At 37.8% G+C, this 139,729-nt stretch overlaps 3 protein-coding genes across 3 annotated transcripts; 2 read left to right on the top strand and 1 right to left on the bottom strand.

The window, feature by feature from the left end:
- The first annotated feature begins 320 nt into the window (after window positions 1-320).
- Window positions 321-2,584, top strand: sox21b (SRY-box transcription factor 21b). Its single transcript, XM_085384612.1, has 2 exons — window positions 321-581; window positions 752-2,584. Exon 2 carries the CDS (start codon window positions 769-771, stop codon window positions 1,513-1,515), a length of 747 nt encoding a protein of 248 aa, XP_085240738.1. The 5' UTR covers window positions 321-581; window positions 752-768; the 3' UTR covers window positions 1,516-2,584.
- A 23,244-nt stretch (window positions 2,585-25,828) lies between these two features.
- Window positions 25,829-29,863, top strand: dct (dopachrome tautomerase). Its single transcript, XM_085383625.1, has 8 exons — window positions 25,829-26,351; window positions 26,625-26,924; window positions 27,298-27,398; window positions 27,882-28,048; window positions 28,183-28,362; window positions 28,458-28,593; window positions 28,693-28,894; window positions 29,452-29,863. Exons 1-8 carry the CDS (start codon window positions 26,066-26,068, stop codon window positions 29,625-29,627), a joined length of 1,548 nt encoding a protein of 515 aa, XP_085239751.1. The 5' UTR covers window positions 25,829-26,065; the 3' UTR covers window positions 29,628-29,863.
- Window positions 29,864-30,016: 153 nt separating this feature from the next.
- Window positions 30,017-115,148, bottom strand: LOC146651083 (glypican-6-like). Its single transcript, XM_085383624.1, has 9 exons — window positions 114,676-115,148; window positions 94,063-94,221; window positions 79,376-79,767; window positions 74,822-74,987; window positions 58,835-58,965; window positions 58,051-58,194; window positions 35,074-35,210; window positions 33,873-34,048; window positions 30,017-32,514 (listed from the first exon to the last, which is right to left on the bottom strand). Exons 1-9 carry the CDS (start codon window positions 114,824-114,826, stop codon window positions 32,306-32,308), a joined length of 1,665 nt encoding a protein of 554 aa, XP_085239750.1. The 5' UTR covers window positions 114,827-115,148; the 3' UTR covers window positions 30,017-32,305.
- Between the last annotated feature and the right edge of the window lie 24,581 nt (window positions 115,149-139,729).

The following is a 139,729-nucleotide window of genomic DNA, read 5'->3' as shown; positions in this document are numbered from 1 at the left end:
CATTATTAATTTTCACATGTGCTGCCGTCCTCAGGTATTTCAGGTACATCTCTTAAGTAGCCTACTTTTTCTTTAAAAAACTAAACACAAAGTTCTCATTAGAATAAAGCTGTTGGGATGAAAAGATGAAACTACTGACCTTTAACACCGAGGACACACAGTTCTCATATAATACATAAAGATGTAAATACGAGATGCGTATAACCTTTAAAATCAGGGTAGAATAAAAAAAAGAAAAGAAAAAAAAACTGTCCAGCAGTCGTCTGCGTGATCGCTGCAAGTGCGCATGCGCTAGCAGCACTTTCACTACCTGCCGCACAACCCCTGTATTTCACATGGGGCAGGCGGGAGTTACCATTCACTTGCGTGTATGCTGCTGCTGAGTGCTGGTTGACAGTCTCAGGCGACAAGAGGAAAGCAAGGCACAGTTTTTCTTTTGCTTCATCTTCTTCATCTTTACCAACGCCGTACCACTGCTGGATGGAACCATGAAGCAGGAAACACTGGAGCACTCTTAAGGACGCTGCCGTTTGTACTTTTCGCATGATAATCACCGGGGAGATGAAGAACTGAAGTGTTAAGTAAGTAAGCAAACGTACGAGCTGCAGTCTAAGTGAATCTTCATTTTAATGTCGTCCTGCTGACGCTGTCTGAATAAGCTGCTCTTTATAAAGTGCGTTTTGTTTTTTCTGTACTTAACTTGGAAGTTATCTATACTTTGTTTGATTTTTGTGCAATATTTTGCTTTCAGAGACAGTTTGTGCCAACATGTCTAAACCGATGGATCACGTTAAACGTCCGATGAATGCTTTCATGGTTTGGTCCAGAGCCCAGCGCAGAAAAATGGCTCAGGAGAACCCTAAAATGCACAACTCCGAGATCAGCAAGAGACTGGGAGCGGAGTGGAAACTTCTCACCGAGTCTGAGAAAAGGCCATTCATCGACGAAGCCAAACGGCTGAGAGCGATGCACATGAAGGAACACCCAGACTATAAATACAGACCGAGGCGGAAGCCCAAGACTCTGATGAAAAAAGACAAGTTTTCTTTCCCCGTGCCCTATAATCTCGGGGAGCACGACGCACTCAAAGTTAACGGGCTTTCCACTGGAGCACTTTCCGAGTCTATCATTGGGAACCCCGATAAGGCAGCAGCAGCTGCTGCGGCTGCGGCGGCCAGGGTATTCTTCAACCCCTCCATGTCCACGAACCCCTACTCATTTTTCGACCTGGGATCCAAGATGACCGAGCTTTCCCCACCTTCGTTTCCGTACGCTTCTCCTTTGGGTTACCCGCCGGGAGGCGCTACGGCTTTCACCGGGACTGGCAGTGTAGGTGGCGGGACGCACGCCCACACTCACTCACATCCGTCCCCGGGAAACCCAGGCTACATGATCCCGTGTAACTGTACGGCCTGGCCCTCAGCAGGACTCCAACCACCCTTAGCATACATTCTGCTCCCCGGGATGGGAAAACCTCAACTTGAACCGTACCCTGCATATGCTGCGGCATTATGATAGGCCCACTTTGGACATCTGAGAAAATGAAATGTGAAATCAAAACAAACAGAAAAAAAGCTATTCACGCAAGAGTTTTATTGTGCATGCACAAACCTGTACATGTGATGAAGTGCTCGTCGTCTCAGATATCACATGTGTATGTATATTGATTAATGCCTTTATCTAAGGTAATGCTTATTTAGAGAACTCTCTAATCTATTATTACCAAGCCATCACTTCACACAGCCACAAGGAAAAGGACTAAAAAGATGGCACACATGCACACAGTTGAGAGAGAGGTATAAAAGCAGTTTCCCCTTGTGAAAACTCATTTTTAAGGGTGTCCTGATCGATTTCTATCTTTTGCACCTGCCTGACTAACCAGTTTGGAATCAAGGGCAGCATATACAATGACCATGTTAAGGATCAAGGCATTTCCTCGCAAATAAGTTGCCGGAGGTTATAATTCACGGGTTAAGGGGAGTTGTTACAGCACTGTAAATGTGTACAGATAAAAATGACTTTAGTTTATTTGCCGTTATAGGCTTAGTGTTTGAGATAGGGCCAGGAAGCTACGTATTTCACTAGAAACCCGGTGTATATTTTGAGTTTTTAAACCGTTTTATAGATGTCTGTACTATTTATTGTTTAGTGGAATCTATGGTGAACCAGACGATTTTTAAAAAAAAAAAGTGAATGAGGCTAGTTCTGTATTATTTGCACATGAAACGTAGAGGATGTAATTTATTTTGAAGGTGATATTCAGTTTTAATGCTTTATAACTTTCGGGGTTTGATTCACCAAACCCCATTTTCTTTCTCTTGAAAAAAAGGTTCAGATTTGAAGATGCAGAAGAAGATTAAAAAAAGTTGCAGATGGAAGTTTATTTAGTGGGTTTATAATTTCCTGGATTCACCATTCTCCCACTCCTCGTATCATGTGCAGAAAAAAAAGACGTTTTTAACTAACTCTTATGGAATTTGTATGTTTTGTGTTTTCTTTAACCTCCGTTATGTACTTCAAACTATTGCTACTGTTCACTTGTTCAGCAAAGGACTACAATAAAGCGTATTCGGATTAAACGGAAGGGAATCGCGGCTGTAGTTCTTGATGAGATGAACAAGATTGTTATCTTTTCTTTTTCCTGCTCTTGCTCCTCAGTCCAGGTGAAGTGTAAGGTATCCTCCAAAGGCCGCTTTTGTCCGCGCATTGAATGGCATTACTAGGGGGGGAAATCTAAATCAGCCCATTGTTATCAAGAGCCAAAACCTTATTTATCACAATTTTAATCGTGAATAGGAAGGAAGATAAAACTGTGTGGTACTCTGAGCTTTCTTTTTCCCAAGGAGAAAGAAAGAAAAAAAGGAGAGAGCTGCTTTAAGGCTGCAGAACAAACACGTCTTTTATGCTCTAAATCAGCCTGAGCTGCGCGCTCTAAGGTAAAAAAAAAATAAAACTCCAAACAGCAATAGCAATTAATACAAATTAAAAGAACAATAACTTAAATTTTAAAGACAAATAAATGCTTATCACCCGATTTAAGGAGTGTGCAGTCACGTGTGCGCGTACACCTGCGTGCGTAAAACAGGTGTGTATGTGCGTTACCGCGCACGTAGTTTTTTTTTTTTTTTTTTAAAGTAAAATGCGTAATTTAAGCAAAGCGCTTCTGCCAGACTACACTAAGAGATTAATTCATAAGGATCAGAGCGATTATGCAAAACTAATTTGGACAGTCCAGGGATAATTATCTCCGTCACGGTTAATTAAACCCTTTCACCGCTATGTTCTCCATTGTAACACCTCGATCTCTCCTTTTTACGGAACTTCCTTCTTGGCCTCGAAAACAGCGCGTTGTGTTTAGTTCACAGTAGAAAAGCGCAGAGCGGAAAAAAAATGTGTACTTTTTGACACCGGAATTTGAAGCTTTCCTCCAGGTTAGGCCTCTTTTTTTAAAGAAAAAAAAAAGAACTCCTCGTTCTTTTTCATTTTGTAATGAGATATTTCTGAATGACGTGTCACGAACGACAAAGCGTATTTTTTGGAGGTGTCATAAAAGGGCAAAACTGTCGGATCAAAACAGAGATCGTCCCGGAGGCTGTGAAAGAATCCGCATTGCGAGTTCAGCGACCATTTCTTTCTCTTTCTTTGACCCTTTTTTATTATATTTTTTTTTTCTTGAGCAAAAGAGGAAGAAAGCTGAAAGAACTTTTTTCCAACTCTGGGAGCGTTTAGACGGTCGAGGAGGTTTTGTCTGGGAACAAAACGTGGGTTGGGAGGTTTTGTGAGAGTGTTGTTTGTTGAAGTGGAGCTCAGCAAAAGCGGCTGCTTTCCCTCATTGTGATGAAAGCAATCAGTGGTATTTGGAAAACTGTTAGCATTGTGCACTTCTTCTGTGTCCATTGTGGAGGATTTCTTTTCACAAGGTTTTTTTTCAGTCGATCCAGCTGGCCGGAGTGAATAGCAGTGCAATGTGTACACGCTTTGTCCCTCCAAGCCCTTCAAGTAGCCCACATTGAATAGAGTGAGTTGACACTGCATGACAGTGAAACAACATAATAAAAAATACATGAGCGCATGAATAGAAGCAGGCGCATAAATAAATAAAATGGGTGGCCAAAACTGGATAAACTGAATGACAAAACGGTGAAAGGGGAACAAAAAGATATTTAACACGCTAGATTAGCATTAGAATGCAATCTACAAGCCAGAACAATTGATGAATAGGTTTACCGGCCAAGAAAGAAATGGACTAAATGCCTTTTGAATAGATAGCCTATGTTTTTTCTGACTAAGAGGGGAACTCAATGGGAAAGGTGGAGATATAACTATGGAACAAAAGTGGGAGAAAACTTTTTTTTCTCCCCCTATAAAATGTTGATTTTCTTGCAGGAAAACCAGGAGAAATAAAATCAGATTCTGGCGACATAATATATAGTTGGAATAATTTGGGGATGATTAAAAGTCTAAATACTTGGATATATAACCAAGCTAAACTGACAGACTTATTAGGGGTAATTCTTCCAGGTTCTCCTGACTTTTGATCCTTATCCTTAGTTTTGCAATTGCAATTAAGAGAGATCCTTTTTTTCAGTAGGTGAACTTTTCTCATTACACTTTTTCTCTGTCTGAAAAAAGTTAAATCTGGCCACAGAAAGAGCTGCATGATAAGCATATGATGTAATCAAAATGTAAAAAAATAAAAAAATTTGAAGGTGCTAATCATTGTGAGCAACTGTTAAAAAACACTGGGGGAATTCAAAGGGTTGTTCAGATTAAATAAAGATTAAATAACTCTTTTATCTAAACCGAAAGTAGTGCAAGTAGCAGCCCTCCGTCAGGTACAGTGCCTTTTGTTGGCATCAAGGGAGGGAGGCATAGAAAGCATTTATGTCTATTTGATATATCTGAAGTGTGTACATGAGATAAGGACTTCTCTTTCTAAAGAGCAGGTTGTAAATGAATTTTTGACTTTATTGATGTCTGTTAAACTCTGAGCAAAACTGGCAGCGGGGATCTGACATGACAAGTGCTTTTAGCTAAAGTGTTATTCATAGAAATTAATAGTCTAATATTCAGAGAACACTCAAAAAATTAATAAAATATTTTAAATTCAACCAAATTAAATAGACTTCTTTTTTTATTTAAACTGTAACTAGTTAAAGAATATTTTTTAATAGGAAAAAAATGGCAAAAACTGAAATTAATGTTTTCATTGAAAAAGAATATCCAGACAATACATGCCTTGGTATTTTACTCTAGATATTGACAGTCAATACAAAGGTTTCTACATAAGATTTAAAGCCATGGCTGCCTTGTGTTTTCATAAGCCCCCGCCTGATGCCCTGATATCATTATGTCTTAGTGTTAAACCCTTTATGTGCCTGTAAGACATTTGTAGAAGTGAGATTAGGCAAATTAACATACATATGTATCACCAGTTCAGCCATGTTGACCTTAGAGGGATCTACAATGGTTTCCTCATCTCTAATTCGCCAAGGGCTGCCCCACAAGCAAGTGGATTATCACCTGGCTTCAATGGCCTGAGATGGATCATTTTAGTATTTCTTCTGACATGAATAATACATCAATATCATCTGTTTGAGGATATTTTCTCAATTTGTTTGCAGGAGTGTGCTTCTTGCTCACCTGGTTGTCATAGCATGTGTGTAATGCTGGGAGATATACAGCCAGTGCTGGCTTCTCCGCGAGGAACCTCAAAGAGTCTGATCACTGAGTTCTCCATCTCATTTTAGGCAAATCAAAGTGTGAAAAGTCTCTCCTGAAGCAATATCTCCATCATCAGGCTGGGTCAAGAATGTTTATGGAGGCTGTGTGCCATATTACCTGTAATCTCCAGAGTATGAACTGCTGTATTTCTTACTTCTCTATGCTCCCAGGAGGGGGAAAACATGCCAAAATTATCTTGCATTGCACCTTTTCCGCAACACTTCAACATGGCAAATCAAAGCCTCAAAACCATACATGTCACTGTGCCCAAGGTCACCAAGAGAAATGAGAAATCTCTGTGTACTGTACAGTCCATCCCTATAAACATGGCACACAGCCTCTGAAGTCTGACTCTGCCTTTAAGAAGTCCAAGTTTGTTTAATAGTACATAATGCAATAAGTAGATGGACCCGTGCTGGAGTTCAGAGAGGGGATGCTTGAATAAGGTTGGGGGCAAATGGGTGCATGCAGGAGGGGTGCTGGTTGAGGTGATTGTGAGTTTTGCAGGTGAGATGAGTAACCTGCACTTAGAGTCTGTACAGTCTTTAGCAGCAAAATCGTAACCCCACTTTATTTATTTCGGTTTGTTGGCATACATTTTAGTGCATCTTTTACATCGGTAAATTTTTATAATTGGAGAATCTTGAAAATAAAACTTGAACGCTTTTCTGTATGAAAACATTTCCGCCTCATATTGACAGGAAAAAATAAAAAAATGTGATCCTGCAGATTATTTAACTGTAATATTTCGAGGCTTTGTAACAGCTCAAACAAATTCATTTGCTTAATGCACAAATTTTATATTTGAAGAATTTATTTCAGGAAATAAAAAGTTAGTTGTATTCAGGGTCCTCAAATAACTCAAATAGTATTGTTTATTGTAAAGGGTTTCCATATGTTCCGTATCGGCTCTCCTTTTGCACCACTACTCTTCTCAAACCTTAAATGGGTGTAAACGTAAAAATAGTCCGTGTTATATTTTAATCTTGATTGTATAAGGAGTCTGCCACTGAGGCAAGCATGAGAATATAATATATGAATTAGATTAGTAAGTAGATGACTATAGAGGAGCACACCTTTAACAATAAATTCTCAAAACTGTACAAAATTAAAGAAATATTTTAGATGTATTATATCACACAAAGGTAAAAATGTTGCATTGACATTTATTTCTTCATGGCCCAAACAACATGTGAATTATTTTACATTTTTTTGTGCAAAACATATGCTTTAACACCAATTCTTATTCTGCTGCCTTCATGAAATATGCAGTTTGTGGTACAAGGAAAGGAAACATATATAAGGGAAAATTAGATTTTGTCATTTTTTTGAAATATAAAATAAAATATAAAGGATACAGCATAAAAAAAACCAAAACAACATCAGCTAAACACAAAGAATACCGTTTCTTTTCAGACTGTAAATATAAGAATAAAATAAATGCACAATGAATAGATATTTCCCTCATCCCCTCTACTCCCACCCAGCTACCCAAATCCCTTAATAATTATTAGGTGAAACCTTCATTTTCAAATAGTCTGTAGACAGAGAACTGTGTTGTGCACGAGCTTGTAAAGGCAAACAAGAGTGTTCAGTTTATCCGGGGTAATTCCAAAACAGAGAGAAACATTCAAAGCGAAACAGACCCTCCTCTTAGCATTTTGTCTGACTCTAAAGCTCCCACTGCTGACTAAAGGAACTCATTGCACTAATGACTTTTTAACCATGCTGAGCATGAGGAGGAACATTATTTCAGAAATCATGTTCAGGCGTTACATAGGGTGGTATGCAAACATAAAATCTGAGAATACTGTACACAGGTATAACATTGAGAGAGAGAAAAAAAGAATTGCATATGTTTTCGTCGATAAAGTCGCAATTTCGAGAAGATTTAACTTTATATAAAGATCGTATAGCTTCAAGGTAGTCACTGAAATCATTAAGTTAATAGCCCAAAACATGAGGCATAGGATTATTCTATGAATCCATCAATAAATTAGAATAATGTCAGCGAGCAGCCTTAACAAATGTTCTTTAAACTGACATGACATTTTTTGTTCCATTTCCAAATGACCGCTGGCTGAGATTGCTGGGTCTCGTATTAATTCTCAGGTTTTCAAGGAAAAATATATCTATCTTAAGTAGAAATAATGAAGTTGAAGAGCTGATGCCCCGAGGAGCAGTCACAAAGAATTATATCTTTCTATAACACAGGACACAGGCAAAAGATAAGTACCTGTCAGTTGGCATACTCTCTTCTACATGTGCCTATCAATAAAAGAGATTATTTTTCCCAGTTATTACAACAAAGATCTGGGGGGCTCGAAGATTGCACCTTTAATGAGAAGGAATGATTTCCTCCTGCACACTCACAACCACACTTGAAGTGAGTGAGCTGTAATGCCATCACCCCCCCCCCCCCCCCCCCCCCCCTCGATTTTACAAGAACTTATTAAAATGAAATATTGCCAACATTAATGCACAGGGATTATTTATTACATTTTAACAGGATTATGGTGTGCAAAGCTTGATTTGGGATTCATACCCTGCATTGTGATATCATGGTTTAGCAGTCAAATTGTGCAGACTTGTTGTAATTAACAGTGGCAAAATAGATCATTGCCAAATGATATGTCGCTCCATGAACTAATCTTTGTGTACTGAAATGTCGGGAACCTGAAGAATGCATGCGCTGGATGAGAACTGGGATTTTGTCTTTTGGCTTGTGCTACTTTCCCCTTACTTTTCTCTCTGAAAGACATTGTCCTAAACTCCATTACTCTCATAGCTGTTTATTTTTTTATTGAATTTTATAGTGTCAGGTGCAGCGCTTTATTTCATAGACTTGACACTGATCTCATGACTGTGGCTGTCAGATTGTTTTTTCCGCACTCAGTTTCACAGCGAGCCATGGTGTAATGCGCTGGAACAACTTTATGGATGCCTTAGTAATGACGATATAAAGAACGCTAGTGTACGCACCTTGATGACAGTAAAGCAATAATTTGTTTGGGCACCTTATCATATTCGGCAGAAAATCCAACACATGCAAAACGCGTCTTCAATCTCGAAAACATGGCCGGTTCATGAAATGTGCTATTAGTTATGCTGATGAAGGAGCATGACTTCATACCTTAATTGTGAAGTAATGTGAAGGTCCTCAGAACAAATCTATTATGTATGGTCCTACCAGACATCACATGCAGGGGTCCTTCAGACATCCCATACTCTTTAGCCACACCATCACGCTGTGCCTAGTCAAATTGTGTTGTGGAAATTTTCCATGTTCTTTGTTACAGGAAAGGGGTTACATTGAAGGTAATAGCTTTTGAACATAGTATTTATACCGGCTTTGTTTGCTTGTGTGTGGGAAGAAAAGGGATCTATAAAAGGATGTGAATGGGGAAAGCAATCAAAAGTCTGGCCTTCACTTTCGCTGTGCTGCTAACAAAGATGATACAAGGGTAGGAGCTGCTGAAGTACCTGCATATAGAGGGACATCTCTCTCTCTCCTTTGAGCCACTGAGAGGTGCTCCTCTCTAAAGGTTTCTCAGTTTTTTTTAATATGTAAGATGTATAGTTTTATTCAAAGTAAATAGCCGCTAATGGCCATTAAAATCGTGGAGTAAATACACAGCCAGTCCCACAACATCCATGCAACTCTGCAACTTCCAGCATGCTAATTCGAGCACACTAAAGTTATTTGTATGAAAAATAAAATGGGTCAAGTGGAACAGTGCCCTTTGACAGTCCTTTTCAACATAGAAAGAAACCTTGGAATTATTCCCTTCCACATATAAACTGTCACAGGAGACCGAATGAACTTGAATGTCTAAAACCAAACCTCTACTTTGATATTGATGCAGACAGGTGTAAAAATATACATAGCGAACACAGAGCAATAATAAGAGATTTATGTATGTAGGGCGCAAAAGAAATGCCGAGCCGATGCCTGGTGCTGTCAGGTTCATTTTCCTGTTGCGTCATTCACCATGCCAGTGCACAGTGAAGCCAAATATGGCAGAATCCTACACTCCTCGTACCACGTGCCTCAGGATCTCTTGTCAGGCAAACAGATGTCTGAGCAATATGAATTGTTGGATGTTTGTGTGCGCATGTAAGAAATGAGTAAACAAGTTGAAATATTTCCCCCTTAATTTGATGCACAATGCTTCCTGACAGCTAATTCATTTCATGCAGATTCAAGACCCAGTGTCATATGTCAGGTCCTTTCTGCTCAGATAAATATGTGAGCTTGTAGCAAGTAGCTACTAATGCAAAATAACAAAATGAGGCAGTCATTGCTGTTTAGCCTGTAATATTATCAGTTCCTTCTGACCCTATCTAACCTTTTACCTATACAGTCAATACACCGAGAGGTGATAAAAGACCATGGGTGAATGGAGTGTGTGTAATGTTGCAGCCAGCAGCGATTACAGAGGTAACACGAAGACTTGGAAGCAACACTAAGACAAGGCTTTCTACGTGTACTAAATTGCTGGACAGCTCCAGGGCTGACATTTAAAACATAACATCACCAAACAAAAACACATTAAAAGAGAAAAGCTGAGCAGGGGGCTTTGAGGAAAACCTGAAATTCAAGTTTTGGCGAAGGCAACTGACCCAAATTTCCTGGCCCTTCTTTTCCTTAACATGCTTCTGCAAGCCTGGGCCCTGGGGTGACGTTTCCCTTATACAGGGATTGCCAGTGCATTTACATAGCATGGTTAATGAGAGATCAACACCAGGAAAGCGCCTTGAATATAAAGCTTTCTTGTAAAAATAATGAGCGAGCGATTGATCCATACTCAAACAAGCCGGTTTGCTGAGTTAATACCAAAGGCAGATTATAGCCAGTGCCAAAAGTGCCCTGGCGTGCGACGCCTTTTGCTTAGAGGGTCCCCAAACTTGTCATCACATTAGCACATGGTCAAGGAGTACATCCTACCACTCTCATAATCTGCTTTCCTGCACAATTAGCCTTCTATAATAAGGCGGCTGTCTGACAGCCAGTAGGGAGAAAAGAGGGAAATCACTGAGTTTTACATAGGACGGATGGATCATTTACAGCCACTGAAATATAGACTCTGAGGTGATTCTCTTTCTAAGTCATCAGTGGTCCTCACACCGAGTCTAAACATTATGGAAACATGGAGGTTTGCTCTTCTTTATTGTGCCAAGCATCTATTACACTTTGATGAAGCCAAACAAAGGAGGGCAAGGGAGGGGGTTGAGAGAAATAAAGAGGGAGTAAGTGAAAGAGAGAGAGCACCCGTGGCCAGGGCAGATGTGTTTTAGCCCAAATTCTGACAGAATCAGATGCTGAAGAGGGTGGAATGGTAGGGAAAGGCAAGTTTTCTGAATAAAATAATAGATAATTTCAGCCTGACAAAGGCGAGGAAACTATGGGCAAAAGAACAAAATAGCAGGAAGGGATGGAGAAGGGAAGGGGCTTGAAAAGAATAAGAAGAATTCAGTGCTGCTGCTTGCAAGGGAAAAGAAAAAAAAACATTGATGACACCCGGTTCCATTCTTCCGCTCTCCCCTTTCTCTGCTCCTCGCCTCGCAGCACGGCGGGCTAAGCTGGGAGCTGTAATGTCATTAAATTGCAAATGCTTTTTTTTTTCATTTCCGACACACACTGTTTACTTATCTGGCAAAAACATATGTTGGAAGGAATCCGTTAAATTCTGCCCATTGCCTTGGGTGAAAGTGCAATAGAAACGGGCCCACTGAGCTCCTTCTGTCGTCTCCTTTTAGCACTTTGCCTTATCTACAAGGCTGCTTAGCAGCAAACTGGCGAGTTCAATGAAAAATGAAGATACAGAGCAAGATTAGGGAAGAACAGTGAGGGGAGAAATGCTTGGAGAGAGGGTCATCCCATTGCAAATGATTTCACTCCTCTCCATCTGCATAAATGACTATTTTTAAGGCATCTCCAGCGTCTGTATATTTTTCTCACTCTGCCACACATTTAATTTCACGCCCCGTGTTCTGAATATGCTTAAATGCATATCTCTGATGCACCTTTAAGCCAGAGGAAAGAGGATGGGGGGGTGAGTGGGGAGGGTACGAAAGCAAAATTAAAGATAAAATGGTGTGATTTGCACTACAAGTCTATTACTTTATGGCATTTACATATAGTTTACCTCTGCAATTCCAAGATTTTTTTTTCTACCACCTTCCTATCAGTATTTGGGCATGTATAAATATGTATAAATCTTTGTTGAGAAAAAATAGAATTCCTAGAACTGCACTGGAAAGTTTGAAGGGTGCACTTTTTTGCTTTAACTTCTTCTCTTGCTCCCATGAGACTGTCAGCATATCTGCTGGGGGTGTTCTCTACCGGCTTGCCCCAACAAAGGCGCAGGCTTCAAGCACTTTGTGCCCCATGATCCCCAGATACTCCTCCCCTCGGTGAAATGAGTGGGGAGAGCGAGGTTCCAGGGTCAGGACTTGGCCATGGCTTTAGAGCTCGGGCCTGGCAGAGCCGGATGATGTGAGGAGCTGCATCCTTGTCAAACAAGTGGCTGAACAGCTTGGTTAAAGCACAACATCAACTCCCAGTATGTCATGTAGATTGTCATAGATGATATTTCCGCACAGTTGCAGACTCCCACACAGGTCTCACATAATGACACAATGAATAGCACCTACATGTGTGCCACTGTTGTGCTATCAAGTGGATGTGTTGTTCTACCACTAGGGCTAGGAAGTTTGAGCTGTGAGTAGAAAGCCCACCACTGACAGCAGAGAAGACGAAGGCTGTGGATTGGCCTGGGAATGAAAAGGAGAGAGAGAGAGGCTATTCAGAGCACGATTCCTCTCCCTCATTGTCTGCCCGCTTAGATTTGAATACGCTCACTCAAAGAAGATGAGAAAAATGCTTCAGCCTCTTGCATTGTTGGCTTTCTCTCTCGTCTTTCTATTTGCAATTAAATGCATTTCAAATGGAACAACTGTACAGAAAGCATTTCTGATAAAAAAGGAATTCCATTGCCTTTAACCTCCTTTGTAATGGCTTTGCAATTTTTTAGTACTCTTATTATGAGAATTGCACAATCAAAAACATATCTTTGAATAGAAAACGCCACACAAGTAGGAAGTATTGCTTCATTGAAAATTAAATTGCATTTAAAAATCATTTTCAGTCTTCTGTGTTCCTCAGTTCTTAAGCCAATCTTAGTGTTTCTGTTTTGCTGCTTTGTGTGTAACATTGTGCCTTGACAGGACCCTTGTGTCCTGTGCAGTATCATACATAGTGGTCCTAAGCACGGGATGAGATCAGTCAATTAGAATTAATGTCATCTGGTCATTTACAGCTAAACACCCTCCGTGTGCATTGTGTTTGCTTTGTGTGCAAAGCATCAACTGCAAAACCAATCTCATCCTCCAGACATGAATTTTTGAAGGATTTGAACGCTGTAAATAACTCCAAACCCTCTCTTACGAGGTTTACCCCTGGAGCACTTTGTAACTTATCAGGGCTGCCTTGTGCCTCCTCTAATGCTTGCATTATGCTCAAATGTAAATCGGTAAGCTGCCAGAGAGGTGGGCGGGAATCACTGAAGAAAGAATCACTGAAGGGTCTAGCCAATATTCTGATTGGGGCATAGCAAAATAAACAGTATAGTTTTGTTTTTTTAGAAGCTATTTGAACAAAAATATATCACACTACTCTCTTATGTTCACAAACAATTGCTCCTCAGTGTTACACACCACCAGATTTTAGCTTAAGTAATAAAACGTGAGAGTCGTGTCTTTGACACCACATTGAGCAAAGTTTGGAGAGTTGTAGGCTTTCTTCTACACAATGCCAACTCCTGGATAAAAGAAAACTCTAATATATTCTGAGTGAATGATGCCCAGGGGTCTGTTTTGTATTTCTAATTTCCATCTCTAATGGTACAAGAGGCTGATTAGTAATTAGGACAGACCCATTTAAATGCATGTAATGAGCATTATATATTTCCCATATACTATGCACTTGCTACTGATGAAAACTGGATAGTATCTTCATCAATTTGAACGCATGTTGACCTTTAAAGGCAATTAATCTACAACACAGCTCTTCATGCTGCTTGCCCTTGAATTGGCTTTATAATGTAATGAGTATATCACTGGAATCTCCCAAATAATGGACCTGAAGCATGCTTTGCAGCCTAACTATTAATCTTATTTTCCAGTGAATCATTTGATCAGTTTTCTAGAGAAGTGGGTTATACAAGTACAAACTAGTGCAGAGGGGTATGTGGCCCCTAGATATTAATTTGGAGATGGATAGCAGTCTTAAAGAGGATTAAAACTCTATACAGGCTACTCATTTCACATGACTGCATACCTCCCAATCCACTGTATATACTGTCAGTCACTGCTTGGCATGGTTGAGATTTGAAATGGTGACAGTTAAAGTACAAAGATGTCCAATCCTAGACTATTTCATGGCATATTTGGTGGAGCATCCCGAAGAAATGCAAACTGTTAGGACCAGTTGTTCCAGTGATCCAAGGCCACCACATACAGCAACACTGCCCCCATGCTATTGTCTACAGACACTGCATCCACCTCATCTTTTTTTTCCTCATTCTTATATGCACTGTCCGTATGAACATAAAGATGAAATACCACCAAATGCCAGATACCACAAGGGCTGATATTTGCACTGCATCTTTGCAATTTTTAGGCATTTGTGATCAATCGTGGACAAAAAACAAAAAAATTGTACTTGAGATAGTAGAAAAGAAATATTATGTGTTGATGATATTCTTTAAGAATGTGAAGATGAAGCTCATAGAAATGTAAAAACAAGATTTTATTTAAAGCAAACATATGTGATTCAGTCAGAGGGTGCATTTTTGCCAAATTCTTAAGAACTAAACTAAACATAACAGTACTAAAATGTTATCATAAAAGATAGGAGTTTTATCTCAATATAAGAAAAAAAGAGAGTAAAGATTTAACTTGAAATGAACCTCAGAGAGCATTTCATTTCTTAAGTGACCATAATTTTAATTTAGTTCCATTTTTGTTTTCATAAGAATTAAATTTGCATTTGTGAAAGAGATGTCTGAACCACAGCAAGGGTTACATGATTGTTTCTTTTCTGCTCTCTTTGAGTTTTCATGTTTGTGTGCATTTGTACAGAGTGTGGGCTCATTTAAAAGACCGATATGAATATGGAGGAGAAATCCAAAAAGACTGTAGAAAGGGTTGTAGAGAGACGCCTCACGTTACGTAAAGCATAAAACAATAAAAAACTTTTGAAGTTTGAGTTGTTTTTCACCAGTTTCTATGATCCTGAGCCGTCCTCTCTGTAAATCTAACTGAAGAGGCCTCAGTTTAACATCTAATAGGCCTTCTATTGTGTAGTCAGCACATATTCCTGTGACGCACGTCCAAAGTGGCACGGTGATAAGAAAATGGTGCTGGATTTCTGCATCCACATGCTAACAATTCAGCTCCATGTGTAATTATCTTGGTACTTGCCAGAATGGATACATTTGTCCTGGTGTGTTTTGAAGATGCATCATGGAGTATTAAGCAGACGTTGAGCCTGAGAGAAGAGTTGAAACCTGCGTAGGAAAAGACAATTGAGGGTCATTAGATGCAAATCACTGTTTCTTTCTTGTCACGTTCTCCTTAAAATCTTCTTCTCACAGGATGAATATATCTTGGTGGAGAGCTGCTACCTGCTGTTGAAGTATCTGAAAACACTGATCATAGGTTGAGTTTTATTTTGTAAATTATTAAGCTCTACTGTAATTTGATATAAAATAATTTAAAAAAAAATCTTTAAAAGATTTTGAGCTGAATGTGATTATATGCACTGCCTTGTTTTTCCATGGCTCTCTGGCACCATCCTGTGTTTCAGCAGGAATAATGTATTCCTGTTGATGTACACATTTTTAAGAAGGTAAATGATTTCAAAGTAATAACTTGATCAAAAAACAGGAATATAATATTAAGTTTACTATAAGAACTCATCACTTTATACATACTTGGGTATCAGAGTTCATTTTAAATCAGGGTTAGTCTGATGGTTAGTTCAGATCAGTATTACTGGAATTTTTCTCATTGTGTTATTTTAAATATGTGACTGAAATGAAATTTTACTATGATTATCATAGCGCATGTAAGTATCTATGTTCCCTATCACGTTGGCATCTCTGTGCAGGGGGGTTTGCTAGTATATATAAATATAATAAATGTGCTAAAAATGAAACAAATAAATCATATTTTGTTTTTCAAAAATAATTTACTTATGTAATTTATATCTTCGTATAATTTTATCTTGGCTGCATAGCCTATTTTTGAATTTGCTGGCTGCTGCTTTCTATGCAGAGTCTGCATCTTGTCTATAAGCTTGTATGAGCGCTCTCTGGGCACTCCAGCTTTTTCACACTATTCAAAGACATGTATATTAGGTTGACTGGTTATCCTACATTTTCTGTATGTTAGTATGACTGACTGTCTGTCTGTGTTAGCTTCGTGTTTGACTTGCGACATGGTCAGTGTGTACCCCCACGTCTTGTTCCTATGACAGCTGGGTATTACTAAGTATTTCTTTAAGTATTTTTTCTATTACTTTGTGATCTTCATTCCACTGTTCATTTTATAATAATAATGTGCCTCATTGTTAGCTTTCATATGAAGCTTTTCCCATCATGTGAATTCAGATTCAGATTCAGAAGACTTTATTCATCCCCAAGGGGCAATTGAGAGACTGACCTTGCCAACCATACATACAATACACAACATCACATTGGGGAGACAGGTCAGGCTAGGTAGCTGGCCGGTCAGCCACACGAGCAGCGACCCCTCTCTCAATTAAGAGGGGAGAACAGACTCTTCTTAACCTTAATTATTACATGGACTTTAACTGCCAGCTGTCACATGAAAGGCCACAGCTATAGTGCATTAGGAGTGTGGGTCAGATTTATTTTATATGTTGGTTTCACTCAATATACAGCAGCAGATCTCTGCCTCTAGATAAAGGTACTTTGAAGAAGTTTGGGGGTAGAACACATTAATATGATGTGCGATAATATTCTGTATTGTGGGAGCATGGTGGCATGGTGGTTATCACTGTTGCCCCACAGCAAAAGGTTGCTGCATTCAAATCCACTTTTTAGCTGAAGCAGACTGGGTTGTTTGTGGATTACTTGTACTCCAGATACTCGGGTTTCCTCCCACAGTCCAAAGACATATGGTTGTAGAGTTGGGTCAAATGATGATTGTAAATTGCTCATGAGTGTGAATGTGAGTGCAAATGATTGTTAGTCTTTCCATGTTTGCTGTGTAACGGCTGGCAACCAGTCCGTGGTGTACGCTACCCCTCACCCTATGGCAGCTGCGACAGGCTCCAGAACTCCCAACAAACTTGAATTAGATATTATTATCATACACTTAAAGCTTTATTTCAGAATTTGAAAAAATGAAGAATGTGATTTGATTGGCTGGCTGAAAGAAGATATGACGATGATATAGATGGTACAATGACCTGTATTAACTTAAAGCGAACCCCAGACAGTTTTTCATCTGTAAAACAGTGAGTATAATTTTAATTGATTTATAGAAATTTCATATTTGTTAGGTTTCATGTCTGAGCCACAGCAAGGGTTACATGATTGTTTCTTTTCTGCTCTCTTTGAGTTTTCATGTTTGTGTGCATTTGTACAGAGTGTGGGCTCATTTAAAAGACCGATATGAATATGGAGGAGAAATCCAAAAAGACTGTAGAAAGGGTTGTAGAGAGACGCCTCACGTTACGTAAAGCATAAAAGAATAAAAAACTTTTGAATGAGTTGTTTTTCACCAGTTTCTATGATCCTGAGCCGTCCTCTCTGTAAATCTAACTGAAGAGGCCTCAGTTTAACATCTAATAGGCTTTCTATTGTGTAGTCAGCACATATTCCTGTGACGCACGTCCAAAGTGGCACGGTGATAAGAAAATGGTGCTGGATTTCTGCATCCACATGCTAACAATTCAGCTCCATGTGTAATTATCTTGGTACTTGCCAGAATGGATACATTTGTCCTGGTGTGTTTTGAAGATGCATCATGGAGTATTAAGCAGACGTTGAGCCTGAGAGAAGAGTTGAAACCTGCGTAGGAAAAGACAATTGAGGGTCATTAGATGCAAATCACTGTTTCTTTCTTGTCACGTTCTCCTCAAAATCTTCTTCTCACAGGATGAATATATCTTGGTGGAGAGCTGCTACCTGCTGTTGAAGTATCTGAAAACACTGATCAAAGGTTGGGTTTTCTTTTGTAAATATCAATTATTAAGCTCCACTCTCATTTGAAATAAAATGTCCATTCATTCTCAAAATTAGTGCTAGAGTGCAATATATTCATCCTGTTTTTGCTGTGTATTACTCTTTGGCTCTTGATGAAGGTGGTCGCACTTTTCTCCTCTCCCATATCTTCCCTGCTTAGCCTCTTGTGTCCTTGTCTAGTCTCGTGTTTTTATTACTTTTCCCTGGAACACTCTCTCACAGTCTGTTCTCTAAAACCTAAAAGAAGAATTATGGATTTGATCAACTGGTCCCTGAATGCTATTGACACCCTTCTCTCAATGAGAAGTCTGGGCTCGGGTGAGCCTGCCGGATACACGATGAACGTGTGGCATAACTGTATGGTTTTGAGCCTGGCGGGACTGTCGATCGAAGACGCTGAAGATATCTACCTATTCGGAACCATGATAACAGGGTTCTTGCTGATCGGAGCTGGCTTGGCCCTGTTTTATCGAAGAATTAAGAAAGCGATATTGGCTCTTCAACCCCCCACAAGGCTGCCCGCTGGGATTGAAACGATGGGACGAGTCGTGAGTTCTCAAAATGTGCTCATTAAGTGCAGCACAGCTAAGATCTTGGAGAAGCTTGCGTCTGTCGTGAACACTCAGAATAACACCACTGAGTGCAAATTGGATGACATCTTGGAGAAGCTCACTGCGGTCGTGAGTTCTCAGAATCTGCTCTTTGAGCACAATAACGACAACATCACGGAGCGAAAGGTTGATAACATCATGGAGAAGCTCACGGCTCTCCAACGGGAGATTGAGAGACCAGTGTCGGACTATTAGAACAGCTTTGAAATTCCTATGAGTTGTTCGCACTAAAGTAAAAACCACCATCACTTCATGCGGCTACCACTTTGGCGCCAACTCTGGTCTCAAGGCTGGAGCTGGAGCCACCTGGGTTGGCTGGAAGACTGTTTACTTAGCCTGGCAGGGCGAAGGACACTGTCTCAGCTGAACTCTGGACACACACACACACACACACACACACACACACACACACACACACACACACACACACACACACACACACACACACACACACACACACACACAGACATATATATACACATGCAGATATACACTCATCCCCCTCCCCCTCCAAACGCCTTCGACGCTTATTTCCTTCTGATGCAGACGGCGGATCAAGGAGACCAGCGCATATGCTGCAGGCCTGGATGCACTGTCTACACTGGCTGTCTCTTACCCTGTACCCATCCCTGTTGCTTGTCATGTGTTTCTATGGTGTATTAAGAGTTTTTTCATGTGCTATGTGCAGAGGTGTTTTTTTTCTGTTCTCAAACTGATCTCCCTGTTGGAGCTCAGTCTGGGGGGAGTTATTATTTTCTCCTTGTCTTTCCTCATGTTGTGCATTTTCCATTGTTATACCTCTCTGACCCGTCTTCCCCATGTGATGTTTTGTGTAATGTATGTATGATCAGAGGGTAAGATGGCGCTGGCCAGGCAATGGACGGCAGCCTTAACATGAAATTTCCCACTCGTGGGACTAATAAAGGTATCTTAATCTTAATCTTAATAAGTTTACTATAAGAACTCAACACTTTGTTGATAATTGGGTATCAGAGTTCATTTTAAATAAGGGTCAGTTTGATGGCTGGTTTAAATCAATAATGTTTTCTATAAACTCTGCACCATACAGATCTTTGTTTGTCTTAAGTTTAAATCAGAATAAAAAAAATGAAATAAAATGTCTTAGTACTAGAAAATTCACTCATGTCTTTTCAGGTTAACAGGTAACTGTAAATTTGGGAATAGACTATGAATAACTGTCTTTATCTCTGTGTTTTATTTAACCTATTGTGGGAGTACACTGCCTGTCACCCAATGACAGACAGAATAGGCTCCAGCCTCACTGCCACCCTGATTAAATGGTTTAAAAAAGGATTGATGGATGAATGTAATTCATAATGTTAATAAGCCACCATTATCTGCTTTTAACTTAGGCCTAAAGCTATTTTCTATAACATATCAGTATGCATAAATGAATAACTCAAATTACATATTATATAATTTTATAGTTTATAAAATTGTATATACAATCATTTATATAACTATATATTGACTCTGAAATGTTGAAATTAAAGGAAAAAAATATACTGTGACTTCAGGCTTTTAAAGCCTCCACCGAGACCAAGTTAAGTGGATGCTCACCAGCTTTGACAGAAAGGGGGATTTGGTTTAGGTCACTCTGCTTTTCCATTTTTTAAAAAGACAAAGAACCTAAAAACAATCTACCAAGTACAAATATTTGTAGCTGATCTTGTTACCAGAAATTAAGCAGGGTCATGCTTTTAAAACTAACTGCACAAGCTGATGAATACGGAGCCCCGCAAGGGACATGGGAGAAAAAAAAATTCTTCCGAGATCTCACAAAAGTTTTGCGATATTATCTGGATATCTGGATATTAAACAGACTTTAAACTGTAAGCTTTCTAGTACACAGTCATTTATGAGAATATCTTATATAGAAATATTTATTGTTGTGTTCCAGGAGGGTCAGTGAACTAAAGTATAAAGGGGAGCCTCTGCCTGTTAATGATATTCTGAGTGTTCTTTAGCACAAAAACACTGTAATGTTCTGTCAAATGTTATCAAGTTCTATGTCTATGTGTATTACTTCGAATTACTTTAACTGTCTATTTGGCTTGATACATGGATCAAAACATAAGACACAAGTCTTAATTTAATGTGTTAGGAGTTTTAATGTACAGTGTTTACTCAGATAATGGTGGTTTATGTTGAGTATTTTGTAATAATTTTTAAATGGTGAGTTTATTTACACCATCTGTATTTGTTAATGACGGGAATATTTAGTTGTTGATGTTGGCTAGAATAGTTTAAAATCGAAGAGATATTCTATTATGCCTTGTTGCTTCATATATACTATAACGCCAACTGTCACACTGGCAGGGTACACGAAATGGTACTAAGGGGCATCATAATCTGAGGGGGGGCACCTTGCATTTTTCTAAACTCAAGTTTCTCAGTCTAAAAATATAATTATTTCATGTCATTTTTGCTATTGTTTTTTAAATATTTATTCTGATTCCAGACGAGCTTTCCTTTTTTAATGTTGGTTAAACAAAACTGAAAAAATAAAGAACTAAATAAAGACCTTTTGAACTCTTAGAATTTCAAATAGACATAAACATTCTTTTTTGGTCACTGAATTTATCTGAAGCTTATTTTATCAGCTGAATAATAAATTCTTTGCACCCACCTGTCCTGTTGATGAACAGCAATTTCATTTGAATGCTATTTTGGCAAAACTCGCCACTTCTGAAAGGATGATATGTATTGTTGAACTACCGGACAAATAAACTGAAATCTAATCAATTTCTATTTTTTTTTTTGACTATGTAGTACAGACAACTAAAAAATTGCAAATGACAAAAGCATAATGACAACATCTGTGTATGGACCTCCTGTGTTCCCTGGCACTTTAATTTCAGAGAAGGGTAGACAGAAGTGCATAATCTGTCAAAAATGTAGCAATAATTTATAATTAACCATATATACTATTTAATCCAATTTGAAATCCTGGCCTACAATCTTGATTATTCAAGAAATCTGTTAAATCTGATAATCATGAGCCTGCTCCTGGAGGAGGTTTCTACCTTTTAAAAGCGAGCTTTCCTTCCAACTGTCGCCAAAGGGCTTGCTCATAGGGGGTCGCATGACTGTTGGAGTTTTCTGTTTTCTTTGTATTATTGTAGGGTCTTTACCTTATAATGTAAAGTTCCTCAAGGCAGCTGTTGTCATGATTTCCCACTATATAAATAAAATTGAATTAAACTGAACTTAAAATGAACCCCAGACAGTTTTTCATCTGTAAAACAGTGAGTATAATTTTAATTGATTTATAGAAATTTCATATTTGTTAGGTTTCACGTCTGAGTCACAGCAAGGGTTACATGATCGTTTCTTTTCTGCTCTCTTTGAGTTTTCATGTTTGTGTGCATTTGTACAGAGTGTGGGCTCATTTAAAAGACCGATATGAATATGGAGGAGAAATCGTACGTACTTGCGTTCTCGTGTACTCGTGATACGTCTCGCAAAAGTTTTGCGAGATCTCGCAAAAGTTCATCTTATTTTTTTTTCTCCCACGTCCCTTGCGGGGCTCCGTAGATGAATGACCTTCTTTTAGATTCAAAATATGACCTGCACAGACCTACTCACTCAGCGTCTCCCTTATTCGTGCTGTTTGTTGCCCAATGAAGTAATTATTCTAAAACATTGTCTTTATTGTGACTCTCTTTAGCAAACTTCTCTTTTCCTTTATTTGACTTTCTGTGCTTCCAACTCAATCAGCTGACCCAGGTTGTTCATGCTTACAGATAAACCAAACACATTTTGCTACAGCCTCTTCGAGCCATTCATTTCATTGGTGTCAAACTTCAAAACCGTTTCTTTCTCTGTTGCTCTCTGATCGCTGCAAACCAAATCCACGTCTCCACCTCTTTCCCTGAATTGTTATCAGAAGCAGGATGCTTCAACTATGACTCATGAGAAGTTCTGCACCACATCAAATCCATCTGCAGCTATCGCTCTGCATTCTTTACCAACACCCCCACTACCACCACCGAGGGATGTAAAGTCCTTCTAGAGCTCCACTCCTTATAACATTTATCTTTATACTCCATTATATGGATGGTGCCATGTTAGGATTTACTTGCAAAAGACTCCTCCCATAAGTTTTCCTAATTTGCACACTATGTTTAACAAATTAATTAAATACATTTAATTTACTTACTTTTTAAGGATGTTTTATTTTAGTCTTTTCTAACTCAAACTGATTTGTTTGTGTTCACTTCTGTTTTTCCCCCACGTCTCTAATTTTGTTTGCTTAACCATTAAAACATGTTTTTCTTGTTAGTGTTTGATTGATTGTATCTTGTCTGTGATGCGATTTACACTTCTTTATTGGTTTGCGTGAGCTATCCCGCCATTCAGTGGCAACAGATCTCATTTAGTACACATGGCAAGCCATGACTGTGATGAACCACAATCAAACGGCCTGTGAGTCTGCATCTTCACAAGTAGGTACACTTATTTACTGAAACTGATGTGAAATAATTTAAACAGAGAAATTCCAGGGAGTTCTGCTTCTTAATCCTTTTGAGTGCAGTGAACCTCACATGGCCTGCTGCATAAAGAAAGCAGTGGTCACACATGACTTTTCTCATGGAGCCGCGATTACATTTGCTTTAGAAATCTTGTGTTTATTTTTACTTTACCTCTGTTAAGCTATTTTCAATTCAGTTTTCAGTTCATTTTAGCACTGAATCATAACAACAGCTAAAGTTGTTAAGTTAAATATACTTTGACTTGAATACTTACTGACTTTTCTTTATGAATGCCATCCCATTATGAAAAGGGGGGAATTGTATGACTGAGCTGCACTTAAAACAGGTTTTCTTCGTGTTCAAATTATGGCTATTTAAAATTTTGTGTTGGTTAATGGGTTTTGAGCACAGTCTATTATGTTATGATGAAAAATGCTAATGAAATAAAAGCATAGTTCCACATGTTATTCTTGTTACATGTAACACAACCATGGGCTACCACTGGTACAGACCGTGGGCCTAACATTAAAAAGCCCTGTGTTATAGCACATAGTTTTTATCAATTTAATTTACATTTACTATTAATGATATCAGTAAAGGAAGTCTTCCCCAGTAGGGGAAAACTGCCTATTCATGACATTAATTAGTACATGTACATAGGCTCTCATCAGCCATATGGAAGGCCACTGCTGGAAGTACCGTAATAGTATGGGTCTGTTAAATGTAAGGATTAGTGGTTTCACTCAGAAAGTACTTCTAGTTGTTCTGCCTCTGAAAACAGGCTGGGTAAAACAGATTTATTTCTTAAGGGCAGTGAGAAACAAACTGTATCAAAACTCAAACCCACAAAGAGAAAGAACTCATACTTTTCAGTCACAAGTACAACCGCGTGCGTGGTTAGTGACTAATTCAATCTTCTTTAAGTGTTGAAAATAAACTAAGTTTATTAGTTTACTATTATTTGTTTTTCATTTGTATCCCAGAAGACAGTGCGACCCATTCTTAAAACTCCAGGAATTTCATTGCACAATGACAATAAAGGGCTATTCTGTTCCATTTCATTCAGCACTGATTGCTAATAATACAATTTGTCACATGGAATCCAGTGAAATCTAAACAGCATCATTAACACCACTCTTTAAAAGTCTTTTGGATAGTTATTCAGCTATTATCAGAACAAGTTGTTCTGTCTTCAGATAGGACTTTCAAGGAACTCTTGAAAGGAAACTTTGACCGCTGGATCTTGATCTTGAAGTTTGCTCTATATCAGAATATAATGAAGGAGAATGCTTGACCATGCCCCAAAGCTTGGGTTGGCCAGCAGAACAATGATCCAAAAGACACCAGCAAGTCCACCTCTGAATGGCTAAAAAAACAACAACCCCAAAATGAATGCTTTGGAGTGGCCTAGTCAAAGTCTGGACTTGAATCAGAATGTGATGTTTTGGCATGGCCTTAAACAGACCGCTCATACCCAAAAAGCCTCCGGTGTGCCTGAATTTAAAAAAATTCGGCGAAAAAGAGGGGGTTCTCTTCTGCTTGTTTTCTTTTTTCTTTCTCAGCAGGTGATCCAGGTGATTGATATATGTATTTTTTTTTCTTTTTCTTTTTTTTTTCTGCCCGTTCTGTTGGTTTTTGTCTTTTGCCCTTCTCCCCCGTCCCTCTTCTCAGCTGTTTCTCTTTCCCTCTTTCTTTCCCCCAGTCAAGTCTGTCCCGTATTCAGTAAGTGAAAATAAAATAAACAATAAAAGGTGAATCAAATGGACCATTACGGCAAGGCTGGGATGGTCAATTTGGTAAAGTAAATCCGTTGGGCATCTTTCTTTTCCTTTAGACAATAATTCTGATGGCAAAAGAGCCAAACGGGACAGGCAAAAAAAAAAAGAAAAAAAAAGAGAGGGACAAAAGTCCTCCACAGCGATGTGAAATATGCTTTGCCAGTTATCACAAATGCTTGATTGCAGTTGTTACTACTAAAGGTGGCACAACCAGGTATTAAGTTTAGGCAACAATTAATGTCGATGCATTTTGATTGTAGGGTTTTCTGCTGTGTGTATTTAAAATATCATAGTTCTTCTGCCACTGGTTATGTGACTGATATCAAATATGCACAAATTATCAACCCTGCAAAAGGATAAGTGGAAGTGAATGGATGGATATCAAACCTTTTCCAGTAGTTTCATACTGTCACGTGCCATTTTGCTCTTTATTTGTTAGGAATCACACAGACAGTGACACTGTATGTATAGTGTGTGAAAGATAAAAGAGTTCTTTGAAACAACGTCGTAATACCTCTACTGCTGTTCTTCCCGCAGATCACATGGATAACCAAAGACGTCAGCTGAGACCTGCGGTGAAAATGTGGAGGGCAAAAAGCTCAAAACCAACCTGTACTAACAAGCTCCAAAACTTTCAGAAAACGTCTGGCAGGATTAAAGTGATTAGTCTCTTATTTAGATTTACTAGGCATGCAGTTGGGGAACTGATTTGAAAACTATTTTTGTTCTATTTGGATAGCTGAATATGACTCAACCACAGCTAACAAATAAAAATCACAATGGAGTCCTTTGGCATAAAGTCTCTATACATATCCTTAATAGTTCCTTCAGGCAGTTGCTTGGTTAATTCATCCGGATCTTAGTGTGGCTCACAGCTCTGCTGTCAGGTGATCATCACAAGACCAGTGGCTTAATCCTCCTCTACAAAAGCAAGAACAGAAATCAGAGGCTTTCTTAATGTGCATGGAGGCAACTGGAACACAACATGATTTAGCTGCAGGAGTTGTTTCTGTAGATATTAAACCTATCACTGAATCTAATTCAAAGATACACAGCAAGGAACCATAGCAGAGTGAGATTCCACACTCTTCTGGGGTAACTAATTGAGCGTATTACAGCTGAGATTTGATCTACAAACTGATTTGTCACTGCTGACTGAAAGAAACAGGTGATATATCATGATTGCTCTGGGTCTTGGTCTTCTTTGTTTACTCTTTGGCCCTGACCTGTCAGAGGCTCAGTTTCCTCGAGTGTGCTGCACAGTGGAGGGGATTTTGTCCAAGCAGTGCTGCCCTGCTGTGGGCTCAGACCCTGCCAATGTGTGTGGCTCACTGTCGGGAAGAGGAAGCTGCACTGCTGTTCGAGTCGACACCAAACCCTGGGGAGGACCGTACAGACTAAGGAATGTTGATGACAGAGAGAGGTGGCCGACCAAATTCTTCAATCAGACTTGCAGATGTACTGGTGGGTGCTGACCAGCTTATTTAGATAAATAAGAAAAGTTAAATCCGTAAATGGTTAAAGTAGACTTAGATTTAACTAGGTAAAGGGTTGTGTTAAACCTTGTCTGTTGTCTGCTTTTTATTTAATGAGGCCTTCTGAGATTCTTAGCAGTAGTAACTGTTTTTATCTTTTGCATTTAAACTGCATTTTTAGGTTTTATTATTTTGTTGTACAGTGTTTTGTGACTACATGTTTGTGCACAATTTGACAATTAATTTGCTCTTTATGTTGCAGGTAACTTTGCAGGTTATGATTGCGGCCAGTGCAAGTTTGGCTGGATCGGACCAAACTGTGACCAGAGGAAAGCTCCCGTTGTGCGGAAGAATATCCACTCCTTGACCCCTGAAGAGCTCCAAGAGTTCCTGGACGCTCTGGAACTGGCCAAGAGCAGCATCCACCCAGACTACGTCATCGCCACTCAGCACTGGCTCGGACTCCTCGGACCAAATGGAACCGAGCCACAGATTGCCAACATCTCCGTTTATGACTTCTTTGTCTGGCAGCATTACTACTCTGTTAGAGACACTCTGCTTGGTAAACCATCATGGTCATATTTACACAAAACCACTACAACCATTAAATGTGTGGGGTTTTTTTTTCAGGAATATAACAATAATAAAAATATCAAATAAGACAAATACTATACCTACAAAGCAGATTCCCCCCCTTTTTTAATGAAATTTTATGAAGCCTGACAAATTCCAAGTATAGACCTTTTTTACTGTAACTACAAAAATTCTGTAACATATAAACTGATAAGAGGAATGCTTTTACTTAACTTTTTGTTTTACGTTCTCATATGTTTGTTATGAAATTCATATTTTTAGGCATTAGATATAGTGTTTATTAAGCTCAGAACTGTTGTGAGACTAAAGAGGAGCTAATGAAACAATTCATTTTCCTCCAGGTCCAGGTCGTCCCTTCAAAGCCATTGATTTCTCACACAAAGGGCCAGCATTCATTACTTGGCACAGGTATCACCTCCTGAGTTTGGAAAGAGAACTCCAGGTATTTGGAATTTTGTATTATTTTTGTATTTTTTTAAACATCTCTTAAAATATTATATTTTTTGTGGTGGAGAGTAGAGGAGTGTATCCTTTGCACAACAATTTGCATTTTTTTTAAAATTTGGGCTCATCAGATTTTTAAATTGCATGCACAATTCTTGTTTAAATTCACTGATGAAACATAAATGACCTGTCAAAGGGACATCTGTTTAAAGCTCAGATTATTGCATGTTATATTCAATAAGCTTACTGATGACTAACATTTTGGTGAAAAATTGACAGACAAATCATTCTTACAATATTTCACAAAGACATTTTAAACTTGCATTAAAAAAAAGACAATAAAAAAATGGTATACCTAAAAATTATATATATAAAATATAAACGAGAGAGAGTTGGCCCTATAAAACATCCCTATAGAGCCATGTTGCTGATTTAGCAATACTTTTTCATAGAAACACGAGTGTTTCCTTTTCTTCTGCAGAGACTTACTGGCAATGAGAATTTTGCAATCCCATATTGGAACTTTGCCACAGGGCAGAGTGAGTGTGATGTGTGTACTGACACTCTGCTGGGAGGCAGAAACCCAGACAACCCCTTCCTCATCAGTAACCAGTCCAGGTTCTCCAGATGGGGGGTGGTGTGTAACAGGTCAGAAGAAAATACTGATTGGAGGGAAACAATTGTCAGTAATTGTATTAAAAATGTGTAACCAATTAACGAATGTTCATGGTACATGTTGGTGAAACATTTAAATTCTTTACGTGTATCTAATTTATTTCCAGTCTCGACGACTACAATCGTCTCGTGACCCTTTGTAATGGAACCAGTGAAGGTTTCATACAGAGGGGGATGATCCGGCAAGGCAACAGGACTCTGCCTACAATGACTGACGTCAGAAGCTGTCTTGGAATTCGGGACTTTGACAGCCCTCCCTATTTCACCAACTCCTCCTTTAGCTTTAGGTAAAAGTGGAGTGTTCACCATTGTTAATGATGTTACATTTATGCCACCTCTTTCACAGAACAAATGAATTAATGCTGTTGTTTGTACCTCACAGAAATGCTCTCGAAGGGTACGACAAACCTGATGGAGAACTGGACGAAACCGTTGACAACCTTCACAATCTTGTCCACTCAATGCTCAATGGAACCAGCTCGTTGGCTCACTCTGCAGCCAATGACCCCATCTTTCTGGTGAAAACCTAATTCAATGGTTTCCTCTGATAAAAAAAATCTCTGACACACTTTGTTTTCATTTTTATAAAAATGATATTTGTCATTTGTACCTTGCAGGTGCTCCATGCTTTCACTGATGCTATTTTTGATGAATGGATGAGAAGGTTTGTTCCATCCAACGCCACTTTCCCAGATGAGATGGCCCCCATTGGACACAACAGAGACTACAACATGGTTCCCTTCTTCCCTTCCATTACTAATGAGGAAGTCTATGTTCCATCTGAGCAGCTGGGATATTCTTATGCCATTTCCCTGGATGGTGAGCAAATAGTGAAAGAAAAACTTTGATCGGTGGGATAGGTGGACATTTTTGGAAAATTGATGTAATTTCTTACTGGTGAGAGTAAAGATTGATTTCACTCAAGTGTGTACAGTGTGCGTGGAGCAAAGAGTTGGCCTGGGTTTGCATGAAGAGTAGACATACCTAACCCATACAATTATTAAAGAAAAAAAATAAACAGAATTTTCTAAATTAGACTGCCAACATGATCGGTTCAAGACCAAAGTCTGAAAATGACAGATTATGGTTTTAATGGATAGTTTTTTGGCAAAATTTCTCAATTATATATACGCCACTGACACGTGTGGCCTTTCAGTGAACACTAATAAAACAGGGCAACATTGCATGTTTCAAAACAAATATCAACTCACTGCCGACCACTTTCAAATCCATGGCGCTGGCTCATCAACATAAAAAAAAAACCCTCTTTTTGTTATGTTGGAATAAATATCTTCTTATTTACAGATTTCATTCACATTCAATGAACCTGCAACTGCAAAGGTTTCAGCAATCCATCTCCTGTTTCATCTATACAGATGCAGATGGAGGACCGGCTGTTTTTGTGCTGGGCTCCACTCTGGGAGGAATCTTCATCGGTCTCCTGGTACTTCTCCTTATCTTTGTGCTCTACCTGCGTCAGCGGAGAAACAGAGGCTTTGAACCTCTGATAAAAGCAGATTTCACAAATAGAAAGTACACAGAAGAAGCCTAGATTTCACCTGTTGTTCTGAAATGCGCTTGAGTGCTCAAACATACCTCATAGTAATGGAGCACCCTGTCTGCTGTCACGACTGTGAAGAAGAGCAGAATAATAATCTTCTCTTTGAATAGCATGTTGTTTTTTAGCTGTTGCATCTAATTTCATGTTAGCAAATGAATCACACGATTGTTCTACCAAGTACCTCGCACTCTTAAATCAGTCTTCAATTAAATGCATTTCTACTTTAACCAGTTTTAACCTGATTTACCATCTCAATCATCAATATATATAAAACATATATGATTACAAATTGTTTTTGGGTTTTTTTTAAATAAGAATTTATTCTCAAGAACAGCAATAAAACAAAAATGCAATCATCTTAATTGCACCAAAAACAGTAAGGCATATTTGCTCAACTAGTTCTTCAAACCTCAGTTTGAAATTATTTTAAAACCCCATAGAAACCTTTCCTCATTAGTTTTGAAATCAAACAGCAATGCATTAATTCTGAAAAACAAACAAAGAGATAACAAAAAACCCAAACTGAGCATTTTTGTGAGTCATAATTTGTCTGACCATACATCCATTTTCAATATTTTATTGCAAAAATATTAAAGGTTCAGTGATACAAAACAATAAAAAGGGCATCTTATGAGATCAAAATGTAGAATAATGGGTCCTTTTAAATGAAACTTTGACATATTTCCTCTATATTCTTGAAATAAATGTGGGTTAAAAAAGTGACTCGTATGAAATAAAGAAAAAGCTCAACAAATATTCAGTGATATGCCGCAAAGGACTTAATGCAGGCTAATTCCTTGGAAATGTAAGCTTAGCAGGCCTGTTGGTTATGAACCTGTCGGGCTCTCAGAGAACAGTGGACGTACATACAGGCTGGTTTTGTCCGCCCCCCTCAGCACGGCCAGGCCTCTCACATTCTCCGTAAGTACGCTCTAGTGAGGAACTTCACTGAAGCATTCAGCTCTGTCCAGTCTCCACAGATTCTCATTTCACAGGTGACTGTGGCCGGCTTCAAGCCTGTCTGTGCTGCAGACGCAACCATTCAAGCTTTCCAGATAAATTTAGAGACCCTTTCTTTACATTTCCAGTAACCACTATGTGCTGTTGCTGCTTCTTCTCCTAATATTTCCATAACCTTTTGCAACTATTATATATAGATGTATATAGATATAGATCTATATATCTATCTGTCTATGTATATATAATTTTCTTTCTTTTTTTAAATTTGTAATTTCAACTTGTTAATACTGTCACAAAGTATTTTAGTTTTGGTCCTACAGTGTTCATTTACACACAGAATATGCTTTGGTTACTGAACCTTAAAAATAAGAGGGAAAACAACATTTACAGTATTAATGAATCATCTCAAAATCCTGTAAATATTTCTAGAGTATTTTTTGAAAATGCTAAAAGCCCTAGTTACTGTAAATTAACATCGAGGTTACAGCAGCCCAAGAACTGATAGTAATCGTCTTCGAGTGCAAAATGGTAAACGTCCATTTACACAGTTAAAGAAGATAATCCTGCTTTTCAGTGACTTCACATGACCTCCTCTGTGCTGTGAGAAGAACACTTGTATGCAGCACTTACACCTCTTTGTATTTGATTAGTTTTACTGACAAGTTTGCATTTTAGTGGTTGCATGAGACCCATTGTGCAACCCTTAACTTACTAATTATATTATCAATCACAATATTTGACATGGTATAAATATATTTTATACCAGGACATGCACACCACAACGCTGCAGAGGCAGCATCTACCTTGACAGCATAACCCATATATTAGCGGCACCTTCTCTAAATGTGAGTAACTGCTCCATAATAAATCTGTCCAGGCTATCTACTCTTGAAGCCTAAGGATCCAGTTTGATATGAGAATATTTTTGCACATAATGAATTTGCTGCAAGGCAAATTAGTATATAAAATGTCAATCTTAACCCTAACAGTGACTTTAAGCACAATGCAGCTGCTGAAAGGTTTTTAAGAGAATAGCTAAAAGCTGTGCAGATGCATAACCAACCCATGACATAGTTTAACTACAATCTTTCCATATGACACAGTTAAAATGATTGTGAAACACAATTTAGAAGCTGCATTTGATCTAAAAATAAACATGACAGCATTACGCTTCTCATCAGAAATGAATAGTTGGCACATAAGTTCATGACAATGGAATAAGGTGTCAGTTAAAACCACATGTTCCATTCAGATCAAATCAAAGGATCCTTTGCTTTAAAAAAATAACACGTGTATAAAATGACCACATTCTCAACATTTTTTCCAACACACAATAAACTATTTTTTTTGCAATAAAAAAAAAATCAAAACAATCAAAGTGCGTGTTATATTTTTCCACATTAAGACCTACAATAATACCTTTACTAAAATCTCAGAAGCTGAGTTAGTAGGGGTGGCATCGCTGTTAGATGGTGAAGTGATGCCAAAACATATCAAGTCTAAGGATGGCACTGCACAATCTTTAGGAAAGTGGGAACTCATGATGCTTGACTGCTCTCTTTTTCAGAGCAGACTCTTCTTGCCTTGAAGCTGGCAGTCTGAATGCTGTCTGCTCCAATCTGCCTGAATACAAAAAACTGCAAAAAAAAGGGGAAAAAAGGAAAAAAAAACAAACCCCTGCTGTCCATGTTTAGCCTGTTCCTCTAGCATTATCTCCACTGTCGCTGAAGTGCCAAGGCTGAAAGGGCCAGCATGGTTGGCAGTGCTACAGACGGTGCACAGAGCGGGGCAGAGTTATCCACAGGCCCGCTCCGGTCGGCTCTCACCACGGGGATTTCAGTCGCAGCCGTACCGTCCATGTATGTGGGGCAGACCTCTGTGCAGCCGCTGCCACTGCCTGAGCCACTGCCTTCCTCGCCTGCAATACCGTAACACAAGCCAGAATGAGCACAGCACTGCAATAGCAGTGTAACATTGCTCAAAATCTCCAGCAGACACTGTGGAACTTTCTCATGTATAAATTAAAGGGTTTAAATATCACATGATTATCACCCACCTGGTGGGAAATGTGTCATTCTCTGTTTTCCTTTAGTCTCTTAAATTGTCTTAATTTTACGGTCAGCACATTGTATCACAAACTCAGTGTTGTTCAGATATGCTAATATATACACACTACACGCATGCTAAACAGTAAATAATAAACAGACACTGCCTGGTTAACACAGTCAAGCATTCAGCTTCAAATATATTTCTCATCAACTTATGGGAGACTTAAAACAATTCTTAAATTAGACTCAATGCTAAACTTTTATTCATCAAGTAGACATTAAGTAAAAATCTGCAAAGATGTTTAAAAAATGTGTCTCCCTATTTCTACTGCCCCCAAGTGGCTAAAATGAACTTAGCAGTGAGTATTTACTTGTGATTCTTTACTTTTTGTTTATTAGTGTAATTGTGTCATTTGTCTGTGAAGGTTCTCAGTCATCCAGGTCATCGTAGTCAAAGGAGCTTACAAAGAATAGCGTCTGGACTTCTTTAAGTTACTTAAAGATGTTTCACCTCTCATCCGAGAAGCTTCTTCAGTTCTGAGGTCAAATGGTGGAGAGTCCCAGATTTAAACCTAGTGGGAGTAACCCCCCAAAGAGGGACAAAAGGACCCCCTCACATCCTGGGTCATCTGACCTCAGGAATTTGCATGATAAGGTGGGGCCAGGTTTCACAATGAACACACCCAAAACTCTGGCTGATTGGGACCCACACCCATTTTCACACCTTGGCTCAGGCGATTAGAGGATCACCAGGGGGTCCTTTTGTCCCTCTTTGGGGGGATACTCCCACTAGGTTTAAATCTGGGACTCCCCACCATTTGACCTTAGAACTGAAGAAGCTTCTCGGATGAGAGGTGAAACGTCTTCAAGCAACTTAAAGAAGTCCAGATGCTTTTCTTTGTAAGCTCCTTTGACAATGGTGTCATTTGTACAGTTAAACAGAACGTGATTTTGCACACTCAGTGTGACGTCTCAAAATTTCATAAACCTGGCAGAAGATACGTTTTTTTTGTTGTTGTTTTTGTTTATTATCATTATTATTATTATTATTATTATTATTATCATTATCATTATTATTATTATTATTATACAATTTTTGTTATTTGCACCTTTAGTTCTGCTTGCAGTTTTACTGACGCTGATCACCTTTGCCTTAGGGTTAGGCAGACAGCTTATTAGTAGTGAGTTGTTCTATTTGTGTGTATGACAGAAGTGGCAAATGGCTTACTTGAGTCTTGAAAGTAGATATCATTGCCATTGTAGGCATTTTTCAGCTTGTTAGTCATCACCCTCAGAGCCATGATCTGCTGACGGATGAGTGTGTCTGGGCGTGTGATGTCAACACCCACTTCAGGGTTATTCACCTGGTTGGTAAGGCCATCCTTTTGGACCTCAGGAAAGTACCTTGATGGAAAAAGAAAAGAAAAAAAAAACAGTTTTCATTGATACTGTTTAGTTGCTAAACAAAGAAAACCTTTACTTTGTTTAGTTGTTATAGACTGCTTTCTCTGAAATCTCATCAGAAGCATTCACTCAACAAAAACAGAGACAGGCTAAACACGGTCGAATTCCATAAATGTTTTGAGTCATGGGTCCAGTACAGCACTTGGGAATTGCTCTTTGAGGTAACAACAATGTTGGCAAAATGAACATTTGACCCAGTCGTGTAGGGTAATGTTCTGACATTCTTTTGACATATTTCTCTCGGGAAAACGTGTCAGCTGAATGTACTCCTGCTCGATAAATAAGCGGCAGGTCGTCATGTGATGGAATTCCACAGATCATCTGACACAGCAGCAATTGTTCTCCATAAGTCCAGATCACTCTGGAAAATACACACGTCTGAAATGTTGCTGAGGTGAAAGAGGCAAAATTTCACTTCTTTAATTGATGTTGTTTTTTTCTACCACTGAAAATAGCATTGAATATCAATTAAAACAATTAAAGAAGTTTAAAATATTCAAAATCATATAGCTGATATAACGATTAAAAGCAAAAATCGATTTCTCAGTTAGATCAGTAACGGCCAGGGAATCTGGAGCCCTAATGCAAATGTTAGCTTTTTAAAATGAAACCAAAATAACAGATGGATCTAGATGCTGGTTGAACATTTAAAAACAAAAGAAGAAGAAGAAGAAAAACACAATTTCACAAATATGCCACCAAATTCAAAACGCATGGAAGCAAATGATATTTTACACGAGATGAATTGAAACCACATAGAAAAGTTTTTTTTATAATGTTTAAGACAACAGCTTACTTTTAGTTCAAATCAAAACGCATGCTAAGCTCTTGCAGAGCAGGTGAAAGCACATAATCTGATTCTTAATTCTAGGCTTAGACTTCTTAATATGAAGCAGGTTGAACAGACTTTGGACTTCTACCCTTTTGTGTTAGCTGGCATTAGCTTCAGGCTCTGTTGCCCTTACCTGCCCTTGGTGTGTCCGTTCCAGCACTCCTCTTCGCTGGCATTTCCAGCGGTCACTCTGTCTTCTACACACATCGCCTCAGGTAGGTTGGACCAAAATTTCTTGAAGTCCTTTAGTTTCTCTTTTATGTCAACCACCTACACAAGGACAGGGGTCATTGTGAGATAGGAAAAAAGCCTCCTGTATAAGTACATGAAGTCTGATTTCCAATCAAGGATGATACATATCATAAATACAGTTTCAGGGATGTTATTGATGTTTTTATATGCTTACAATGTAACATTAATACAGAAAAATCAGTTTCACTTCAGTTCCTCACATCACAGCCCCAAATATTAAACAAAATACGAGTCCAGCAGTACCTACAAGAATAGATGGTCAGAAATATTTACTGAATTACATTTTTATTGCACATTAATATGGCGTTTATTAACAGCTATAAGCTATTCATTATGTTTCAAAACAGTCTTTTTGTATCTAAAAACTCTGCAGAGTTAATGTAATAAAAAAATAGCAGCTAAAGAGAAAATGTCTACAAAGTCAAACTGATTGAAGTAATTACACAAATTGAAGTCAATAAGGCATTATGTCTCCTAATATATGTATGACATATGAAAAAGACAATGTGCTGTTTTTCTAAAAAGTACATGTCAAATGCTCCTATTTCTTATTTCTATAGCATCAAATCATAACAACAATTGCCTCAAGGTGGTTTATATTGTAAGGTAAAGCTCCTATAACATTACTATTACTGACAGTCATGATTAGTCATTAAAAAACCAAATCCCACAGTGTTACTAACAACAGTATGTGGCTGTAAAATCATTTGAGAGAAAATACAAACACTAAATTAAACTAAGACATTTCTGACACACAGTGGATGAGAAATGGCAGGTTGAGAACTTGCATTTGAGTGAGATGAATAAAGCTTACTGTTACTCTGGATGCATCTCGTGTGAAAAAGGTAGAGAAGCATTTCACTTTTGCTCACTAACACACCTTAACAAGCTGATTATAAACCTCAGGAAGACATCTTCGCACTTGAACTCGTACCAAACGATTTGGGTTTAATTTTTCCTTCTCTGTTGACTATCAAATGTTTGCATCATGGAAAGGAAGACTATGCAGGCTTGCAGCAATCATTTCAAACTGAATGCCAGACATAAATGCTCCTTTGCATCCCAGCCATGTGACAAAGTCAGATATCGTTTCCTGACTTGAGCCTGTTGAACTCCAATCTTTCATCAAACACACAGAATTTGACATATTTCACTGAAGCTGAGGGAAAGCCTGATAGCAGCAGGTTGGCCCCATTATCTTTTTCCGTCTGACTTGCTGTTGGCTTACGTGAAATTGTAGAGAACCTGAGCAGAACATGAAAGGTGCTGTACTGACTGTGTGACGCTGCTGTAGGCCTTGACACTGCTTTTGATGTGTTAATCCTGTCACACTGATGCCAAAGCACTTGAGCAGCTCTGATACTGCCCAGAGGGTCGAGGCTACACTCAATACAAGAGATTGACTGGCAATGTTTGACTAAACCTCATACATTAAGTTAAGTCTAACAAGTGAGATTCACAGTTTTCCTCAGGATCTGCTGGCAAAAAACAGAACCTGTGAAAGTGGGAACTGAACTAGGAATGACACATATGAAAACATTCGATTAATACCTCTATCAAGTATTGTGTGGCCATTATTTCACGTGGATGCAAGTGAAAAGGTATTTTAAGCAGCAGCTAATTTATTATCCTATTTGAAACAGAATTTTAAAAATCTGAAAGATTCATGAACTGAAAAAAAAAACCCCTAAAAAGTCTGTGTTAAGTTTGCAAAAGAGAAAGGTTTTGCAAACTTAACACAATTATAAACAAGCCTCTGAGAAAAGTCTGCCTCTCGTCTAACTGGACGTTGCTTATGAACAAATACTACCACTCCAACAAATAACCCTCAAATGCAACCAACTGCAAAGGCCACTAGATGGCAGTATGTCTTTGAGATCTGGTGAGATGAAAGTGAGTAGACGAAAAATCCAGGGAGGAAATGAAAGTGACAAAATAACCTTGCAAATTGAAACTAATTATGTTTGCTAATGAAGCTTCTTTAACATCAAAGTTCAGCTCCATGTGGCCAAACATAGATGGAAGACATGACATCCAAACAGATGTCAGCAGAAAGCCTAATGGAAGACAAAATTACACACACACAAAAAACGCACACACGCAGACACATACACACAAAAGACGGTGTAGAAGAAACGCATGTCCCCATGGTATGTGAGGAAGCAGAGCGGAGATATGCGATTCTTTTTATAATCTGCTACCTATTACTGACAGCACTGACATTCTCATTAAAATCACAATGACGATCACAGACACAGCACCTCCCCGGCGCCTCACATCAGGATATTACATAGCATTTGTTTTCAGTGACATCCTAACAAATGACTATTATCATGCTATGTGATAGCTGCTCCAATTCCTAATGACACTAAAGGTGGCATTAGTGTGAGATATCTACAATCTATAATAAGGGCTGATGAGGGAGTTGATAGAAGCATTTACTCAATAGAAGTGCAAGCTGTATTCACTTTTAGATTATTATTCAGTCCCAGGACTTCAATAACTTCTAAATTTAAGGACCATATAAAACACCGACAACACAAGGACCTTAAGATATTAGAAGTGCTGCTAAAAAGACTTATCTTCAAACGCTGCTAACTGTACAGATGTTTTCCACTGAATGATGTCTTCTGAATAATTTCTAAATGGTTTAAATATGACAGATCAGCGCAGAAACGTAGCTCTTGATTTTCATTAAAAATATTTTAAATAATTATTTAAATAAACAGAGCTAAATGAGCCATTTGAAAACCCATTAAACCATCTTCTCCTGCAATGATATATATTTGCTATGTATTCTATAATTTTAAATATACAGTGTATATACTGTCTGCACTGAAAAAAAAAGTGGTATATATAGATATATAGGCATATATTTCCTATTCTTTATAGGCACTATAAAGGTCTTTGAGGCCAATCCTGCAGGGATGTACGTAGCCTTGCTCTTGTCCTGTTTTATGCATCATATCATCTATATTATATATTACTTACAGGAACAGTGCTGTATCTTTATTCACTGATCTACCAGTGATACAGTGTGCAAATGCATGTCTTTAAATGTTTCTTTAACAACTGTAACAGTTTATTAATTCCAATATTGAATTAAGATAAATCCTTTAACTTTGGCAAAAAAAATACACAAATGTGAACTATACAGCAGTGTTATTATTAATGTAGTAAAGCTTATTATTATATACCGGTAACAGCTGACATGACAGCTTATATATTTGGAATATATAAATACGTTGTGCATAATAAATGCATAATACATTTAATGCATATTGCTTCTTGTTGATGAATTCCATGAACGGCGCAAAACCAAACAGGTGCTACTTAGTCCCTCACTCTCTGAGTACTTCCCAACTTCCCAGCTGTGCATGTGGCATTTATCCTCTCCCCTGCTGGTTACTCAGGAGACGTAAATGCATGTAGTTTAACTTTTAAAAGAGGCTTATGAATTTCTTACAGCAACTGGGCACCGGGAAGTTACAAATGTTTCCCAAGCAGGAGTTTATTTGCTGAGCACAATTTAAAGTGGCTGATTAATCCACGTTTGGTGCACGAACGGGTACTTGCGCCCGCAGGATGCAGTATATATACAGCCACAACAAATGGGCCCTGTTTATTGCTCTTAAGATACATGTTGCCCAGTGCAATTGTATGGGGAGGTAATATGTCTTAATTAAAATAGAAACAAACAAACGAAAAATACAATGGAGCTACGTTGCACAAGTGAATAAGCTAAATCAGGATTTGGCTTCAAGATCAATATTCATAACCTTTTTGTAGGTTATGATTTTTTTATGAATTTGATGACAATAATAAAGTAAAGAGCATGACCAGGTTTATCTTTTAAACATCTTCTCCTTAGCTTAAACAAAAAAAATATATAATTATATTTACCTTGAAGCTTAATCATGTATGCAGCACCACTGCAGCACTACTGTCAACTCTCCACTTCCCTCCTCAGACATATTTTTTTTCTTCTTTTACCCCATTGCCCTGTTTCCTGTCATGAACCATATATTTCTTCACTGCGTTGTTCTCTCTCTCTGCCTACTCGCTGTGACTCTGCAAGGTCCCCACTCTTTTTGGTCTTTTTCTGTCTTGCTTTAGTTCTAAATGTAAGTGAAACTTTCATGCCTAGCTGACCTGTGATCTTACAACAGAGCTCCCATTCAAAGGAGATTTGTGGGTAAAGCCTCTGGTGTCTTCCGACTTTGATACACAGAATAAGCTCAGTCTTCTCTATCCTTTCTGTATTGAATCATTTTATCCAAGCTTTCATTTTAATTATTTTGAATTTTAACGAGCACTGTGTGTGTGTGTGTGTGTGTGCAATGCAGTTAATCATGCATTTATTTAATTGTCCAGTTCTTTTTTGTCTCTTTATAGCTCTTATTTCCACAAGAAAAGATAAGCAGAGATTTTTTTTTAACAGCACCAAACCACAGAAAATAAATTCAGCAACAGCAATGGAAAGTAGCCTGTAATGTATTACAGCTCACACAGCTTAGCGTGCTATGATCCAAACATAACCTCACCTTTAAACTTGCTTTTTTCACCTCAAATGAAATCTGCCCAAACAGCCCGGATATGCGATACAGTGTTTACTCGCTGTAAAAAGCTGTTGGCAAGCTCACGTGGACAAACATGAGGAAATGCTTACAGAGAGTAATTATTTCCAAAAATCAGCCATATGAGCATATAAGATTCCGGTGTTAACGGGCTTAAAGTCTTTGTGTTTGCACACACTTAAAGTGTTTCTTACAATATTTATCACCCATGCTGTTTTTCTGTGCACACAGCTGAGTGTGCAGGCAGACAGATCATAAGTTCTCGTGGCTCTCTAACAGTGTGGCAGCTGTGTGCCATCTTTCAGCTCAGAACAGAAATGTGAGTGAACTATACTTTGACCAGTGGTTTTCAGACGCCCTTGCCTATTCTCAGATCAAAAGCTGACGTGTCGCTGGCTTTGAAGTTGCAGTCACACTCCCAGTGACGGCACAAAGTGCCCTAAGCTCTTATCTGGCCGTAGAATGATGTCTGTACGTGCTATGTGCCTTTCGGTAAAAAAGAAATATGCGGCCAGACTACATAACTTTTGCTCTCAGCACACACACTGCATTTGCAGTGCTCCCCAAGCTGACCTGTGCAGAGTGTGTCCCCTGGCTTTTCAGTCAGCTGGTACATCTCCTTTCCTCCCTCTCTCTGTAATAAGCACCTATCTTGCTTAATTAACAACCAGTCCTTTTCATAAGCATATATCTGGGGTTGTCGTCACTGTTTGACACGGCACACATCCATCTGCTGCAAGTCTGTACTAAATTAGTGCACGTTAAATCTAATCATAGACTCGACAGCAGGTCTTCCCACTAAACCACAAGGGGCAGACAACTCCTCGATCAACTTATTTTCCCTGGCAACTGCTCCTCCTGTCTGCGTTAAAATAGTTTTTCATTTGATACGAATGCAGTATTCTTCCTGCATCTCAATTACAGGGGTCAGGGAGTCGGTTCTGCTCATACCAAGTCCTTGGCCATGCCACAAGTCTCTTTCCCTGACCAGTGACCAATTTGAGGACAGACCAAATAGTTTCTCACAAGGAGGAAGGCCACAGTAAGAATAACTTTGCATGTTCATCACAACTGTGATCAAGTTAGATTTTTTACCCAGTCACACTGAGGAACTAATGCAGTCTCTTGTGGTAAGGCTGTTGACAAATCAGCCGTCATGGTGTCAAGTCACAGGGGACTGAATCCCTGTGGGTATAAGTCCCTAGACATGACTATTAAGTCTGGTGTCCAACATGTCATAAAATCCTCCTCATCAGTTCAAGTCAACTCATAAACAGCAGATTCTTTCAACCAAGGCTTGCCATCTGGCTTTAAAGTACTTTTAGCATATTATTAAAATGATTCAGTAGAAATAACATTGGTTAGCCTAAAGCACATCAAGCAAATGACCTCTGCGATGATGTTTCGAGTAGCAGTTGTCTCCACATCGTTGTGTCTGCTTTGTCCTTGTCTGGAAACATTTGCCTCAAAGGTGACTGGCAGTGTTGCTTGGAGCAGGTAACTACCAGACTGCATATAGATGTGGGCTGTTTTCATCCAATCAATATCCATCAACAGAGGGCAAAAGCAAACAATGTTTCCCCTTTGTGACTTCACAATAGATGAGATCAGAAAGACATCACTCCGCTGTTAATCTTGCAGTGCTAACACAAATGAAAATGGTACACCAAAAGCAAATCATGGTTAGAAAACATCACAACCACTTACAAGCTATGTGGCTTGATATGACATTGGAGTGATGTCATATCATCACCCCACCCCACAGACTGCTGGGCTACATGCCACGTGCTCATGATAAATCCATTTTTTAAGGATCAGTCTGCAGGCTGCAGCACTTTCTTTAACTTCCTCCTCGTTTAACTTGATTACAACTGATTATGTCCTGGTAGAAATCTGCCACAGCAGGATTCCAAAACATGATTTGACATGAACAGCCCAAGAAAGCCTCAACCAGAGCAGCGCATCTCCTGGTGACAGCGCTGTCACGCCGTTACTATGCTGCTTCCTTAGAGCGAATGCACGAAGTAAAGTAAAACTGTATTGTTACACAAATCTGGCTATTATTTTGCATTTGTTTCGATTTGCAACCTGGCATTCACACAATAGTGTAAATGCTGTGTGATCCATTTTAATTATATACCTGACAGAAATTGTGGGGAAGATATGGGGGCAATAAACAAAGCTAATGAATATTTATCACTTATTACTGCGGCCGAAACACCGATTTTAAAACGTCTGCCTTAATTTAATACTGTACATTGCATTGATGCAATCGCATAAGTGCGTCAAACCAGATTTGCTATCACGCTGCCTTACTATGTTGTAAAATTAAGTTTTGAAAGTTGAACTGAATTTGTGCGCTCGCTTCTGCAGCACCCTGGAGGCATAACTTTATTTTCAACATTATACAGACTTCATAAGTGTTGTAGAGGAAACAATTCATCATGCCTTTAATTCAATGTGACAGTGAATCTCTGTGTACCTTGAAAAACTTGTGGGAAAAAAAACCTGTCTCCAAAAATAAAAGTGTAAGATGCATAATTACAAACCAACATCTTTAGACTTTTAAGGCTATATTTATCAGATTTGATCACTTTGTAAAGTGGATTATATTAAATTGTGAATAGCAACAGAAAAAAGGATGTCTTACAAAATGATGCTGGTATCCGTTGTGATCATAGGGGCATTTGAAGACTTCATTAGTCATAAGTCAATACACAGGTGTTGTTAAAGCCCAACCTTATCTAGGTTTGTGTATACTGGATTCTGCACATAAAGCACACACACACACACACACATGAAGATCAAGTATTTCCCTTATAAATGACTTTATTGATGTAGCTCATGTTGTACTTACATCCTGTCACTGAACGGGACTGTCATGGCCCATTTTAAGTCTTTTTGCCTCAAACCATTTGCTCAGTCCCATGGTAACTACACAGTTAGGCAATATGGTTTATCATAGTGAGCAAAATGTATCACACAAAGATCCCGTGGTGAGGAAAAAATGACAGAATATTGATGAAGCGGCGTTGAGTTTGTGCATGTGACTCGCCCAAGGCTACGACAGGCGAACTTTGAAAAAGGGAGATGATTAAAGGGAAGCTATGCACTATGGAAAACAGAGCAATCATTGGCAAGCCTGCTTTCCCCTGCTACCCCTGTTCCCCAGAGATGCAAGCAGCGTACAGTGTAATGGGGCCAGTGCGCCTCATTAATGAATTGACACATATAAAATGTAGCAGAGCCTTTATGGCACCAGCATTAGTCGATGAGGGGGAAAATGGACAATGTATGGAAGGAATAAAATAAAATCAGTGTTTGTGGAAAAAATACTGTTTTGGCATTATAGCGGCTGGCTGACCTTTGATTTTAACTTAAAAAAGTGACGAACTGTAAAACAGAGTTATTGGGGCAATTTGATTATCAGCATGATAACATCCAAAAAAGTATATAAACCCCCCCACATGATTTTAGCTCAGTTATTATGCGCCCATTTTTATTATACTATGCATTTTCCAATATCTGCGGTTTTTACTGACTTCCCTTCCTGTGCCTCTCTTCGTTTAATAAACCACGTTTATGGTTTCGTAAATTTCATTTGCAGCTACAAAAAAAATTCCACAGCAGATTCAGCCACTGTAACATTCAGCTGTCTGTAACAGCAGAAACTCATGACATATCTATCATTGCAACTATCTTATACCCATCTGGTAGTATAAAGTATGTGATCTTTGTAAGCTAAACCACAAATGTAATGGAATTTGTACATCTCCACGCCAGAGGGTGGGTCATGTTTGGATCTTTGCCATATATAGGCCGATTTGAGACTGCAGGAAAATGGAGCATAATGTGACCTTTTACTTGTATACAGCATATACTTGTGGACAAGCTGTGCTTTTGCGTCTGGCCAAGATCCCTGAAACAATTATCCAACTGGATTGCAGATGTAAGGCATTACATGGATCCTTTATATGCTGGTTTTGTGTATTTTCTCAGAAAACCATAATAAGGATATGTGGGATATTAAAAGCATAGTGAGATATAATGGTCACAAAATTGACTTCATAGAAAGTCAAGCCGTTAATAATGGATTGCTGAGACCTGCAAATTATCAGGGGATTTGGATTTGTTTGGCATTTCGGACGGCAAAAATCTCAGAGGTGGTGAAAAACAAGGTTTGGAGAACTTATTGTGCCAGTATTCATTTCCTCTCTGTATCTACGTTCAAAAATGAAGACTAATATGACAAAATAGGATCACGGTATATCATTTAAAGCTTAGTAAAATGATAAATTATTAAGTGGTCTGAATGTCTTTTTATTGATATTTATATTTTGCCTTTACTCTTAAAAGATGGATGCATCTGGGCCATCGTGGCATGACCAGCAAGCCAAACAGAGTCAGGTCCCACATTTATCAAAATGAATGACTGCACAAGAGGACAGCATGCTGTTTTAAGACGCTCAAAAAGCAAATAAAAAAAATACAATTTTGACTGGAGATTTTCTTGTCACATAAAATGTTCTCATACAACACCGCGGCACTCTGTGGCTTTAGCCAACGCAGTATCTTAATACCGTAATACCTATAATCCAGGACAGAGTATTTTTATCTTGCTAGCTGTAATTGCTGCTTTTTGTAAGCCGTTTTCTCTAAATGTCCTTTTGATATTTTTTTAAGTATTGCATGGTAAAAAGAGGACAAACTGGACTAGCACTGATCATGTTTGCATAGTTTCTGTATAGATTTTCTTTGCTCTTCTAATTTTGTATTCTCATTTACACACATATCTATATCTATCTATCTATATATCTATATCTATATCTATATATCTATCTTTTCTGAATTGAGTTTGTATTTTTTGAGTTTGTTTATCAAATTATTTATTATTTATGTTTTCTCTTAAGCCGGCTCCTGAAAAACCTTCTAAATTGTACTTTTCTGAACTTTGATAAGCCCCGTACTCACATTGTGATACACATCACAGTTTTGTCGTTTTGGGAATTTAATTTGAACCACCTCAGGCTTTGGAGAAAGTAAAACAAAATAAAATATCTATACCTCTTGTCCTACACCCACAGGCACTTACGTATGCAATAAGATTGTTATGAAATTGTCTTGAAGAATAAATCCCTCTGCTGAAACGGCTTCTTCATCTTATATTTTTAGCTTAAAAGTTTTGTTCAACCCAGCTGACAGTGAGACACAGGATTGTTATTCTTTCCACCCTGTTGACAACCTTACTAGTGTTGCCTTGTGAATGACAACAGTAACAAATGGATGATAAGTATTCTATGGTTGTTGCACCTTTTGCCCTGATACAGCATGTGCAATGTCTCTTTTATCACTATAGGATCAAGGTCATAAAGCATTGGATTACTGTCAGCTGCAGTTGCCTGATAACCTGATTGAGATGTGTCACTATGGGAAATGTCTCTGTATGCTCATCTTACATATAATTTAGTCATAGGAAGTGATGGTGATGTGCTCAAAGCAGCCTCTACTTCCTACACATTTACATAAACAACTTCCTTTTTTTTCCTCAAAAGCTGTATTGTTTGCCCCATGCAATCAGAACCACACTCCCACTCACAACAGTGTCAGATTCTTGCTATTATGAGCAACAAACTTGTTGCTTGTCGTTAAACTTGGGATTTGTGGTTACTGGTCATCTGAAATGTGTCATCTTGACCTAAAATGTGGCATCGAGAGTAAACCATGGATGAGGAAAAACTCATTTACAACGTAACACAACCCACACAGACTGGGTTAAAAAAAAAACCTTCATATAGATCCAAAAGCACTAAATGCTCTTTTCAAGGAATAAATATGTCCACAGTGGTGCCACAAGCCAGATATCAGCAATGTGTCATTCCTCTGCCTTCCCACGCAAATTTATATTGTCAGCCTGAGAATCAACCGAGTGACTGAGGGCAAACTAAGTGCTTCATCTTTAAATCAATGAAGGCGCCACAAGCTTCTTCATTATTTTTTTTCAACATTCACAACTCCTGACAAACAAATTCACATAATTGACAAAGAATATAAATAATGTAAAGTCATCCCACAGCTCTACTAAATGTCACTGCTCCCCCCCCCCCGACATTAGCATTAAGATAATGCAGCCGAGTCTCTGAGTTGAAATCTGTTTACTTTTGTAGCCCTCTTTTTCTTTCAGAACTGCCTTCATTCTTTGTGATATTAGTAACAATGGTTAGTAACAATACTCAGGTAGGCTTTGGCGTTGAAACTATGTTCAGCTGTTAGTAAGAGGCACTAAGAAAAAATACCCCAAATCATTACAGCACCACCAGCCAGAACCATTAAAGGCAGGATGGATCCATGCTTTTATGTGTTTTATGCCAAATTCTGACCCTACCATGTAAATGCTGCAAGAGAAGTTGAGACTCATCAGACCACGAAACATTTTCTTAATCTTCTACTCTACAATTTTGGCGAGTCCACGCAGCCTTAGTTTGTCAGCAATCCTTTGAGCAACAGCAGAAGACCACATGGCGTGGTCTGCTGTAATCCATCTGCTTCACGCTTTGATGTATTGTGCATTCAGAGATGCTCGTACGCATACTTTGGTTGTAACGAGTGGTTATTTGAGTGGCTGTTGCCTTCCCATCATCTCAAAGCAGTTTGGTCATTTCCCCCTAACTTCTAGCATCAACAAACCATTTCCACCAAACTGCTGCGCACTGGATGTTTTCTCCTTTTTGGACAAATCTCTCTGTAAACTCTAGAGGTGGGAAAATCCCAGTAGATCAGCAGTTTCTCAACAACTCAGTACCACTCATGCTCAGTTTAAACTTCAACAAGTCATCTTGTCCATGTCTATAACCTTAATGTGCTGAGGTGATGACATGTGATTGCCTGATTAGACATTTGGTTTAAGAAGCAGTTAAACATATGTACGTAATAAAGTGACCAGTAAGTGCAAATAACATATTGTTCTCTCTTTCTTCTACAGAAATGTTTTTTCTGGGAAAAGGGAGGAGATTTCACTGAATAAAAAAAAAAAAAAATCACAGGATCTCATAGCAGATCCACCTAAGTTAGTCAGGTTTGGTTGGATCTGCTATGCTTTTTTTCTCCTTTGACAACTAATACCAAGCTTAAAAATGTACTTTTTAGGACTGTGGTTTTACCATATAAGTAAAAAAAAAAGTTTCTTAAAGCACATGCACAGCATACAGTGCAATGCACATCTACCAGTGGCTCTAAAGGTTTCTGCCCATCGTAAATTTTAGAATATGTCCACGCCGTGCAACTCCACATGTTTACACTTTGTAAGCTAACCAGAGTCCCATGCTTCTAAATGAAAGTTACATCCTCTTTTAGCTTACCAACTGTAAACACAGCTGTTTTATGAAGAAAGAGTCAACTTGACATGTTGTCTGCTTTGGTTCTTTTTGGTTTGCTCCTTTGTTTTCTAAACAAACAGCCACCACCGCACAGCAACTGTCAACTGTACAGGTAATTAGTTGGAAAAAGGAACTTGTGAACTTGTTAAGGTGGTCTTCCAAAACAGCCATCAAGGAGTCACTAATGAAGCACATTTTCACATAATGAGCGTCACAGTTTGTTAGACCAAATCTGTGTCAGGCGGTGCCGATGTGGTGACTTGGATTTACAAGCTATAGTTTTTGGTGGGCTTTAATTTAAGCACTCAAACATTCATGCATGAGTGCCACCCCTTGCCTAGAAAATCGTTGCGTTTATGGTCAAACAGTGTCCTGAAGTATCATGCCACATATGCACTGCCAGACTATTTATTTTTGTGTGGTCTCAGAGAAAGTATCAGTTATGCTAGAATCTGTGGAATCTACATAATTGCATGGTTTTGGTAAGAGTCAGTAAATAAAACAACTCAGAGAAAGGAGCTGTGGATAGGCCCACTTTACTTCCATTAGGCTGTATCCAAAACAAGAATGTTTCAGTGGCTTGTCATATCCCTGGATGGCAGAAATATAATGCTAGGGTCAAGATTTTTTTAAAAGGAGTGGTTATGTTTTTTTATTTCCCTGTCAAGTGACTTCACAAACCACACATGTATGTTACTCAGTGTTTGCCGCTGAACATGGTAAGGAATGCAAAGAACAAAGATCATGCACATGAATACACAGTTTTGCTTTCCAAGTTATTCATGTACTAACTGATCATTTGTCTACATATGAAAGCAAAAAAAAAAAAGCTAAATCACCATTTCCACTTCAGATAAAAGAGATTTAGTATGCAAGTTGGCAGTTCAGACAAATCATCAGAATCTAGCTGAACAGCTGCCTTTTGAATTTTTTATTCAGTCATTCACATTCCTCATATGCTCCTAATTCAAATCATGCAGGGATACAGCCCGTGCATTTTGCTAAATGCACAAAGAAGAGCCCAGACAGATCACTTGTCACACAGTCAACAAACAGAGACAATCACACTGTCACACCTAATAGCTATTTATTGACCTGCATGCTTTAGCGGGAGGAAACTTAAACATCTAAAGTAAACAAAATCACAAGTTCAAAACCTTCTAGACAGCCATCGATCCACCGTGCTACCATCTTTTCTTTTTGGGAGACCTAACCAAGAATTTAGAAGAATTTTTAACTTGATGTCCTCCCACCTACTGTAAAGCACAGGGGACAAAAAAGAAACAAACTAACGCTGGAGTGAGGGCAGTGTGTTGCTTACTGTCATTTCACTGGAATGTTTGACCTTCACTGTGCAGAATGATTATTTGTCATAGTTCCCTCCTATCTTTCAGGTTCATGGAGGACAGGGGGGGACCCGGACCTAGACCTCTTAGTGAATCATGCCATTTCAATGTTTATGGGTGCTCACCTTAAATTTAAGGTGTGAAACTTAAGTTTATTAAGACATGTATGCATGAACCGCATATGATTTTAAAAACATAGTTAGTCTGAAAGGCAATCAGCATTATACAACTTTCATAGATGTAAAAAATTTAAAGCCTTTCACAGAAAAGAGTCATTTTTTTCACATCCAAGTAGCCCTTGTTGTCCTATCACTTAACACTGATCAGATAGATTGGTTTCAGTGGTTGCATTAATCCAGAAATAACAAGAAATCCTAGTGTATAAATGCTAAGTTGGGATGCTGTGTAAAACGTAAATACAATGCAAAGATTTGCATGTCTCATAAATACATATTTATTTCACTATAGGCCATAGAAAAACATGTCATAAACATAAAGGACTGCATTAAGACAATTCACCATTAAAAAACTGCAATTTTGAATTTGATGGTAAATGTCTAAAAGAAGTTGGTACAGGGCCAATGTGGACCACTGTGTATCATCCCCTCTTGTTTTAACAACAGTCTGTAAACATCTGGGAAGTGAGGAGACAAGTGTTTGGACTTCTGGGATAGGAATGTTGTCCCACTCTTGTCTAATATAGGATTCTAGCTGCTCAACAGTTCTGGGTTGTGTTTGCCATATTTTTCCATTTCATGGTCCACCAAATGTTTTTAAACTGGTCAAAGATCTGGACTGCAGACAGACCAGTTCATTGCTCAGACTTTTGTAATAGATGCAGTAAATACTACGTAGTTTAGTCTTAGTTTGTCTTGCTGAAATATGCAGGGTCTTCCCTAGAAAACTATATAAGAGTATATGCTGCTGAAAAACCTCTTTAAATCTTTCAGCACTGCGAATGTGGATGGCACAGTTAACTGAGTTCACAGACAGTGATTACTGGAAGTGTTCCTAAGCCCATGCTGAGATTTCCACAATAGAATCACTCCCGGTTTTAATGCAGTGATGCCTGAGGGCCCAAAGGTCATGGCCATGATATTGATTTTCAGCCTTCCCTTTTGAACACAGAGATTTCTCCCAATTCCCTGAATCTTTTGATGAAATTACATACTCTAGAGGACAGAATTTTCAGATTGTTTACTGTCATTATGCAGTCACATAACAAAATTCTGTGTGGTAATTAGCTTATAACCAGACACGATTAAAAAGACAGAGAATGACAATGAACAAATATACACAATAGGGAAACAATTATAATGTAGCGTTGGCGTTACAAAGTGTCTAGCACATGTATCGGCCCTTTAAAGCGTGAGGTGTGTATGTGTGTCTGTATGCGTGGTAGGGTGGGGTGATAGAGTTCAGAGCTCCGGGAAAGAAGCTGTTCCTCAGTCTGTTGGTTCTTGTTTTTATGGTCCTATATCTTCTTCCAAAAGGCAAACAGTTTATTACTTGGGTGGGTGGGGTCTACAGCAATGCAGCTGGCCTTCTTTTGGACACGGTCAGCATACACTGAGTCCATGTCTGTGAGAGGATTTCCCACAATCCCCTGTGCTGTTCTCACTGCCCAAGCCAAGTGCTTTCTGTCTTGTTTCGTGCAGCTGCCATACTATACTGACATACTGAGACAGAGGATGCTTTCTGCTGTGGTTCTGCAGAAGTTTGCAGCAGGCTCAAGGGGAGCCCATCCCATTTATGGCTCCTGAGGAAAAGCAGCCTTTGCTGGACCTTCTTTACCAGGTGACATGTATTCAAGCTGTGATGTGAATGCCCACGAACATAAGGTTGTTTATCTATTCTACCTCCTCCCCGTGTACAAGGAGGGGAGCATGTTATGTGTTGTCGACCCCTTGCAGTCACCCCACAATGAGTCTTCTGGTCATGCTGGTGTTCAGGACCAGGTTGTTTGGACATCCTCTCCGTAATGAGCCTCATCATCATCTGATATGAGGCCCAGTACAATGGTGTTGTCTGCAAAACTCACAAAGTTATTTGTAGAGTGGGTGGCAGTGTAGTCAATAGTGCCAAGAGGTCTGGGCTGAGTGCACAACTCTGCTGTGCACCTGTAATCAGGGCCAGTGTGGATGATGTACTGTCCTCTATTCTCACTACCTGAGGCTTGTTGGAGAGAAAGTCCTTGATCCAACAGCACAGTGAATAGTAACCAGGCTGTGAAGCTTCAGTGCTAGTTCATCTGTGATTACTGTATTAAACGCAGAGCTGAAGTCAACGAATAGCATCATCAACATCCGTTAATATGCTGCAGGTGAGACAGAGCTCCCCGCATAGGTGGACCGATGACTGTCCAGAACAGTAGTTTAGGATGATCCTCTCAAAGCACATTATAATTACCCGGGAGTCAGTCTCAACAATTTTATTTTATCGAACATTATTCTGAATTTGTTTGACACTTTGTGGAGCCTGTTTTTTTTTTTTTTTTTGCAGATTGGTAAACTGCTTCTCTGAGATGCTCTTTTTTATAACCAATCATGTTACTGACCTCCTCCAGCTGTTTAGCTTTCCTACCTTTTGCTACCTCCATCCCAATTATGTTAGATATGTTGCAGCCATCACTTCAAACGATAACACACGAGTTAGCCGTTTTCATGAAAAAGCAAAATGCCTTTTTAAATGTGACATGTTTTCTATAATATGGGCTTGTGAGATTTCCAAATCATTGCAATCTGTTTTTACACTTTTTACATTTAACCAAGCTTTTGGGGAATTTAGTTTGGAGATTTCAGCTAATCACAGTGAAACCATTATACAACTTATGCAGGAGTTCTGACAAGTATATTTTCGCAGAACCACAGGCTCATAGCTTGCGGTGTTGCTGCCCAAGTGCTATGTTCCCTAACCACTCGGTCATCGGGTCACCTGCCGCAGTTGATTGTTGACTTTGGCTTTCAAAAACATTTGCTCTATGCAGCGGTGGAAAAAGAGGAAAGAAAAAGAGGAGCTATAATTTATTTACAATTATAGCTTTTCCATTTGACGTGTGCACTCATCAAGCGATTTTGTTTGTGTGCAGGGGAAAAAACAAAAAAGTAATTGCTGATTTTGAATATTAAGGAATGTTGAAGAAACAAACATATTGGTGGAGGCATGATTTTACAAGTGCCATTTGTAATGCAAAATAGGGAGCGCTCAAGTTCAGAACAGGGTATTTTGTTCCCCCCTTTTTTCTGTCTGTTGTTACTCTGCGATTTACTTTCCGTTTGTAAGATTCTTGTGGCAAAATACCCTTGTCTAATGTGAAATGAACCAGCTCAAACAAATCTCAGAGTTGTGGTAAATAAACCAAGTAAATGATGTTTGTGTTTTTAAAATTCAACAAATTCCAGGATGGGAAGGAGGGGGAGGACTTCTTTTGCCAAATTATTTCATTTATTAATAATCAGTCATTATGTGCATGGATTAATTTTTTTAATATAAAAATATAATCTCTAATATTTCCAAAACATCTTCTGAAACCTATGCAAAAAGAGGGTCCAGTACTATGTGCACAAACTCATGGATCAAAGGCTTTATTTTATTTTTTAGTGTTCCCTACTGGCTCTTTCCACAGTCTAGCCTTGTTTGTGCCCTGCACTCACTGTTGTGCTATATTGCCATACATATAAATTGCAAACCATGCATTACACAAGGGGACAAAAAAGGACCTATAAAACTACACTAAATTGAACTGCACAAAAACTTGTTACAAATGTCAAATTAAAAGCTCCACTTCTTATCTTTAATGCACCTCTGAGCCTGACAGTGTGTTGTGCCTTTATCCCCTCTTTTGACTTTAAAATCTCCATTTCTCTCCGAGCTTTGAGGGTGTGTGCTCTGACAGAATGTCAGGCAATTAAACAGTCATGGCTCATTGAGCTGGAGGTGGGCCTGCTCCTCCAGGCTCCTCTATAGGCAACAGAAGAAATGAACACAAGCACTCCCTGCCATCCCTTCCTCATTCTTTGACTTGCAAACTTAGCAGTGAATCTAAACAAGAAGTTGTTATCAAAGGACACTTTAAACTGCTGTCAACTTTCACTGGGCTGAGCAGTGTCACTGTCGTGGGTAATTATCTCGTGCCAGAATGTAAACGAGAACAGTGTGTGGGACAACAAAGATGTGTTCTCGCAGGGTACCCAGTCATGTCCCTGCTGCGAGATGAACACATAAACGCAGCCACAGTAATGATGGCAGGAGACAGCTGCTAGCTGTACCTTTACACCACTAAGCACTAAGGTAACAAGGCAGCAGTTTCAGTTTATATATACAGCACATACTGTAAAAATCTTGGAGTAAGACCAAAGTGCTTTACAACTCTACCAAGCTACAGAAGGCTACTATCGTTTGACGTTTGTGCTTGTGTATTCTTTTTCTTTTCTTGCTTTGATGTGAAGAGAATTGTGACCAAACTTTCAGTGAGGAAAAGTTGTACTGTGATACAAACGTATTTTGGTACAGCACTGCAGCATTACAGCATACAGTGTAGGGTAAGAGATTATTTCATAAACACTACTGGACAGTTGATTTTCATAAATCCATTTGCACTAGAACCTACTCAACTCGATGTGATTTTTAGTGTTTTCCATTAGGTAGCAGTGCCTGGTACAAGGTACTTTTTTCGTATCTGACTGGCCAGTCATCACTCGATGAGTCATGAGAGCGACTCATTCACAAAAATCAGACCTTTTCCTTTTCTGAAACCTGACGATGAGGAAAATGGCTGCACAAAAACCAACACTGCGGTCCCCGAGAGTGACAAAAAGCCACAGACTGAACAGCTAGTTTACCATCGCCTGTGTTGTATTTGTGTCACATAAAAACGACGTCACAGGACTTTTTGCTGTGTTGCTATAATGACCCATGATTCTCAACTGTAATGGAAAATAATAATACCAAGTAGAGTCGAGTCGAGCTGAGTCAAATCGAGCAGATATTAGTGGAAAAGAGGCTATAAAGAAGTCCTGGTAACTTAAGTTCAATGGACTTTGTTTAACTTTTGTACTATGTGTTCAGTCAAGTTTTCAGAATTAACTATTTACATATATTTATAAATGTATTATACCTAACCTCAGCAGTGACACATATCTAACAAACCAGGAGTACTGTAACATATACCTGCAGGCGGTTACGGTTATAGGCTGTTACCTCAACTGCAGAACTTTGACAGAATCATCAGACTTCTCAGGAGGTAGAAATGTACAAATAAACAAACACTTTGTCACAGATCCACTCGTGCATTTTAGGACAATTTTTTTTCACATGGTCTCGCTTGCCAACATTAGATTACTGGCTGGATGCTAACAACCAGTTTTACACAGTTAGAGGTTTGACAGCTGGAGGTAAAATGCAGGACTTCACAGCAGATGAATGAGACATCTAAAACACATTCACTCGTCCAAGGTACACCACTGCACACTAAATCAGGTATCAAAAGTATATTGTGTCAATATTGTGTCATTGTCCAAATACCTTTGGACAATGACACAATATTTGTAGCTTTGCTTATGCACACCTCCTCAGTAGATTTCAAATCCACCAATCAAGATGTCATTTAAGAGCAGACTTTAATCCTTATTGCAACATTTTTTATAAATCTTCTGAAATTTTTAAATGCTCAAAAGTAATTGAACAAAGACAATTTTAAAGATAAGGACTGTTAGTAATACTTGAATGAAGGTCTAGAGCTCATGGACATCACAACTCATTTTTTCCTTCCTTGAGATGCAAGGACTTTACTGCTTTTACCTTCTGTTTCTGAAAGTTCTAGACTTCAATCAGATCCTGATATTTAATATACAGCCAGGTATTATTATAGATTTTTCCCCCATTGTACTGTAAATAAGTGAACTGCATCAACACACTTTGATTCTGTATGTGAATTTGCTTCCACTTGTTATTTGTCCAGCATTTCTCTTGCTTCATGTTTTCCAAATTGTCTATCAATGTTTTGCCAAAACCAAACAGATTCACAAGACTAAAGATGGGAAAGATCACAACAGCATCAATAGGCTTCTGAACATAAGGGTATATGGGTACAAAAGAGAGCCATTCTACTAACAGCAGTAGGTGCAGTGGCTGTCTTTTGCTTGCTTTTTGTGCAACACAGCATTGAAAAACTGAAGCAAAACTTCACACAAGGATCTTTCCAGAGAATGTTTTAGTTTAAAATGGGATTATGTATAAATAGCTCCTGACTTCATGTCTGTGCATTTTAAGGTTTTTGCATTTTATTTTGTGAGATGAAATGACACATGAAAAAACTGAAAGTTTAGATGTCACTTCTGCTGTGAAAAGACACAAAAGGAAAAAAAATTGCAGTGATAATTCCTAAAATGACATTTTAGGAATCTCATATTTTATGAGATCAGACTGCACAGCTGACCGCTCAATATATATGTCTGGTGTCCAAGAACAAACAATACCCCAGGAAGAACAAAAAACTGCAAGATGAAATAAGCCTGATGAATAATGGCATCACATTCTAGGTTGGGCAGATTAAAATACATTTCTTTGGATCATTTTGGAACCTGGATGTCTAAAACCAGATTAGGAGTACTACAGTGATGACAAAACATGGAAAAAGGAGTATACTGATATGATGTTCTTGAGTATATACCAAATGAAGACATAATTCTCAGTCTCAAGAAGCATCGCATTCCAGACATAACTCGAAATTCCTCATCTATTTTAAAATGGAAAGCAGACCAACACAAGTTAAAAAGAATGATCTTGAATTACTTGGGTTATAGCCCACGCCTTTATAGATGAATTTTTAGTGTTTTTAGTGAAAACATTGTCTGTCTGGTCAGCATCAAGCACGAGGCAGACAAAGTCTCCTTAAACAACTGACTGAAGCAGCTATGTGGTAAAGAGACAGCTATTCCCAACTGGGAATTAGTGGAGATCTAAAATAAAGCTAAAAGGACAGGATATGCCCATCAAATTGGTTGAATTATGCAAATGTTGCTCGATATCTGCTCGAAGTGTTTGTTAACAAATTCACAATAATATTGAAAATGTCAGAGTTAATTTGAGGGCTTGTTTTGGTTCCCTCAAGTTGCCACGAAAATCTGACCAGCATTTTATTGCACAGTATGAGTCAATATAGCTCAGTAGGCATATTTCATATTATGCACATTTGAATCGGAGGATACCAACAGCAAACATATGGTAAATTGACTGGTTCCTTTATTTATTTATATATATATATATATATATATATATATATATATATATATATATATATATATATATATATATATATATATATATATATATATATATAAAACTTAATACAACGCTTTATACAACATATCTTATTCACCCACAAGCACTATTTTCTAGACTTATGTTCTTTCTATCTAACAGTCATACACATTCATACTCCAGTGAGTGCATTGCGAGTTCAGTTGGCAGACTGGAGCAACGAGAGATCGAACCACCAAGTTCCCGATGAGCTACTCTAACTCGTGAGGTAGCGCCCCCACCTCACCCAGCCACACATATCTGTGGCAAGTATAGTTTTGATTTTGAACTGGAACAGTGGACATGAGTTGGACAAAACTAAAAGATAAGTCAAGAATCTTTCTTTATTTTTCATAAGCCAAACATCACATGGTACAGCCTATTATAGAAAACCCACAATTTGCAGCATTCTGTGGCCAGATCAGCATGGATTCCTCAGGCATGTTGATAATAGAATTTTCTGCTCATGTAAACTGGTTTAGTAATAGTATGTCAAAAAATAAGCCCTTGCCACTGAGCTCCATTTTGCGAGAAGCTCTAAGGAGGCTTATTGCCTAGTTATTCGGGAGCAGTCTGGTGCCCCCGTATCACTGTACCATTATAGCTGCTGCTGCTCGTAACACTCCCCCACCAAGACTTCACAGCTCTCCCTTCTGTCAGCTGTGACGGAGCAGGTCATTTGCTGACTGGTTGGGATCCTTGTGGAGTTGACTCTATTAGCTACAGAAATGAGAGTTTTGGACTAGGATGTGTCTCGAATAGATGCGGCGGTTGATGAACGTTTGTGTTGGATCTCGGAGAGGCATCTTGACTAGCTGAGAACACCGTGGCATGTGTTCAACAATCCCTGCGGTGTTAGCCACTCAACTGTAAAACGCTGTGCTTAACAGCTGACACTTCTGATGCCACGATATACCACATTATCAAGCTTCGAAGAGTTTTGCATTAGAGCACCTTATAAATCACAGGAAACATTTTAATGAGAGTATTTGACATTGAATCCCTTGGGAGATGAAAATGAGAGTATGACACTTAGCACACCAAGTGCTGCATACCACTGGGATTTACAAGTCCCAATGCTTGCTTGCTAGAAATCTCTAATGCTTTGAATACAGCATTAGAGGAGTGTGTGTGCATCCCCATCCACACAATAAAAAAAAAAACCACAATTTCTCCTTGCAGTTAATGCATAAAACAGTGCAAGATAACGGTCCCAGCAAAAACATAAGTATAAAATGTTGAACCTTACACTGTGTTGCATCGCATTCCAAACAATCCTCTGGTTTGCAGCATAAAGGCAGGGAAACAGAAAGTCTTAATTAATTCAGCGTAGGTGGGAGAAATCACTGACGGACATATAACGCTTAAAAGCCAACTGCTGTATTTAAGACATCAAAAATGCATCGAGAATGAATTAGATAAAGTGCAAAAACATAATTAGGACTGAATAAAACAAATAGCTCATTTGTTGTTGTGGGATTTCAAGAGCCAGATGGCAAAAAAAGGCTGCTTTTCAAATTATGTACCCATTAACTAAATAACCTATTATTAACCTCACACAGAGAACTAAGACATTCGATTTGGCAGGTTTTAAAAACTATGAGAAATGAGGCTGCCATTCACCAAAACAGACTGAATAATTTTCTCCTTTTCAAGGTTAAATATTACAAGCATAGCGGAAACATTTTGAAAAGATTCAATGCGAAAGGCCAGGTATAAGAGAGGAAGGGTAAAAGGAAGTAATGCTGCAGGAGTAATACACAATCAGAGCTGTCTCTCAGCCAAATTGGACTGCCACCCCCATGTTAACCTTTACCCCGATGCAGCATTTTAGGTCTCAAGGTTCTTTGAGATGGAAATTCATGTATCAAGATCCTATTGAACAAACATACAGATTATCTGACAGAAAATAAAGGTGCGCCTTCAAGAAGGAATTGATATGGTCAGCCTCACAAAAATCTATCCATCTCCCTTCTTCCCCTTCTCTGTTTGCCAAGTGCACGGGGATGAGAAGGGCAGTGAATGCAGTACATCACACCTTCCCATGCCGTCTTTGGGTAAAGCTGTTGATTCGTTAACAAACACAAATCGATAGAAAGGTCTGAATGGAGGACAAGTACAAAGAATTAATTTCCGGCTCCGGGGGCTTACCATGGCAAATCACCAGCTTTAATCAACAGTGTCAAGTCAAAAAGATAAATGATGTTTACACTGAAGCAGTGTCTTGTCTGAAAACAGAAAGCATTGGCTTTTGTCTTCTTACCAGTCTGTCTAGGCTTGTGCCAGTTGCAGTGGTAGGCCTCTCCTCTGGGCTGTAGGGCCTGAAGCGGGCGTTGAACACATCCGAAACACCACGAGCAGACCTAGTGATTCCTGCGGGTTTTGGCTGACCACAGCCTTGAAAAACCTACAATTACAAGAACATGGGTACCCAACTGTCAACAGTTTAAATTACTTGGGATGCAGAAAATAGGTAAAATACACTGTTTGGATAAGGTCTTGTGAATGATTCACCCCTGACTACCGGTGTGACAGTGCTTTACGTCAAGTTGAGGCAACCATGTTGATAGGTGATCCGACTAGGAGCTGTGACCAGTGCTATTTAAGTTTGTTGAGTTAAATTTTTACGGGCTTCTGGTAAAACACCACATATACTTAAGCCATAAACAAAACGGCATCTGGTGCATGGGAAAGGCAACTGAGCATTTAGTTTTGAATTGGAACAGGCATCTAATTCAGTGTAGGCAGAAAAATATTCTTCCTCCTTTCTGTCTACAATTTTGTGGGCAAAGAAAAATGCAGTAAAACACAGGAAACACATTAACTACTGTTAGTTGAACTAAGATTATCTGACCAACTTGAAACATATAATTCAAATACAAGACCTAAATTTGGACTTAATTAGAATGTGTTGTAATCCACACCTTAGTCACAGCCCAGTATGACTTCCAGCAAAGCTTATTCCTCATTTTGTGACGAAGTTGGACTTCGTCAGCCTGTCTGAAGTGTTACTTTGGTTCTTAGAGAAATGTACCTAATTGACATACCCTGTAGGAGACCTGGGCACTGTTATCTTGCATAATCATGATGGCCTCTGAAATCTTGACATCAATAGGCTCCATGACAGATTCAATGTTGAAAGGTCCCTCTAGCCTCTGCGCCACCAGCAGCATGGCATCTGTTATATATAAAAAAAAAAGGTGTGGTGTTGAAGGAAGAAGAGCAAAGGTGCAAACACACAGTTGGTAAAGTGCTCACAGACAAAAATAACTGTCAGTACAGCAACTATTAAAAAAAAATGACTGCACTGCAAGGTCCATCTCAAATTACAAAGGCCTGTTTACATGCTTGGTAAACGTAGCAGTCCAATAATAGTAAAGAACACACTGCAAGAAAAATACTGTATGATTGACACAATGCCAGAAATTCATTGTGAAAACAGAAACCACAATCATCAAGTACAAAGAAAAGTCTCCACTCATGTCCCTGAATTCATTTACATTGCGGTGCTGCTCAATTCAGTGGTGTGCAATTGCAATGGGTCTTTATTTAGGTGCCAGCTATAACTGCTCACATTTTGTTTATGTGGGTTTGTGTTTCCAAACGCAGTGCATAGTTTTATCTAACTGGTAAATTAAAAAATGCTTTTGAATATTTTTCTCTTTATTTTGAAGCTGCTTTCAGTTGATTGTGTTTTGGGCTCTTTTGGTTTTCACAGAAGGTGAAAAACAACAGAAAAAGTAATAAAATGGTAGGGGAGACCGGGGATAGTTGTAACATTTTTCACATTTCTGTCTGTAAATTGAAGCTCTTTTAAGGTAGTGGATTCAAAATGTAATGCAAAGTATTTACATGTCTCGGCTATTAAATAGTGCAGCTATTTTCTCTGCAGCACAATTACCCATTGCATGGTATGGTCTCAAACACAAAGAGTGAAATGTTACAATTAACCCCATAGTCTGGGTTAGTTGTAACATATCCCGGGGTGAAATGTAACACAATGAAATAAGGGTACTGACAAAATATTAACATGTAATCTTTGTTTATTCAACACATGAATACACTTAGAGCCATTTATGTAGCTGTGTGTGTGTGTGTGTGACAGAATGCAGAAATCTAGCTTTTGAACATATTCCAACCCCCCAAAAAAGACAAATTATAGAATTTTCTGCAACTGAATATTTCATTCATTTTGGTTGGTCTTCCTTGAGTTTGGCCTCATTGGCTCAGTGGGCATTATAACCTACAACTCTTGCACCAATTTTGAACATAACAATGAAGCTGAAAAAATGTAGTTGTTCACCAGCATCGCAATTCCATTACTTTTTATCATGGCTTACCTTGGTGTGGTTTGCAAAGTGCTTCAGAAAGATGAGGAAATCTGTTTCTTGCACCCATCCTGATTTATTTCCACTACCAGTACTTCCTACTGGTCCATCTCTGACACAGTGTGGGAATGTGTATGTGTGGGAACACAAACAGTGGAGGAATTGTGTTGCCAATGGCATTAACCGCATATACAAATGCGACCAGTGAACCTCTCTCTGCTGATGTCGTTGCCCCAACTTGTTTAATATAAGTTAAAGTAATAGTGTGGTAAGTTGTAACATCTGCATTATTGTTACAACTAACCCAGACTGTTGCTGTTACAACTAACCCAGACTCCTATAGCCATGAACTAGCTAACATTACAGCCAACGGCTAAAACATTAGCACTAAAGACCTACACAGAATATATCCCCATAGACATACAAATAACATAATTTAAGTTTGATGAGTTTAACTGAAAAGCAGATAATGCTATTAGAAATTGAAATGAAGTAGAAAAACTTACTTTTTGGCATACAAATTACTTTTTTTCGTGTTAAATTGTCTGTGTTTGACAAAATGTGCTGATTTTTCACATGTGATAGCAGAACTGAATTGGGCATGCACAGGATGAGTCACATCATTTGAAACTTAGCCCTGATTGGAGAAATTGGAAGTGTTACAACTGACCCACGTTACAACTATCCCCGGTCTCCCCTACTAATTGTACTAATGGTGCAATGCTATGCCTACCTCTGATTAATATTGAAGCAATTAATTGACTGGAAAAAATATGTCAACCTCCCTAGGAATTTTTAATTCATTATTTATGAAAACACACACACACACACACACACACACACACACACACACACACACACACACACACACACACACACTTCCGTTCAGGTTTAAAAGTGCAGATATGTTTCCTCTCTTTGGCTTACATCTCTGCAGATGAGCACATAAACAAACATGACAATATTTGCTATATTGTCATGGAGCTTTTTACAAAAAGGACACAAACGGTTTACAATTTGCAAACTACTACATCTTCTTTTCTGATTGCTGCACAGTATTGTCATTTACCACCTTCCCATCTCAGACTGCAAGCACACTTACGGAGCATGAATGCTTCTTGAGGCAAATTCAATTTTTATGTAGATCAACTCAATCAAGTCTACAAAATGCTGTTAGGCTCCATGTAGTGAATAGTGCTGATGAGTAATTGATTTAATAGAACTTTTGAAAGCCAAGCACTTATTTACATATGCTGTGAAAAAGGTCAATGGCTCATTAATATTGTGTGGACACAAGCCAGAGGGCCTTGTTGAACATGATACACTTAACATATCATCTGCACTTGTTTTCATCGTTTTTAATGAACATATTTGCAAGCTTTTCAAAAGGATGTTGCATTCACATGATCTAATATGTACAACTCTGTATGGTTCACATTGCACAGTACCTCAGACTAATTAGGCAAACTGCTGTTGCCCTTTAAAGGCTCACTGAGTAAACTGAAACACTGCTAATGTTGATTTATATCGATGTGCTAGAGTCTGTACGGTGGCAGCTCTGAGTTTGACTGCCGTGCCACAGGTAACTGGACATCACCAAACCACTCATTCATAGCTAAAGGCCCATTTCTGCAGACAGTACAGAACATGCATCTCCATCCACAAACCAGAAGGCTGGTTTGTGGATAAGTACTCCACAATTACTTTGTACCTAAATATAATAATCCTGTCATTTGGAGACTTCAGAAACAATGATGTCTCACTGTACATGCTCCATGACTCCCTTAACAGTTTATTTTATCTGTATCAAAATTCCAAAAGTAGCTTGTTGGTTTTTGAAGAATAAATTATGTATTTCTTTTGGCTTGCTACTCCAACCGCCCCACCCATCATAGGAAAATAAAATAATGTATTCCCAAACTGTGAAGGAATAGATAACATTCCATGGGGAACAGACCAAAAATGGCGACTGAAAAGAAAACATTAAAAAAAATAATTGACCTTACACAAAAAGCCAGCTGCAGACATGAGAAAAAAAAAGTAGTGCAAATATTGTACATACCCCCCCCGGACACACACAAAACAAACAAATGAAAAAAAGAATATCTAAATTACACTTTAGTGCTTTGATAGCAGACCTGTCCAGCTTTTCATTCTTCTGGGACCTTAGATCACTAATGGCAGGGGAAAAAAGCTGAGAAACATTAGCTCAGCTCTGCTTCCATTTCCTTTCCAATTATGTCAAAGTCAGAGCCTTTGAAGAGCCCCTCTGTTTGTTTACACTGTGAATTGCAAATGGCCTGTGATTCTTGCTGAGATCTTAATATACAGATTACATCAGTGCCAAATGGTTTTCTACAGCAGCACTTCAAGTGCACAACTGTGTAACCATATGGTCTAAGTGTAAAAAAAAAACACCTGCAATGGCCAAAGAAAAAATATTTTTGCTGTTTGTCTATTAGCAGCCATGGCAATCATTTTTAGAAAAGTATTTTTTAACAGCGTACTGCAGTTTAGTTTGACTGCTTTCTTTTTGTGTCCTTATATTCCTTAAAAAAAAAAAATCTGAACGTAGCATTTCCATATTGTTTGTTATTTAATGTGATTATAATGCAAATTCATTCAACTGCCCCAGGTATGTCTGCTCACAAAAACAAACACAGGTAAAAGTATATCTAAATTCAAGCTTAAAAGCTCTCAGTTGCAAATACTGAAAATTTAGGTCAGCAGCGCCAACTGGGAGCAACTTGTATTTCATCACAGGAGAAAAGAAGAGTGCCTCCAGGATCAAAAACGATGGCAATCTTTCCCAGCAGTGGTGACTTATCTGCAACTTATCAGATGGGCTCAACAAACAGAGAGCTAGCCCGGGAACTTTGTCTTTATACACAGCTGAGGGAAAGCAGAGAGTGTCACGGGGGGAGGCAGGGAAAGAAGAAAGCCGGAGAATAAGATGTGGTTCTGGGTTGAGTGAGGCTAGGACTATAGCTGTGTCCTATAGAGAGATGGGCTCCTGCGCTACATGTGAAAAACTCTGCCTACATGGAGAATTAATGACTCTCATTTATGAGGAGTGCAGGAAGTCCAGTCCACTGTGGCACAGCTGCCACTCTGAGCCAAATTTTCCCTGCATCACTTTTGCGCCACTGAGATAGGCTACTGGCCAGCCAGAGGAAATCTTGTTATCAACACGACACAGCCATGCAAATAGACATATCTTGTCCTATTCTGAGCAGGGGTTTTTACAGCTGTGACTTACTGGATAGAGACACAGAAATCTAAAAGACACCATGCCTCGAAACCACAGCACGAGCCAATTATTTTTACTTCAAATTGGAGGTTAATATTTCAGTTTGTGATATGAAACATGCTTATTTGCCCCGCCTTACTCTTGCCTCTGCCTCTTTATCGAGATTGATGTCCACTTAAATTCAGGCTATGTCAGCCAGCAGCAACCTCCAGCAGACAAGGACAAATAAGGAAAGTGAACAAGCCCATCTATGGCTCTTTGCCTGTGAAGAGTTCCACAGGATGAAAAATGGCTCTAGTGTGATTTGGATTCTGTAAAGCATACCTCATCTGTGGTTCAGTCAACCAACTAATAGTGCTATGAAACAGTATAAAAATGGAAAGGAAGAAAAAAAAAAAGAGGCATATTGTCCCTTGGACACATAGTCATGATCAAGAAAAGGAGTCCTTGAACATAGACATATGTGCACAGCCCAGGGTTTAATAGCCATAAAGAAAAAAAATGTATCAAGTATTATGATTTATTTTATTTTGTTTGTTTGTTTGCTTTTTATATCAAATGTTAAAAATGTCTTTAACGGGCTACTTAAAAAAAACAAAAACTGACCCCTCTTTTCCCAAAAGAGTAGTCTACTTTACCAACTTTTAGACTTATAAAGGCACACAAGGCAATATTTAGAAAAGCTGGGGCCTAAATCTTAACCCTAAATAAAAAAATCTTTTACTAGAGATCATTTCCTCTGCTGCTAACATGAGGCAAAAACCCCCCCAAAAACAATCTTGTACACATCTAGTGCAAGATTAGATAAGACAGTCAAGATTAACAATATCCTGACTTTTTCCTTAGCGTCCTTAGGAGATTGACAAATCTATGCACACAATTTGGAGTAAAATGTAGAGGATGTAAAATTTCGATGCAGGAGACAGGCAGGATTCACGGGAAGGAAGCCTTTTTATGAGGCTGAGTGCAAAAAGTACACACAAAACAAAACAATATCCAAAAAAAGGCGACACAAAATTAAAACCACAAGTCACATGATGAAAGACAGGACAGAATTACAGTCACTGAGACAGAGACCAAAGGTAACGCAGTACTTTTTATGCCCAACAGGGTAATCAAGAATCGGAAGCAGGATGCTAACGAGACACAGCTGAAGACAATCAAGATGATGACACAAGTGGGGAGATGTAAGCGAGAAACAGTAACTACAGCGGGAAACAGATACATGCATGAACTTCACATATTGAGATTGATACATGAGGAACAAAAAGCAAATGGTTTTGTACCCTTTTAATTGATTTTGTACAGTTTTTTCACTCCTCTAAGGATTTAGTTTAATGATTTATTGGTGTTTTTTATGCACTATAACTAAAAAAAAAGTGAAATTCTTTATCTGAACCTTGTTTGTTTATTTGGTGATTACAAAAAATTGCCTTTTAACCGCTATAGAAAAGCAGTTAGCAGGCAACACAGAGAACTGCCTTCTAATCCGCAGCATTTTTGCCATGTCATTGTGACATATGTTAGCATTTCAGTGTTAGCCCCAGTGGTCTTTTGATCTAAACGCTAACAGAGAGTCAGTCAAATAGCTCAGTCTTGTACAAAAACAAAGCCTGAATCATTTAGCATAATTCATGTTCAGTGATGATGGCAGCAATCTAAAACAGTAGGCAAGACATAAGATGCAAAACCCAAGAGCAACATTGACAATGTACTGCATGGCTAATCAAACTAAGAGACACAATCCGATAATGAGCTATTCACAATCAGATCGTGTTACTAATGGGGCTGGAGATATCATGAAATTTTGTGTATGGTTTGCTGACTGGACTATTTCTAGTATTTTGCCCACAATTATGTTGAAGCCAGCCTTTCCTGTTCTCACTTTGTAGCCTCATGTTGCAGGGTGCATCACAATGCTCAGATGTGATCTGGACAGGCCATGCAGCTCAGACAATAATAGACCTTGCTGGTTATAAACACACTGGAGAGTATAATTTCTCTCTCTTAACAAAATTCCTGTCTTTCTGCAGGTTTCTAATTACACAGGTGGGAAGAGAATATGTAATTAGATCCACTCAACCACATCTTCATGTAACTGTGAGTGATTAGACAAGCAAATAACTATAAAACAGAATGTAAATTAATGTCCCTACAGATGCCAGTGCACACAAACCTCCAAATGTTCACCCGGTGCTGCCTTGAGAAAAGCACAGTATGTTCTACATTATTTGACTTCTGCAGGCAAATGACACACAAGGGTGGTACAGGCTGTCAATACTCGGTCAGAAGAAAGTCCTGTGTAAGGAAGTTATTATGTAATATAGTGTCTTCAGCTCTTAGTTTTAAAGGTTTTCTCACAGCTAGGTTTCTACATTTTATACACACAGACACTAAAATTCACAAATGTCATTTTAGATTAATATTAAAGATAACTGCAATTTCTGGTAAGCTAAAATAAAAATCTATCTTTAGCAACTTTAAATAGGAAAACAAAGCTATTTCTGTTTAGCTGGCAAATATAAATAATTATTTAGATTTAATCTGGAAACATGCAATTTTAGAGGAAACGGTCATAAAGGTTTATTTGTTAAACTCTTTCAAGGCAACTGTTCTATAATTAATTATGTTTAATTTTTTAATCACCTTTTACAGTGATAAGTTGGCAGTGGTACTCAAATAAGCCATTTTTATGTACTTTAACGCTCGGTTACATTGTTATTCCTGAAATGAAAACCTTTAACACTATTCGTTTTTAATAGTAAAAAGCAGAAATCAATAAGTTTGCTTTTTTTGTAAATCTCTGCGCTAACCCCAAGAACTTATTCGATGACCTCCAAGAAAAAAGGAGACAGAAAACTGTGTGTGCCTAATAACACATCTGACTGTGCAATCAGTACTACTGGTGATTGAAAATCAGAATGTGAAACTCAGCCACGGGTATTTATATTTAGCTGACATTTCAGATCCCGGAGAGCTGAAGTTTAATTGAATATGTAGAGATCTCATATATAACAGGCTATCAATGTCTTCACTTTTCACAAGGCCCAATTTGTAAAAAAATAAAATTATTATCAGTGTGTCAGATGAGTGGCATGCTCTGGTGCTGTTTTTCCTTCGTCCTGTGTGGTCTTAATTTCCATCCCTGAACAGCAGTGATATAGAACTGCTGTGCCTGAAAGCCATTTACCTACACCTGTGGAGTTAAATGGATGTATAATGGCTGTCTGCTCTGTCTAATCATTGTGGCTTGTCTTAGAACCATTTGGCAAAAGGTTAATAAAAGCCCAGAGCTATATGAATTTTTTTTTTCCATTTGAAAAATGCAGAATACTCTAAGTCTGCAACGATTATTATCACGCAAAAATAACCTGACCATTTATTTAAATGCTTTTAATCACATGTTCTGTAAAGTTCCAGGAAAAGCGTAGCTGTTTGCTTTGTTTCCAGTCTTTGAGTTGATAAGCAGTTATGATTTAACAATATATTAAAACATTCATTTTTCTTTACATACACTTTTGCATGGATGGAACCGTTCAAGTGTGGCATAAGTGGAAATACTTTTCCTCAAGTAAAGACTCCTAATATTAAGATATTATTTCTTGGGAGATTGCAGTCACAGGTTATTTCTTGGCTGTCACGACCATTCACAGAGTTCCATTTGCAATAGTACATCCACACATAGACTATTTTCATTACTCGAGATGAGTTTTAGCTTTTTCAGTGCAGCTCGCCCACTCAAACGCTCAGTTTTCTTTTCCTTTGTCACATGAGATGAAGAGTTGCTTCAATCTATTTTTAAAAAAGTAATACCATTAAATTAAATTCCAATGAGTAACAGAAATATCGAATCACTAAAGGTGACCATGTCTAAAATGCTTTCAATGGTCACCAAACCGGGTCGGATTTGTGTTTGACCCATTCGGTTTGGCTGCCAACTTGCATCACCCAGTTGGCCTAAAATAGAATAGCTTAATTTTAGTGAAATGGAAGCGTGTGATTTCTATCAGTGTTTCGAATTTCTGCTGGTTAGACCATAAAATTCTAATCTTTTCAGTGTCCTTGTGTGTAGAAACTTTTTGTGTGGTCTGAGTTTCAGCCATGGGCTGTCCACTCTCAGTGAGTACAGATTTTATTTTCCCTTTTCTGTCAATATTTTATTCATGAGGATTTTTTTTTAAAACAAAAAGAAAGGGTTTGTTGCTGTCTTGAATTTCAATAAACAATTTGTAGCTGGATACAGTTACCAAGTGAAACAAATCACCTAATTAAAAAGAAATGAGCAGATAGAATCGATAGAGATCACTTCCAATGTGGAGACATTTCTCTCTCAAGAGGGAAAGTGAGCGAGCAACAGAAGCCAGTAAACATCGAGGCAACTAGATTAGGGAAAGAAAAAAATACAGAACGAAAAACAAAAACCTGGCACTGATAAGCAGTTCACGTTGGACTGACTTTAGTCCAGTGGCAAGTCGCTGTAAGTATCTCAATATGCGGGAGACTAGGTTCCATCACAGGTATAATACAATGTGATAATGGCACATATTGCATGATGTAAATCACAGAGCACAATATTTATCTCCAGGGCATGCGATTGTGTGACTGATATTTAAAACATCTGAGAAGTAGGAGACATCAATTTGTGCAGACAGCCTGATTAAAAAATAGTTAAGAACATCAAAGCATTATTCAACAGAAAGAATATCTGAAGAGTTAAAAAATGCACAAAGACAAATAAACGCTGTCAAAGCAATGCTAAATAGGCAATCTATCTAAAAAGCAGCATGATCTATGCATCCTACGTGCATCCTGACTGTATTCAGTGCAGCCTTTGATTGTGGTGAACAGCCTGACAGCTGTTCCTCAGTCGCTCCATGCTTCAGCTAATTCGTGTAATTAAAATCTAATCCTACCTTTAATCTCATCAAATTGCTTCCAGACTGCTTTTGAAAAAGGCGTGTTTATTATGATAAATGGTGTATAGAAAGCAACTACAAATTATTTGACAAAATAAACAGTTTTTTCATTACATTTATCATAACAATAAGGTTTTGTGTGGATACAGTAGCTGGCATCTTTTTTCCCATATTGGATGCAGTGAGCAAGTCTTGTCTGTAGGAGTGGAATTGTGAGAAATCAGCAAGGATTTGTTCTCCAGTGGGAACAAACGGATTAGAGACTGGCTACTCAGCAGCAGAGTCCATTTAATCTACTGAATGATTTATTTTGATTTGATTTATTCAGCGTAACATTAAAGAAGAAATAGATATCGCAGCATGGCATTAAAAACGATATTTATTAAAACCATAACTATCCATTTAGTTCCTACATGAAAAATATTATGTTGTATTCACAGTAGAAGCATGGCTGATTGATTCATATGAATGCTATTGTTCATGTTCTGTCAAGTGAAGTTCTAAGAACAGCATCTTTCCAAATTAATGTGAAATGACAACATGATATCAACATATTTAAATCGGATATTAGCGGAGCTTGTGAGAAGCTCTAGCCTCTAAATTAAGTCTCTTGGTCAGATTTTAGTTACTTGTCTAATTAATCTCTTGCTTAGAGGCAAACACAGCAAGCACACGTTCAATGCTATTTGTGTAAAGGAGAGAAAACTTTCAAGATCTCCTCACTGGGATGCATCTGCATTCCTCTGTCTCATGAACAGAAATATAAAGGAAAAATATGATTGTGGAGGGCAATTTTTCCTATCACTTTTTTATTACTCTAGCCTTAACAGCAAATAATTGTTTTCGAACATAACATCAAAGAAAACATCCAAAAGCGAGGAAGTTGAACCAGTTATTTTTTCTCTCTCCTCCTGTGAAAGTGCGGTACAAAAGTAGCGCTTTCTAAACATTTCACATTTCCGAGGAGCAGTGCGGCTGCTCTTCGTACACACATCTGTTTTAGTTTGCTTCTGGCGATGCCATAACAGTCACTCTCAGCCTCACACTCATATTGTAGATAAATGGAGGTAAGGCTGTGAACTGGCCTTTTTTTCCCTCTCTCTCTCTCTCTCTCTCTCTCTCTCAACTTCTGTCACGAGTTTGAATTTATTTAATCAGAGGGTGTTATTTCCTGCAGTGTTGTGAGGAAAATTGTCACTATCAAGGGCACAGCCTCCAGGTGTAAAGGATTTCTCCCTCTTTGGTTGGATTAGTTCTCACCTCCCCAGTATCTTGAACATAAAGCTGGTCTGAATAGATGCCACAAGAATCAAGATGAATATTGCAGCTTGAAGTCCGCAACAGTATGTGATAGCAGAAGGTGATCTGAGTTCATTCAAACCAAAGCTTCTTATTTCTAAGTAATAGCATAGTTGTGATCTACATGGGATTACATATTACAGTAATTTGTCTGCATGTGTAGAACATGAAATAACCTTCCTGACAATTTAACACCGAGAGACGAGTCAATACCATTTTTTGTGGTTAGACTTCAAGCTAATTGAAAATCTTTCATCCCATAATGAGCATGAAATGTCAGAGCCAAAAGATATAGAACTGGCATTTAATCTGCACCAGGGAACAATAACCCAATTGACAAGTGCTCTAATAAAGACAAAATGAACATTGCTACAAAATTAATGGCAGAAATGTAAAACTGTGGCGCCATGTTAGAAATTAATTTTTTTAGTGAAGTAAATGTAGACATTCTATTGGATTTAGGAGTCCAACAGACTTGTTTGTTTTAAGAAAGCAGTCTTACTGGCAACTAACAATAGATAACATTCATGTTGTAATTTATTAGTAAAATTCGATAAACCAGACAGTGCAAATGCAACACAAACATCATTTTTTTAAAAAAAATGTATATATTATTTTTACAATTCTCCCTGTTTTTGGCTGATAAGAAATTCAGGTAAAGTGAAATAGTGTCTATATTATCAGTGGGGGTGGGTATATTTATTTGTGAAATCTCTCTGTTACACTCCAAGGCTTCATTTTGGCAACTTCCTGTGACCCTGAACAGGATGCATGGTTTTGAAAATACACTGATTGAGATTAACAAGAGATTGACAGCTAGGATAAATAATATATGTGGCATTCTGAAATTGTGATGCTGTTACAGCTTGTGATGGTGCCCTGTTCTGTCGACTATAAAATGTGACAGATGTTTCTTACCAAACAATTTCACACGTTACTAAGCTTCAATGGCTGCAGCAACAGCAGGAGCAAAGGTACCAATAGGCAACCTGCAGTGTTTAATTTTTGATCATTCAATACTGGATCCTCAGTCAAAAATCCCACAAGCTGTAGGCAAAAGTTATTTTTGTTGCTTGAAAATTGCGAACAATCCTCAGTAAAGTATATTTAAGATGCAAGTCATGATTCCTAAACAATATTTTGGTTTGAACCTCAAAATAATCAGTTTCGTTATTTTGATTAAGTAAAAGCAACGAGTTTGAAATTATAAATAATTTTTCTATTAGTTGATAAACAGCAGTGCTTTCAATAACATAAATAAAATTACCGTGTTTTTTGGACTATAAGGTGCATCGGATTATAAGGCACACTGTCAATTTTGTCGATTCTGGGGGTAAAGCCCGGTCTGTTAAAGTAGGAAGGCTGAGGCATTTTCTCTGAGGCATTTGCCTTTTTACCAAAGTCGATAACAAGTTCCAGCATCTCCACCACCCCCTGTGAAAGGTCACAGGCTTGTTTTTGCAACAAATCAAAAGTGTGGACGATGCTCAGTCTAGAATCTTCTGCTGACAGATAGCGTAAGCTTTAAAAGATTTAAAAATAAACTAATAATTAAGTCAAAGTTGATCTAAAAAGGTTGGCAAAAATAATAATGTTAAAAAAAATCCCATTACATACCCATAGGTGCAAGTGTGAATGTGATTTGATGTGGATTTGAAAGTGTTTGGATTGTTTGGTATTTGCAAAACCCATATTGCTGGACACTGCAAGGTGCAAAAAACGTCAATAAATCCAAATTTATTTATTTTTTGCACATGAATGACTGATGCCACAGAACATTTTTTCATGTGCACTGAGAGGTCCCTGATATGATGCTTTTGCATCATATCAGGGACCTCTCAATCGGAGTGTTATAAGAGTGCTTCCTTGAATTACAGCTATTCTTAAACAGTTCATGCGATACTTTTGTAAAAATCCATTGATTTAAAGATTAAAGTCTGCACTTCAATCATCTCTTAAATGCTTGATTTTGAATCTACTGTGGTGATTAACAAAGATTTACAAAATAATCCTAATAATCATTGTGGAATCCTTTTGTAGATTAAGCAATTTTTCAGCAACATTTAAATTACTGCTAAATTAAACTATCATCTTCAATATCTACTGCTTAATATACTTTCTTGAATAAAACGACTTTCTGTAACGTAGCACTGAAGGACTTACTGTGAATCAGCACTGAAGCTTTTACTCGTGCAGCTTTCAGTCTGTTTGAGCTGCTCATTGCTTTGATTTGCTGCTCCATACAGTCCCAGTAGATCTCACAAAGACTGGCAAACTTTGTGTAGATAAATCAAGGTCACAACTTAGACCAGATGGTTGTGCACTACAATGTCAGTACAATACTTCTAAGTGTCAAGATATGAGGAGCTGCTCACAAGAACTGAAGTGAACTGGAAAAAAAGAAAAACTTTTACAAGAATGACCTAAGTGTTAGGGCTCAAAATCTGTAATGGATTTATTTATTAGTGCAGATGAAAAAAAATATGCTCATGTTTTTTACTAAATATATTGTTCATATATCAATTCATCAACCAGCCCTATCATAAGAGGATTTGATTATTTTCATTTTTTTTAAAGCAAGACAATTACCCAAACCTAAAATACAGAGATATTTTTCAGTAAAAACAGAAAGAATATGATTATTTTTAAATATTAATCTCCAGAAATAGATAGGAGTCATGTATAGTATGCACCAAGATGAAAACAGAAAACTTAATAGCTTGTACTAAAAAAAAGGCAATACAAACTTCTTAATCCATCTCCTGCTCACAACAGTCACATTTTCGCCATCATACTGTAGCTTTTGTTCAGGCCAATGGGCTGAGCCTATCTAGCTGACAGCAGGAACCATCATGCTGGGCATTCTATCAAATACCAAAATAAATATATAAATATTATATTTCTATTTGTATTCGTTGACTCTGAGTTGAACAATTTTCTATGGAACATAACTTCACAAAACTTGGCACTTCCTGCGGAGCATGTCTGCCCCATTACAAGTCACCATTTAGCCCAGCAGGAGAGCAGAATCCCATGAATAAAATCTTTTCACACAGGAATCATGATAGAAGAATGACAAATAGAGCACTTTCTTATCCAAAGGCCCAGCGAGTGTCAATGAAAGTGATGTTGTCAAAATATGATAATGACACGGCACCAGCTGCAGCCTCTCTAAAAATAGAAAGTCCAATTCTGCAATGCAACACAAGGATTTGTATATCCCCGCATACTGATGCAGTCAGCATTTTGACCTAAGCTGCCTTTCAATATTTTATTTATTAATTAATAATATTTCAATGAAATTATGGTGCTACTCAAGAGTTCAATGCTGTGAAAGCACAGAAAAAACACCAAGACAGAAACATGTAATGTCTAATTTCATTTCAATGACTTTAACTGTGTGGAACTCTAATTCACACACAGTACTGTGCAAAAAATTTTGAGTCATACCTCATTTCTCTGTATTGAGCCAGACTTTGTTGTCATTTTCAAGTAGTTCTACAGGCCCTCTAAACATCTTTCAGACTTTATCTAAAGATGCTGGAATTTTCAGTCCAGCATGTCCACAGCTATCTGTAAAACATGGTGGAGGCTCTATGATGGTTTGGAGCTGCATTGTATCCAGCTGTGTTTAATTCCATCTAAACTGATGGAATTATTAATGCAAGAAATGCACTTTCAGATTAACCTGGGATGTAATACCATCTGGAAAGTGTCTGTTTAGCTTTATTTTTTAGCATGACAATGATAAACGCATTGCCAATTGACTAAAATCACACCTGGATAGAAAAAACACACAAGGTCAGTCTATGACATTCAGCCATAGACTGACCTCCCCAGAGCACTGACCTGAACATTGCTGAAGGAGTTTGGGATCATCTTGACAGATAATGGAAAGAAAAGGCAGCCAACATCCAAAGAAGAGCTTTGAATGTCCTCCAAGAAGCCTCAAGAACTATTTCTGTAGACTACTTAAAGAAATTACAATACAGGTTGCCTCAGAGAGTTCAGACTGTGTTGAAGAATGAAGGTGGTGATACAAAGCGTTGACTTTCAAGCTCATTAAAACTGTACAAACTTAAACTTATGCTTCATATACTGTATTTTTCTGGATGTTTGCATGTTTCAATATGCAGCTGCACCTATTTTCCATTTTCCTAGTAATGAAAAGAAATGATGACTGATTCAAGACTTGTGCAGTACTGTGGATTCAAACATTTTAGTGCTATGAATTTTGTTATATTTAAATATTCAGTATTGGAAGTGCTCCTTACAATGGGTCTATTATGCTTATTGCCATAGTAATCCGTAGACTCTTGTGGAAAAAAAATGTTTTGAGCACCCCTCCCTATGCCCACACTTCCTTAAAGCTAACTTTCTTCTAATTGGCTGCTCACTGGAATCAGAAGGTTTGAACAGCAGGTGGTACTCTGCAGAGTAACCCTGCCATTAGTGAGATCCAGTAGCCAAAAGAGCCAAAAAACCTATGTGCAAACAGTCTTGTTTTACACTACATATTGGCCTATACTATACACTATATATTACTTACATATATGCTGACCTCATTATGTGAAACTTTGGCCATGTTTAATATAAGCATCCACTACCAGGCCACTTCACATAATTCCAATTATTCCGCCCTTTTCCTCTTGCTTCCTGAACACATAGGTCTCACTGTGCCTAAAGCATCTTTGCTTTATGATTAAGGTTTGAGCAAAACAAAGCAATATTTGTAATATTAACATTTAATCCAGTTACTCTCTGTAATTTAAAAGGTTTACAGCTTTTGCCTACGTCACCCAAAACAACACCCCAGTGTGCAGCTTTCAGCTTACTTTTTTAACTGCTTTCAAAGCACAGTTACAGTTCTCTGGTCTACACCAGGGAGCTTAAAAGATTATTCAACTCATACTATTATCTGTCCAGCTTTAAAGCAAATCGTGTCACTTTTTGGTATGCAATTAAAATATAACCCTGTGTATAGCAGCAAAAAGGAAAAGCTAAAAGTGATGATGTAAGTGAAAATTTCAATCTGCTTTACTGTGAGTGCTCATGTGATGTAACATGCTTTCTCTGCTTTTCTCCCACATCCATTAGTTCAATTCAGTCATATTATAAAACCATATGCCCAGACATGAATTTATAGCAACACATTTAATTGGTATGTTACTTTAGAAATAATAGAACAGCAGAGTCGAGGTTAAAATAAAAATGGCTGGGGAAGTGGTTGAAAAGACTCACCGATGTACTGGTTCCACTCTGGGTCCAAATCAGCTTGATTGGCCAGGCAGCCCTTCATGACATTCAGGCAGTAATTCTTACAAGGCTTTACTCCTGGCATACTCTGACAAAAGGGGCAATACAGCATCTTTGTCACTGCTCGAATACATGCTGGAGTGCTGCTAACCTGCAAGGACACAGAATGTGACAGCGGTCATTAGTATCTAGTAGCACCTACGAAATATATGGTAATTATAAATCTATTTTATTAAAGTAACTGTGCCAGTTAAAGAATTTTGAGTAATTTATAACAAGAAAACTGTCCAGTAGAAAACTTTTGCAAAGTTTTACCATAATGCTATTGTCCTATTGTCAAAAAAAGTTTCAGTTATTAATCAGCAAAGGCCCTAGAGAGAGACCGTTTTTGCTGACTGAAGACTTAAAGAACGTTCTTATGCAATCAGTCACTGCCGATGAACACTTCACATAGGATAATTTGGCTTGCAATTAAACCACAAGTCTTTAAATAAAGTCAAATATCTATTTCCCCACTCTATGGAATATAATTTCTATTTTAAAATGTAGGGTTATGTCACTAATGAAAAAGTAAAAATCCAAGCTAATAAAGAAGACAAAAGTGGCAAAGTAGAAAAATCTGCTTTCATAGATAACCTGATAAACTGTCTCCATGTATGAAAACACATACAAGCATTGATAGTAATAGGCTAACAGCTGCAGGAAACAGACAATTAAACACCTCTGAAATGCATTATGTTACAGTGACTGCATGTATAGATATTGAAGATGATAAACAGTGAAGCAAGAGATAAGATGCACCTTTGTTTGTTTCAGCTTTTCACTACAGTTTGTTTAACAGATAACCGATGCGACTCAAAAACAGGGTTATTTTAATAAGTTAATAGGACAAATTATGACATACAACTAGTGACCACTTTGTTAGGTACGTCTATTCAGTCGCTTCTTAATGCAAATATCTAATCAGCCAATCACGTGGCAGCAACTTTTTGGTTATTGTTGGCAGTGTAATGGTATGGAGGGTTCCTTAGTACAAGCTGAGAATGGTTTAAATATCATAGACTCTCTGAGTTCTGTTCTTGATCATGTTTAACCCTTCATGACCACAGTGTACCACAGTGCACCAGTGTATCTTCTGATAGCTGCCGCCAGCAGGATAACTCACGATACCATGGAATGGCATCATGTGTTTTTTTTTTCCCCCAGACAAAACCACACATCCCTGCCAGATGAAGTGAATTCAACCCTTCATTACCACAACCTCTCATGTTCCAAATGTTAATTTGATTTGATTGTAAATTACTAATCCTTCCAGATGCCCATTGGAAGCTGCAGAAGTACCCTCTAGGGTACAAGAACCCCTGGTTGATAATTAACCTTTAGGCTACTTTGACAAACAGCGGGAAGTTAGCTACAATGAAAAATGCTCTCATTCACAGGATCCTGAAGTAATACTCACAATAAAAAAACTACAGAAGACAGCTGACCATCAGCTGGATCATCAGCTGCTATATTCTATTCAAGTCATTTATCAGACTGTGGGAGTACCAAAGTGCAAAATGTCATTAGTGTGTGTTTTTTGAAATCATAGTGAGGAAATCGATCTCATAGCAAATACAAACTCCACTATGCGATCTGCTAAAAAACATTTGATGACATTATTTATAATATGGAGCATTCATTATTCCTACTCTCAGTATGCAGTTACTTGCACTCTGAAGACCTGTTAAGATGTTTAAAATTAAATGAGCTATTTTCATGAACTAACAAGACTCTTAAATCTTAAACACCTTTTAGTCTGGAAAAAGTGCCTTTTTACACTACACTAACACTTATTATTGTCTCACTGCATTAAAAATACAAGAAAAGCAGCTATAATGCAGCATCACAGCTCTTTTTGTTTTAAAGAAGCGATGCACAGCGACGTCTTCACCAAAATTAGCTGTTGTTTTGTGTAAAATGAGTGCACTTATTGTAAATTGATTTGGACAAAAGCCTGTGCTAAGAACATGAAAGGATTGGGAAGTGAAGGTGTTCATACCACAATAGTACCTTATGTTTTATGTAACAAGATTTGACAACATAAGCAACATGCCAGCGACAAACTGAAAATTTAGAACTACTGTACTACAAAGTCCACGGCAAATGATTTCAAGCAAAAAGTAAGGCTTCTGAGGAACTGGCAGATCAGAGGTGTAAGCAGGACCCTGACAAAAAATATCTTAAAAATTAAGGTTTACCCATTCATTTTCTTTTTCATATATATTTTTTATTATTTACTTTTTTTTGTGTGAAGACAGCTAAGTGCAGTGAATCAAAAAATGGTATTTGTGGTCAGCTCTCTTGCAATTTTGCCATTTTGCCTTTGAACATTCACTCAAGCCAAGTAAGTACAAGTCAAGCCTGGACTAGACAAAAAACATGGCTGACCTTTTCAAAGTCTACAAATTAGAGAAGCTCTCAGTGATATGTCTTAACAGCTGATGTGCTTCAAAGCCCTGCTTCTTTCATACCCCCTTCTTTCACAGTGCAGTGCTAAGAATCACCAAGAGAGGAAGGCACGTAAGAAAAACACGTTATACATAGACATACTTGCCCTCACTAGCAGACAACCCCCACACATCAACTCGCAGACAACTGGCGTCAAATACAAAACTTGACACTGAATATTCTAAAAATGCTTCTGCCAGCATCTGTATCACCTGACACAGGTGTAAGGCAGCAGCTCAGGGCAGTCAACAAAGGTTTCTTGTAGATCACAAGGCCATGAGGAGAAATAATCACTGTTAGTAATGTTTGAATTAGCAGTATTTATGGGTGCTCACTTATCAATTTCATTGAAAAAAACATTTTAAAAGTTAAATTTTTCACAATTTCAGAAAAATACAGTGGTGCCTCATCATTCCACAAATTTAGATTTGGAGCAATTAAGAGAAAGGTGCATTTTCTCTTTCTCTATAACCATTAAACAATTCATGCAGAAAACACATCAATATTGCTTTGAATGACAATCAAAATATTGTTGTTAATCAAATAATACATATTCAGAATGCACCCATCCTTACACTTTGCTGCGTATAAGAGTTCCAATGTGACTTCCTTTAACAATAACTATAATATTGTGACTTAAAATAAAAAAACAGAGATCATTTTCTTTTTCTTTTTTGTTTTTTTCCAGAACAAAAGAGCAAATTGTTTCTGTAGAGTTTATTACTACAGAGACTGTTTTCAGATAATGGAAGTATTCTTTTTAGTTACCTGCATGACATTTCAGATATTCTAAAAACTGTCAACTAGGAAAATGATTATTAAATTGTATTCACTACAAATAGCACAAGTCTGAGCTGTGCTGATGAGATCTAGACACAGGTTTGCGCTTCCTCAAAGCTGTGAAAAGCAATAAAATGCTACATCACCTACTTTAATTCAATATATTGTATATCCCAGGAGCAATAAGCATGGATGTCACATCTTAGCAGCGCTGAGAAACAGACACCTCTGGCATGGTGTCTGTTTTTATTATGCTTACACCCAATCTCTCGTGATGACTTTATACCCTGAGGATCAAAGGGCTGCAGTCCCAGACAGATGACCTGGATCTCAGGTCCCACTGAAATGTCAAGAGGTGAAGCTAGGACACGCTGGGCTCTAAGGACTGCAGGGTACAACTCTAAATGAATACTAACAACACATCTTCTGTGGCTAAATGCTCCTCACTGCCACTACTGTTAGGGAGGGTGGGACCTCAGGGGAAAGGAAGGGAAAGTGGTTAATGCTCAAGTATGGTGGGATTTAACAGACCAAATGAATGGTGGATTTATAAGAGTACAGCAGTGTCTTCTCCATTTGCCCTCTGTTTCTCATTATTCAAGGCTTCTATATTTTCATTAGCTTTTAGTTATATAGCCTACTGGGAAGTGGCTCTATAAATATTCATAATAGACATGATAATCAAATCTAGCTGATAGACTGTATTGAAAAAACAAAAAGCAAAGAAGCCAAAGAGGATGGCTGTGGATTCGCAATGTTGTGAATCAGTGCTTCTCTGAACCCAAATGACAGTGTAGAAACAACATTGTTGTTAAGCGTGACTAAATCCAAGGCTTAGCCTTTTGCTTTCCCTTTAATCTCACTTTGTACATGATCAGCCCTACATACACTCCCAGGGCAGTATGGTATTGCAGGAACTGCATACAGATTGCTTTGCATCAAACTGAATACACAGGCAACAGTGTGATTAATGACTTCTATATACTGGATGAACAAATATAAGGCAAGAGAGCAATAAACAGCGATAGCAGACATTTCTTTTCTCGCCTTTTTTGTTGTCTGGGAATTTCTCCTGAGCAATCCACACACCCTTCAACAATGTTTTCTAGACAGCTCCATGAACGAGCCACCTTGAGGACTAAATTTTCTGAAGACATACCCTGAGAGAATCCGAATTACTCTGAAAGTATATCTGGGATAAACTTGATCATGTGAAAACTAGGGCAAATGTGTGCTTTTTAAAGAATTTAAAGGGTTAAGAACATTTACCTTAGACACTCTCTGGGCTACCTCCCGGCCAACGGAGAGCCCCTGGACAAATGTGCGTGCAGCGATGAATGCGCGGGTAACCTGAGCCTTGAGCTTCCTGGGCACGTCTCCAAAGGGCTTCAGCTGGTCGGTGTACTTACTGATACACTCCAGATAGTCCTCAGTGATGACATACTGGGAGTTGAGCAGTGTGAACATACGCTCCAGCAGCCGTGACCAAAAGTCATTAAGCATTTCCTCTAGGTTAACATTCCCTCCAGTGTAATAGCGCTTCAGTTCAGCAAACAGGTTCTCAAAGACCTCTGCATTCTGCATGTAAGGCTTGCCGTAAGTCCTCATAAACATGTCATTCAGGGACCTCTCCGTGTTCTCCAGCAGCTCCAGGAAAAATTCTGGATTAGAAGAAAACAGAAAAAGCCTTTATTACTGTCCAATTTTATTTCATGTGTGACGGTGGTCTCAGTTTATTCTGTACGGTGGTGTCAGTTTATTCTGTACATGTCATACATAGACATGGTTTGACAAGATGCACTGGGAACCTTCACTGCATTTACAATTAAACAGAAACACAGCAAAATGACATTAAATGTGTCTGATTGCAATCTAGAACGCTGCTTAAAAAGGAAGCCTGCTTGATTGCAATGCAAATATGACAACAGCCAGAAAACACTAAAATAAAACAAACAAAGAAATCAATTATAGCGTTTGATGCCGTTTTCATTTTGAACTGAGATCACAGCTCTGTTGACTTTTATTTGCAGTAAACTCGTTTTTTGATGACAAAGGGAAGTTCCCCTATATATTTCTGGAAAATAATAAACTCTGTATTCGCTTTATTGTCCATATCACTCATGTAAACCCAAAACACCTTCCTGTACTGTTCATTGACAGAAAGAATCTACAGTTCAGATAAAACACTTTGCATATATGAATATTTCTCTATATGGTGAAAAGCATACCACTGTGAAATGCAATAAACTTTCCATCATCATGATTATGACAGCACAATGCAGTTCAACTGCAGCATTTGCATGAGTCTGCACTCTCCTTTTTAGACTTCACTTGTTGTTTGTCTCATGACCTCTGTGACATGCCAGAAAGTGGGATTAGATGATATTTCTGACCATCTGCTACAAATAACAATAAAATTGGCATAGAAGGGCCAGAATGAAAATTTAAATAACCTGTACATTTAACTGCAAAGAGAGTCAAAAGAGGATTCAGTACAGACTCCAATTCAATAAAACTGAAAGCTTTTTATATTCCTAAGTGGGCTTTATGGTTACAACCCAAAGCTTTAAAGAAGCGTGAACTCTTAAGTGTATCAGCTGATATATTTTGCTCCTTGGAGGCAGCAGAAAGAGCTGTATGAAGAATATTACCATATTATCACCAAGTTATAACATGGCAAAATGTGAGCAACGAGTCTTGCACTTGGATTTCTTTGGAGCCATGTGCCAGACAAAATGCATAACTCTTCTGGTGGGCTGTATACTGTCTTATGTGGTACTTTTGTGATTTGTCAGTGAAAGTAGCAGCTGCATCCTGCATCTGGACATCTGGAGTAGGGTTGATGGGAGGACACAGACTGAATCAAAATGTAAAATAAAAAGAGACAAAAAAATCCCCCCCCCCCCCCCCCCCCCCCCCACACACACACACACACACACACACACACACACACACACCTTTCATTTTACACATTTATCAGTTAATTTATTGTTCATATAAAAATACTGATTAAAAGTACTTTTAGATCTTAGATTTTAGATGGTAGGAAGCGAGGTGTGGACAAAGCCAGCAGCAAAACTACACGTTTGGGATACTTCAGGATAAAGAAAGAAAATAATGTTGTCCTAATATTGTCACACCAGCTACTGATTCCAGGAAATTTTACTATTTGTGTTTTATTTTAAACAGTATTGTGGACTATTATGAACATGTAGACTACTACAGTGGGGCAAAAAAGTATTTAGTCAGCCACCGATTGTGCAAGTTCCCCCACTTAAAATGATGACAGAGGTCAGTAATTTGCACCAGAGGTACACTTCAACTGTGAGAGACAGAATGTGAAAAAAAAATCCATGAATCCACATGGTAGGATTTGTAAAGAATTTATTCGTAAATCAGGGTGGAAAATAAGTATTTGGTCACCTCAAACATGGAAAATCTCTGGCTCTCACAGACCTGTAACGTCTTCTGTAAGACGCTTTTCTGTCCCCCACTCATTACCTGTATGAATGGCACCTGTTTGAACTCATCATCTGTATAAAAGACACCTGTCCACAGCCTCAAACAGTCAGACTCCAAACTCCGCCACTCCGCCATGGCCAAGACCAAAGAGCTTTCGAATGACACCAGGAAAAGTATTGTAGACCTGCACCAGACTGGGAAGAGTGAATCTACAATAGGCAAGCAGCTTGGTGTGAAAAAAATCAACTGTGGGAGCAATCATCAGAAAATGGAAGACATACAAGACCACTGATAATCTCCCTCGATCTGGGGCTCCACGCAAGATCTCATCCCGTGGGGTCAAAATGATCATGAGAACGGTGAGCAAAGATCCCAGAACCACACGGGGGGACCTGGTGAATGACCTGCAGAGAGCTGGGACCAAAGTAACAAAGGTCACCATCAGTAACACACTACAACGGCAGGGAATCAAATCCCGCAGTGCCAGACGTGTTCCGCTGCTGAAGCCAGTGCATGTCCAGGCCCGTCTGAAGTTTGCCAGAGAGCACATGGATGATACAGCAGAGGATTGGGAGAATGTCATGTGGTCAGATGAAACCAAAGTAGAACTTTTTGGTATAAACTCAACTCGTCGTGTTTGGAGGAAGAAGAATACTGAGTTGCATCCCAAGAACACCATACCTACTGTGAAGCATGGGGGTGGAAACATCATGCTATGGGGCTGTTTTTCTGCCAAGGGGACAGGACGACTGATCCGTGTTAAGGACAGAATGAATGGGGCCATGTATGGTGGGATTTTGAGCCAAAACCTCCTTCCATCAGTGAGAACTTTGAAGATGAAACGAGGCTGGGTCTTCCAACATGACAATGATCCAAAACACACTGCCCGGGCAACAAAGGAGTGGCTCCGTAAGAAGCATTTGAAAGTCCTGGAGTGGCCTAGCCAGTCTCCAGACCTCAACCCCATAGAAAATCTGTGGCGGGAGTTGAAAGTCCGTGTTGCTCGGCGACAGCCCCAAAACATCACTGCTCTCGAGAAGATCTGCATGGAGGAATGGGCCAAAATACCAGCTACTGTGTGTGCAAACCTGGTAAAGACCTATAGTAAACGTTTGACCTCTGTTATTGCCAACAAAGGTTATGTTACAAAGTATTGAGTTGTATTTTTGTTATTGACCAAATACTTATTTTCCACCCTGATTTAGGAATAAATTCTTTACAAATCCTACCATGTGGATTCATGGACTTTTTTTTCACATTCTGTCTCTCACAGTTGAAGTGTACCTCTGGTGCAAATTACTGACCTCTGTCATCATTTTAAGTGGGGGAACTTGCACAATCGGTGGCTGACTAAATACTTTTTTGCCCCACTGTAAATCTGTATGTTCTCGAGCTATCATAAAAGCTAGGTTACACCTCTCCCCCCAAGCCATGCACATTAGAGTCACTTATCACAATGGCCCAGACAAAAGCGTAATGGATTTGAAGTGGTCATTAGCTTCCAGCAATGCAGGTAAAATTACAGATTACAGCAGCAGAGAAACCAAATGACCCGACTCTCCATAATGCCACACCAAGTCACATCTGATTAGTTACATCAAGAGGTACCCGAGATGCACACTGACAGAAAGTAAAATATGGAAAACACGCATCATTTGCAAGGTTTTTAGAAAATAAAATGTTATTTTATGATATTATTTCATCGTTTAAAGACTAATGTATGGTGGCTTAAAAAGGCAGGGTTTTGGTGTGTATCATTTGAACTTGAAGAGCAGAGGTTTTTTTTTTTTTATCTTACATTAATGTATTCACAAAAAAAAACTGTCTTTCATTTAGTGCATGCTCACAAAATACTTGCTTTCTTTATTCTCATCAGATTTAATTATTGTTCATTAGCACATCTTATGAGGCACCAGTGAGTATTAACTGTCATACTCCCCCTGGAATCTGACAACATTAGCTTACTTTCACACACGTTTGGTGCCTAAGGAGATATCATTTCTTTTTTTAATTTACTTAACACATCTTATATTAGAACTTACAGTAGGCAGGACTCATGACGTTAGCCAAAGTCTGGTTATTTTTCAGTATACTTGAGAATATGTAATAAATGTCCACAGTTAGCAGTCATTTAAATATGGTAATCTTTAAGCATGATTTTTGCTTCAGTAATGTGTTTGTGGTAATGAGAACAGTCAGTGATGCTGAGCGATGTGCACATAGATTAATGACAGTGCCAAAACAAATTCTACTTAAAATCATGAAAATGAGAAAAACAAACCTTTATACAGCCATGTTCTGCTGAGAGACTAATTAAACATAACCAATTTAATTAAAACAGTGTTTATAATCAATATGACATTATATTTGATATAATTCTAAGCTCTGCAATGGAGTGATTACGATGAATAATTTCATTATGAATGGCCTTGGTATAAATCACCAGCAGAAATATTAGGCAATCTCTGCCCCCCTCTCACGGACAATAACCATATCCAACTTCTTAATAGCAATGAACTGGTCTGCATTGGTGCATCATATCTTTATTCTCTTCCCCCTCCTGCCCCCCCCCCCTCTTTCTTAAATAGATAACTATCATATCTGATATCATATCTCACAGTACAATAATATTGAATGGGTTGCATTGTTGTATTTTGTCATGTTTCTCAGGTCTTTGTCTGAATTTCTACGAACATTATTGCTAAGGATTGTCTTATTGCATTGGAGTCACACTGGGTTAAATATGTACACTTGGGTTTTAAGGGGTATTTATTATTTTCTTCTTTTTTTGGGGTTGTATGGAAGCCCCAAACGCAATTTCATTGTTCTTGACAATGACAATAAATAAATAAATACTAAATACTAAAAAGGACATCATAATGTAATTAGTGAAAACTCTTGAGGGGATCCATATTTCATGACAGAAAATGAAAACCATAGTGAAATGTCAAAGAGTAAAAATTACCTGGAGAATTTACATAAATCCTAAACATATATTACTAAGACGTTTGTCCAAATAATCATTTGCATTAGCTGCAAACAGAGAATAATGATGCTGAAATGCTGGACAGCAGTGATTCAAATACTCCCAGCTTACACAGAGTTCATTACATTTCGCTGATAAAGCTCCGTTTGGCTCCAGCTCCTCAGTATATGCACAGAGCTGTGCAGAGGTTACACACAGCCATTCTCTTTGTGATAAAAAGAAAGCATCTGTTTCTGTGCTTCTGCAGAAACCTACTGATGGATGGCCTCCTAGATGTCAGCAGTCTATTTCAGCAATCTTGAAACACAGCATCCCTGTTTCAGATTTCTGAACTAGATGGTGGAAAAGGCAAGTTTTGTGAATTTTATTTCTAAGCAGACCACAGCTTTTTGGAGACAACAGAGACTCTGAAGTCGACTTCATTTGGTCTTTACACATAACCAAAGGAGTTTGCTGTGGATCGGATGACATCTACTGTGAGAACCCTCAGGGGAAGTGGCCTGCAGAATTAATTACTACAGTCTTCTGAACTGTGACCAGCCAGCTGAGGAGGGAAAAGGGGTTGGCTTTCCAAAACATTTCAGCCTTCTTCAATTGGGTACATGCAATATATTGTATTGGAGTCTACATACATAAACCAACTTTTTATTTTTTAACTGGGCCACATTCAGCGTCATGTTTATTTGAGCACAATAACTTTAACCAAAAGTAATTGGGATTTAACTGATATGTTAAATAATATAAACCAGTACACATCCATGCTACAATACTGTTTGGCCTGTTTGCGCTGTTGGCAAAAGTGAAATAAACAAATGAATAAATAAATAAATATCAATGATAAAAAAACAAAAAACAGGGTTGGTAGATTTTGCTTACTGGCTAAAAATGGGTCATTTTAACCTGTTGCTAAGTGGTTGCTAGGCATGTATAATTCAAATTTTGTGGAAAATTAAATTAGTTGTTACTATCATGAAATAAAAACATTATGCTTTTATAAGGTCTCATAGGTACAAAAAGGAACGAAAAAAGACTTATTTTGGCGCATTGCTATGGAACGCCAGGACTGCCATAATGAATTAATTAAATACACCATTAAATAATTAATTAAATGTGGCAATAATTAATTAAAATTGGAATTAATTAATTAAATAAATAGTTATGACACATGTAATTAATTAATTATTGCCACATTTAATTAATTATTTAATGGTGTATTTAATTAATTCATTATGGCAGTCCTGGCGTTCCATACATTGCTAGGTGGTTACAATGCATGGTTAATTAAATTTTTGTGGCTATAAATGAGATGTTATTGTTGTAACTAAACTGATGTGGTCCTTTTATAATGTGTTACAGGTGCATAAAGCCAAAGAAAGGTCATTTTAGTCTGTTGCTAAGTGGTTGCCAGGCAATCTGATGCTGTCATATTATTATTATTATTATTATTATTATCGGTGTGAAATAAAACAATGTGATGCTTATAGGCGTTACAGGTGCATAAATGCTGAAAAAAGTCTTTTAAGCCCATTGGTAGTAGTTGCTAGGAAGCATGACGACATGGTAACATCTGATATAGATAAGAACCTTCAGGGGCCTAAGTTTTACCGGCAGGGTGTACCTGCAGTGTTATGGCAGACAACTTTAATACTTTTTTACCACAGTGATTCTAATTGGTTTGGTGCTTTTTGAGAATCTGGGAAGTATATCTCAAAATGTGGACTCATCTGTCATCTGTCAAAAAGAAATTAGAGATATTTAGACATAACTAGATAAAGGCATAAACAAGGTCTCAGAGTAGAGTGCAATTTAAGATGGATGTTTTTTTTTGTTTTTGTTTTTCCCCCACTCAGAATTTTGTAATTTCAACAAAAAAACCACAACCACTCACAAAAAACAGTTTCTGCAGAGAACATGTGGAGCTGCTTAAAATTATATGGAAATTACAAGATTTCATAAATGCATTCACTCTGGCAAGGCAGGAATTGAATAAACACTAAACAATACAGTGGGGCATTGGCTTTCAAAGTCACATACCAATAAAAAAGAAAGCAAGAAAGAAATTAGCTACATCACTTTAGAACTGGGAATATTTTCTGATTGTCACATTACTGCAAGCAACACTTTGCCACAACTCTATGTCATTTTTTAGCAAAGATACACACTATAAACTACACAAATATACACGATTTCTTGACCCTCACACAGCAGGGCAAATAGCTGTTATCTCCCACAGTTCACCTAGCATCTTTCACGGCAATATAGTTAGTCAGAGAAGGAGCCCGGTTCTCACTTTGTGATTGTTGAAACAGCATAATATAACACAAGCAGTATGATATTCAGCCTCCTCGAGCTCCAATGATTGTACATGAAACTAGCAATTTTGCTGCATTTCAGATTCTCCATGTCTGTCAAAAGCTGGGTCATTGATCGGCCTGACAGGAAGTGCCAGTCTATAGAGTGCTGCTCTGAGTGCTATGCTGCTGTAGAGAACATGACAGGTTGATCGTTTATGTCTCCATTTCTCTACGTTAATTTTTATGGCCAGTCTTTTATGGTCACCCTGTGCTCTTATTAATAAAATAAGAAAAAGGTAAATGATAACCCGATTGAAGACAAATATATCATCTAAGGTCTAATGTTATTAAATGTCAGGGGATTATTCTTCATTTTTTAAGTTACTGTATCAAACCCTTTAGTTAGTGTGCTAGCTCATAGACGTTAACAGGGATTTGACATATGGACTCTAACATAAGGTGCATGATTTAAATGCATTAAAGAGCAATTTCTTTTTTTTCTTTTTCTTTTTTTGTATTTCTAAATTGACTAGAAACTTTGCTGATCAAAACTGCACTTGAAGACATTTCCATGTAAAAGACATATTTTCTTGCCTGACAAAACAGAGACATCTGAATTCAGATGCCAAAAGCAAACACCAAGGGATGACTTTAAATTATGACAAAGTCAAAGGGTCCAAAGACTTATAAATCTAACAGAGGATCAGCATAGTTTTCTCAAATATACTTACCAGCCTAGGAGCAGTATTGTCTTTCAATTTAACCTTCACCCAAAAAGAATTAGGTTGAAGGTTAAATTGTCTTTATTAATAGTAAACATAAGGAGTATACTTAATGCCTGATTGGGAGGGACATCACATGGGGGGTGGGGAGTTGTCTAGCTGGCAAAAATGGATGATGTCATAGAAGCATCCACAACAGAATATAAGTAATGAAGACGTTATTGAGCAATTTCCTACAAAGAAGTATCCTAAGTTAAATGTCAATACCAAAAAAGTTTGCCAGGCAGAGAATGGACTATTGATGCTTTAAAATATCAGTGTCTGGAGAACTATAGGAGTCCTGGGGTTGTGGTGTGTATTGAGTTTTTAAAGCTTAGTTAAAGGTGTGCTATTAAAAAAGGGCTACTAAAAAGCTGTATGGGGTTAGAATAACAATTTTTATTTATTTATTTTTATAACCTAAAATAACAAATACTCATCACTTAGACACCAGAAACTTTCATAGTACTTTCAGAAGATGGATACGTCATAACTTAAGAAGCAGACATACTGCAGTATTTTCATGTTATTTAATTTAATTTATATAGTGTCAGTTCACAATTCATCTGTACACTCATGTCATGTCATCTATACTCTTTGTACTGTAGTAGGACCCTACAATATTACAGAAATGAGATCAAAAATTCCCTATTAGAAATAAACAGAAAGGGGCCTCTGGCAGAATCTCAGGTACAGAGAAGATCTAGTCATCTAGTCACATAACCACACCTGTTTGCTGCCCACACAGTACTGTTTTATATGGCTGGCACTTTCTCAGGAGTCTTTTTGGGTTAAGTGCTTTGGTCAAGGGCACCTCAACATTGACTGCATAAAAATACAGTTTACATTTTTATATATAACGGTAAAAATTTAACAACGCTGTGACAATGCAACTGATATCAATGGGTACCACACACAGTGTGCGAGGCCGTTCATATTGGATAAATTGCAGAGGATGGACCACATTAATATTCTGCTAGGATGCTCAGCACCATGGTGTTTGTGGTCAGCAGGGCCAAGAATTGATTAACAATTACAAACCCTGACGTTGGACTTTAATGAGTGAGATAAAAAAGAACTCTCTGTGCTAGCATTTGCTTTGTCTGGTTTCTTAGACCAGTTATTTTCTCTGGTCTTATTTTATGGATTATAGTGAATATTATAATATTATAATAATAGCATTTATTACTAAATTACAGGAATTCTGCTGCACGTTTGGTACCGATGATATTGTTTCTCTTTTAGATACAAGTGTACCGTGCCCCTGAGCTCTTGCAGACATTTCAGAGTGGATGAGTCTTGGCATAGTTGAGACCGTACCCTCTTATTGTAACACATAGGCTGTGGTGTCAGGAATGTGTGGGCTGCCCAACTACTATCTGCTACAGTAACCATCATCACAGTCTGCATAAAATGAAAAAAATATTCAAATACACCGACTCTCTGTAGGCGGAAACCTAAAGCAAAGCTCTGAAAAGATAGAAAAAGGGCATTCAAGTGAACTAAAAGCTCTTTATTGTTTGGATCTTTAACTATATTCTTTGGTTCAGTATCTTGTTATTTAGGTAATACTGCTTCATAATGAATAAGCGCACCTCTGGGAACACGGAGGAATTATACAATCGTTATAAAACAACTTTTTATGTGCCTGAGCAGCTGATCTGCTAGTTAAATCATCTAGTTAAATTGATTACATAAACAAACAGTAAGGGAAATTTTTTAATTTAGCAAACAATATCTCAGATTTCCTAAACAGTTTATCAGTAAAGACCCTCATCCGACACACAGTCTCCTTCAAAAACCTGCAAACAGCATTTGCTTTGACTCTAATGAAATTATGGAGAGTGGCCGCAAACCCCACGAGAACAAGGGGTGCCCGGAGTCATGCATCTAAGTGCTGCTGGACAAACCCCATTTCCCTTCCTCATGATATTCACCATCTTGACAGGGGATGATCAAAATAACACTTATTTATTTATGCATGCTTCCAGGAATCACATGTGGGCTCAAGAAGTGTATTCCTGGAAAAAAAATAAAAAAATAAACAGACATCATTGTGACATTGAGTTTCTGGGCACCAGTGGAATCATCTGAGAGTAGCATGCTGTAACCCAATAGCATTAGTTTCATATAATATGTTGAATATTTTGAATAGAATGAAGACAGAACGACATGACATTGACTGCTGAATATTAAATTGCACACTTAAATCACTCAACCAATATCCATTGTTGACTTTGAATACATTCCAGTCGCAAAATATTACAATGCATGCTTTCAATCTTTACTTGAATAAACTTTTTTAGATAATTACTCTCTCTCTTTTGAGAAATTAGGCTTTACCCATGTTGTAATTTACATGCATTTAGTGGACATTAACATATTATACAGCAAGTAATTAATAGTGATGTCGGTGACTTTAGTTTAGCATATATTTTAAGTCCATTAGGATGCATAGTTGTTAAAATTGTCCTTATTATCAATGTTGTGCTTAGTCTGTTTTCTAGCTGTTTCCTGTGCATCTATGGCAGGCATGACAACAAACACAAGTTGTGTAGCATCAGTTCGATGGCTGCACTCATGGTAGTAAAATAAATACTCAACAACAAATTTTAATTCTGAGACTAATTCTGACTTTGTGATCCCTGGACATTCAAATTTCAAAGAGACTGCTGCTTTACAGTTAAATTCATATATTAAGACAAATAGTCAAGTAGTTCTGTCAAGAACAGAGGAACGCACCTAAAAAAATGCTCGACCTGAACATAAAACTCAAAATTAACTTTGAGTTTTGCCATTTACGTTGAAGACCCAGGCCCTGTGCATGTAGTCCTACATGCACGGTAGCAGATCATTTATGTCAAAGTTATTTAAGAGGCATACTGAATGGGCTTTTACTAAAGATTGCTTAACCCTTGTATGGTGTTCGGGTCTGTGAGACCCGTGTTCAGTTTTTTTCAAAAGAAAAATTAAACAATTATTTTTTCACGTGTAAATGTGTTGTGTCTTTCCACTCACTCCACTTGATTATAACTGATTTATTTATAACATTTTATATAAAAGAAAAACGAGAAGCACATTAATTCATAAATGTGATCTAACAAAGGTAAAGGGAAAAAATTAACCATGTTCGCTGTTCATATGTCTTGTAATTGGGATGAAGTAAACATCTGTTGAGTAATTTAACATAAAATTGTTTGATAGTGTTAATTTGGAAAGCCAAAACTCTAGCGGGTCCACCAGACCCATGAACACTGGCTGAGTAACAAAAATACGAACACCACACAAGGGTTAAGCCTTAATTTGTTATGCCTTTAATGGCAAAAAAAATTTGTATATATTTATTTTTTGTTATTTTTATATTATTATTTTGCACCTTTTAGTTTCTGCATTTATTTTAAGTCTCTTTTTATGCAGTTTTTACCCCTATGGGGAAGTTTGCTTGTACTACTACCAAAGACACTTCCTTTATTTTAGTCAAGGTTGCCAGACGTGGCTGCAAGCAGCTTTAATTATTCATCACAGTAACAGACACAATATATTAACATCCTTAACTGCAACAAGAATCATCTGCTGTTTTAGATACAGTGGTGTGAAACAAATGATTCAATGGAATATCACTGGAGCACTAAGTGGTTACACTCCACATGATGAGAAGAGTTAACTGTGGATGGAAAATACTGTGGTGGTTAGATTTTTTTGTTGTATTATGTTACAATGTTCTGCACGCTTCTGTACTCGCTGGAAAAGAAGGATAAAAAGGTAATGCCTGCAGGCATCAGTCACATATTTTTAGTATTTATTGTCTGCATATCATCATAAATATCATTATTTCTTTAAATATCTTGAAATCATTTTAAGGCTATGTTGCACACTCCTATTTGGGGATGTAGACATGATCAAGACTGCTGAATTTCAAATAAGCATCAGAATGAGGTGGAAAGGTGAATCAATTCAATTCAATTTCTCAACAGTGCTATTTATGAATAGTGCCAAATCAAGTTATATCTTAAGATAAAGACCCTACAATAATACAAAGAAAACAGAGAAAACTCCAACAATCAATGACCCCCTTTGAGCACTGATGAGTGACAGTGGGAAGGAGAAACTCCCTAAACCCAAAACCATTCCCAAGGAAGGGCACCATCTGCCACCACCAGCTGGGGTCAGAGATAGCACCTTAAAGCAAATAGCAGCAGAAGACCACACCGGGTGACACTATTGTCAACTAAGGACAATGAAGCTAATACCCATTAGCTCATTAAAATTGGTCAATAAAAGAAAATGCTGCCTTGTCTAATGAGTCTAGATCAGAACATGAAGCCAATAACATGAAAATCTGGATCCATCCTGCCCTGTATCAATGGATCAGGCTAATGGCAGTGGTGTAATGGTGTGTTGAATGCCATTTTGGTACACTTTGGGCCATTAATTACCAACTTAGCATCCTTTAAACCACAGATTCCCATGCTGGAAGCACAGCCAACAAATCTGCAGCGACTGAGTGATGTTATTATGTCAATATGAACCAAAAACTCTGAGGATCGTTTCCAGCACCTTGTAGGCAGTTCTGAAGATAAACTGAGGTCAAGCCCAGTACTGACAAAGTGTACCTAATAACATGTTTTTGTATAGTGTGAGCATATACTGTATTTGCTAAGGTTTAAGTACCACCAATAACCATTACAATCTAATATTCTTAGATATTCTTTAATCAACTTTAATACATGGAAATTTTTGGCCCATCAATTCTTTGGATGTCATGATAGCTGTGTGGCAGGCAGGATGAGGACCCAAAATGCAAACTCACGGACTCAGGGGATAAACTCAAAATCACAGCTTTAATGCTGGAAGGCAGATCACAAGAAATACAAAACTTAAACCGGGAACAATAACTAATACTTGCAGAGAGACACAGGGAAATCCACGCAGCTATGAGGGAGACTACGACACAGAACTGAGGGAGACGCAGACATAAATACACAGAGGGTTAACGAGGGAAGTGGGAGCACACGGGGAACACAGCTGACACAGATAATCATAACGAGACAGGGCAGGAGTGAACACAACATGACGCATACTGACGAGAGACTGTCAAAGTAAAACAGGAAGTACAGAGGTTCAGACAGGAGGAGAGAGCACGGGGAGAACACAGACATAACAGGCTGGGGAAAACATGGAATAAAACACGAAAGGGGACAAGGGCTCATGAATACATAGAGGGGCACACAGGGGGTGAGAGTCACAAAGGGAAAGCACACAGGGAACCACATAACAGGGCAACTCAGGAAACAGAACCTAAACAGGGAACTGAATACAAATGGCCTGCATTTGTATAGCGCTTTTCTAGTCCATAGGACCCCAAAGCGCTTTACACTACATTCAGTCATTCACACACACATTCACACACTGGCGATAGCAAGCTACATTGTAGCCACAGCTGCCCTGGGGCGCACTGACAGAGGCGAGGCTGCCGGACACAGGCGCCACCGGGCCCTCTGACCACCACCAGTAGGCAAACACAGGGTTAGTATCTTGCCCAAGGATATTTGGCATGCAGCCAGGAGGCAGCCTGGGATCGAACCACCGACCTTCTGATTAGTGGCTGACCTGCTCTGCCACCTGAGCTACAGCCACCCACAAAAATACAAGAGAACTAAGAATACTGGGCCAACACGGCCCAGGACCATGACATTGGAGATAAAAAGAAGTCTTTAATCTTTAAAGATATCTATGTAATGAAAGGCATTTTGTTGGATTTCTAAATAATAACAACTATTTTACTAATATTAGCATTTTGATAATAATAATAATAATAATTATTATTATTTTAATGACAGTGTTGACAGGTGGCTACACTTCTCCACCTCTTCTACCTGTCACCATTGTCCACAGTGATAAGCTGTTGCTAACCACATGGTCTTGTGAGAGTTGAAAGGATTATTATTTCTCATTAAATTGTAACTAGAAGGAGCTGACCCCATAGAGAAGAACACCAACAGGGACATGTAGAGAGGCAGAGTGAGGCTTGGTTCAGTAATGAGCACATCTCGTCCCATACAAAAACTTATTAAACGTGTAGTGGTCAAGAAAGTCACAATGGGACTAGGACAAGATCACATACAGCACAAGACCACCAAACAACCTTAATAATGCAGAAGCTGGCTTTGTGCTGCTGTTGAAGTTGTCAATCTTCAGCGCAAGTAGCCATGTTTGTCTAATCCAGCAAGAGGTTTCTCCACTCCAAGGCATATTAATGAGATTTTCACATCTCGTCTCCTCTTCAGGGAGGAGAGCTAAAGAACTGGAGTAAACCCTTTCAAATTAACACGTACAGTCCCAAGCCTTTTCGCAGCACTTGTTCTCTAGTGACTGACCATTAAAACAAATTTTAAAAGAAAAGAAAATAAGAAAAAAATAATTAAATTAAAGCATTAAGCAAAGAGGACTTACCATCAAATCTTTTATGTCTCGAAACAAAGGTGCTTCTCAGTGTGTGACTCATTTCATCAACCAGATTCTCAAAGTCTTGTTTACTCTGTTGGCCAAATCTGTCCTCCATTTCCTCGGTGCAACATGTGTTTCCCTGAAGACATACACGAAGATGTGTCCCTGCAAAAAATGACACACAAAAAGCTATATTTTTCTCTCCAAACCAAAACGTAGGCTACATATAGGCACTGTAAACCAATGTAATGACCAAAGCTTAAACCTTTAAAGCCTGAACCATGAAATAATTGCCTGCAAATTATTATTATTACTAGCATTATTATTATTATTTGTATTTTGTAAATATTGTTATTTTGTTTGGGTTTTTTTTTTTGTAATTTATTGCTTAAAAATGTATTGTGCAATTTAGTTAGTTACAAAAAAATTACATTGATGCTGTAGAAGTCTGAGAAATTCAAGAAAACTCATGTATCACATATGATAAACTCGGCGTTACTAGGTTAAATAATGTTGGAGCATTTTTTTATGTATCTTCTGAAGCCATATTTTTAAAAACTCAATGACCAAAACATCATTGGCTTAGTTAAATGTTAAAAACAGGACAACTGAAGCACATGAATAAAAAATCATGGTGGTTGGAACAATGTTCCTCTCTAACATGTTACATCTTACCCCTAAAAATCAGATGAGGAGCTACAGGGTGTCAAATTCTCTGAAGGGCTACCTGGACAATCTTCTGTCTCCACAAACTAGCCAAGAAAGCAGTAAGGCTAAAGTGGTTCAACTTTTGAAGCAAAGCCACACCTTTGCATCAAAAACTATTAAGTAAAAATAAGCTTTTTTGGTTACCAGAGTAACAAGTCCCATCTAATTAAAAGGACCAACAATGAGAAAACTTTAGACTTCACATGCTCTAATGCGAAATTTCCCCTGCTTAAACATTAGTTGTTTTTTAACCTATTTAAAGGATAAACCAGTACTATTGTTACTATGTTTTGTCATTGCTGGCGAGGTCTGACTGGTTGGTTATGGGGTTTCTCATTTGTCTGAGAGACACTAAGTGCTTTAATTGACAAGGGCTAATTAAAGTTAAATCAGATACTCCATAGTTTTAAAATATTCCTTTGCACATTACATAATTGTAAAAATTCTGAGTGGAATATCACGTTAATGACCTACATCACTTCATTTCCCCAAGCAGCCATATTAAGACAGACACAGATAATGAAAGATTCAGTCTAGAACAGAACGTGTTTCATAGAAACATTCATAACTAGGATTTTAAGCATACTTTAAGACCAGATATGTCTGACAGCCTCCAACCACGATTTTCATTAGCTCATTTGACATTAGCTCATTGGAAAAGAAGGATTGAAAAGGGTATTCATTTTGTTTGCACTTGTATCGATACAGGGGAAAACAAGTATTGCACCTATTTTATCAAATAAACTGAAATACTTGGGGAACACTACAAACAAGAGGACAACATTAGCTTAGCTTGACAAAGCTACCTCCTAATTCGGAACTTTTACTTGTGTAGCTCAGTCACATCAGTAAAATTACGACAGAACCTACTTTCATCAAAAAGACAAAAAAGAAAAGAAAAAGAATTGGTGGCTTCTGGTGTTTGTCCAACAATGTCGTAACCATTCACATTAAATGCTATAACAATGTAAACCGGTCATGATTCAATAATGAAACATCACAACCACAGGTTATCCCAAATTTTCTTGAAAGATTGTGATATCATTTTAAGGCCCACTCCCGCATCTAGTGAGAACAGAGTGTGACAAAGTAAGAATCAACAAAAGCTGCATTTTTCTGGCGCTTTCACAGCGTTTCACAGCCACTATTTTTGAAAGTAGATACAGTATTATTACAATGTAATTCACTGTAGCTGCTATCACAACAGAGGCATACACATGGAGATGTAGTTACAAGCTGTATACATTGCTACACATATGACCTCAAGGTTAAGAATAAACATCCATGCTCAAGAAACCAACATTACTTTACTTAGTTTGTATGAAATAGCCACACAAGAAACATAGTGTAAAGAGAAACTATCTACAGGGTATGAGAATTCACTTTTAAGTGTTTCATCAGTTTCACCATGGGTGTGTGTTTTTTTGTGGGCATGTATTTGCTAAAGCAAGGAGTAGCTTTGTAACCTCCCAGAACTCAGCTCCCACGTAAAATATAACCACCACGGTGAATATTTAACTTCCATGTAATTATTACATCAGCAACTGAATTGCTCCATTTTAAGATCATTTTATTTTATGGTACTGATAAAAAAAAGAACACGTTGTGAACATGTTGTGAAAATAACAGAACAGCACCGATAAATGCCAGAATGTAAATATTTGAACACGGTGTAATCAAACAACAGTCTAAGAGCTGCAAGGAAAGAGACTTATGCAAACCTTACTTGTGAAATTCATTCTTAGCTTTGCATGCCTCACTCACTTTACTTGTTTCATTCAGTTGTCAGGCCTGTATTGACTAAATAGCAGGTGATATCAACAAATAACCAAAAGATGGATCAAAAGTCTTCATTACTACACACCATTGTTAAAAAGACCCTGGAAGATAGATGGTAATAGCATCATACAACCGAGTCCTGTGTTTCCAGTGCAGCCTTCTTATCAGATATGTCAAGAAGAGGGAAAAAATACATCTTGACACAACAACCCTACTGTGTGCTCCAGCAGTCTCAACAGAGTGAAACATCACTTAAAAATAAACCTGTCGTACATCAACATATGGGAAGGAGCTTTCAAGGGACTTCACCACTCAGCAAAGTGCCATGACCTTCCTAGTCAAGGTTAAAACAGCCCTGTAGCTTCACAGATAATCTATCTACAGGAGCACAGACCACACACACATTAGCCACACAAAGGATGGAGTATGGGCCAGAAAGTTCTTTTACAACAGAAAAAACCCCACTCTTGTGTGATGTAAACATGCGTTATTATTTTTTAAGATACGTTGTCAACAGCATCAAAGTACTTAAAACATCAGCTCGATTTCCACATTAAATTTACCAATACAGCAGTTTTTTTTCTCCATTCCTTCCCTAAATCAAATAAAAGGGCCAGTTAGCAGAACACAGCTATCACTGTGAACACAAATACCAGAGATTATTGTAAGAATTCAGTTCCGGAGCCTAGTGGTTAGATTTTCATTTGAGCCCATTATCCATTTTATATCTGCAAACTCAAAAAGTTTTAGGCACTGCAGCTAAAATTAGGATGCTTTCCAAAATGATATACAAAATACTGTTGTTTTTTTTAAATAAACTTCATTCCATCTGCAGTGAACAAACCAGGATAAAATAAAAATTTCAGCATCACAAGATCTTTACAAAAGAAAGATGTCCCCTTTGACATTGTAATTGGATTTCACTATGCTCTGCTGCACTTTTAAAATCTGTGTTTAAAGAAAAAAAGATGTTAACTTAATATCTTGTTAGATTCTAGCAGATGTGTTGGTCTCTGGTTAGAAAAATAGAATCCTGTCCTCAGCTGAAATCATTACAGTAGATGTGAGTTGACAGTTCTGTCTTTCAGACAGTGGCATGTACAGTAAACTTACTGCAAGATTACTTTGAATGGTAATTTGCATTAATGTGTGAAAAATCACTCAGCTTTTTTCAAATAGCGGAGCTCCTCTTGCAGTCACAGCCATTTGCCCAAGAGATACTACAAATGAACAAATGTTACGAAGTAACTGTTATTGGGAAAATCTTTTTCTTTCTTTGTCACCCATCAAAATCAGATCAGTCAGAAACTTACATCATGCATGCCAGTGACTCTCATGTCGTGTTACAGATGAGGCGGGTGCTGGTCTGCAGTCTGCTGCGAGACATTAATTGACTAAATGAAGCAAATTTTATCCAGTTAAAATGTAAATGGGTAAATTACATTGCATTGCATTTTATATTAGCCTTTCTATTCACATTATGATAACAGAACTTGATGTTATATTTACTGCATTACAGGACTTGAAATTTGAAATAAAACTTTTAGGTTTTGTTCTCTTTTGAGTTTTCTGTGCCAACCTTTGCCCCGTGTTTCTGTTGCGCTGTGTACAACTGTGTCATTTACTTTCTGCTGCTAACATAACAGACTTTTGAATCTTAAGGTACTACTTGCTGTCCTTTCAGTTTCACTTGTAAATGCATTTTAAGGCATACTTCCCTTATTTCACTTTAGGTGACACAAAATAACCTACTTAAAACTGCTTGCATTAACTATGGATTATAAAAAATTAAGTATTTATAAAACCTCTATTAACACATTTACACAATTAAGCATACTTTAACCAATACATATTTATAAATGTAAAATAGTGTCATTAAACATGTTCTATGTGAACTTATAGATCAAGACTGAAACATTCTTATCTGTGTTTATGAATTACATGCTAATGTCTATTAATATAGGATTTATCCTTTATAAGTGATGAATTAACACTTTACTAATGTAAACGTTTACTAATATTATATGGTGTTACTAGTATGAGGCGGTGAGGTGGAAGCCACTCACTGACTTCGTATTGTTATATTTTGTGTTAAATCTATGGTTCTCCGAGTCCCTCACACACATATACAGAAACATGCAGAAACTTGCCATTAAATTCATTTTTGTAACATCGCTGTCCTTCAGATTTAGATGTGTGCTGTAATGGAGTTTCACATTCTTTGTCCGCTTTTCTATCAATCCTTGTCCCTTATTTCACAGAGAAAAATAGAATATTATTGTGACCCATGAGGGCTGTTTTTGGAAACAGCAGTGAAAATGAAAATGTTCTTCCAGTAAACATGTTAGCACAGCTTCGGGACAGCCTCTGCACTGAGCCAAATCTTATGCAAATGGGGGGTTTTGTTTACTTTTGGCTGGTAAGGTAACAAGTATGAATTCCAAATAAAGCTGTGTACAATTTTGAAGAAGCCATCCTTCAGCAGCTGAAGGAGAATTATTGCCCTCTAATAGCCAAAGCTGGTCTTTGGCAAGTCAGTTAATATTAAGTGGACAGGGTGGGTGAACCAAAGAGGCTCGTCCCTGACTAACCTCGCTGTACAAGCTCAACACCTAACCTCTGTTTTTCTGGGGCTAACGGGAGGATGCAGTACCTCACTTTGTATCTAGCCATGGGACCAGACTGTATTTAGCGTGCAGACAAGAAGAACAATTCTTGCTAATTAACAAGAAGCAGATCCTAATCACACGAACATAAGAACAGCAGAAAATACAAGACATACATACAGTGCCATGAAAAAGTATTTCCCCATTCCTGATTTCTCACTTCTATGCATATTTATTTGAGTTTAAGACTCCAGTGAACCACGCTGAGAGCCATTATACACAAATGGAGAATATTTGGAACAGTTGTGGCTCGCTTACAGAAATCACTCCAATTAATACAAGAGTGCAATGGCAACCCATCCAGGAGATAACAAAAAACCCCTCAAACACCACCCAAAGGAATGCAGGCCTCACTTATCTTACTTAAGGTCAGCATCCCCCCAACCCCTCCCCCAAACGGCTCATCTCACATTTCCCAAAAAACATCTCCAAGACTTTTGGAGAAATATTCTGAGACTAATGAGACAAGTGAGACAATGACGAAGGTTGAACTTTTTGGAAGGTTTGAGTGTCGTTACACCATATAAAAGGGCATAAAACTAACACAGTATTTCATTAAAAGAACATCACACCAATCGAACATGTTGGTGGTAGTGTGATGGTCTGGGGCTGCTTTGGTGTTTCGAGACCTGGAAGACCGGACCTAATTGATGAATCCATGAATTCTGCTTTCTACCAGAAAACCCCGTAGGAGAATGTCCCACCATCAATTTCTAACCTGAAGCTCAAGCACACTCTAGCTATGTGGCAGGACAATGATTGAACATGGCAGTAAGTCCACCTCTGAATGGCTAAATACATAAAATAAAATAATAATTTAAGTTTTTGGAGTGGATTAGTCAAAGTCCAGTATCAAACAAGATTGTGTTGCTTTGGTATAACCTTAAAAAGGCTGTTTATTCTCAAAAACCCTCCAATATGGCAAAGATAGTGCACCAAAATTCCTCCACACTGATGTGAAAGACTCACTGTCAGCTATTGCAAATGCTTGATTGCAGTTCTTACTGCCAAGGGTGACCCAACCAGTTATTCGGTTTAGGGGAGGAGTACTGAATTTATATAGGGAAGTTTGAATTGTTTTTTTATCCTTAATAAATGTAATCATCAAAAATGGCATTTTGTATTTATTCAGGTTATCTTTGTCTAATATTAAAATCCACTTGATGATCTGAAACATTTAAGATGAACAAATACTGAAAACGTAAGTTATCAGAAAGGGGGCAAATCCTTTTTCACAGCACTGTACATGGCTGTCAGTTGTGCTGCGCCACACATCAAACCTGGTAAAAATATACAGCTGAGTTATAATGAGATAGGTTTATTCATGCACACAGATTTATTAACACCTACTCAAGCTGTCATCATAAGTCATATCATGTCACTCAGTGTCTGTAACCAAATGGGGTGTCAGTCAATTTAGCTACCTTATTATCAGTGCTAATGAAGCTCTATGAAGATATTCAAATTCTACATTCGTCCTGCTGAGATGGGTTCCCATTTTACAAAACTTCTCTGCCAGGCACGTACAACATGTTTATGATATATTTTGCAGTCTTTAGCAGGTTTAATGTGTGATAATCCTACATGACAGAAGTGCAGTTGTTTATCTAAATCTGTTTTACATATTTACACGTTGTATGCTTACTTACTTTCTGCTGGTAAGCAAAGCGATACCTTAAGGCACCTGTTGTCCTTGTTTACTGTTCAGAACACCTCCACAGGTGCCTGTCAAAAACCATCATTGCTGCTCAAGTCACACCTACGTAAGCTCTATGTCTCTGATAAAGACCAATTTTATGTAGTGTTCAGATCAAAAGTCCAAAATGGTTCCCCTTACAATGACTAGTGATGCAGCAAATTATCATTTTAACACATTACTCTTCATACTGAAGATCTGTTTCAACTCACTTCAACCTTGTACCAAATATAGCTCACTAGCATCTCACACAATTAAACTTTGCCTGCAAATATTTAGTTTTTTTTTTCCTTGTACAAACATATACAATGACATTGTTTACTTCCTTTATCATTTATCTAAGAAGGGCACAGGCAAGAGAAGATATAAAGAAGATGCAATTATCACACAATTACAGTTTGACATGGCTTTAAGCAAAAAGAGAACGTGCTTTTAGAAAAGTTAGACATCACAAACTGAAATGCCGCAATTCAACGCATGACTCATGTTGTTTTAAAGTGTCTAAGTTCCTGTTACACAAGCAAAGGTAGGCCAACTCTCTGAAGTATTCCTCAGTGTACCTGGCCAAAGAGACCCAGAGCATATGTGCTCTGCCATCTGCTGTGTCCCATGGTTCCCCCTGACAAACTTTTAATGGATTCACACTCAAAGACACGCTCAGCCCTAATGAGATCAGGAATGCTTGTGTCACTGCAACTTCTTCTTCTTTGTCAAATCAAAACATCCAGCAGGAATTAAGAGTTAAAACAAGTTTGAATTTCTGGCAAGTTATCTTTAAATGTTTAGTTCTTTTAAAACAATTGTTGCTAATATAAAATCCTATCTGATATTTGCTATTCCCCCATGTTAAGCAAGTTTTCATTAAAAAAAAAAAAAGGAGTTAATATACTTCGTTATTGCAGATACAGGACACAGTAGCTAATCTGGCTCACAGTCCATCATAATTCACAGGTTAGTTTAATGACTGAAATACAGAGAGAAGCAATAGATATTCTTGTCATTTGTTGGATGTTTTGCAAAGTGTGAATTAAAATCCACTGAGAAGTTAAGGAGGCTTATATATCCACAGCAAATTAATCTTGTTCATCAATGAAACTGCTTGAGTTCACGAGTATATGATCAGTAGCAGCCAGCCATTAGACAAATGAAATTCTGTATGTCACACCATTGACCAGATGATAGCATAATAGTGAAACGAAGTCCATATTTCAGATGTGGGACCAACAGTGGTGACGATCATAACCAATAAGATAATGATCATTTCCATCTAACCGAATGCAAGTGATATGCAGCATATGTGGCAGAGCTAAATCACATTGATTCCGTCATTTGGTATTTAACAAAGTTTTTCATCATTTTGTGCAAAATTTATCAACACTGAGAATCCTATGTTAACAACTTTGCCAAACAATTAAAATTAAATATTGTTTAATACACCAGAAATTAAATTTTGTAAAACTGCCAATTGTGGCCATGAGTTTATGTTAAAAAAACAAAACAGTTATGGTGAAGAAGCTTCTGGTGAACATTGCTTGCAAGATTTGCTGAAATCTGACCAATGCTCTGAGAGTAACAATTTTTATGAAAACAGAAAAAAGCATCAGTAAAACAACAAATATGACCTCGATCACCATTTGGGTAAAAACCCATTAGGTGATCATTGTGTGTAAGTTTGTTTAAATTCAGGCAAATACAACTCACCAGGGCATAAGACAAATGGAATAAAGCAAATTCTTTTCAATTTCATAAATTTCTGCTCCACTTACTGTGATCTGACATTTCCTTAGGTGGTTTAATCCAAGCAAAAATCTATCCAAGACTGGAAAAGCTGTCAACTATTCAATTCTGCACTAAAATATTGAAGACATTTAAAATCCAACATCCCTCCTAATCTAAATAAACTGCTTCTTCACACCTCCGAGCCTAAGCAATTCTGTTTTATCTGAGGTATCTTTTTGCAAATTTAGACCAAAGATTTTGACTGCCCATGTGGTCATTTTTTATTACAATCATGTTAAGTGCAAAGTACAAACTCAATGCACAAGATGCTGCAAATTAATAACCCTGATTACTGTGATGTCTCAGGAGGTATGAATCAACAATGAGTTAAAAAAAAAAAAAGAATAAAAAGAAAAAAGTAAGTGAGTGGGTGGATAACATATGAATACATGAATGTGATATGTTATCTTCTTGTCTCATGAGCATCATATATGGAAGAGATATGTTGTAAGGGGCTCATTAGATGTGATCCCAACCAAATCTAGTTAGCTCACTTGTTTCACCTTCTTATTAAAAGTAAATCAATAGGTTAGACTTAAAGGTTGCTGTAAATCACCATTCTAACAATGAAGCAGAAACCAAATGCCTCTTACACTCAAACTATGTATGTTAAGTGCCTTGGATGTCTGAAAGAATAGGACATTAGCTAAATGTCAGCAAATGTTAGCTGATGGCCTATGCTTCTAGACACCCAAGGCATGCATACTGGTAATTTCAATGTAATATGCATTCTGCTTCATCCCACTTTCTCTACAGCACACCGAAACAGGCCCCTTAACCAATGGGTAATCAGACTTTGACAAGACAAGATCATATCGTCAGGAACTATACAACAAGAGATATTCATTGAATATGAACATCATCATGGATCTTTAAATCGCTGTATTCCACACACCTTCACACTTTTAATAACGTCTCTAGAGGGTTTTGTGTACACAATAGCCAAGTTTCTTGCTCAAGTTGGAACTTGCATCAATCAAAAATTGAATGAAATTATTCCTATCACATTTTGGGTCATGTCAGAAGTTATTATGAAAGGCATGTTCATGTTTTAAATAACTGGGGGATGCTGATACAGAGGGGTATATGTCCTTGGGTGAATGAGGACAGGTTCAAGAGGAAATGAATTCTCACTGACATAAAACAGTCTACAATAAAAGCAGCACAGTACAATGGTATGATGGTATTCTTCATCCTCAGGAGAGTCAGCGTGAAGGGAAAAAGGACAGGAATAAAGATGTTGGAGCGGTTTCATACTCCTAGCAAATGTGTCAGTATATATATATATATTTTTTTTGAATATGTCAAACTATTCCTCTGCAACATGCCATGTGCAAGGCTGCGTGTGTGATAAAACAGTCAAACGTTGACTCAAAGGTATAGCTTTTCATATTGAAATGTTTTTAAATGTACTATAAAAAATATTTTTCAGGAAAGAAATATAGGAGTGGAGAAAAAACAACCTGTTTCTTTAAAGGCTTTGGAAAACTTGTGAAGAGATGAGTTTTCCACATTTATATAAATATTTTTTTCTAACAGATTGTTTGCATCTTAACATAAAACTCCTGCTCATCAGGTTTCTGGGAAGATTGGAGATGACTACAGTTTCAGATTAACAATTGAACTGTTGCCTACTAAAGGTTTTTTCAGTAAATTTTAGTGAATGAAGCAAAAGTGCCTCCAGCTTTTTAGACATGAGAATTTCTCAAATATAATTCAAAACTGTACCGACTTTTCAGTGGGGAATGTAGTGTGCATTTTTTAACCACTTTATGAAATTTTACAAAATAATAATAATTTTAAAAAACAAAAAAAACACAAGCATTAATAAGGAAATTCGATACAAGTAAATCATGACAAGGACTAGACTCATCTTTACAAAAATCTTTGACAAGAATACATATATACATATGCAATAAAAAAATATGTTTGACCTTGAGGGTAATAGCTGGGGGATATTTATGTACCATATACCCTTCAGCAAAGTACACCAATATCATTACAGTTAAAATTAATGTATGGATTTCCCTAATACCGTGTACGGCACATTTAGGAATGACAAGTGCAGAAATAATCAGCATATGTAGCACTATGTCTAGCTTTGACATTTATTGAGGAGTGCATAATAAAAAGCCTAGTGGAGGAATCCAGTGTGGATATTCGATCTATGCATGCCTAGAAGCCCCTGAGAATGAGAAGTGAGGAGGCAAGCCTCTCTCATCTGCATCAGTTTGCTAAGTGGAGCATGGCACATAAACACACTACAGGTAGCAGCTGGTGGCTGTTTAGAGACCCTCAAGGCCCTGAGACCTGCACTGATCGTTACCTTTCACTCAGTTTACAGTTTAGAATACAGGCACCGGTCATTATACCTTGCTACAGTGTAAGTGTCCTCAAGCCAGTGGTCTTGTTGCCTGAGAGGGAAAGGATACAGCTCTGCTGCACAAGTACATAGCTTCCATTGGTGGCTTGCTACACACCACACTGAACTATCCTCAAGAGCAGTGTAAAGGCAAGTATAGACTCCAGTTACGCATCATGTCTAGTCAGACGCTGTCAACAAGACAGAAGTTGCTAAAGATAGATCCAACAGCAGCAACAAGGCATTCGAGTTAGCTTTGTTTCATGATGGCTAAGTTTTGACTGTTAGATGTGATGTTGGGAAAAAGTACTGGGTATACGCCGCAGTCCAACGCCAGAATTTTGATACTAATGTCAGTGAAAAACACACTGATCCAGAGGATTGTTTTTGTGAATGTCTTAAAAAAGAGACAATGAAATATTGTCAACTACAGGAAACAGTGTAAACAGATCTCCAAAATGGTAGCCTATAATGGTCAAAAAGAACAAAACAGCATGAGTGACAAGCGAAAATGTGTTTATGTCAGTTTCTTAAAACAGAAATGAAAAGGCTCTTTCATTGTGGCTCCAGGTTAGAATTTAATTGGACAGTTGTTGACAGGAACTAATAGATCAAAATAACATCCATTCATTTCTTGCAGGAGAACTCATTTGTCCACATTTCAAATGATTCTGAAACCATTAAACGATGATTGCAATGCCATTTCACGAGAATCTGTGTATTGTTTTTCACATATTTATTGTAAATAAGTTTAGAAAATGTTAATTCCCCGAGGCAGCAGCATATTCCTTTAGTAATGTATAGCTGTGTGTCAGCAATATAAACCAGGCATGCCAGCCTTACAGCATTTGGACAAGCTTCAATAACCCAGTACATTTTACTAAAACTAAATTTTTGCAACAAAAAAAAAATAGGGATAGGTTAATTGGATAATCCAAATTGCCACTAGGTATGAATGTGCGAGTGAATGTGAGTATGAATGGTTGTCTGTCCTTGTGTGTTAGCCCTGCGACAGACTGGCGACCTGTCCAGGGTGTACCCCGCCTAGAAGCTCGCCCTATGACAGCTGGGATTGGCTCCAGCGCCCCCCGTGACCCTGAAAAGGATAAGCGGTAGCGAATGGATGGATGGATGGAAAAAAAACAAAAACAAATGGAAAAAAAATGAACAGGTTTCTGCTACATAGTAATAAAAAGTGACTTGTACCTGGAAATATCTCAATAATTTACTTATTCACATAATATGGACTGTGAATTAGTCAAAAAAACAGCATTGTTAATATCTGGCACCTGAACCCCGTTTGGTTTTTAAATGTATAGGATGTATTAAAATTTCAACAACTGGAGTTATGAGCAGCAGAAAGTTGGACATAAACCCTGCTGGAGGCCACAAACAAAATAAACAGAAAGTTTGGGTCACAAACAGGATTAGGGTTTAGAAATATTATCCAAAGAGTACTTTTGCTGTTAAAAAAAATATCAGTAACCCTGAAGACATCAGTTCCCCTCCTTCCTGAAGAAACACAAACACATCAAAATTCATCAAAATCTGAGAGGAGTGCATTGTTGCATAAACTGTAGGTTCCAGACAGGCAGAATAAAATAACTTGGTCTTGGACTGCTGGTCAGATACAATAAACTCAGTGCATGGCTTTATGAGGGTGATTGTGCAAGCAGCCCTCTTGAATAGTGCATATGAAGAAAAAAAATGGCTTGCACACAACTAAATAAATATTGTGTATATCAAACGATGATGGTGCTAAAACAAAGACTATATGCATGAAAACAAAACTGTTCAATAAAACATGCAGTACCAATTTAAATCCAAATAGTTCCATTTAAATAAGCAATACACAAATAGATAAACCACGCAAGCACAAACAAATAATCCTTATCAATTTTACAAGACATAAGCTACAAGAATACTCATCAAAAGCATATACAGAAATGTGCTATAAATACTCACAAGGCAAGCAAACAGAGAAACATGTGACAAGAAGCACAGACACCAAAGATTTTTTTTTTTTCAATGGGACACCTGGTTGGGACTTGCTTGTGCACATGCAAGAAACAAGTCTTTCTGCCAGAAGTTCTTTCTCGTATCCGACTGAAATGATTTATGAAATGTAGGCAAACCTGTGAAAGGATCTATTTAACTAATAAAATATTATTGCCCTAAATTCAACTAAGTTAGCTCTTGGAGAACAAAAATCAGTCCATCAAGTTTCTTAGTATAAATGCATTGGGGGATGCATCAGGAAGGACATCCAGTGTAAAAATCTACGAAATCAAATATGCAGAGCTGCCCAGTGTGGCAACCCCTTGTGAATAAGGGAGCAGCTGAAAGTAGCTTCTTAATGGCTTATCCAAATTAATGTTGTGGAGGGGCTGAAACTTATCCCAGCTGTCATGGGACAAGCGACAGTATGCAACCTGGACAGCACACAAGTCTAGTCCATGACAGTAAACTAAAACAACCAAGTTTAAATGGTAAATGGTCTGTATTTGTATAGTGCTTTACTAGTCCCTAAGGACGCCAAACCGCTTTACACATCCAGTCATCCACACATTCACACACTGGTGATGGCAAGCTACATTGTAGCCACAGCCACCCTGGGGCGCACTGACAGAGGCGAGGCTGCCGGACACTGGCGCCACCGGGCCCTCTGACCACCACCAGTAGGCAACGGGTGAAGTGTCTTGCCCAAGGACACAATGACCAAGACTGTCCAAGCCGGGGCTCGAACCGGCAACCTTCCGATTACAAGGCGAACTCCCAGCTCTTGAGCCACGATCGCCAAAATCGATAGGTCGGTGCTGATTTATGAGTGATCATTCCAGGTTAGGTTGGGGCCTCATCATGGAGAGACTCCACCTGTCAGTTAGCTTGGAAACAACTTAATGTGTCTCTGGAAGAGCTGAAGGAAGTGGCTGAAAGTTCTAGGTGACTCTGTTTAGGCTACTGCTCTCACAGTCTGGACCCAACTAAGCAACAGAAATGGATGGATGGATGGATGGATGGATGGATGGATGGATGGATGGATGGATGGATGGATGGATGGATGGATGGATGGGGACACAAACCCTTTTAAATAAAAGTCCTTTTTTTGACCCGTGCATCCACAGCAACCTCAGCCTCATAACTGGTACGGTCATCTGACATTTCTGAGTATTTCTCCTAGAAATGTTTTCCGGCAGAAAATGTTGAAGTAATTTTTTGCGCTACTTGCTGTTGTTCAGTGCTTTATGAATTTTGAAGTTGCTGTGGAAAATAAGCAGAAACATTTTTAGTCTACTGCAACATTGCTCATCACTTTTTTTTGTCTCCACATTTACATTTACAGCACATTTGTGTAACCGATTAAGTTGCACTTGGAGTATGTTTTGTCTGTTTTAAGTGTTAAGCTTATAAAGTATTAAAACTTATGTATAAGGCTAACACTTAAAAACAACAACAACTGTGTGTTAATCCACTTCAGGGCCAGGAGTTTGTACTTTTGTGCATTCTGCATAAAAAACTTTTAGAAATTTCCATTTCTTAAATTTATTTTGATGTACTTTGATTCTGGTGGTGTTATGCTTTTAGCGCTGCAACCCTAAAAGACTTGCAGGACACAGTTTCTTGCAGCTCTCACAGGAAACACCCGCAGAGAGAGCCCATCATGAGGCCATTTTGGCATCCATAAGTATGATTGATGACATAGGGATGCAGACAGCGAGAATTCCCCTCTGCCATGAGAAAAATGATGATTGTTTGGATTTTTTTTATTTTTTTATTTCCCTGTTAGTGCCCCCCTCTGCTTCTCAGTGGGACACATTTACATTACGTTAGCAACATATACACTCAAAGCCTGGGGCTACCAAATACAAACAAAACAACTCCCGTGGATCTCAAAAGTCCATTTATCCACAATTTTTATCACAAATACTTCGATGTTTGTAGAGTAAAATGTAAAAAAGGTAAAACATGCCATCGGAAGCCATTATCCCTTTCAGGACCTCACCCCCAAATCTATTTCAACATGTGTGACTGGCAGGAAGGTCGCAATAATTTCACAATACATCACAGCAACAGTGGAGTGTGCTGCAGGGGCTAACAAAGTCACCTGGCCATTCCCTTTGCAGGCACTGCCATTTAGCCCTTTTTAATCCCCTCCATCCCATTACATGACAGTAGAAGACCTGTGCACATTACATGCTTCAGTAGAGATCATTTGCCTCGCGCAGGCAGCCAAAGATCACATAAAATATTACCACCCGTTATTTCTGTCCCACCTCCATCTCCTGACTGGCAGTAAACAGAGCTGGACGTCAAATGATAGCATAGTATATGACAGAGGTGGGACCAAGTCATTGTTTTGCAAGTCTCAAGTAAGTCTCAAGTCTTTATCCTCAAGTCTCAAGTCAAGTCTCAAGTAATGTCAGGCAAGTCAGAGTCGAGTCTCAAGTCACTGGTGTAAAAGTCCGAGTCAAGTCACAAGTCTGAAACTTTGAATTTCAAGTCCTTTCGAGTCTTTAAAAAAAAAAAAACGAAAAAATAATGTTGCAGTTATGCTAAATGTAAATATTAGACCATGTAATTTTAAAATCTGTGTTTTTCTCAACACATGACAAAATAGTGAACTTAGAAAATATACACAAATTGTGAAATTGCACCTCTTTAAAATGCAGCTCAATTAAACCTAGCTCCAAGAATAATTTTCACCGACAGTTCTGAGATAAGCTGCATGTTATTCTTGGATGCGGTTGTAGGACCAGCTTTAAAATCGCATGACAAAAATATCATACACATTAAAAAAAAAAACTGCATCACCAACGTAGCCTGGACAACATTTGCTAGTTAGATGAAGTCAGCTATCTCATCTTAGCATATTTATATGCATATTTATAATCATACGGTTCTTGGAGTGAGTGCATACACTCATGAAGTTTAGTAACTTCAGGTCACTGCAACAAGCCCAGGTACAGTTTACCGACGGATGGGTGCAGGACCTTGAAATGCACCGTGTAGAACGAAAGACCATCGTACGTATCATAAGTTTACCAGTCTCACAAATTGTCGTCATAAATACACATTCGTTAACCGTTTATTAATAGGACCTTTGAGCTCAACGGTAATTAATTAGTAGTGGAAATAATTTCTGGTACCCATCACAGAAATGTAGCAGTGACAACAATATTGTATGCTGTAATCGTACTGGGCAATTAGTGATACAAAAAACCTGTTTTATCCTGTGAATAAAAGTATATGTTTTTGTCAATGTACCATAATAACAGAAGCGAAACGCAATATTGTGTCAGGACAATTCACTATTTATGCACAATAAATAAAGGAGCATAGCGCGACAATTTCTGTTCAGCGCCAGACTTGCTTGTAACCTATATCACTAATGACGTATGAAAATGACGTATTAACTACTAAAAAACACTGACCTTCGTGTAAATGCTTGGAGCAGACTAACCTGTGAGCTGGAGTGTTCTGGGACGTTATATTTGATCTTTGAATGGCTGCTATCCAGTCCATCCGTCACCTCTTTGTTACTTCGGAAACATGGCTTGAATTTCTCTTCAACGACGTAATCCGATAACAACCGATCTCTTTACCCGTCGGCTTCCCGTGGCTGTCATGCGACCGGCTATTGCAGTTAATAATACAACAGCTTCTTGACATTTTTGTGTTTCTTTTTATCGCTGTGTGACTGATTTTAATTGAAAGCCTGCGTGCGCTAGTACCGCTTGCCACGAGTTCCCAGAATCCTTTGCGGTTCTACCCGTGAATGACGTCACATTTTCAATCTCTATATAATATGCATGTTAAATTTTATATTTGGGGTAAAATATCAAGTCTTTTCAAATAAACCGGTTCAAGTCCAATTCAAGTCCCAAGTCATTGGTGTAAAAGTCCAAGTCAAGTCACAAGTCTTAGAACATTTTTTCAAGTCAAGTCTAAAGTCATAAAATTAATGACTCGAGTCTGACTCGAGTCCAAGTCATGTGACTCGAGTCCACACCTCTGGTATATGACATCCTAAGAAGTTCCATTGAATCCCGCAGTCTGCCATATGACTCACTCTCCACGTCTCAGACATCGGGTAATCGACTGAGTGGAAACGGAGACAGCAGATAAGACTGAGTGCAGGTCTTAACTTTAACAAGCAATAAAAAAGTGGATTTTAGAGGCAAAATATAATTAATTTTCTTACAATTAAATTAAACAGATATAATTAAAGTCTTCTGAGAGGGTGGTTCATATTTTAAGATGTGCAAACACTCCAAAGACTTTGCAATTCATAAGTTCATTCCTATTTTAAATATCTTCACAGTATACGAGCTTCCAGCCCGGTCTGGTCAGCAGAAAGAATCATCAGTTAAGTCTTGTGGAATTACTGTACTCGCTGAGCCTTCAGGCTTTGGATCATAACAACATTTTTGTCAATAACACCATCTCCAGTGCTGTCATTCCCCCTGACCTGGTTCCTCTATTGAGCCCAAACACAAACACACACATACGAAAACACACACACAGAAAATCTGGGGTACTAAGCTTTTCATTTCAACTCCAGGAGAAGACGTGGTAGTTATTTCAACATTTTAAGTAGTACAGAAATACTCTCACAATAGCACCCTGATGTTTCACGGTTATTATTTTCACTCTATTAAAATTGCAGTGGTTGCAGTGAATTACTCATATTGGCCAATCTTATAGAAAAAGTTTGGGTAATATAAAAAAGTAATAGATATATATTTCAATAGTATTCTAATTTGATTCATTTAAATATAAGTACAATCTAATTTAATAAAAACACAACTTTACAAATACAGAGTTTCCCAAATATGTTTTCCAGTCTCTAACGGCATCACATCAAAAGCAGCAAAACCACACACACATCCGTCTGTCACAGACTTCAAGAAATCAAACCGCCAAGTGAGACCATTCAACAAAAAATGCACAGCATGCAGCAGCAGTGAAAGCACCATTTGTGGAGGTGGACCAGTAATAAGTTTGAGATTTCCCCTAAATCGTCAGTGATTTTAATAGAGTGTGATGGCAGTTGTGAGACTGGCACAAACAGCAAAACAGGAAGCTTTTGAAGCTCTAAAGTAACTTAAAATTTTTTGTAACTTTAATGATCAAGTCGTCCGTCCTAAACAGCTCTTCAAGTCATCACGAACTGCACAAAAACAGTATTTAAGTTCGCATTCATCTGTGAATTGGTGTTAATGTCATTTGCAATCTGTCTGTAAACTCCACAAATCATAAAATGTGAACAGTAACGTGCCCTTGACACACTCATTGACTACACCACTACCTCTACATCATGTGTGTAATATAAATGAATGACATTTCAGTGAAAAAACTAAATAACTAAAAAGGGGCCGAAGCTAAAAGCAGATAATGCTGCATTATTAACAACATCTGCCAAGTGAATTTCATAAAAATATATCCATCCATCCATTTTCTTAACCCCAGGGAAGCTGGGATCTATCCCAGCTGTCATTAGAGCTAAAGGAAGGGTACACCCTGGACAGATCGGTAGTCTGTCGTGAGGCTGACACGCAGGGAGACAGAAAACCATTAACGCTCATATTCATGGAGTGCGAGAGGAAGCCGGAGTTCCCGGAGACAGCCCATACATAGGCAGGGAGAACATGCAACCTTCCCAAAGTAGCTTAGTAAAGTAAAGTAAAGTAAGCTTGTGGATTCAAACCCAGTACACCCTAGATGTGAGGCAACAGTGCACAGCACCACCACTATCTATAATGTTAAAAAAAATACACATATTTTAATAAGCTATATTACTCAATTATAGTCCAAATGATGTCATTTATCCCCAAATCAGCTATTAAACCAAAGGCTCTATTTTCAGGAGATTAAGTAAAATAGTGCAAACAAGTCGTGTGCCAGCCACGAGATTAAATTTTAAATCAGTTCAGACTAATATAAACTTACATAGCGAAAAAGAAAGCTCTCTGCATTTACTACATTTCTGCTAAGAAGCAACTTGAATGTTTTTTCATTTATTTATTTATTGATAGGACAATGTTACGATTTTAATCAACTTTTAATCAAAAGGAATTTGCAAATTCATTTTAGGCAAGATCTGGCTTGGCTTGAAAGTTGTTTGCATGAGTAAGAGGCAATGAGCTTTGAGCCCAGAGGACATGTCTATCACTGTGCGAATTTGCTGAGTTGTTGATAAAGCGTTTCTCCCGAAGACATGTAAGGTTGTGACTCATTCAAAGAGAAGATCAAAAGACTTTTATTCAGGGTGACATAATTCAGGAAAGAGACAGATTGGATTTTTTCCACTCATTCCAGAGATTAGTTGTGATGTCAGAGACACAGATCCAACGGATTTAATCAGTTAGTTATTCAACCCGTCTCTGAACAGGTGTGCCTGTTATCAAATATGCAGCCTTTTACTTGTGCCAGATTCCCTGATTTATAGAAAGAATAATTGATTGGCCTTGAAGCATAACAATGACGACCTGGAGAGACAATTCAATGAAAGAGGCGGAAAGGGGAGACTGCCTCTCATCCATACTCCTGTTCTGATGACATAATGATATTTATATCCAAACTATGCCTGAAAAACAGACCAATTTAATTTAAGTATCGCTGCAGCGAAACACTGACGCTGTAACCTTAAGTCATTTTTCAAATCATGTGTGTAATGTGTAATCAAGGCCAGAGAACACCAAGAAAGATTTCAACAAAACATCATAAAATCTGGTTTTACATGCCAGTAGGGATGCATCGGGCCTGCCTTATTTCACACAAGGTATATTTAAGATAATTACTTATTAGGCTTGTGGCAGAAACCATGCAATGCCAAATGAAGTGAGCAGCGGTTGTGGTCTACTGCTTGAGCATTGCATGAGCCTCATTTTATCTAATCACCCAATTTTCACAGGACAGGAGTTAATCTGTACAGCTGTCCACTCACTGGGCTCCCTTACTTGGTTTTCACCGTCAGAAACCTCTACTGGAGACATGCAGACACATTTCACACTCGGCATTGATAGGGCAGGATAGCCGGTATGACACACACACACACACACACACACACACACACACACACACATATATATATATATATATATATATATATATATATATATATATATATATATATATATATATATATATATATATATATATATATATAAAACTAAATAAGCCTGTAGTTATGCGTTCAGGCAGTTTACATGCGTGGGTTCCCGATTAGAGCAGATCTCTCCAAGCAGCTGTGGGAAGCTCACTACCCCCAGGTAGTCAGTCAGGAGCGTTTTGGAAATCAAGTAGCTCACATTTGTATAAAGTTAACTTCAGTGAGTGAAAATCACAGCAGGTACTTTGTGAGTGACAGGTGGTTGAAAAGCTGGAACCGATTAGTTGGACGTGGTGCAGTCGCAGTAGCGTACCCCTGCAGCATTAAAACGATTTAGCGTCTTAAATGAGTTGCAATAGGACTGCTGAGTATTTTTAACTTTTCCTCTCAGATATAAACACTTAACACAGACGCGTTTACTATTATTATTTTATTTTGTAAAAGTCGCTGCATATTCCCGATCATTTCGGATGCTGTAACCGGCAGGTCGTGAGCCAGTAACTCAGTCCACCCTTACCTGGGATCTCCTGATGGGGAACATGTGAGAAGCCAAAGCCTTTCGCGATGGAAGCCTCCCTCACCTCGCTGCAATTCCTCGCTTTAAATTCGGCTCTTGCCGCAACAGACAGCACAGAAAAAGTGCAAATGATGGTCTCCAGTCTGAGCATCGTTCACTTCTGTACAGATCCCTCACTGTTTAGGTACTCTGCAGTGTCCCGCTTGCTGGCAAAACTCCCCCCTCCTGCAGCAGATTCGCAGGTAGACTATTTAATGACTGGTCGTTTTTAGTGGTTGAAACTCAACTATAGTCTCTTAACACATCCCCCAAAGCACAACGGGTTTGTATCGCCACCGAGTTCAGTTGAAAGTCCCTCGGCGCAGTAGAAAAGAAAGCTGTGAGCGTAAAGGTGCCACATGAATCCAAGGAGCGCGTTTCCCGGCTTGTTGACTCAACTTCGCTCAGCAAAGAAAGCCCATTGTAGCTGCGTTGAAGTGGAAATGCTCTGTGGAGGAGAGCGCTGTGTGTTCAGATGCACCGGCAGGGCAAAAGCGGGACACAAAACGTGGAGTGGAATCGAGCCTCATCCAGTGTAGCAGGTCGGCACCTGCATATGAGATACAACCTGGTAGAAAGTAACAAATACATAAAACATCCTGTAGGTGCTATTGGATTAAAAATGGGAAGATATGGAGCCGACTTTAAAATTGAATCGCTGCCATAAATGCCTGTGGGTATATCCCATTGTTTTTCGTGAGTGTGAATTATAGAATGCAGTCTGTTACACTTGGATTTTTTTTCCTAATATCTGCAATTTAACAAACCTTTACTTGGCCTGCACGTTTATGCTCCACTGGGGAGGTGGAAATTCTGCTGAGCTTAGAAGATGCAAATGTTGATATTTTTTCACTACATTCATCTGATACAGAAGCAAATTATCAGGTTCTGTAGTATCAAACTGTATAAGTCACGAATGTAAAGGATTTGATTAAGACCAGAAGGCAAGCTTTCACAGTTTTATTGATTTTGGAAGAGCTTAATCCCTGGGTAGATCAACAGTGGATTAACATGGCTCCCATCACTATGCAAAGGATTCCAGTGGGATGGGTTACCACATTTCGAAAGTTCTTTAAAAGTGACACCGGCTTGTTTCAGATGGTAGCACTGGAAGATCTTCAATTAAATATCCAAATCCAAGGGGTTCAGGTCTAAGGGCAACCCTGAGGCATGTTCTGCTTTACTGATTAAAGTGCCTGTATTCTGGCTTTATGAGGCCACATTCAGTTCCCCACATGAAAGACGGTCATTATTTTTTAGAATTCTTAATGTTTGTTCATGTCGATCGTGTCCTTTGAGAGGTTCCGAGAAATTGCATAATAAAAACACTGCTAATCACAGCATCAACATATACTTGTACTCCCTTTTATGTTTGCAACTGGTCAAACACTATTCCCCAAAAACAAATGTAGTCCCCCTGTTTTGACATTCAGTAAAGGGATGATAGAATTAGTCGTTAGTCTCTTCATCCTTTAGTGGTTCCTTTCATGAATTCTGTGCTCTACTTTTATAGTGAGACATTTTGACCTGGACATGTCACACTTTAATGTATCCAACTTTGAAACCCAGGGGATGATTTCATCCAGATGAATAATTTTAATACAATAAAGAATTAATCGCAGCCAAGATGGCTTTCAAGTTTCCTAACTACATAGTAATATGCTGCTCTAACTTACCACAGTTATTCTGGGATTTCAAGGCATTCCCAAACCAGCCAGTGATGTAGAGTAGTAAACACGATGTCATAGAAGCATTAAAATGTGGACCCAAAAGCTTGGACATGGGACGAGGCAGACTGCAAGTAAAAAGTGAGCCATTTATTCTGGCTAATCAGAGTTCATACGTAAAAACAAAGTGAAACACTGTCTGGGGAAACAACAAAGCATAAAGTTAGCCAAAGTTCTGCTTTAAATAGAAACATGAGGTAATCCAGAATATGGGAAACACCCAGGTACAGAGCTGAATCTAATCAGACATTATCAAGACAAGGGAAGCAAAAGTAAATACAAGGCACATGGGACAAGAGCTACCAAAACAAACAGGAAGTACCGACACAGAAAAATGCCTACCACAGAGACTAAGACTTGATAACAGTAAACGGGGATACAGGAGAGGTCAGATGAACTGAAAACTCATGGACATATACTCATGGAAAACCCCCCCACAAAAGCTAACCTAAAATACAACTTTAAAAAACTCCAAACACTAGGTCAGAGACTCAAGAACATGAAGTGCAGTAGCATTTAACTTTATTATCTTGTCAAAATCACAGAACCTACTTGTCGAAACAATAAACACTTCAGCCGTCAAGGTGACAAAAGTATAACTTTGGCATACTGTCACACAAACAGTTCAGAACAAAACAAACAGAACTTAATAGAAGAGAAACACTGAGTGCTGTGACACCGACAGTGCTTATTATGAGAACATTAGAAGGTGAAGAAAGGCATAGTAACAACCTCTTAAGTCTCGCAACCAAGAGACAAAAACACACATCACACATACACAGGTGAGTTCAGTGTTTGAACTGCAGCTAAGATATTGTCTCATAAGCTGCTGCTAATAAGTAACACTAACACCTGGTGCAAGCTAAAGTGAGAGGCTTAGACATTTTCTCTGCCACTGACAGCTGCACGTACAGCACCTTGGAGAGCACCACATATTCACCTCTTACCTTGGCCATCACATTTGTTTGCCTTTTAATATGGCGATTACACAACATTATTACAGGACTTTTCATCGTGTCCTATCCCACCTCCAAATTAAAGCTTTTATTTAAAAGCATTAACTTTTATTTATTTATTTTAAGGCAGCGTTCATAAACAATTAACTAACAAATGAAGAGATTGTGCACCTGTCTCCATCTGTTCCACCAGTACACATTCATTCTAACCTGCACAGTGTGAATCAACTGATGATCAATCTTTCAGTTAAAATGGTAAGTAATAAAGATGCTCTTGTAACCAGTGGGGACTGGCTGGGATGATGATGGTTTTTGTGAGTTTGTGTATTGTTTAATTATGTTTTGTGTACTTTTCTGTTCACTTTATGGTAGCTGGGATAGTATTGCTAAGACCTGTGAATTGACTTTTTATTTTCACTTGCTACAATCTTTAATTAGCTCTGTCAATACTGCACAGTTTCTAAGATAAGAACACTGAAATAAATCAACACCATTAGGTAAAGAAGATAAGCTAAGGTAAGACTGGAACAAAAAGGGTCTGACTGTAATAAAAGTTTAGAAACTGACAAGTGATTTTTTTCCCCCTAGAGAAGCACTGAGGGGTTTATGTTTTTGAATGGAAATTGATATGGAGAATGCAGATAAACTATCCAATGCACATTACATAATATTTGACCTAACTGCAAGTCATGACAACAAAAAAATATGTATTTTAATATGAGTTAAATTGTTCTACCTGCCCTACATCCTAATGCACTCGGATTTCTCCCCAATATCGACTCAGGCTCTGTTCACATTCCTCATACAGATGAGAAAATCCATGTTTATTCTCTGTAAAAAACAAAAAACAAAAAAACAAGGCGGTACAATAAGAAGTGCTGGGATCTCAGAGCTGATGCCTTGAATCAAAACAGCCTGACTGTTGTTTTTGGCTGTGTCCACAAATTTTCACAAACGTGAAAGGGGGTAAGGAACAGCTTATATGGATTTGATATCAAATATGTGGCAAGCAAAGCGAACGCTTCACTTAATCTCAGGAAGATGAATGCAGATTTCTGTCAGTGTGTTGGACTAAATGACTCATTGGCACGACCACAATGTACAAGCTAGATGTACATCTTCTCCAAATCCTCAATACATGAGGAAAAACAACAATATCGCCATGATCCCTCAATTATTCTAGTTGGATAAAAACACTGCATTGTGCTGAAATTTGCTGTCGTGTCCAAGGTTCAACCAATATAAATCTTCTTTCATGCATGTTTAGTGTAGGCTTTCCTGATAGGCTGTGTAGTGTAATTCAGAAACCTTTTTTTATTCTGGCAATATAAAGACTTTGTTCCAAAATCATCTCAAAACACAGCAAAGAAATATGTTAATTGCTACATCCCTAAAATCTCTGGTACAGGATTTTGTGTCATAAATAAATGTGTTTATGTTTTAAAATTCTGGGACAAATATCCACAAATTACATAACAGCAAGAAGTCACTTTACAACATAATGCAATCAGGAAATATGAAATGCATGTTCAAGGATTTCAGAACTATTTACCATCCTTCTGTTTGATGTGAATAAGCTTACAATCAGTTTCTGTAGAAGACCTAAAAATATGGCCTCAGATTTGAATCAAACACAAAGTAGAAAACTACCAGACAAAGCTTTTAAAAATACAATCATGTGTCTCATCTGTCCTTATTCTGAAAAGAGTATACTCAAATATTTGTTTAAATCATGTAATTTAAATTTCCATCAGTGGTAGAAAGTCTAAAAATGATTAAGAAATATTAATGTACGGGACCATGATTCAGTTGTCTGAAGTTAAAGAAGCACTTTTAGCTTCACTAACAAGAAGCAGTCGTTTTCTGTATGACTGCATTAGTCTCTCAGCTTTACAATGTTGCTTCAGTTTGTGTACATTCATTTATGCGCAGCACTCCTTAGGTCTTGCCACAGCATTTCAATTGGATTGAGGTCTGGACTTGGTCATTTGGACCATTCAGGTGTGAGTTATCATCTCCCGATCAGAGGGCATCCCAGCAAATTCACCTCAAGGTCAGAACATGCAGTGCTGAGAGAAACTGCAAAAACTGCCAAGAGCTACATCTCAGACTATACAGGCCTCAGTTAGCATGTTAAATGTTTAAGTTCATGACATTCTGAAACAATGTTCACTGGAAAGTGTCTTGTTTGAGTTGAGCTTTTGGACCGGGCTACTTCGACACCTTAATTCTTTGCTTTTTTAATCATTCTCTCGTTGACTTTTTCACATGCCTTTATAGTTAGGTCACATTTTCCACAATTTTGTGTACAAGAAGTGTATTTCAAACTTAAAAAAAATGCATAGTGGCTAAAATGAATATTTTCTCTCTTTCTTTCAGTACCACTGTTGATTTGAACACGGACTGAATTAAAATAGTAAGCATTACACTGGTGACAATTTGCCACAAGCCATTTTTTTATGAAAATTTAAAAGAAAGACCAGAACTTGCTAATTGAATAATAACGCTGTCATGGGTTAATACCAAATAGCCAACTAATTATACTCTTTTCTACATGTCATTTAGCCAGAGAAAAAACATCATCAGAAACAGTAGTCAAAGCAAAGTCAAACTCGCGATGTTTGTACAGGTTACATAAACGACTGTTTATGCTGTAATGCATAGCATGGTTAATGGCTGACAACTCTCATTCCCATTTCAAACTCAGAGTTTCTGTTCAGCATTCAGTTTAATATAATCATACTGCCATGTGGCTGCTATAGCAGTATAATCATCTTGTAGCTAATACAGTGCAAATATTGAGATAAATTGCTCTTATCATACACAGCAGACAATAGAGCATAAACAGAGATGGTTTCCAGAGAAAGATTTACAGCTTGGTTGCATAGCCAAGACATGAAGCTTAATTGTAGCCTATAATAACTAAAAACAAACAAGCAAACAAACAAAAAAACCCAACTAAGGAAAAAAAATACCAGTATAATTTTTGGCACATTTCTGATTAGCAGACACTAGTAGCACAATATGTCCTGCAGTAATACTGAAATAAAGGGGTGTTTTTCAGTGCTGAATTTCAACCTTATGACATTTTATCAGTGAATCACAATGGCATTGTGAAATTGCTTTACTTTACTTTAAAAGTGTGTTTAATATTGATTTATCACACTGACATTCCTGCTATTCATTAATTCCCTCTCTTTTTTGTATATTGAAGGTCGTGTACTCATTGATGTCATTTTAACTCATTAAGTGAATTGACCTCTCACACAATGGTGTGAAAAAGGATGGGTTATGAATTCTTTTTTTCTTTAAAAAAAACTGTCTTGCACATTCTTTTACTCCATTTCCTGGCATTTTTCATACCAGGCTAAATTCTGAACTGAAAAATGGACTTATGTCATATGATAAACGCAATTATTACAAATATGTGGTTTCTTGAGATGAAGACATAATGTAGCTAATGAGACATTTTCATCTCTGAGAGATGATTATTAAGTGACAACAAAGCAACGCAACTGTCGGAATGACGTGTTAAAAACTGTCATTCTTACAATCTTACAATAAACTTTATATGCTCTTTTGGAGGACAATAAACAGTAAATTTCAAAATCTATTTTTTTCTTCACAGTGACAGAAAAAAAATCACAAGCTAAACCCAATTTACTTCAAACTGAGTGCCTCTGAAGAGTCAGTTATAAACCACCTTCTTTCAAGTATTTTCTGCAATGAACATCTCAACCTTCCAAACCACTCCATACTCCTTACTGGGACAACCTACAGGGAAATAAGTGCATATGAGAAAGCAAAGTGTTTTGGGCATTTCCTCTTGTGTCTATCTCCCAGCTGCATGTTTTTTTTAAACACTGAAAATGTGGAATGTTTTATAGGATACGCAGTTTGGAAATCTCTGTGCCTTCAAACATTGTGTCCCTATTCATATTTCTCAGAGATGTGAATATGGTCTCTTGCATGAATTGTCTGGAGCTATGGGGAGACATGGCATCTCCTGCTGCACTGAACAGATGCTCAGAAGACAGAAACTTTTAATCCACTCCCAGTGAAACAAGCTGCCGTGTTTGGGTAAGTGGGGTTGCTAGGACACCCGCTGAGAGAAAGATAAACAAATGCTGGCTGCTTCACAGCTAAATTAGCATTTGAAATAATTAGACAGTTCATCTAGGTCTACCTATTCAGCACATGACTCTCGATTCTCCGCTGGAATCGGGCACAATTCCAGGTGAGATTGATTCAGTTTTATCACTCACAGAGCTCTTTGTAAATTACTTTTGCTTGGACATTCACTGAAGAACACTAAACTCTGAGCAGTCTTATTGGGACATAAAGCTCAGGGTTACTGAGATTTAGGAATAACTTACAAATTGTTAAAAATTTAATAACTAAGATAAATATTTGAATTGCCTAATTAAACTACTAAGCTAGTATATGTATTTGAATTCTTTGTTTGTATTACTATTTGATTGAACAATTAAATCTTCTACAGGTTTCCATATGTTTCCTCAGGTGTGTCACTGGAGATTAGCATGAAAAAATGCAAGGCAGTAAAATAAAAGTTGTGTTCTACAATAACACTGCACATCCCCCCCCCCAAAAAAGCAGTTTGTACTACTAATTTTTTTCATTAGATTCAAGCTAATATTTAATTAATTTCCTATTTTTAAAACAAATTCTTGTTACATTTATCTCTCTCTCCACCGTACCTCTCTGACTTATTACAGATGAAGCTCCCATCCCGCTGCCTCAGATCTTCATCTTCTCTTTCTCTCTCTGTTCCCTCTGCTTGTCTGATCACAATGGGAGGGAGGGCTTTTAGCTGCTCTGCCCCTCGACTTTGGAATTCCCTACCCCCGGACCTCAGAAATATTAGTTCATTCTCTCTTTTTAAGTCCACCCTCAAAACTCATCTGTTTAAAATTGCCTATTCTTAAATTTCTGTATGTTTTAACTTTTATCTTCTATTTTTATCATTGTGTATATTTCCAGTTTTTATCTGTTGTACAGTGTCCTTGGGTGCTTTGAAAGGCGCTATTTAAATAAAATGTATTATTATTATTATTATTATTTATGTTTAACTGACAAACAGATCACATGTAGTTTATGATTTTGTTCATTTTCCAATTTGTGGAAAATGTTTAATGAAAATCTAAATACATGATCTTAGATGTCTTTCTTACTAACTCTAGCAGATCACACTGACTTTTCTTCTGCTTGGACTATGTAACTCTATTACATACAACTAGGTAGTTAGATGAGAAGATAAGTAGTTATAGTTAATACATTTACTCTCCAACAGTGGAGGCTATTGAAGTCAACTTAACCATCCACCATAATAAAGCTACAATTTCAGGTATAATGTACAATGAAGGGAAAGTGTGTGTGTCAAAAGATTCTAACCTACTTGTGAGTTTAATCAGAAAAATGCAGAGTCATCTGTGCAACTCACAGCTCCTGACATTTTACAGTGGACACATAAAACATGTGAAATCATATGACAGCTTAAGGTACAGTCAAAATACAGATCCTAAATAAAGCTCAGCAAGCAGCTGAAATGATGTGATGAAAGGAGTTTCACTGTAAGCACTGAATCAAGGTGAAGTGTGTAAGTGAAGCATTTCTCTTGTCAATTGAAAAGTAAGAGATGAAAGCAGCAGTAATTTAAAAATACATGTAAGTGATACTTAAAGAACATTAAGTCTCTGCAGAAGAATGAAAAGCAGTTCAAGTGCAACTAACATTTAAGATGAAAATGCAGCGTAAGTGTCAGACAAATAAATCAAAGACTAAATCTAAGCTCCTGATTTTTATTTAAAATGAAAGTTATATAAACAGTTAAATGTTACTAAGCAGGAAATACTCAGCTGGAAATGAATTAAATCAAAGGGCAGAACAATGTGTCCTAATGGGAGACAATGGTAGATATAAACTATTTAGTCCTCATTTAGGCCACACTCATCAAACACCATCTACATTTTGATCCAACTGCAACTGAGACTGATGTTTATGAAAGGTATTGTGTTTTTACAGTAAAGCACCTCTCTTGTAGTACTTGCTGAAGAAGGTTTTATCTCCAGGACCACATTTTGCTATGATGACACTCATACAGACAGACAGAATCACCTGGGGAAATAATGACAGTCACACTAATAACAGTAAGCACGCTGTCACAACTGATAACAAAGTTAGAAATACCTACAAATCTGCCAAATACTGTGAAATTGAGAAAATTGCTGTATATTTTCACCTGTTGTGGATTTGTAGAACCAGAAACTTACTACTAAATGCTATAGCATGGCTGGAATGACATTATATATACTTTACATTATTCATTATATGAAGACATCCTTGACTGTGCTATTTGAATATTTGCATCTACAACTAAGGATTCCAATGTAAAGTTTATGTCCACAGAAGCCCTGTGTATTTTTTTAACAAGCCTGGGGCACAGAAAGACTCAAACCACAAGCAGATTTTCATCATTCATTCTTGTTCACCTTGCTATTGTTCATTGCAATAGAAACAACGATGTCTCTGGGCCATGTGCTTTGTTGACTATGAGAAATGAATCCATTATACAACGAAGAATTATCAACAGTTAAAGTACAAAAAAACTCAGAAGAAAACAAATCTTGTGTCTGCTACAACTTACAACAGTATAACTATGTACCCAATATGGTATACTTTGAAAACCTCTTAAGCAAAAATGCTAACATTTTTAAATTATCATCAATTACAAAATCCCGTCCAGTTCTGTAAAAAGCAAAGAGCAAATGACTTTGTCCTTGGGGCTGCAGACTTAGGAAATTAATTGACATTCTTGTATCATTGGATTGCAGTCTAATCTTTATCTGGACTGCCACCATACAGAACCTGAAAACACTAGCAGACAGCACGAGTAAAGCAATCAAGCTAGGTAGTTTTGCACATATATAGATGCACCGTCTAGGGCTGGCTATTTTAATGAGTTGTCTTTACATGATCACCTTGGATGCTCTAGCCATTGCATAGTTGACCTCTTTAATGGGAGTAGAGTTAGGAGGACTGTGGGTGGATTCAAGTAAAAACACATATGGCCACACTTAACAACACTGCTGTGTTGTTGTATATATGAGAAATATCAAAAGATTCATTACTAAAACATGTGCTAATATTTAAATTTAATGATGCTCAAACTGAATTAGGGACTGCAGAGAGACAAGGGCAGGTGTGTCATAAAACTACATGTAGTAAGTTACAGTGCATTAACTTGTTTTTTATCTTCTGTGTCACTGCCAGAAATGTATTCTACCATTTATTTCCCAGGTTTGCATGGAACTTAAACACCATTGTTTTCAGCTGTGATTTTATATCTTCATTTTGAACTTCGTGGGATATCTTCATTCTACTGAGGTTCACCAAGATAAATTTAATATGCTGTACAATCCTTCAAGCTTTGCCCCTTCCTGCTCCATGGGCATTTAATGCAGCATAATGAATCAGTATCAGATACTCTTCGATGAAGGCTGTGTCAGCCTCAATGGTATAGATCTACCATTTTAACAAATAATCCAAAGTATGTAGCACATTTATGTAATTTAAGTTTTCCTGGAGTGAATGTCTTGGAAATTTTGAAAACATGCACCCTGCTGACTTATTATCTAATGAAAATTTCTCAGAGCATCTAAAAGAAATGTGCAATAAAAATTGGGGTTGTACAACTCTGTAGCTGTGCACCAATGTCAGAATAATACAGCAGCAAACCAACCAACGTTTGCAAAAGAGCAGAATATAAAGTGCTGTCTGTTAAAATTAATACACTTGGTTATGTTAATGTTCCCTTAGAACTCTTTAATCTTCTCATCAGTCATTTCAGTGTTTTGCAAATAGATTTGTATTTCAGAGGCAAGTAGAAAAAAATCTGCTAGGAATAAATATTTGTCAGACTTGGCAATATAACAAATATTTACATCCTCCCCCCACATTTTGGTTTAAATTACTGTTATAACTATTAGAAAATGTTGCTTGAAAATAACATAATTTTAATAATTAACCTTTTTCTTCTGATGCAAGGCCTATTTCTCAAGAACATTCATAGAAGAATAGCTTAAGATTTATTATACAACAACAAGACTGATATGGACCCCGAGAAGTTTGAAACCTTGCAACAAGTTTTACAAAAAACTTTAAAGCAGACTGGTAATGATGTCTTTTCTGCCACTTATGTTTGATTCTTCTCTGTCTAGAACCTGGCACCGCACATCAGACAACCCAGCTGAACTCAAAGCTGGTTAGTCCAGTTTTTCATTCAGCACAGCAGACTGACATTCATCATGACTGTGCCAACATGGGCAGGCGCTGGATGGATCAATACAACCCAATTAGCAGCACAGTATCTCTAAGATCAAAGGCTCACTCTGATCTTAGGAATCTGACCACTAGACAATACGCTAATAAAGAACCCTGTTGTTCTAGTGACAGCAGTACCCCAATCCTCTGACACTCTTCCACTGCTACTGCCAGAATACCAAAGGCGTTTCATTGTTATAGCCCTTATGCAATCAATTTCAATCTAAGGCTAGTGGTCAATCATTCTCCAAAGGCGAACACATTGAGCCTGCAGATGAGTATGAGGGAGACAGGCTTGACAAAACTCCTGGACACCAACGCCTCTCTGATGTCTGTTGGGCTGTCTTTAAGTAGACTATAGCACAGGGGGTTGTAAACAGCACAGCTGGGACAAACAAACCAAATCCCGACACTCCTTGGCTCCTCTCTGGTTTAATCCTTTGTTAGCTCTGTATCTGCCAGAAACCATAATGATTTGGCCTATTCTGGGTGCCTGGAAGATGTTCTGAAAATATACTGAGATATACTGAGAGTTCAATTACTTGTGGGAATTTGTGGGGCACAACACACCTGATGGCTTAGACTTTCAGATAAGACAAGATGATTGAAAGCAAAGAAAGACCAAGATCCAAACCGTGATCATAAAATGTCCAACTTAGCACACTGATTGTGTGTGCTTTATTTTGAATTGTGACAGAGACAGGAACAAGTGGAAAACAGCATGTGTAAAAAAGTGGGTGGGATTGTTTTTGCCTCCAAGGTTTCAAGAAGCAAAATCCAAAAAAGAAGAAAACGAATCGCTGCACTTAAAAATCATGTATTTTACACTAAAGCAGCCCAGCAATCAATGTCAGCCTGACACAGCCTTTTCTCTACGACTGTTATTGCAGCCTGGTCTCACACAAAGTCATGAAAACAGGAGGAAATGTGATCTATTTTTACTGTGCATGGACATAAAATGTCTTTATTTTCTTTTTTCTTTTTTTGTGACAGTCAGCAGGACTTTGAAACTAATGTATTTTAATTGGAAGTATGTTTCATGCCGGCACCATGTTTTTGGGGATGTGCTTTTTCCCATCACCCAGGCAACCTAAAAAGATGAGCTTTAAAGTAATAGCAGTATTTTTACCCAAATCCTGCCTGCCCCTAACCAAGAGGTGTGTGAAAAAAGTAAGGAAACAGCAAAAAATAACACCAAAGAAAAGTGTGTCAAAAGTGTGTCTCTGAAGTGAATGAGCAGTGCACATTGAATGGAAGAAACACATTTGGAGAATTTGTGCCAATGAGCATAAATATATAACTGAACTTTGTGACTATATAAAAATTGCTGTTGGACTGTGTTTTTTTTTTTTTTTCATTAATTTATTTTTGTCCCTCCTGGGAAACTTGATTAGCAGACAGGTTCTCAAGAATTTATCCACATAAAAATCAGCAGATGACCACATTAACCAATTTAAGAACGCTACTGCACGGTTAGTGCCATTGGGTTTCTGTAATCCAAACCTGACAGTAACCAACGTGGTCTCTGGACAAAGCAAAACAAAACAAAACAACAACTACAAAATCAACCAAAAATAAACCTTGACAATAATTATTATCAATTTATCTTCGGCTTTATCCACTTTAGAGTTGATGCAGTTGATACTAGGCATACCTTAGAAGACCCTGAAGATGTTGCCAGTCTGTCACAGGGTGAACAAAGAGGGATGAGCAATCATCCATGCACATATATTAACAACTACAGCTGGAATCACCTAATAGCCTAACTTGAATGTCTTTGAACTCTAGGCAGAATACAGAAAACCTACAGGGAGAACAACCTCGACCAGGAGGGCCCCAAACTGGCCAGCAGGTTCAAACCTTGAAACTTTTTGTGGTGATGTGACAGTTCTAAACGCTGCACCACCCTCCTTGAAGACAAGGATGGAGCAGGACAGCAAAGGTATTACAGAATAAACTGTAAAGCTTTTGCCTTGCTTCTGGTCAAATTCAATAATTCATTCCAATCAGCCTGTTCTGTACTTTGCTTTTAGTGCCAAAGTGCAAACTGTCATTGTGATCATGTTATCATCATGTTTGTGCTTTTTGTGTTTTTGTTTTTTAACTTTGATGTTGAATTATGTGATTTAATATCAGAGGCAAATTCACTTGGTTGAATACGATTACTCTTTTGAATCTTTCGCCCTAGGAGTGTTTGCACTGTATGACCATGTCCCTTTTCATTGAATGAGGTCAGAAAAGGAAAAACAGCAACATATATGGTTCATCAAAGACCAGCTTAGAAAACTTGGTGACATATGCTGCAGATGTACTAACAAGACAATTTAGCTTCCAATCCAGGAAATGGCCTGAATTTTTCTGAAACTTTTAAAAAAAATACAAACAAAATTTAAACTACCGGGTAGACATTTCCAGTCCCCTGTGTGCTAGTATTTGGTGTTGCCAAATATGTCCATAAAAATGGTTCTCCATTAACTGTGTTATCATACATTTATTATTATGTCAGACACTGATTGTGCACATCTTCCTTTAAATTATATATCTTTTTTTTATTCTCCCTTTTCTTACAATCATAGTTTGGCATTTCTGTTATAAAGTAGGCGCATGTTGCATCAAAATATGTCTGCGTCATTTTTGGGCCTATCAGGTTTGTTTGATTTTTCGTTAATAAACGTTTCTTCGACCTGCTTGAGATTACTTACTGGTCAGATATGTTTCTCATTCATACATTTCTTAGTTTCAAGTTAAAAAAAATGCTTTCTGGCATGCCCTGAAAACAAATCTAGAAGCTGTGAACAAGTCCAGTGGGGCTGTGAATCTTCTTCTGATTAAAGTGAATTTCCATCAAGGAAGTGACACGCTCAGAGAATTCAACACTGCCAGCATGCAAGGGTCCAGGCACCTTAGGGACTCCAAGTCTAATTTGCTTCAAACCTAAAAGGCAGATAATAGTGCTGATCTGACAGCCAGCCAAGCTTCCCTCATCAAGAAAACATTCAATTTCAAACATCAAACTGCTTGCAACAAAAATGAAAAACCCTTTCAATGTATGAAAGTTGAATGGATGGGGCTTTGGGTGGGGGGGAATTGATCCTTGATACACTTGACAAGTTTGAAGCACTATCAGCTCAATGTTATAAGTTTTAGTGTGGTCCAAAATTTTAATCAAATTATAGCTTATGCTAGAGACACAAAGATATTCTTACTTTAAATACAAGACAAATAACTTTGGATACTTTATGCTGTCATAATCCCTGCACTACAGGAAACATGGGTATACCCTTATATAAACAGCTTTAAACTTGTATTTTCTGGTGATTCTTGTATCTATAGTGGTAGTAGTCTTGAGTATTAGTTTTTGTATTTGTATTTGTAGTCACTGTTAAGTATTTATCCAGTTCTGGGGGCAACTGTGACTCAGGTGGTAGGGTGGATTGTCTACCAATAAGAAGGTCGATAGATTGATCCTGGCTCTTTCAGTCCACACGTCAAAGTGTCCTTGGGCAAGATACTGAAGCATGCAGCCATCAATGTGTGTGAGTGAATGTCAGAAAAAGTGCTATATGGGTGAGAAAGACTTAGCAGAAAGTGCTTTGAGTGCTCAAATTGAATAGAAAGGTGCTACATGAGTCCCAATCCATTTCCTGATATTCCTTAGTGAATTTGACACTCTGCATTTTTTGGAATCTTTGGTTTCTACTTGATTCCAATCTATTGAAGACTTTCAGTTATGTAGGGGAGACTGGGGATAGTTGTAACGTGGGTCAGTTGTAACACTTCCAATTTCTCCAATCAGGGCCAAGTTTCAAATGATGTGACTCATCCTGTGCATGCCCAACTCAGTTCTGCTATCACATGTGAAAAATCAGCACATTTTGTCAAACACAGACAATTTAACACGAAAAAAAGTAATTTGTATGGCAAAAAGTAAGTTTTTCTACTTTATTTCAATTTCTAATAGCATTATTTGCTTTTCAGTTAAACTCATCAAACTTAAATTGTGTTATTTGTATGTCTGTGGGGATATATTCTGTGTAGGTCTTTAGTGCTAATGTTTTAGCCGTTGCCTGTAATGTTAGCTAGTTCATGGCTATAGGAGTCTGGGTCAGTTGTAACAGCAACAGTCTGGGTTAGTTGTAACAATAATGCAGATGTTACAACTTACCGCACTATTACTTTAACTTATATTAAACAAGTTGGGGCAACGACATCAGCAGAGAGAGGTTCACTGGTTTCATTTGTACATACGAAAATGCCATTGGCAACACAATTCCTCCACTGTTTGTGTTCCCACACATACATTATGCAGACCACTGTGTCAGAGATGGACCAGTAGGAAGTACTGGTAGTGGAAATAAATCAGGATGGGTGCAAGAAACAGATTTCCTCATCTTTCTGAAGCACTTTGCAAACCACACCAAGGTAAGCCATGATAAAAAGTAATGGAATTGCGATGCTGGTGAACAACTACATTTTTTCAGCTTCATTGTTATGTTCAAAATTGGTGCGAGAGTTGTAGGTTATAATGCCCACTGAGCCAATGAGGCCAACCTCGAGGAAGACCAACCAAAATTAATGAAATATTCAGTTGCAGAAAATTCCATAACTTGTCTTTTTTGGGGGGTTGGAATATGTTCAAAAGCTAGATTTCTGCATTCTGTCACACACACACACAGCTACATTAATGGCTCTAAGTGCATTCATGTGTTGAATAAACAAAGATTACATGTTAATGTTTTGTTAGTACCCTTATTTCATTGTGTTACATTTCACCCCAGGATATGTTACAACTAACCCAGACTATGGGGTTAATTGTAACATTTCACTCTTTGTGTTTGAGGCCATACCATGCAATGGGTAATTGTGCTGCAGAGAAAATAGCTGCACTATTTAATAGCCGAGACATGTAGATACTTTGCATTACATTTTGAATCCACTACCTTAAAAGAGCTTCAATTTACAGACAGAAATGTCAAAAATGTTACAACTATCCCCGGTCTCCCCTACTACCTTGAGTTTTCTTTTTTGTTTTAAATTAACCATTCTAGTTAAACTGTGTTTCCGTGTGTCTGCATTTAGTTGGTTTTCTTGGTATTTCTTGTTTTTCTCTGTTAGTCGGTGCCCCTTGTGTCATGTTTTGAGTTTTACTTAGCATCTGTTGATTGTCTTGATTGTGTTTAGCTTTGTCCTATAGCCACCCAGTGTCTTATGCTAACTTTTCTGCCCTGTGGAATTCAATTTTTAAACCACTATTCCTTTCTGATATTTTTGATACTCTGTTGGATTTTATGTTTGATTGCCTTTTGGACTTTGTTTGGGATTTTATTTTAGTTTGTGGATTTTGAATCAGCCAAAATAAAATGGCCCACATTTTACTTTTAAATTTTACTTCCTGTATCTTGCACTTTGTGGATTGTGGAGTAAATGTAAACCAAAGGCTAGATCATGAAAAGATGAAACCCATGTTTGTGTGGTCAAAGAAAAGAATGTAACTCAGTGAGAGGAAAATAATAGAATTAAGACGTAAAACATCCATTAATTGACTTCCAGTTGTAGCTAAGATTGGGTATTATCAATATTTCTGGAAGTTTGTTGTTGACAGTAATTGAAATGAATGAGCCAGTTAGTAAACTAGCTAATTAAGGAAGCAAATCAATGCATCTGAGCAGACATCTACTGAGGAAGTCATGTACATCCTAATGAAAATTTCTTACAATATTGTGCTTGGTAGTGTTTTAAAGTGGGGTTTAAAGCAAAATGGTGGATATTATTGCCTATTAAGATCATTTTAGGTTAGGAGGCAGAAATAATCTTAACTTTACTATTACTTTGAGACTGCAAATGAAGCTGTTGTATAAAATAAAGGGTTCTAAAAAAGCATGGCATAGAAATAAAAATATCAGGTAACTTAAATCCTCACTTAGACAAACAAACAAATGACTGTGAATTTAAAAGCAGCACTGTAATATGAACTAAGTTATCAATATTTGTAATTTTAGGGCTCACTAATAGTATATTTTTTATTCCATTAATAATTGATTTTGTTACCACGGTAAAAAACAACCCTTTAAAATAAAGCAGAAGTATTCAATCATGCAATGCAGTGGCTTCTTGTACCTTTATGTGCCAATGTATTGCAAACTGATTTGGTTTCTTTGGTTTTTTGCTTTGTTACACTGAGACAATGTGAAAGCTCTCTGTCCACACTCCATTACCAAAATGACGCTGCTGTAGTTGTTCCAGCTCATTAATTCAAAGCCAGTTTAACCTATGCTGGGATGCTGGAGGCTAAGATACGGACTCTTTATTTGCAGAACTTCAGAAAAAAAAGAATTTTTTTTCAAATGTGAAAAAAAATATTGATATTAGTATTTGTGATTGTACACTAATGTGATGCTCATCTGTTGAATGGGCAGGTATTATTAGGGACGAAAATCCTCCTTAATAGTAACAACATGTTTTGTTTTTAATTTGAACTCAGCCACCCAAAACAGATTATTGTTGATGCACGGCTGGTTTAGATATGCCTGCAATCCACCCACTAATTCACCAATAGTACCTCCATACCTCTGTTTTTGTGTAATCCCACACACTCCTTTTTGATTTCCTCTGTTCTTTCATTACAATGAAATGCATGAGACAAATTCAATTATTTACAGTGATGCATCATTACAGGGTAGAGGTCTTTGTATAGCAATGTACTGCATTTTCATATGTTGTGCAAAGAGCACTGTGCCGCTAAGGCGAGACGCGATCAACTTTTCTAAAATCGCAATTTCTGTGTAAATGAATTTTGATGGTTATCTCAGTAGTGATAAATCCTGTCAGAATTCAGTCTGGCAACATTGCCAGTTTCTTATTAAAACTGTCAAGAAGCTCTAAATCTCTTTCACACTCTTTGTAGAACATTAGCGAGAAGACTGGTTCTTACATCTAGGACAAAGGGCATGCCAATACCCTGGTTGTCCTCCTGCGCACCACAGGAGGTCTTTCATACCTAGTATAGATTCAGCACTGCCTTGCAGCAAATATGAAATGTAGTGGAGCAGGGAGCTTTTGCTGAAAGGAAATATTAGTTTATTTCTGACAAATGGAACATCTTTAGCAGTAGTCAGTGATGTGTGTCATCCTGAGTTAGCCCCAGCTGTCTCATTTGACATTGCCTGCAGGAGTACGAGTGTCAAGTGTGATTTTTGTACAAGCAGGGTCAAACAGTCAATTCTCCTGACTGAAGATGGTGACAGATAATTGCTTGCAGCTTTACTTTGTAAACTTTCAGACGATAGAAGTGAAATATTATGCAAATTCAGACTGAGTAATTAGGAGACGTAGTAATCTAATACTAGCTCAGAGGGGAATCACTCAGTGATGACAAATTATATGATTCATTGGCCACAGAGGAACTGTAAATGTATCTTTTCAGTGCAAGTGAAGTGGGAGGATTACTGGAAATGATCAAACCTGTCTTCAGCAATATGCATTTACATGTAGAAATCACATCAGTGACAGTTTTAGGTTACATTTAAATGTCTGTAAGTAAGTTACTGTTGTTTACACGATGAGATGAACCAGTGTACAGTTAGAAGTATACTGCATAATACCAAATATAGAAATTCACTTTTTTGATCACTTCTATAAAAGACTGGAAATAAACTAAAAACCCATTATCATTATACTAAAACTAATGCTAATAGAACTAATGCCAAACACTTTGTTCTTTATCCATGGTCCTGGCAAGAGTACAAGATGAAGTGTTGCCATTTCTCCTCCTGCTATCGACCACTTCTCATCCTCCTTGACATCACTTGTTAATTAATGAGACGCTGCTAAGAAGACAGAGGAAGAAAAAAAGCAATATGTCTTCTGAGCCGCCAAAAAAACAAAAAAAACAAAAACCCTAACAACAACCAAAAAACAAGACACTTCTTAGACCAAAAGGTTGTATTTCCTAGATATCTCTGTATCAAAGATTTTATATAGCATGCATAAACACAAAGGATGACAAATGTCAGTAGATAAGACATCGTGGCAAATCAACATGCAGAACACACAAGACTGGGGCATATGTGTCAAAGAGCTTTAAAGAACAAATGGTTGTGTACCTTAATCGAGATGCTGTGTTTCATGTTTTTGTTATACAAGATAGCAATGGGCTGAAATGACTTAACTGCGTCCTTTTAATATTCTTTGACTGAAAATAGATTTTAATAAATAAATAAAAACGTATGTCTCTAGGCACAGTTGTCTGAGCCACCAGGTGTTCTGCCTTTTATATCAGTGCTGTTGGCCAAAAGTAATGGTGTAGATTAGAACAAATAGTATGCTAAAATATTATAAATCCATGAGACACCCTGCACAAGGATGTGCAAGCCTAGTGTTATTTGTCTCTAAAAGATGGATATGCTTTTGGCTCATGCAGTAAACAGAAAACAGAACAGAAAATGTGATTTACTCCTGTGTAATCCTGTGCTAATAAATCTAATGTTTCAATCACAAATAAACATGTGACAGTGTTTTAGGTTGCTTCAATCTCATCAGTGGAATGGTGTAATAAATGTAAAACTGCATTTGCCATTAAACAATTTTGTTTTAATTAGAATTTTTACTTCAGAGTTCATAGAAGAAAAACTCTGAATGGATTTATCTGTTAGCTTTCACTTGATGCACCATATGCCATTGAGAAACCTTCCAAAAACATTTGCTGTATTTTTTTGGGAAAACAGTCTGCTTCCTGTTTTGTGTCATACAATCATTCACCACATAAAACCCAGAGTTTTTACAAAATACTATAAAAATATTGAACCATACTGTCTAAATGTCACTGTAAGGGCTCCGATCTGTAACTGCTAAACCAGTACCGGTCTTCCTTTTCTTGCTCTCTTGTGGAAAATGAAATTTCAGGACTACTTATAATAACTACCTACAGTGTAGGAAAGTATTCACAGCACTTCACTTGTTCCATATTTTGCCATGTTATAGCCTTATTCCAAAATGGACTGAATTCATTTTTCAACCCAAAATTCTACACACTATATACTCCATAATGAAAAAGTGAAAAAGGTTTCCTTGCAAATTTATATATGTACATGTATGCATTTATGGATGATACGTTTACGGATGGTGGAGGCCACTGTGCTCATTGGAATCTTCATTCTACTACGGAAATTTTTATATACACCCCCAGATCTGTGCCTTGATAAAATACAGTCTCAGATATCTACAGACTATTTCCTGGACTTTGCTGATATGCACTGTCAACTATGGGACCTTATATAGACAGGTGTGTGCCTTTAAAAATCATGTCCAATCAAACGAAGTTACCACAAGTGGACTTAGTTATAGAAACATCTGACAGATGGTTAGTGGGAGCAAAATTTTGAGTGTCATGGCAAAGGCTGTGAATGCTTATGTAAATGTTTTGGGGTTTTTTTTTATATATATATATTTTTTTTACTTTTAATAAATTTGCAAAAATATCAAGCAAACATTTTCACTTTGTCATTATGAGGGATTATGTGGAGAATTAAAAAAAAGTTAATCAATTTGGAATAAGTCTGTAACCTGACAAAATGTCGAACAAGTAAAGCTCCGTAAATACTTTTTGGATGCACTGTACGCAGCTTCAACCATCATGGAAGTATATCACTCTCATTCATCCTGCTAATACTAATGTGCAACCTTTAGCTAAATAAATACATAAGAATTAGAAAATACCAAACACATATTTGCTATAGGAATGCATAATGTTCTTAGTGAAGTCAAACAGTATTTGTATGTGGATATTTCCCACCAAACTCTGTGGTTCTCCTTAATTCAGTGGTCTTTTAGTGTTGCTTAGCTCAGTGTCTTAGGTTTACAACCCACAGTGTTACTGTTAAGTCTCACTGCTTTCATCAATCTCTTTCCAAACGCAGCAAGCAGTTGTTTAGAATCAAAAAAGCTCCAGCCTGCAAAAAACAAAACTGCTAATAGGCTTTGCAAACACAAAAATTTAAGTTTTCTACTAATAAATAACACTGAACATCAGACCATTTCTCCCTTTATGACCAAAACCGAAGCGTTCACTTTATTTGTTCTTTAGTTTAGTTTAGCCTCTTTAAATACATAATAATAAAATAATCCTGACAAGATAAAGCTCCCACACTGCGTTGGCACCATAAAAAGCATCTTTAATTTTTTTGATTTTCATTTGTATTCATAAACACATAAAAACATTACATCATTTGATGCAACTTCAGATTTTGTGTGTCCACGGAGATGTACATATGAAATACAGTAAAACCGCTGTCACTTCACTAATAACCCTGAAATTGCCTCTCACACTTTGGGGCCAGAAAACTGTGGAGCAGTTGATGCTTTAACATCTGCAGCACTGAAACCTCTGCCAGTTCATCTTACTGGCTGACCTACTGGAAATTAGTTGGGCAGATGAAAAAAGATTGGAGAGGCTTTCAAGCCAAAGGGAACTTTGACTCCCTAAGGACAGGAAATGAGAGACAGGTGACAGCAAGAGTGAGTGAAAATAGGTCAGAGATTGGTAGCATGAAAGCAGTTTGGTTAAAGACATTTTGTGTGCTTTAGCAATTCACCGAATAGCCACAGTTATGCTCTCTCTTGCACACACTGCATTCTGTGCCCTCTACTTTACACACAGCTTCCCATATTCATCCTTAAACCGCCCTGTATGTGTTCTTTAATTAAATAAAATCCATGTTTCAAATCATTTTCATTGCTCCAAATATTCATGATTGGTCATAAAAGGACAATTAAAGTAAAACATAATATCAACTTTATGTTAAAGGTTTTTATGATTATGTCTTTACTTTTAAACACAAAGCAATAGACCAAGCAGTGTCTGTAAAACACAATACTGTTGGACCCACATCTGTTTGTTTTCAGCGCTAAAATAACATATCTATAATATGGCCGTAAATAAGCTAAGATCGTTTCAGGTCTAAAAATAAACAGTACAGTATATCAAGCAAACTAGATATTGTTTTGCAATCTTAAAAAGACACTGAATTCAGTCGATGTCTCACTTCACAAGCCACATAGTCAGCAAGTGTTCCAGCACTAAAGATTGTGATCAAGCTGATTGAGAAAACTCCTCCTCAACCTGCTCAGAAAATTAATTGTTTTTCATGGCTGATTCAAAAGTGCATTAGCATAAATTGACAGCTGTGGTGTGCAATATGCATGCGTAAAATTGGAGTTCATACTCCGGTCGGGCATGATCCTTGAGATAGAGCCATAGTTAACAGGCAGAGGTCAGCTGAAGGAACAGACCCCGACTGGAGTGAATGTCAGCAGTGAACTGCAGCCTCAGCAGCATGGCTCACACTGGCTTTTTTGTGTCTGTTAGCAGAATTAAACAATCCCCGGAGACATAACATCAACACACACACACACACAGGGTCCCTTCTGAATATTCAATTAGCCCTATAGGTACTAAGAGGAGCCAGCTAGGTTTCTCTAAAATAATTCAGACTGATAACCATGAAAGCAGTACCTCTACAGACCTGTTCAGGTTAGGATTTAGACATAAATCACATTGGTATCTGCTAAATTGTGGCCTTCATGAGAGCCACACATGGCTCCGGGTTAGGAACTGCTATCAGGACAAGAGTTTGTGCTCAGGATAGTGAGCTGGGGGGTATTAAACACTGATAAAAAATAAAAATAAAAAAGAAGGGAAAAACCCACCTCCATGAAAAATGACTCATACTCAAGTGCTCACATTCTCTTTGTCTGTAATCCTTGACAAATTTACTACAAAAATTTCACCAGGGAACTAAAATAATTTAAGTGGGTACAAAAAGGCTCCCATCCCATTTTGACCCTCAAGGAAACATGGCATTTGGAATTTTTAATTATTATCATTATTATTTTTTGTCTTGTCTTCAATTTAATTTGGCATTCAAGCACAAGGAGGGCACAATGGAAGAGTGAATGAATGTCTTCCTGAGTATTGGGTTCTGTGTCATCTCTACTCATGCAGCGGACAGTGAGGGCAAGACCGTTCACAATAAAATGCAATAAACCTGGACTGAAAAATACCTCTTTAATGGGTTAAGGGGCTAGTAAAAAATTCTATCATTTCTTTCCATAAATGAGGCGATAGGGAAAAAAAGAGGGGCTGAACTCTGAATACAGATTAAGAAGGTCTACAAGATGAACAACGCAATCAAGCAAGAAGACAAAAAGCCTGGTATATCCAGGAGAGAGAGCTTTTGTACTGCGGGGATTAGGTGCAAACTGCAAAGCGATATGTTAATTTCCAATTGCTTTATTTCACAAACAGCAGGTATTCACTCATTTCCCATTCTAATAGTAACAACATTTGATAACTTGAATGCCATCCTCGAATAATCAAATCATGCTATTGCCATACTATAACTATGTCATACTATATTAAAATCACATTTGCATTTGTAGAAATAAGGAAACTTCCTTTCCAGGCACAATGCAAATTAGCAAAAGTCCTTTGGAATCATAGTTTTACAATGAAGTTAAAAACACTGTTATTAATGCTTACCAAAGAAAACCACAGAGCCATTTTTCATCCAAGATGGTTTCTGACAAGTTGTGCAAATGTCAAAGTTATAAAACGAGTGATAGCATTCAAAAGAAGAGTCAAAACCCACCAAGGTCATGGGATTCATCCTCTGGAAACGGCTACTGTCAAAATGTATTAACATCTAGTAATTTTTAGGCTAGATATTTCAGTCTATACGAGGAACAAGCCAACATGCTTGTATGACAAAAAGAAAAAAAAATAGTTATACGACTTTATTGTGAGTACTCTTTCTGGTGTTTTATTTTAATTTCCATAGCTATAGTTGGATCTCAAAGTCTGGACAAAAACTTAAATGCACTGGTTGCTTTTTACCCAACAGTCCACAGTCACACAGCATTCTGTGTCTAATAAAGGTATAGGACTTTCTCGACATCAACTTAAATAGAGGTTGCTAGAGCAATCTGCACGGACTGACAAGCAGAAATGCATCTTTGAGTTCATGTCCTCTCTGGATGCTTCCCATTTATCTTGTCTGTCAAGTAGAGAGGACATGATAATGAAAGATGAACACTCCAGTGAATGGCTCCCTCTGCCAGCCTACCATACAATGCCAAATAATGGAAACTCTGCTCAATGACCAGAAGTCTGCTAGATCTTGGAACCCTAGGACAAGTGGAGCGCTCACTCAGTTGATATCAGTTAACACAGTACTTATTTATAGCAATGGGGTTTAGGTAAAAGAAAACGTTGCAGAACAAGACACCAAAAAAAATAAATAAAACCCAATATTGTCTTAATTTTGTGAAAACTAAGAACATTAAGGGGTGCATGCTTCTTCAGATTTGGAGTCATTAATTTGCATGTCTCCAGTTTAAATGTGTTACATTTGTACAGTACAGGGCCACTTACACTGACCAGCAAACACTTAAATGCACAGCTACCTCCCTCTGCTGGAGGATGGTAAAACTGCAAACTCTACTTTAACTCCCCAAATAATAAAAATCCAACAAATATCAAAACACTATGACAGCAGACACCACTTCCATGTTAAGACTCAGCAAAACGAGGAAGATTATTTAAAAGTTGTAAAGTTTGTCTCTTAAGTGTCCAATTTTTATTAAAGAGGTTACTGGTTTCACCTAGTTTTCCATTTAATAAGGTAGATACAACTACGTACTCTGGATTTGCATGAACCCTTAAACGCCTGAACCATGAAGTAATTGCCAGAATTGCATTTTTTCTTTTTATTGAGAAACTTTAGGGTTTGTGGAAGCTTCTGGCAATTATAAGTATACATACTTTTGCTGCATGGCATGTTCGCGCAATTACTCAAGACTGTTTAAAAAAATAAATAAAAAAAAAATTATATATATATATATATATATATATATATATATATATATATAATTTTTTTTAAATTTATTTTTAACTTAAGAATCTCAAGAACGCAAGCGTGATAAGCATGTCATTACAGG

The sequence above is a fragment of the Rhamphochromis longiceps genome, linkage group LG16 (genome assembly GCF_057381845.1).
Source record: "Rhamphochromis longiceps isolate RC_006_pf linkage group LG16, R_longiceps_female_GT1.1, whole genome shotgun sequence".
In the NCBI taxonomy this organism is placed as follows: Eukaryota; Metazoa; Chordata; class Actinopteri; order Cichliformes; family Cichlidae; genus Rhamphochromis; species Rhamphochromis longiceps.
The sequence above is the reverse complement of the archived record's forward strand: the minus strand, read 5'-3'. Positions and strand labels throughout refer to the sequence as shown.

What these genes read in the sequence shown, in the direction of transcription:
- sox21b (XM_085384612.1), top strand. Translation starts at nt 769, where the DNA reads ATGTCTAAACCGATGGATCACGTTAAACGTCCGATGAATGCTTTCATG.
- dct (XM_085383625.1), top strand. Translation starts at nt 26,066, where the DNA reads ATGATTGCTCTGGGTCTTGGTCTTCTTTGTTTACTCTTTGGCCCTGAC. An exon ending in TGTTAGAGACACTCTGCTTG is followed by an intron (nt 26,925 to 27,297) that starts GTAAACCATCAT and finishes ATTTTCCTCCAG; the next exon opens with GTCCAGGTCGTCCCTTCAAA. An exon ending in GTTTGGAAAGAGAACTCCAG is followed by an intron (nt 27,399 to 27,881) that starts GTATTTGGAATT and finishes TTTCTTCTGCAG; the next exon opens with AGACTTACTGGCAATGAGAA.
- LOC146651083 (XM_085383624.1), bottom strand. Translation starts at nt 114,826, where the DNA reads ATGCTCAGACTGGAGACCATCATTTGCACTTTTTCTGTGCTGTCTGTT. An exon ending in GAGACATAAAAGATTTGATG is followed by an intron (nt 79,768 to 94,062) that starts GTAAGTCCTCTT and finishes CTTCTAATCCAG; the next exon opens with AATTTTTCCTGGAGCTGCTG. An exon ending in AACGGACACACCAAGGGCAG is followed by an intron (nt 34,049 to 35,073) that starts GTAAGGGCAACA and finishes TTTTCCATCAAG; the next exon opens with GTACTTTCCTGAGGTCCAAA.